Below are 122470 nucleotides of genomic sequence, written 5' to 3' on the forward strand. Positions count from 1 at the left end.
GTACTTTTTTAAAGCCGGATCTCACCTAAATGTATGTAAACTATGTCCGGATCCATCATCCGACCCATCGTTGGTTAGGCAATTGAGAGGCCTTTCCAACGAGTCCAAAACATTGAAGATCTGGCAACCCTGTCTCGAGTTATGACCACTTAAGTGATATTTATGTACTTTTTTGAAGCCGGATCTCACTTAAATGTATGTAAACTATGTCCGGATCCATCATCCGACTCATCGTTGGTTAGGCAATTGAGAGGCCTTTCCAACGAGTCCATAACATTGAAGATCTGGCAACCCTGTCTCGAGTTATGACCACTTAAGTGATATTTATGTACTTTTTTGAAGCCGGATCTCACTTAAATGTACGTAAACTATGTCCGGATCCATCATCCGACCCATCGTTGGTTAGGCAATTGAGAGGCCTTTCCAATGAGTCCAAAATATTGAAGATCTGGCAACCCTGTCTCGAGTTTTGACCACTTAAGTGATATTTATGTACTTTTTTAAAGCCGGATCTCACCTAAATGTATGTAAACTATGTCCGAATCTATAATCCGACCCATCGTTGGTTAGGCAATTGAGAGGCCTTTCCAATGAGTCCAAAATATTGAAGATCTGGCAACCCTGTCTCGAGTTTTGACCACTTAAGTGATATTTATGTACTTTTTTAAAGCCGGATCTCACCTAAATGTATGTAAACTATGTCCGGATCCATCATCCGACCCACCGTTGGTTAGGTAATCGTTGGTTAGGTAATTAAAAGGCCTTTCCAATGAGTCCTGGCAACCCTGTCTTGAGTTATGACCACTTAAGTGATATTTATGTATTTTATTGAAGCCGGATCTCACAGAAATGTATGTAAACTATGTCCGGATCCATCATCCGACCCATCGTTGGTTAGGTAATTGAAAGGCCTTTCCAATACCCAGAACTGGACATCGGCATACGAGAGGATAAAGAGCACGATCCGCTAGTAAAATGGTACTGTGTGCGGACTGAGAGGATAAATCTCGAAATTTACCGATGGGTTCATCTTCAAAAAAAGTTCATCTATCAAAAAAAAGTACCGGTACCGAGACTCGAACCCAAGACCTTCGGCATATTGAACCGTGCCTTTGCCGTATAGGCCACCATGGTTCGGTGACTAAGTGGCGGTCATTTGTCCATATAAGCCACTCAATAGGATGAACTGTTCCAATGAACGAATGAACACGCGAGAGGACTATACTCTCGCAAAATAGCACTTTCCTCACGTTTCTTTTCGTGAAGACTATCCCCTCGTTCTTTAACTTTGGGTGAATGAGTCCAAAACATTGAAGATCTGGCAACCCTGTCTCGAGTTATTACCACATAAGTTATATCTGTTTTTTTTCTGGAACTAAAAAAAGCTGAAATGTGTGTCCAAACCACTCATATTACCCAGTTTTGGTAAAAAGTGAGAAAGGCATCAACCACATAGGTGGATTAGGTTAGTTTTTTTATCGATCGATCGATCGATTTTTTTAGATCTGGGGCCAAAAACATGAAAAACATATGGTTTGTAAAAAATACTGTTTTACAGATTTTTTTTTTATTAAAAATTGATTGAATAAAAAAAATATGTTATAGGTACAATGCATTGTATTACAAAAATCTGAATTTTCCAATTATAAATATCATTGTGGAAAATATCTCTTTTGTGAATTTTCCGCTCTATTTTTATAATTTTAAATTTGTAAAATCAAAAGTAACAATTTCAATGTGCTTGAATCGTCATCGTTGGACATTGTCTAATGCTGGGCCATATTTTCAAATTTCAAAATTATTCAGAAAATTGACAAAAAAAATATTTTAAGCACCTTATACATTTTCTTAAAAATAACGCAATTGGACGATTTTCAACGCTCTACTCTTTATTTGTAGGCAATTGGTCACAACGGGGAGGGGAACCGGTAGGAGTGTCTGGAATTTCCATAAAAATGTCCACATTGTTTATGAATGGTCCTCAAAAACGGTGTTTTTAATTTTGGTTGCAAATTTTAAAATGAATTTTGATATTTAGTTAATCAAAATAAATTTCATATTTTATGAATGATTTGCTAACTTTTGAAACCAAAATTATCCAAAAATCATCGCATCTGATCTGTTGCTTAAAAAATTAAAATTTGTAGAATGATTAAAAAGTCTTTATTTCTTTAAGTTCGAAAATGGCCTGTAAAATCGAAGGGCAAAAAATATTGTCGGAAATTAAGTTTTTCATTGAAATAACAATTATAATTAAAAAGAAATTAAAATTGGATGCATTTTTAAATATATTGTACATTGCTTATTTTAGTATTTTCAATCATATAGGGCAAACTATGATTTATTGGACCACAGATCGATAAAAGGCTTAAAACCTTCAGAAAAATATTATTTTTATACATTTATTGATATTTTGCAATGTTTTGTAATAATTTGTAAATTTGCAAGAATTGCAAGTTTCTTTTTGCATCAAGATATTGAAACATGAATTTTTCATTCTTAGTTTTGCCTCCCTCCTCGACCATGATTTGAGCCGAGGGACAAACACTTTAAATAAAATTTGTACTAGCCTAAAAAAGCGTTAAACAGTGCATTCTGAACAGTTCACTATCGGCTTTATTATGATTTCAATGGAAAAAAATTTTAATCTATATAATTATTTTGTTTAACTTTTTTTTTGAAACAAAAACCAAATTATATTATTAGCAATGTCCTTATTAAACAACAAACATCAAACTAAAACATGAAAATAAGAGTTTTGAAACCCGAGCAGACGGTAATAACTTTGGAATAACATTTTTTTGATATTTGAAATTACTAGGCATCGCATCCTGACTTTCCTGGCCTGAAATCCCTTTGGCCTTTTGTCGCACTTACATCAATTTTCATGGAGTGACAAGATAGCACGACAAGATTGAAACTACTTTCATATGTAAAGTGACAAAAATGCACGGAGTTTTTTCGGTTTTTGTTGAATATCTCAGGATTGAAATCGAATTTTGGGGAGCTGCACAAAATAGCGTTCTTAACTCAATTTGGCCCAAAATGCACGTACGACAAGTTAGCACGATGGCGACGATTGCATTTAATTAAAAATTGATAGGCAATCGTGAAATGTACATTTTCTACAACTTTTATTTATCTTGCAATAATTTTTGAAAATATTTAGGTTTTGTTTCTTCTCTTTCTCATTTTATTATTTGTTTAAAACTTTTTCCATCGATTGCTTGCGTTAAAGTATTAAATTTTGCATTATTGGTACCTAAATACAAATTTGAAGAAAACTTATAAAAAAGCAATCACAAGTATCGAAAATATTTATCTAAAAAAAAATAGTTTTCAGGCCAGGACTCAAGAAGAGTCTATGACCAGGACTATTCATCATATTTTAAAATTATTTTACTTTTTCGAAAACACTTGTTTTGCCTTCCTCACTGAGGTAAGGCTATAATCCTGCTCTGAAAATGAACTTTTTATTAAAAGCTCCTAGACCCACCTTCATGTATACACATCGACTCAGAATCGAAAACTGAACAAATGTCTGTGTGTGTGTATGTGTGTGTGTATGTGTGTGTGTATGTGTGTGTGTATGTGTGTGTGTATGTATGTATGTGACCAAAATTCTCACTGAGTTTTCTCAGCACTGGCTGAACCGATTTTGATCGAACCAGTTGCGTTCGACTTGGTTTAAGGTCCCATACATCGCTATTGAATTGTTTGAAGTTTCGATTAGTAGTTCAAAAGTTATGTATAAAAACGTGTTTTCGCAAATATCCGGATCTCAATTATATGCACGTAAACGATGTCCGGATCCATCATCCGACCCATCGTTGGTTAGGTAATTGAAAGGTCTTTCCAATGAGTCCAAAACATTGAAGATCTGGCAACCCTGTCTCGAGTTATGACCACTTAAGTGATATTTATGTACTTTTTTGAAGCCGGATCTCACTTAAATGTATGTAAAATATGTCCGGATCCATCATCCGACCCATCGTTGGTTAGGCAATTGAAAGGTCTTTCCAATGAGTCCAAAACATTGAAGATCTGGCAACCCTGTCTCGAGTTATGACCACTTAAGTGATATTTATGTACTTTTTTGAAGCCGGATCTCTCTTAAATGTATGTAAACTATGTCCGGATCCATCATCCGACCCATCGTTGGTTAGGTAATTGAAAGAAATTTCCAATGAGTCCAAAACATTGAAGATCTGGCAACCCTGTCTCGAGTTATGACCACTTAAGTGATATTTATGTACTTTATTGAAGCCGGATCTCACCTAAATGTATGTAAACTATGTCCGGATCCATCATCCGACCCATCGTTGGTTAGGTAATTGAAAGGCCTTTCCAATGAGTCCAAAACATTGAAGATCTGGCAACCCTGTCTCGAGTTATGACCACTTAAGTGATATTTATGTACTTTTTTGAAGCCGGATCTCACTTAAATGTATGTAAACTATGTCCGGATCCATCATCCGACCCATCGTTGGTTAGGCAATTGAAAGGCCTTTCCAATGAGTCCAAAACATTGAAGATCTGGCAACCCTGTCTCGAGTTATGACCACTTAAGTGATATTTATGTACTTTTTTGAAGCCGGATCTCTCTTAAATGTATGTAAACTATGTCCGGATCCATCATCCGACCCATCGTTGGTTAGGTAATTGAAAGAAATTTCCAATGAGTCCAAAATATTGAAGATCTGGCAACCCTGTCTCGAGTTATGACCACTTAAGTGATATTTATGTACTTTATTGAAGCCGGATCTCACCTAAATGTATGTAAACTATGTTCGGATCCATCATCCGACCCATCGTTGGTTAGGTAATTGAAAGGCCTTTCCAATGAGTCCAAAACATTGAAGATCTGGCAACCCTGTCTCGAGTTATGACCACTTAAGTGATATTTATGTACTTTTTTGAAGCCGGATCTCACTTAAATGTATGTAAACTATGTCCGGATCCATCATCCGACCCATCGTTGGTTAGGCAATTGAAAGGCCTTTCCAATGAGTCCAAAACATTGAAGATCTGGCAACCCTGTCTCGAGTTATGACCACTTAAGTGATATTTATGTACTTTTTTGAAGCCGGATCTCACCTAAATGTATGTAAACTATGTCCAGATCCATCATCCGACCCATAGTTGGTTAGGTAATTGAAAGAACTTTCCAATGAGTCCAAAACATTGAAGATCTGTCAACCTTGTCTCGAGTTATGACCACTTAAGTGATATTTATGTACTTTATTGAAGCCGGATCTCACCTAAATGTATGTAAACTATGTTCGGATCCATCATCCGACCCATCGTTGGTTAGGTAATTGAAAGGCCTTTCCAATGAGTCCAAAACATTGAAGATCTGGCAACCCTGTCTCGAGTTATTACCACATGAGTTATATCTGTGTTTTTTTCTGGAACTAAAAAAAGCTGAAATGTGTGTCCAAACCACTCATATTACCCATTTTTGGTAAAAAGTGAGGAAGGCATTAACCACATAGGTGGATTAGGTTAGTTTTTTTTATTAATGTTTTGAAATTTTTTATTTGACCAAATACATTTTAGATTAATGTAAATCATGATTATATTTTTTTTCGAAAAAAAAAAAACCCTTTGGTTAAATAATGTTTAAGTGCACTTTTATCAAGTAAGAACTATTTTATATTTAAAAAATATTTTGAACAATATCCTAACAATAAAATTGCTAGGATTATCTCAACAAATTTTATCTTTGAATATTTTCTATCTCATTGAAAAAATATTTTTAAAAGAAGAGCATGTCTCTACAAAATCGGTCTTTTTTGAGAATTTTAATTTTTGTATTTTTTAAGAGCGAGTTTTTCACCGGTGTGAAACAGGTCGTATCGAGGTGCTCCGATTTGGATGAAACTTTCAGCGTTTGTTTGTCTATGCATGAGATGAACTCATGCCAAATATGAGCCCTCTACGACAAAGGGAAGTGGGGTAAAACGGGCATTGAAGTTTGAGGTCCAAAACACATGAAAAATCTTAAAATTGCTCGCATTTCCGTAAAACTTCATCAATTCCAACTCTCTTAGATGCATTCAAAAGGTCTTTTGAAGCCCTTCAAAATGCGCTATAGACATCCAGGATTGGTATAACTTTTTCTCATAGCTTTTGCAAATTACTGTTAAAAATGGGTTTTTTTAAAACCTTAATAACTTTTGGCAACAGCCTCCAACACCCATACTCCCATAGGTCAAAAGTTAGGTAATTATATGGACTATAAGCCTACGGTATTAACTTTTTGGCCAATTGCAGTTTTTCTCATAGTTTTTCGATTTTTCTAGAACAAACATTTTACAACGTTAGTTTTTGCTCTGTAGGCCAAGAAGACGGCACTTTTTGGTCTCAATTTTGTCATATTCGGAATCCTCGGTCAATTTCACGTAAGTTAGAAGTATTGGAGTTGTAATTTTGATTTAAAAAATAATTAAATAAAACATTTTTGAAAAAAGAAATAGATCTTATTTACCCTGTGATCAATACGTCAAATGCTGTATCAAGTAGGCGAAAACTTGTTTACCCCTAATCCGACAAAATTCTAAATAATATTTTAATTAATTCTAAATGGCATTTTTTCCAATCAAATTCAAAATTCCAACATCTCAATCTAATGTAAAATTTTCTGAGGATTCCGAATATGTCAAAATTGAGACCAAAAAGTGCCGCTATGGAGGCCTACAGAGCAAAAACTAACGTTGTAAAATGTTTGTTCTAGAAAAATCGAAAAACTATGAGAAAAACTGCAATTGGCCAAAAAGTTAATACCGTAGGCTTATAGTCCATGAAATTCCCTAACTTTTGACCTATGGGAGTATGGGTGTTGGAGGCTGTTGGCAAAAGTTATTAAGGTTTTAAAAAAATCCATTTTTAACAGTAATTTGCAAAATCTATGAGAAAAAGTCAAACCAATCCTGGATGTCTATAGCACATTTTGAAGGGCTTCAAAAGACCTTTCGAATGCATCTAAGAGAGTAGGAATTGATGAAGTTTTACGGAAATGCGAGCAATTTTAAGAATTTTCATGTGTTTTGGACCTCAAACTTCAATGCCCGTTTTACCCCACTTCCCTTTGTCGTAGAGGGCTCATATTTGGCATGAGTTCATCTCATGCATAGACAAACAAACGCTGAAAGTTTCATCCAAATCGGAGCAACTCGATACGACCTCTAAAACAAACCGAGCAGAATCTACAAATACTGCCTCTTAAATCGAATGAAACTTTTTTGGTACCTTCGGTATGCCCAAAGAAGCTATTTTGCATGATTAGTTTGTCCATATAATTTTCCATACAAATTTGGTAGCTATCCATAAATAAACGATGTATGATAATTCAAAAATCTGTATCTTTTGAAGGAATTTTTTGATCGATTTGGTGTCTTCGGCAAAGTTGAAGGTATGGATAATATCAAGAAAAACATTTAAAAGGGCGTTAAATTCAAAGTTTTGCCCTTTTGAAAAGTTAGTCTTGATTAAAAAATCTGAAAATATTGTTTTCGAAAAGATCGGAAAATTTCACGAATGTTTCATATTTTAACATTTAAATCGGACCATTAGTTCCTGAGATATCGACATTAGAAAATGGTGGGTTGTTTGGGTGAGACTTAGAAAACATCAATTTTTCTGTTTTTTAACACTTGCATGGCAATATCTCAGCAAACTAAGGGTCGTTTCTACAAAGTTCGAAAAAGCTAAGTATAGATAATTTTCTCAGCTTTTCAAAAATATTTTTTTCAAAAGTGGTCAAACATGTGCACTAATTTAAAAAAAATGAAAAACTGCGGTTATTAAGAAAAAAAGTCACCTTAAACTGGATTTAACTTGAAAACGGTGCAATGTACTTTTTGATTGCAAATTTGATTTTACATCGATAAATGAAGTTGAAAAATTTTTGAGACCAATATTTTGATTTTTTGAAAAAAAAAATCAGTATTGATTCAAAAATTCATAACTCTCTCAAAGATTTTTTGCACAACCTGGAAACTTCTGAAAAGTTGGCATTTTATGTCCTCTAAAACATATAAAAAAAATAGTATTGTTTTGCAAATCAAGTTTTATAGACAAAAAGTTAAATAAAATAATCACCAAATTTGTTTTTACCACGTATCATTTTTTTCAGTGTAGTCCTTATTCATACCTACAACTTTGCCGAAGACATCGGATCGATCAAAAAAATCCTTCAAAAGATACAGATTTTTGAATTTTCATACATCATTTTTGTATGGACAGCTGCCAAATTTGTATGAAAAATTATATGTACAAACTAATGATGCAAAAAAAAAGTTTCAGTTGAATTAAAAAATACAAAAAGAATCGAATGACCGAAATCTGAGAGAACAGCTCAGAACTTCAGAAGTCATCATTTTTCAATATAATATCTGGGTAAATATTGTTCCAATTTTCAATATTAAAGAATGAAACATTTGTGAAATTGTTGTCCATGACCTATGACATATGTCACTTGTAACCTTGGAAGCTGTCATTTAAAACAAAACATGGTAACAAGTATAGCATCAACCAGTTTTAATTTTGGTTTGTTTCGTAGTTTGTGACTTTTGATTAGGGCTTATTTTATTACTGAAGTTGTCAACTTGTCTTTTTCTCAAAAGATTGAAAAACTAACAGTCTCTACTTATGCTTTTGTTTCAAATAAAATCTGATATTTTTTGATGTAGGAAGTATATTTCTAAGCTTTGCTGACCTTCATCAAAACACAAGCGAAGGTCAACTTTCCCGAAAAGCATGTGCTTCCAGGAACTGATTTAGTGTCATCAAATTGAACCATATGCTCTCCCTTTGGGACGCTTCCTCCACCTTGACCACCCCCTACAAAAAAAAGGTCACAGCTTCCCTCACCTGACAAATCCATACAAATAGGACAGGTGTCACACGGTGGGCAATTTGTTATGATGTCGAGATGTCCCTTGTTTCATTTCGTTTCACTTCGTTTTTTTTTTTGTAGCCACCTTCAGCGTTGTGTTGGTTGTTGATCACGATACGGTCTGCGGCGTGAGATCTTCATTTCATGGGTCCGTTCGAATGATTTATCACGCACCGCCGGAAAAGGACAGTCCAATGTCCGTGGCGTGTCCTGTTCCTGTACCCGGAGTTTGTGGGGGGAGGGGGGACGATAACAACATGAACGGGACGACGACGATGACGACGAGACGAGGGCAATAATTCATTGATTGGGTTGGGATGGGCGGGTGAGTTGGAGGGCTTTCTGGTGCCGGTATCAATGACAGCTCGAAGTGCGGCCCTCAATATTTGTACATTTTGTTGGATGTTGATTGCACGGGAGGAACAAAGGATATGAATGAATTATGAATAATTTAATTTCGAGAGGGACTGAATGGTCATCGAGCAGAACAATCAAGTTTTCAAGTATTCGTAATACAATATTTGCATCGGATCTCTTTTTTAGGACACAATGTATTTTACAAGAGTTATTTTTCACTAACCACCAATAACAACGAAAAGCAATGATTATGTAGAAAAATAAGCCGTCTATTTATTAATCCATAAAAATAACAGTAAAAAATTGAAAAACGCTTCAAATCTATTGGTTGTTTCAACTATTAAATTAAAAAAAAAAACATAGTAAATAACATTAATTTCATTCATTATCGCAGCAATACCAACAGGGCTTCTAGCGGAATTTTTATTATTATCTTATACAATAACTATTTTTTTTTCTTGTTAAAACAATTTTCAATAATCAATATTTAAAAATAAAATTATTCAAGAAATACTTATTCAAAAAGTTTTTTTTTGAAATTTGCTGTAAGTTTGTAAATATTAGTTCATTTTTGAATGCTTTGATAATATATTTTTATATTTATTTTATATATTTTTACATTATATATTTATTTCATTGACTGTACAATTAAGTTGTGGCAAGTGTTTAAAACATTGCTCATAATTTCTTCAATTAATTTATAAAGATTGATTGATCGAATACTAGAAAACATTAGGTACAGTTGATTTTCGCCGAGCCGATTTGAAGCACTACTAACTGAATTAAATCTTGTTTTCAATCATTTTCACAATAAAAAATTACCCGAAAAAAAAGTTCTCCGATCGGGCTTACAATTTTTCCAATAGTTCGTTGGCCTCAAAAATTAGACCCGTATTTTTATGTTTGGCCATTAGGGTGACCTACGCCATGTTAGGGTAGTCCGAAAAATGGCAATTTTCGTCAATTTTTGAAAAAAAAACACATTTTTCAAAAAAAAAATGTGGACTCCGCACCATTTCAACCGATTTCAGCTGTCTTGAGCGCAAACGAAAGGATATGCTTTTTACGAAAAAAAAAATAAAAATTTCAAATACCTAGGCTAACATTTGTAAAGGTCAAATAAAAACTTAAAATGCTCTTTTGAAGGTCTCGGGACCAAAGAGCCTATGTCTGAAAATATTTTTATCAGATTCCTAGGAAAATTTTATAACATATTAATAAATGGTGAAGGTATGTTTTCAATTAAAATTTTCCGAGGAATCTGATAATAAGATTTTCAGACATGGGCTCTTTCGTTCCGAGATCATCAAAAGAGCATTTTATGTTTTTATTTGACCTTTTTAATTGTTAGGCTAGGTATTTCAAATTTTTAACTATTTTTCCTTAAGATCCTATCTACAATTCTATCGTTTGCGCTCAAGACAGCTAATATCGGTTGAAATGGTGCGAAGTTATGATTTTTTGAAAAATGTGTTTTTACAAAAATCGACGAAATTTGCCATTTTTAAACCACCCTAACATAACGTAGGCCACCTTAATGGCAAAAAAAAAAAAAATACGGGTCTAATTATTTCGGCCAAGGAATTGCTGTATTTAGTGAAGAAAATTGGTTTATTCAAGGTTGAATGAAGTTTTCTTCATCATTCTTTATTTGATATTAAAAATTTTATTGAGTATTTAGGTTTTTTTTTCTGTTGAATTTCCACAATTTCTTATTATTTCTTTTAGTAATCTCCGAGTCAGTTCTATTTTTTGAAGTTTAAGAATTTTTATAATAGTCTTCAAATGTGTTTCAGGCAACACTTTTTATTCATGTTTTAACTTAAATAAAATTAAATACAATGCTAAATATTAATAACAGAAAAGAATTAATTAAAAGCGTTAAGTTAAATAAATAAAATTTGTTGAGGAAAAATAAAATAAGAAAAGAACTTTCTGTAATTTTAGCAAAAGTTTTGCGAGGATATTAAATATTTTCTATTTTTTCAAAATAGCCTGAGCTACACGATAGTAAAATTTTGAAAAATATATTTTCACACGTTTTTAATTGGCAGCAACAATCTTCAATTAAAATTTGAGGTTTATTTAGCCCTCTACAACCCAATCCCGCCTTTAGACGGGCTTCGATTCAAAAAATCGCCAAAAATCTATTTTTCAACCAATTTTGGATCTTTAAAAAGCATTGGAAAGAAGATCTTAAAATTTTAGAAAATATATGGGATGGATGTTTTACTTGTTTATGTGACTTTGTAAATGTTTTTAAAAATGTCATTTTTTTAGGGGTCAACTTTGGCTATGTTTCTAACTAACATTTCCTATATTTCAAGTAAAAAGAAGTATGCTGTTATTTTTTTAGTGTCTCAGACTATGCCTCTACGCATTTTTAAACAATTTAAATGATAATGGTGCCATTTTATAGCAGAAAATGTGAAAAACAAGCAAAAAATTGAAAAAGTGACTGTAAAAATATGAAAAATTAGATAGGCAAAATGTAATGATAGGAGGTGGTAGAATAGGCCAAATACTACCAAAAACAAACATAAACTAAACAAGATAAATGCAAATTAAAAAACTAAAAATAAAACAACATAAAACAAGACAAGTAAATTTTTTCGTAGAACAAAAGTTGCTCAAAATGACCTCCTGAACACCGGAATAATCGAAATTTTCAAAAAAAAAATTCGGCAGTAGAGGGTTAATTGTTTTTATTTATTTAATAATTTGATTCAAATTAAAGTATCCCGGCTTTATTATCCACTCAGCAACACGCAAATTAAACCAGTTTTTTTCCTTAGTATGTCTGATTCTTGCTCACTTTCATTCAAGGTTTTTATTTGGATCTCAATTGCAAGAATTAGCAAACTTAGCAAAGTTATTTTGTGCACTATATTTTCAATTATAGAAATATTGAATTATAATTGAACAGATTTAATTGCTGTTACGTGATTATCCGCCTATAAAAATTGAATCCCAATGGAAACTTTGTCATCATTGCAAAATATTAAAATCTGAACATAGAATTATTTACAGCCATGCCTCGGTTAAGCACCGCATATGGGGGATGCAAAACCGAGGCGTGCATAACCGAGGCACAGAGCATATGGGATTTTGGCTATATGGGAGACATTGGCTTTAATCGTACGAAAAATCATGCAAACATCAAAAATTATAGTGTTTTGGAATCGGGATAATGTCAGCTATCCATTAAAATTATTATTTCATAAATTTTTTTTACAAAAATACGTATTTTTTCTGTATTTTGAAAATGCATTTTTTTTTCTTTAAAGAAACCAAAAATATATTGTTTTTGCAATATGGGTATCAAATGATCAGGTTTTTCTTACATTTTGGATGCACATTTTTAAATTTTTAGAAATACTCCAAATTTTCACAAAACTACGTCTTTTCGAAAAAATACTCAAAATTTCCGTTTTTACAATATGGGTATCAAACGATCGGAATTTTTTCATACATTTCGAATGTAATAAAAACATTTTTAGAAAATACTCAAAATTTTCACAAAACTACGTATTTTCGAATAAAATACTCAAAATTTCCGTTTTTACTATGTGGGTATCGAACGATCGGGATTTTTTCATACATTTTTTTTCATAACAATATTTTTTGAAAATACTCAAAATTTTCACAAAACTACGTATTTTTGAAAAAATTACTCAAAATTTCCGTTTTTACAATGTTACTATGAAACGATCGGGATTTTTTCATACATTTCGAATTTAGAAACAATTGTTTTTGAAAATACTCCAAATTTTCACAAAACTACGTATTTTCGAAAAAAAAAATACTCAAAATTTTCTTTTTTATAATGTGGGTGTGAAACGATAAGGATTTTTTCATACATTTTGAATGTAATAACAATATTTTTTTTAAATACTAAAATTTTTCACAAGACTACGCATTTTCGATAAAAATACTCAAAATTTCCGTTTTTACAATGTGGGTATCAACCGATCGGTATTTTTTCATACATTTCGAAAGTCATTAAAAAAATTAAAATTCTCAAAATTTTCCCAAGCTACGTATTTTTGAAAAAAATGATTTGATTATTTGATACCCATGATATGAAAACTGAAATTTTGAAATTTTTCTACAAAAATACGTAGTTTTGTGAAAATTTTGAGTATTTTCAAAAAATATAGTTATTACGTTCGAAATGTATGAAAAAATCCCGATCGTTTGATACCTACTTTGTAAATCGGAAATTTTGAGTATTTTTTTCGAAAATATGTAGTACCTTCAAAAAATATTTTTATTACATTCGAAATGTATGAAAAAATCCCGATTGTTTGATATCCACATTGTAAAATCGGAAATTTTGAGTATTTTTTCGAAAATACGTAGTTTTGTGAAAATTTGGAGTATTTTCAAAGAATATTGTTATTACATTCGAAATGTATGAAAAAATCCTGATCGTTTAACACCCACATTGTAAAAACGGAAATTTTGAGTTTTTTTATCGAAAATACTGAGTTTTGAGAAAATTTTGAGTATTTTCTAAAAATGTTGTTATTACATTCGAAATGTATGAAAAAATCCCGATCGTTTGATACCCATATCGTAAAAATTTAAATGTTGAGTATTTTTTTAGAAAAAAGGTAGTTTTGAGAAAATTTTGAGTATTTTCTAAAAATTTTGTTATTATATCCGAAATGTATGAAAAAACCTGATCATTTGATACCCATGTTCCAATTACAATATATTTTTGGATTCTTTAGAGAAAAAAAAATGCACTTTCAAAATGCAGGAAAAATACGTATTTTTGTGAAAATTTTCATGAAATAATAATTTTAATGAATAACTGACAACATCCCGATTCCAAAACACTATAATTTTTTGATGTTTGCATGATTTTTCATACGATTAAAGCCAATGTCTCCCATATAGCCAAAAACCCATAAGCTCTGTGCTTAACCGAGGCAGCTGAACGGTGCAAAACCGGGGCAGTGCAAAATCGAGGCGTGCAAAACCGAGGCATGACTGTAATTTGTTATTTTGAGCAATATATTCATGCTCATTCATTGCTAAGTAAAATTTATCTTTAAAGCATTTAACAATCTTCAACTTGCGCGGAAATGATTTATGCTTACCTGAGCTCTCTTCTCCTCCACGCGCCGATAAATCACACACACCAAAATTTATACTTTTTAAACAATGTATCAGCTCCAGATCACACACACACACGTGCACTCAAAAAAAGGAACGCCTGCGAATAAAAAATATAAATTTCCTTCACCGCACCCTTCATTTTTCATCCCAGCAAGCGATAATTTCCCATATCGCACATTCCCGGAGAGCACTCTTTGAAAAAATTCAAATTAACCGAAGGGTGCGTCGCTCTCATAAAAGAATCTTTTACGACTTTTTTTTTTCGACCGTTGGAAATTTTTTACGAGATTTCATTTTTGTCGCGAGCGATGCCTTTTGAGGCACGCATTAACGACCGCCATCACATTAGTAATTAATCTGGTGGTTGTTGGTGAAATCCCCCGCTGTGTCGAGTGCAGTAATAAAAGTCAGATAAATGAAGTGTGATAAAGTGTGTGGGCTGCGAAATTTATTTTTGCTCAAGTGAGATGGAAATGAATAAAATGCAATTTATTACCCTGAAGAAGATGCAGCGAAACGTCAATTTGCTTTACACGGAGGGAAATATTTCGGATATCGGTTTCAAATGAAAAAAGGCAGATTTTTCAACCAGCACATTTCTGTATCATTCATTCAGATTTATTTCAGTGACTTTCTCCTTTTTTTTTTGTTTAGCATTTTTTTTTCTTCCTCTTGATGTTTTTTTTGTTCTAACCATAATTGAACGTCGTCGATTTTGTTGTTGTTTGTATAATGTTTGTGTGTGACTGTGTGAGTGAGTGTTTCCAATGTATGTGTGTGACAGTGTGTTGTTTGTCTAAAATTTTCTCTAAGTAACATTGTTTACTTCATTCATAAATCTGCTGCACTTTTTGCTTCTTTCCATTTCTTATTCCTCACAGTTGTCGGGTTAGAAAAAACTTGTTTTTTTGTTTACTTTGTTTATTGAAAGCCCCCTTTTTTCTAGTACGACAATGCTTCTTTCTATGCCATGTTTTTTTCCCTTAATTTGCTTATTCTTATTACAACACTATATTTACACTAGGATTTTGGTAGTTTTTCACGGTTTTCTGCTTCTTTTTTTTTCTCTATTGATGCAACACCAGATTTTTTTTGCTTCTTCTGCGATTTCGGTTGAATTTCATCTAAAATGTGTCGTTTTTTCGTCCACCGCTCTCTCTCTGAATTATGTGAGTCGCCATTTAAGGGGAATTTAGTGCTATTTTTTTGTTTTTTTTCTTACGAGTAGAATTAACCATCTTCTGCCGGCGGCTCAAAGGTGTCCAGTATTTTTTTTTGTTTTATTAGTTTATGCGCAGTTTCAGTTGACTTTTTTTTCCTTTATTTTAAAAAAGATAGATTTCAATTAACTAACGAGTTCTTAGGTCGCGCGATGTGTGATTCTCAATTTTCATTTAAGTGTGTACGCGCTCGTTCGAAGAACGCCAAATTTTGGGTTATTTTTTATCCATTTTTGAAGTAAAGCTTACCAATTGTTTACACTCAAACAAATTCCCAAAGATTTCTTCGAAACAAATCTCACTTAGGATTGAGAAAGGTTGTCCAACTTCAGGCTATTTTCATCAAGATTTGCGAGAAAATAACCCATATTCGCAAATCGCTTGACCTACTCAAACGTGAGTAAGCTTTGTTTTGAAGAAATCAAATTCTATTCTTATAATTTTTTTTATCAAAACTGATGTGAGAGAAAATTACCTAAATTTGTGATAAAACCTGTTAAAATTTTAGTAAATTTTGTTTTAAAGAAATATGAGTGTTTTTATGTGACTTAGAATAGGCTAGCTTCACTCAAGATTGAGCAAAACTAACCTAAATTTAAAACATTTTTTTAGCAGGTCTTCTTTTGTTGTTATTTCGTGGGTAAAAGTAACCCAAAATTTAGAGCTTCTCTAATAAGCGTGCATGAATTTCCTCTCGCACATACTCTCGCGTGGTTAGATGTATTAGTGTGAGCTTCGACCGTCGAAGGGAATGCGCGCGTGTAAATGTGGTTGTGTTGGTGAGTGAGTGTGGATTGGTGAGAGCGTGGGTGCACGCTCACCTCAGTTCACCCAACTTTGGGTGAAATCCCACAGCTGGGTGAATTGACGCAAGCGTGCCTCTTTTTCGATGATGATGTCGATTTCAATGTACTAAACTGTACTAAAAAAGAACGGTTCCGATTTCAACTAGCGACTCGCAAAAGGGTAAACAAAACAATGTCCAATTTTTGGGGTGTGAGTGTGTGGGTGTGCAACGGGTTAAAAATGGGTACCATTTTCGAATTGTCAATGTGTGAGTGTGTTTGTTGTCATGGCTTTGATTAAATAACGTTCTAGAATAATGAGCGTACTAAGTAATATCGTTTTTTTGTTTGTTGTTTCTTCACCTAAGTTAGTAATAATATTGTTTAATAATACAGATTCAGTTTGTTTTTTTCGTTTTCTTTTTCTCCTCATCTCTCACGTCGTTTCGCACGTGTGTTAGTGTAAAAGTGTGGAGTGAATGTGGCTGAGTGTGTGCTTGTGTCGGGGTATCCTTTTCAAAAGGTCATAAAACCTTCCGGAAGGCGTTTCCGCAAATTTGTAAATCGTTACACTACTTTTGGAGGGGGGAACTTCCGGATGATTGGATGAAAAGGGGGGATTTTCATATCGTGAGTATGTTTGTCTATTTCCTGTATCAACAAAGAAGAAACCTAACCGTTTTGTGTTTGTGTGTGGTTTGCGATGAGAAATAGTTAACATATCATCTCTGTTTAGGAGAGGGGGAAAGTTAGTCTGTGAGTTTGTGTTATCTTTCGGGATGGCGTTTCTTTTAAAAAAGATTCTGTTTACACTCCCACTCTTTCTCTCCGTGTGTCTGTTTAGTAAGAGAGTAAGCAGCCTGCACCGAACTCCTTAAATTCAGTTTGCTTCGGCTTGCTGCTGCGATTTCTAGTTACTTAAATACTCGAAAAATCATAAGTAAAAACGAAAAGTTATATACGAACAAACGTTACAGTCTTTGGATGTACAATATCATTTTCTCTTTTGTTTTTTTTTTTTTAATATTAGTTTTCCTTACGACATAAATAAATTACCTTAAAACACTCACGTGTTCTCTCCTCTCTCCACGGATTATGACTGATTTTCAACCACTTTTCGCTCTCCAAATTTCTCAGTTTCGGCCTTTCGGAATTGTTATGCTTGATTTTCTCGCACGATCAGTATATTTGATTTACTTAGCTTAAATTTCATGTGTGTGAGTGTGTGTTTTTCTGCTGTTTCTAAATACACTTATTTCTCTTTTTAGTTTAGTTACAAACTAGTTTGCGATGTTCTCGTTATTCTCCCGCCGCGTCGTGTAGATCGTAGATGGCCATGTAAAAGTTGTATTCGTACTAAAAAGTGTTCAGTGAGTGGATGTTGTTGTTGTTTTTGTCGTGTGTGAGTGTTGGTGAGAGTGTTTGCGTTGTGAGTGACCCCTCATCAGCCTACTATGTTTTATAAAAACAATCGTGTGTCACAGTTTTTCCTACTAAAAAACCCTTTGTTTACACTTACTTAAGACAAAAAACAGGAACAGTGGCTTTTTGTTTTCTGCTGGCTAATGCTATTAAATCAAGATAAAAACGAATGATTCGTGTGTCTTTCTTAACAAACTAAAGTAACAAAATTGCTAATTTGCGTTTAAAATTTTAAGCAAAACAAAAATCTGACTGGCTGGAAGGTACTTCGATTGCTCTCCCTCTCTCTCTTGTTTCGATTGTTTTGAATAAATAAACTTAAAAAATCTTAACCTTTAAACGTGTGTGAGTGAGAGTCCCGGTTCAACTGTTGTTTGTATACTTGTCGGAGTGTATATGTGTGTTTGTGTTTTGTTTTTGTCTCGTGTAAATTCCACTGAACCAGAATTCGACCGAGAACTTCACTCATTAAAAACTCGTTGATATTCGGTACTTAGTTTGATGAATCATAATTACATCGCTCTCAAAGTGAGCGATCTGTCATCCATCGTTTCTCTCTCTCTCTCTCTCTTTCGCTCTCTTCTTCTCACAGTGTAGAGGGGATACCAGTTCCGTGCGTTTGGTTGTGTGAGTGAGTGAGTGAGTCACCACCACCACTCAACATTAATAATTAAACTTTGGTTTAGCTTTTCCCCGACTTCCCTCTCCCACACATTTTTTTGTTTTGCTTTCTCTTTCTCCGTTACAAAAAAAAAACTGAACAACTAAAGCCCTCTCTCTCTCTCTCTCGTTTGATGCTAACCTGTTGTTGTTTGTTGTCCACGTGGCAGCGAGGGAGGTTAATGATGATGATACTGTTGTTGTTGTTGTGGCTTTTTTTCTCGTGTGGGGGGTTGGAGGCGCGCTTAGTTCAGCTCGTCCAGATCCGTCGGGTGGTGCTCGCCGTACATGTTGGCCAGCTTGTCGAACCGGGGGCCCCACGCGTCCAGGTAGTCAAACTCCTGCACCTCGTCGTCGGTACCTGTTGGGAGGGTGGATTTAGAGAGAAGAGGGGAGGGAGAAAACATGGTGTTTAGTATGGGATTTGTTGGCTTGGTTTATTTGGTGTTTGTTTTGAGAGCGTTAAAATTACGTCCACTTTGGGGAATAAAATTTGGATGAGTAAGCTTAGAGCTAAACTCATCGATGTTGTTTTGCCAAATTCGGTTATTATTTTGTAGACAAAACAGTGCATGTTTAATGATATGCATGAGCTCATAAAGGTTATTAAATATCCTAAATACTTTTGTTGAACTAGTTGAAAATACAATAGAGCAATTCTCTACCAAAACCGGAAATGGATTTTATTTGTATTTTTTGATTTGGCTCAAACTTTTGTGTGATTGGTTCATCAATACAAGTCTCCATACAATTTTGGCTGCTGTCCATACAAAAATGGTATGTAAATATTCAAACAGCTGTAACTTTTGAGTGAATTTTCTGATCAATTTGGTGTCTTGGGCATAGTTGTAGGTATCGTTGAGGACTTTTGAGAAAAAAATAGGTACACGGAAAAAAATGCAGACTTTTTTATCAACTTTTTTTTCACTAAAACTCAATTTCCCGAAATATGTATTTTTTTATTTTCGAGATTTTTTGATATGTTTTAGGGGACAAAAATCCGCAACTTTTGAGCCATAGAGAAACATGGTCAAAAAATCTGCCGCCGAGTTATGAATTTTTGAAAAAATAGTGATTTTTGGAAAAAATCGAAGTTTTATGCAAAAACAAGTTTGACATTATTTTTTAATGCAAAATTGAATTTGCAATCGAAAAGTTCTTCACAGATTTTTTTTATATAGGGCTCCGTTTTCAAGATATAGTCACCGAAAGTTTGATTTTAGCGAAATATTTGCAGTTTTTCAATTTTTAAAAATAGTGACCATGAGTGACCTTTTCCAAAAATATTTTTTTTAAAGTTCAGAAAATTAAAATTGTCTAAGAGACATTGAAGATTGGACCTCGGGTTGCTGAGATAGAGCCGCTTTAAGAAAAAGAAACACGAAAATTGAAGTTTTCTTAATCTCACCAAAACAACCCACCATTTTCTAATGACCATATCTCAGCAAATAATGGTCCGATTTTCAATTTTAATACATGAAAAATTCGTGAAATTTTCCGATCTTTTCGAAAAAAATATTTTGAAAATTTTTAAATCAAGACTAGCATTTTTTTTCATGTTTGGCCCTTTTAAATGTCAGTCTTGATCTAAATGCTCAATAGTGCATTTAAATCCTCTTAACAGCGTACCTACTCGTTTTTTCAGAAATTAAAAAAATAGACTTTTTTATTAAAATGGAACATTAAATTAAGTACGATTTCCAAAAAAATGCATCTTCTTCTCTAGAAATTTATAGTTATTCAAAAAAATAAATAAATTGATTCTTGGAAAAAATATTTAAAATCTGGAGCTTAAAAGATAACTTTTAGGAATTTAGCAATCCAACTTTTAGTAATACAGTCATGCCTCGGTTTAGCACCGCATATGGGGGATGCAAAACCGAGGCGTGCGTAACTGATGCTATAATCCTATGAAAATTGTATATGTAAATTGCATTTTTTCTGTTATTTGAAAATGATTTTTTTTTCTCGAAAAAAAAAATCCCAAAATGGTTTTGTTTAATCGATCGGGATGATCGGGATTTTTCATATATTTCAAAAATTATTACACATTTTTTTTAAATATTTAGATTTTCAGAATATGGCAATATGGTTATCAAATACTCGGATTTTTTCAAAGTTATATTTTATTCGTGAAATACTATTTGTTTACAAAACGAACTATTTTCGGACCCAAAATTTTAGTATTTTACAATACGGGTAACAAATGATTGATATTTTTCATACATATCAATAGCAATAAGATTTGATATGAAATACTCAAAACTTTCACAAAATTACGTGGTTTTTAAAAAAAATCAAGCTAAAAATTTGTTCAAAATTTGTTTTTTGAAAATACCTCAAAATATCAATTTATTATAAGGCTGGTGCCAATTTTATTCAAAGGTTTTTGTTAACCCCCACCCCCAAAATTGCAAACAACTGAACTAGTGTAAAATGCATTTTTTGCAATTTCGTCGTGAAACTACTTACTTTTCCTGTCATTCTTGAACAACGAAATAGCCTACTTTTCTGTACCAAAAATAACAGAATCGAATAGTAACACTTTTCAAAATAAATGCTGAAAAGTTCTACTTTTCAGCACTGAAATGGGTGCTGAAAAGTTGAACTTTTCAGCACTTGTTTCGAAAAGTAACACTTTTCAACATTTTTTTGATTCAAACGATTTATTGACAAAATACATGAAAATTTGACTTAAAATTTCACTCAATGGGTGTTTTTCGGAATTGCAAAAAATGTTGTATGGAACTCGTTGCAAAACTTGATTTTTTCAGCACTTTTCGTATTTATCCAACTCGGTGAACCTCGTTGGATAAATGTACGACTCGTGCTGAAAAAATCCTCTTTTTGCAACTTGTTGCATAAACTACTATTAATACACTTTTTCCATGCAAATGCTGAAACAATGGCTTGTTTTTTTCAATACTTATAAATATTTTTATTGTTTTTCTTGTTGAAAAACTGATTTGTTTTTCAAAGTACGTAATATTGTGAAAATTTCGGTTGTTTGTTAAACAATGTTTTATTTATTACTTTTGGAATGTATGCAAAAATCCCGATCATTTGATACCCATTTTATATTAAAAAAAAAATCAAATTATGAGTTTTTTTTTCGAAAATACGTAGTTCAATGAATTTTTTTTATTATTTCATAATATTATTACTATCAAATTGTATTAAAAAAACAACAATCATTTGATACCCATATTGTAAAACATTGAAAATTTGAGAATGTTTTTACGTAACTACGTGGTTTTGTAAAAATATTGTGTAATTTCAAAAAAATGTAGTATTTCTTTTGAATGTATGAAGAAATCCCAATCATTTGATACAGATATGGTAAAAAACTATTTTTTGTAGTATTTTTTTTCTCGAAAACACATCATTATGTTAATATTTTGAGTATTTCACAAAAAATATTATTACTGTAGAAATATTTGAAAAAATCCGATCATTGACCTATTGTAAAAAAACTTAAATACGTAGTTTTAAGAAAATTGGGAGTATTTTCAAAGATGTGCGTTGTTACATTCAAAATTTTTGATAAAATCCCGATCGTTTGATTTTTTTCTGTTTTCTGTTTGCAAAACCGAGGCATGTCTGAACAAGGTTAAATAAAAAAATGAGAAAATTATTCAACATTTGTTTCTAGGTACTGCTGCCAGTTGCAGCTATGTGCTTGTCAAGTGACGTGCTTACCAGAAAAGTAAGCACGAGAAAAGAAAAAAGTGACGTGCATCACCATAGACACTGAAAAACATGCGTGCTTGGTGACGACTTGATACCCGTCTCCTATGATTTAAGCACGACACCGTGCATATCAATCAACCCTGGTTGCCATTACTGGCAACACGACTCTTTCAAACATTTCTGCTTACAAAAATGTGTTGTCAAATGGGCAACACGAATTTGAGCTCCATTTTTCGATATCTCGTGACGGAGGGGCGGTACGATCCCTTCAATTTTTGAACATTCGAAAAAAAGTGTTTTTCAATAATTTGCAACCTAAAATGGTTATGGTTTCTAAATTTGATGCCGTACTCGAAATTTTGATAGGAAAAAACGTAAAAATACACATTTTTTCGAAAATTCAGACATCTTTTGTTACTTAACTGTAAAAAAATTGGTACATGTAATTTTAAGGAAATATAATGTACTTTTCGAATGTGCAATAAACCAGAAGGGTCATTTTTTATTTAAAAACAGAATTTATAACTTTAAATTTCAAGTTTTTTTCGAACTTTGCAGAATTATTTTTGTAGATCATTGTTTCATTTTAACAAATAACCCAGTTTAGTAACGTAAAATGTTAGAATTCCAAATACTATTTTTGTGTTATTTCGAAGAAGAATACGACATTTCAAGTAAGTCGGGCGCCAAATTTTACATAAAGTCCCTTGGATACAAAATTACCAAAACATCACCATTTTTGAAAAACACGTCTTTTATCGAATGTTCAAACATGGGAGATATCGAAAAATGAAGCTCGGATTCGTGATCAGGAACATAATTTATCCATTATGCCATAATTTCACGAACATCGAACAGGGGTCGGGGCATTTTTTCCCAATTTTGTGTCAGTTGGTAATTCTCCCAAATTGGCTCAAATGGGTTTCAATGTGTATTGCACCACATAACGGCAAACATTGCCGGAATTCTCCTTTCAACGAGTAATGAGTTACACGAACCAAACTGTTTTAACTGGCATGTAATTGAAACCAGAACTGTGGTCTACCAAACTTCATTTTGGCCCAGTTGTTCGAAAAAAATGTCGGCTCCAATGACGGCCATAAATTAATTTCATCTTGTGGGCCTTCAAATGCCAAACAATGAATTGAAATTTCAACCCGTTGTTGGTTTGTTGGTCATCGTTTGAAGTTGCAAGTGATTTCCGGCAGTTGAACCGAAAAATACATCGAACTGACAGATGACCGACGTTTAGTGGTTTGTTTACAATGTTGGCTTCATTGTGAGCATGTAAATGGTTGGTTTTGCCTAAATTTTGGCGCAAACCATCCGTGGTGTGGTTTTTAATTCAATCGAAACTCACCCGACTGCAGCGAGCTGAGCGATCCGGCCGTACTGCCACCGCCCTCGTACGCGTAGTTCCGCAGGTCGTCAAACGGCGGTGCGTTCGGATCGCTGTCCGCCCGCTTCTTGTGCTCCTCGATGAACATTCCGACGTTGGGTTCGTGGCCCGGTCCCATCGTCATCACGGGGTCTGTTGGAGAAAGACACACAAGAATTTTCAAAATTAAAAATCTTTTAAATTCTCAAAGTGGCTCCAACTTGGCCACTTACACATCAGCGGTGGCATCTTGCACTGCGTCAGCTCCGGCATCGGTCCGATCGGGATCTGCAACGGGGTGATGTCGTACGCGGTCATGTCGTCCTCACCGCCGCCCTCGTCGTCGTAGTTGATGATGTTTTCCCGCACGTCGTCGTCCGGGCCCGGGTACTTGATGTGGGACTCGCGCCGCCGGTTGTACACCACGAACACCAGGACTAGGACTGATGGGTTGAAAAAGGGGGCGGAAAGATAATAGAAGATTAATTTTCGGATCAATATTTTTACTTAAATAATTGTGATAAGTTAGGTAGGAAGCATTTTCCGGGAAACTCTGAAGGCAATTTTCTAGTTGAAATTTGAAGTTGTCTTTCTACTTAAAACTAAGCATAATTTCAAAATTGAGATTCTTAATAAAGAGCAGTTTTGTATCTAAACTTTTACTTTTGTATAAAATAAAACAAACAGATATTTTGAATTGAATTTTGTTTCATGTTTTTTTGTTGTTTTTCTTAACTAATATAAGTATTGTAGTTTGTTTTATCTCTTTTTATTTGTAGTATTTGGCCTGTTCTTCAAACTGTGAACATTATCTTTAACCTGTTTTGTGTGTGTTTTTTCCTGTTATGCTGTAATTGTTTTTGCATTGTTTTTTCACATTTATTTATATATTTGAATCATTAGCTTTAAAGTTGGTAGAAATTGCGTTAAACATGTTTTTTTTAACGTTGGAAGAAGGGATTAATTGACGAATAAGGCCAAAGCTGAACCTTATTTTTTAAAGACATTGGTAATGTTATATGAATTAAATAAAATCATTTTTCTCAAACTTTTCTCAAGAAATTAAAATATGGGTTTTGGATTGATAATTTTCATACAAATTTTTTTGGCAAACTTTCAAATCGAAACCCGTCTAGTGATGAGGTTGAGTATTTTAATAGAAAATTATTGTAAAAAAAAAGTTGATTGATATTTTTGTTTGAGCTATGTGACTGTATTTGCGCAGATGGTGAAAAAAAAATTCATTGTTTTTTCATAATTGAAAAAAATTATAGATTTCCTTGCAATAAAATACTGAGCTTTATTTTGTGTCTGCGCTTCTCGCGAAATAGAAATATGGCGTTTCTTAAACTCCAACATTCAAAAATGCACAAAAATAGTTGGCTAAGCATTGTACCAACAAAAAACGAACTGAATGAATTAGTCAAAATTTGAGCTTTTGCCAGCAATTTCTATGGCTTTGTGAAAAAAAAAAAAAAAAAAAAAAAAAAAAAAATATTTTCTGGGCATATTTGGTCAATACTTTTGGTGATTGAAGTAAAGAAACATTTCAACCATATTTAAATGATTGAATCTTTATAAAATGGTGTTTTCATTTATAAAATCAAATTTGAAATTGAAAACAGTGAAAATTTGGAGCGAATACGCAAAAGACTAAGAATGGTTAATTTGTCATTTGTAAGAAAAAAAAAAACAATTTTGAGTAATTCTTTTGAATGATGACGAAAAAACAAGTTGAAGAATATTTAAGATATACCTTGAACATGACTTTAAATAATTTAATGTTTTGTAAAAAAAAGCAATTTAAATTTTTTTAAAGATTTTGGAAGGTTTTTGATAGCAGTTTTCAAATCTTTTGTCTAATCCACTGTTAGGAAATTGAGTTAAATCAAACTAAATTAAATTTCAAGCCAAAGTTAAGTGGAACTGTTGAATTCTATTAAGTTCAGATGATTCATTTGATAATAAAAGTTTATTGATTTTTCTAAACGTAAAGGCATTCAAATTGCAAACAAATGACTTGTTGCTTTTATCGTACAAATTATCAATACATCAAAATGTTATTTATTTGATTGAATAAATATTTTTAAAGCATTTTTAACAAAATTTGTTCAAAAATGAAAGCTTACCGTTTAAATGAATTCAATTGTACTCGAAAATAACATTTCAGAAGGGCGCAAGTAATTTAAATATTTTTGTGTTTTGTAATTTAAAAATAACTGTAGCTCAAAGCCGTTGTTTCGTATAGAAAAGTGGTCAATGACAAACTTGAGGGATTTCTGAAAAAATGCACTGAAAGAAAAATATACGGTTCTTCCATGAGATTTTTAAATTTTTAGGTTTAAAAGTTAAATTTGAAGGAGATGTCATGATTTTTTTTCTTCAATTTTTTTTATGAAAATAGCCTACCTGTAACAAAAGACTTACAAAAAAATGCAAGATGGTATGTCTCTCCTAAAAAAATCAAAAATCATTTACTAAAACTATGTTCTTGAAAAGTGGTCTAAACGTAAACATTTTCAAAAACCGATAGTGGGAATCGATTTCCCAGACAATTTTACATAAAAGTCTCCATATTGATCATTGTCCTATGTCCAGTTCTTGTGAAGATAAAGCGGTTTAAAAATGAAAATGTTGAAAAATAGGTTTTTTTGGTGGTTTTTGCCAATTTCTACATGACAGACTTGATTTCTCAGTCTCGAAAATAGCTACCGAAAGAGACATACTATACTGCATTTTTCGTGAGTCTTTTTTTAGGCTTTTTCCGCAAAAAAATATAACTTTTAAACTAAAAAATTAAAAAATTTCATAGAAGTGGCGTGTACGTTTCTTTCAGTGTATTTTTTTTCAGAAAGTCCGTCCAAATTCCTACAAGTTTGTCTTTGACCACTTTTTGATACGATGCAATGGCTTTGAGATACAGTAATTTTAAATTACAAAATACATTTTTTTTAATTTCTTACGCCCTTCTCAAATGTCAGTTTCGAGTACAATTCACTCCATATACACAAAAATGGCTTATATAGGCCTAGGATAGCATGTCTACAAAGTTTCATTGAAATCGGAGAGGGTCGGGTACAAAAGTACCAGAAAAATTTCTGATTTGAGCTGGAATTGCTCTGAACACAAAAAATTAAGAAATTTGATGATAAATGTCTTTGCCATATTAAAGGTTTCGAGGATCTGATATAAAGTTTTGAGCACGTTTTGGCAGTTTAATTTGAAAATTCCAAGAATTTCAGAAATTTTTAACTTCCTCAATTTTAACAGATAAGAGATATACCCTTCCTCGGCCCATTTCTATAATCGGCCTATCAGCAACTAGATTATGAATCAGCTTTCATAAAGCGCCCTTAACATTAACAAAGTTATTTAAAAAATTATCTGAAGTTTGGCTAAATTTAAAATTCTTCTTTAATTTTAAGTGAAAAAAAAATCCTACATGTTTGGCTAAATTATCTTCAATTTAAAAAAAATAACACTAAATTTGTATTCATATTATGTTGGTAACTTGTATTGAAAGACTGTGGTTAAAAAAAAAACCCTGTGATTTTTCATTTTAAATTTTAATATAACACGTGTGAGATAGAATTAGTCTAAGAATTGCTTATTATCCAACCTGTTTACTTATGTAAATGTTAAATTGGAATAATATTAAATCTCTTTTTACTATTTTATAGAAGTTATCTTAAAAAAATCTTTTTTGCCCTTCTACAACCCCGTTTCTTATTTCCGGAAAATGCTTCCAACAATATTTGCGCCGACAGATCGATTTTTGGCTCTGAGCAAAACCGGGAAGAGCCCACATGAGGAGACTGGGTCTATTACCCGGTTCTTCAGGAACTTACAACAACAACAATAACTATAACGACAGCAGCAACTAGCTAAACTAGCTGAACCTGAGAGGGGGCACTTAAAATGGTAGAGGTTGCGACAGCAGAGGCAGAACAATAACAAGAACGAATATTGGTGCGGGGGGTGAGCTACAGTATAGTGTATTGTAAAAATATGCTCTCTATAACTATAATATGGGCGCATACATATGTGGGGGAGTGGGGACTGTGTTGGCAATTGCGAAAAATAAACAAGAGAAACCCGAAGACTCCGACTTGGCTCGAGATTTTTTCCCGCAGCACTCAACTCGAGAGGATATGCTATATCAACTGAAAAATGAAACTTGTACCAATTGTGTGAAGAGTGGAAGAAAAAAAAAAGCTTGGAAAATGGAAAATCCTCCGCAAAGACGATGACGATGACAATAATAGAATGTTTTCGCAGCCAAGCTTTTCCAACCATCGGCAAGGAAAAGTCCTTCCTTTCCATTCCGGATTTCATTTTTTTTTCGAGTCTATTTTTCCATCTGCCCGGAAAAGCCGAAAGTGGTGGATGGAGTTGAAATTTCAATATGGCAATCATGTGAGCATTGTTACAACTTCCACCGCGCAAGGGGAAAATGCAGCAGAGGTAAGGTGACTTTCCACGATATGCCGCAGGGTTCGGATTATTATGCAGGAAAAATAGAAAAGCAAAAAAATGTGAAACCATATGGATAAAGAAAATTGAAAAGCTCTCGCGGGCTGGAAAAGCTTCACCCCGAAAACTATCTGCACTTTTGCGTAGCAAGCTGGGTTTGGCGGATTTTCACCCACCACGGAGATGAGTTATTACGTTAGCCGTCGGAGTGACACACTCTTCAAGCTCAACTTTGAAAGTGTGCGGTGCAGCTGCTTCAATTTGCTTGACGTACGAGGAGGGGGCTGTGTGTGACGGGTTTGAATTTCACGACTGTAAATTGGACGTGCGAGCAGGACAGATATTCAATTTCATTTGCTGGGGGGGAACCGATTTGGTGTCAAAGATTTTTGAAATGTGAAATGTGACAGATGATAGGAAGGTTGATTTAATTTTATTTTAAGTTGCATTTTTTGTCTATACATTGTGAAATAATAAAAAAATGAATAAAATCAACTCAATTCAAATAATCAAACCAACTATTTTCGGATTAAAGAAAAAATATGTTTTTATAACAATCGTCAACATATAATTGTATTTAAGTGAAACCAAAATGTTCATAATTAACCTATAACAATTGGCGAATGCTCCAGTAACAATAAGACAAATAAGTCTTATTGGCATAGTGTCTAAGTTTTGAGCCTGAAAAGGAACAACGTTAACTTAACTTTTAAAAATAAAGCCAATCACAATGTTCAAACGGCAGTGTTAAAAACAAGACCAGTAGAAATCTATAAATAAAGAGAGGATTGATTTTGAAATAATAGATCAATGAATAAAAATCATAAAATCAAAAAGCGAAAGCATAAAATGTTAACAGACAATCAAATCAATATTATGGATGTTTATTCAAAATGCATTAAAAAAATGAACAAACTAATAAAACATTCAAGCACACGGAGAAAAAAGAGTTTCTAAAATCGTGAACAAGCGTTCATGAAAATGGGAACCTCGAACAAAGTATTCAAATCTCATGGTACGATTTAGCAAAACGTACCATGAAATTTGAACACTTTGTTCGTGGTTCCCATTTTCATGAACGCTTTTAGGTTCACGATTTTAGGAACTCTTTTTTCTCTGTGCAGCATTATTGTTATTTTTTAGAATCTGATGATAATTTTAAAATTATACTGAATTTATCACAGTCAAATGTAAAAAAAAATCTTTATTTATCTTAATTCCAAGTAGATGAATTTAATCATCATCAAAACACTAAATTTTTTATTTTTTTATTTTTTTGTGGGAAAAAGTACAGTCTTATTTTTTCGTTATTTATTTTTTTATATTTTCGTGGGAAAAAGTATCCTTTCTAATTGTGGAAAATTAAAAAAAAAATCATTTGATAGCATTAATTGTTTAGATAATATATATTTTTTCTAAAATTTCTCAGTTTTTCCAATTAGAAAAGTAATTGACAACACTTCGAAGCATAAAAAAGGAAGTAGTATGTCTTGAGCATTTCTTATTTTTATGTCACATTTTTTTTTTCTAAATAATCGATTATTGTAAACATTATTCTGAAACATGATTGTTATGATTTTTGATCCTATTATGATCTGGACAATATTTTCTAAACTATGAAAATTTTATCGAGGATATTGCGGTTTCAAGCAAAAAAGGTACGAGAAAAAAAAATCATTTTAGTGTCGCATTTAAAAATGTTTCATCTGGAGTTCAATCTATGTTTTGTGACAAAATATTAAAACATTTTTTTCGGCGTACAAACAAATTAGGCATGAATCAAATTAAAATGACTGGTTTGGCTAAAACTATTTAAATAATCAGATCGAAAAATTTGATATTAAATTTTGTTTGTATTGGTTTAGTCTTTATTGAACACATTTTCGAGAAATTGCTTAAACATTTTGATTTAAGAGTTTTGATGATAATGATTACATAAATAAAATTTGAAAAGTTTAATGCTTGACAAAAAAATAAACCCAGTTTGAAACCTTCAGAACTGTTTGATAAACAAATGAATATTTTTTTCACATGAATTTCCCAGATAAAATGTTGCAGCCTGTCATTTTTTATAAATTGCATATTCATGCAAGCTTTGACAAAAAAAAAGAAAAAGTGAACAGATGAAAAAAAAATTTAAAGCTTTTTTTTAGGAAAATCCAAAAAAACGTGATAAAATACTTCATGGTCGAACAGAATCTATCAGACAAATCAGACCAATAAGAAGTATTTGAATAACACGATTTAAAAAAAAATAATTGAAAATAAAAAGGATAATTTGAACATTTTACAAAAGTATACTTTCTGCGCATAAATCATATTTTTCTGGCAAAGTTCTATTAAAAACCGATATTTTTCTTGAAAATATCACACAAAAAATAATGATTTGTAATTGGGAAAAGATATGACACTGTAAAAACTCTTATTGAGTTAACATTAAAGCATCAAATAGAATCTTCATCTATCCTTCAAGGTTGAAATCCTCAGAATTCCATTCTCCTCGATACTTCAAATCTTCAAATCTTCAAATCTTCAAATCTTCAAATCTTCAAATCTTCAAATCTTCAAATCTTCAAATCTTCAAATCTTCAAATCTTCAAATCTTCAAATCTTCAAATCTTCAAATCTTCAAATCTTAAAATCTTAAAATCTTAAAATCTTAAAATCTTAAAATCTTAAAATCTTAAAATCTTAAAATCTTAAAATCTTAAAATCTTAAAATCTTAAAATCTTAAAATCTTAAAATCTTAAAATCTTAAAATCTTAAAATCATAAAATCTTAAAATCTTAAAATCTTAAAATCTTAAAATCTTCAAATCTTCAAATCTTCAAATCTTCAAATCTTCAAATCTTCAAATCTTCAAATCTTCAAATCTTCAAATCTTCAAATCTTCAAATCTTCAAATCTTCAAATCTTCAAATATTCAAATCTTCAAATCTTCAAATCTTCAAATCTTCAAATCTTCAAATCTTCAAATCTTCAAATCTTCAAATCTTCAAATCTTCAAATCTTCAAATCTTCAAATCTTCAAATCTTCAAATCTTCAAATCTTCAAATCTTCAAATCTTCAAATCTTCAAATCTTCAAATCTTCAAATCTTCAAATCTTCAAATCTTCAAATCTTCAAATCTTCAAATCTTCAAATCTTCAAATCTTCAAATCTTCAAATCTTCAAATCTTCAAATCTTCAAATCTTCAAATCTTCAAATCTTCAAATCTTCAAATCTTCAAATCTTCAAATCTTCAAATCTTCAAATCTTCAAATCTTCAAATCTTCAAATCTTCAAATCTTCAAATCTCCAAATCTTCAAATCTTCAAATCTTCAAATCTTCAAATCTTCAAATCATCAAATCACAATTCTTTAAATCTTCAAATCTTCAAATCTTCAAATTTTCAAATCTTCAAACCTTCAAATCTTCAAATCTTCAAATCTTCAAATCTTCAAATCTTCAAATCTTCAAATCTTCAAATCTTCAAATCTTCAAATCTTCAAATCTTCAAATCTTCAAATCTTCAAATCATCAAATCTTCAAATCTTCAAATCTTCAAATCTTCAAATCTTCAAATCTTCAAATCTTCAAATCTTCAAATCTTCAAATCTTCAAATCTTCAAATCTTCAAATCTTCAAATCTTCAAATCTTCAAATCTTCAAATCTTCAAATCTTCAAATCTTCAAAACAAAAAAAAATAATTAGCTGTATTTCGATTCATGAAAAACATTCTTAGTTTATGAAATCAGGGATGAATTTTTTGAATGAGAAGCGTTTTTCAGTGTTATTTATCGTCATTTCAAACTACACACACAGCCCACGCCAGTACATCAAGCTTTTGAATGTTTGAAAATCTCCAAAAAAAAAAAAAAATACAACCTCTTTGATGTCCCTGATTACACCTCCCTGCTGTAACCGATATGACTGAAAAGATCATAGCAATAACTACTCACGTATCAGCGTCGAGACGCACGCGATCAGCGCGATGATAAAGTCCTTGGACGGCGTCAGCACGCCCGAGGCCAGCAGTTCCAGCTCGCAGTGCATCCCAGTGTACCCGAAGGGGCACACACACTCGTACTTTTTCGGCGGGGCGTAATCCCGGCAGCGGCCCCCATTCTGGCACGGATGCCACAGGCACTCGTTCGCGTTGACACACTGCGGACCGGACTTTTGGTAGCCCCCGGGACAACTATACTCACACGGACACACACACACACAGGTTCACGGGGACATCGATTGGTTTTGTGTGGTGACAAAAATGTGTGTTTTTTTTTGTTTGTTGTGGTGGTGTGGTGATGTGTTGGTAGCAGGGCAAACAAAAGAGAGGTTTTTTTTTTCGAGGTGCCATATACATAAAAAGAGAAAAAGAGAGAAAAAAGGACGAAACAACAATGAAAGTTGCGCTACTCGCATACCTACTTACCGACCTCGAGATCTCTTTGAGTTTATGATTCTTAAAGCTACACCAGTGTTCAAGCTCATCGAATCGCATTGAAGGGGTGGGAGGCGGCACGGTGTGTTTAAAGAATCGTTTTGTTTCAACTATTTTTTCAACAATATTGAAACTGCGATTTTCTATTTTAATGTCGTTTTGGTCTATGATTATAATATGTGGTTCAAAGTGTTCTGTGCCATCAAAGTTTAATTTTTATTTTATGGAAGTTAAATAAAATGCAGGATTTTTTTTTTTGTGTTAATCTGAAAGAGTTTACCCGGGTGCTCCCAAATGGTTAGGTTTAAATGTGAGAGGGTATTAAATTAGGGTATTATAAATCCATAATTTGGTTAAAATAAAATATATTCAAATTAAATTTTAACTATTCAAATTTCATAGTAAAGTGCATTTTAGTGTGGAATGGTCGCTGATCTTAAATTTTCGCTTGATAAGATTAAAAGTTTTGTTCATTGCAAATTTTCAAAAAAAAAATCAATTCTATTCAATTCAGTTTATTTCTTTAGTTTTTCGACTAACGGTAGTTTTTTAAATAAAGTACAGAATTATGGGGGATCCTTTCAGCTTTGTATAAGGCATTTATCTCAACAGATGCAAATAAAATTGGTTGTAAAAGGAAACAGAAAACAGGAAAACAAATGTTTAAAAACCGTTAAAACTTTTTTCTATTTTTTTTTAAATTTAAGTTTTATATTTTTTAAATTAAAATCAATTTGACATTTATCAGTTTAATGTCCTTTAGATCGGTTTTAAAACATGAACGACATTTTTAATAATCAGTTAATTTTACAGATTATTTAAATCTGAGTATTGAAAATTTCTTTTAAAATCAGCATTTTTTTTGAAAATTTCATTATTAATTATTTTTGATTTGGATGAAACTTTAGTGTACCTTTTCTATGACTAAGTAAGTAATCTTGCATCATTGGCTATAACCATATTCAAAATCTGTAATTTGAGAATGGATTTGCTTAGAGCTTTCCAGAAAAATATACTTACACATTAAAAAATATCTTTAAAATTATATTTTTATTTTAAATTTTAAAATTTTCATGCAACAAAAAATAAATTCGGCAAAATAACCTGTATTGAAATTTGCATTTTTGGATCTATTTTAGATGCCAAAAAAATGCCATCTATTTAATTAGGATTAAATTGGTTGCAACTTTTGAAAAAAAAATACGTTTCTTAATCCACCATTAGGTGGGTGGTGCCTTCCTCACATTTACAAAGTAATAATGAAAATAAGTTTATGTAAAAAATATATACCTGATACAGACTTTTCCAGAAAAAATGCAGACTCTCATTTGAAGCAATGCGGCAACCGGGCGTTTCGCATCTGGCGCGACTCTCGCACGTAAACAAAAAGACACGGCCTTTAGAGGTTAGGCAAAAAATTACCCTTTTTTGTATCTACAAAAATCTTTTTCTTGGCATAACTTTTTAAATACTTAACTAAACAGAATAAAATTAAATAGGGTCTTAGGGGACCCCAAAATGAACAGAATAATGCGGATCCGGCCAAAATCGGTTCAGCCAGTTCTGAGATAATCATGTGGAAAAAAAATCATGTCTACACACATCCCCACAGACATTTGTTCAGAATTTGATTCTGAGTCGATAGGTATACGTGAAGGTATATCTAGGAGTCGTATTTAAGAAGTTCATTTTTCGAGTGATTTTATAGCCTTGCCTCAGTGAGGTGAGGAAGGCAAAAACATAATCTTTGAAATAAAAATCCAAATTTTAAAAATAAAAAAATTTAGACATTTAATTTAAAAGCGATGGTTTTGAATGAAAAAAGTGTTTTAAAATGCATTATACACTTGCCCAGTTGTTTTGCAACCATTAGTTTCCATTCTAAATATTGAAGATTTTTTTTTTGCGAAAAAAAAGTTTTTGTGAATGTTTTGGAATTTCATAAAAATTCAAAATAATTTTAATCTAGCCAAACAAATTTTGATAAATATTTGCATCGATCTTACTTCATCTTAACTTAACTAACTAATATGTGGTTTATTTAAATGTCAAAATAAAAAAATCAGGAAATTTTTAGAATCTCTCCAAAAATTTTATTTTCATTTTATTTTATTTATTTCGTTGTTAAAGCACTACTTCTTTGAAGTTACTATCCTAAGCTGAGATGTGGACTACCTTTCAACAGCTGATTAACTCAAAGTTGGGAACAAAGTTTGCGAGTGAATCTAATGCAGGAAAAAAGTTACAAAATAACCTTCGAAATAGATATTTTTATTTTCAAAATTTTCCAATCAACTCGAACATTTGACCCTGGAGCATTTATTTTCGTCTGCATCATTTGGTTAATTCGAAGAAAAAAAATATATTCGAAGTTCCGACTTTTTTTTACACAGATATTCGAAGGCATATCAGTTTCAAACCCGACAATATTATTGTTACAAGAGTTCAGAATTTGTTGTTTTAGTAATGTTTAATTTTAATTTTTTTACCTTTTCCCAACCTCAAGTTTTTTATACTTGTAATATTTAAAGCTACATTTTAAAGAAAGCCATGAATTGTTTTATTTTTAAAATATTTTGAAATTATAAGAATTGTTTCCATGTTACAATAATGTTTAAGATATTTTCATAAATTCCTTAATTGAATTTTGTATTGCTTTTAAAAATTTTGTGTTAAATTTATTACAGATATTATTTTAATTATGCTAAAATAGGATAGAACGTTCTTTTAACATTCAATTGTTTTGAGTTTTAAATAACAATTTAAAGAAATTGATATTTTTAGTAACAATTTTGAAATGTTTTTTTTTTGTTTGAAGAATATTTGCAAATGCGGAAAAAATCGGTACTATTTTCTTGTGATGACCAAACATTATGTATCCAAATCTTTACATTGACTCTATCTTGAATCATTTTAAAAATAATCAAAACATTCAAAAGTGCAAATTTTTTACATCGCCGCTGCAAATATTTTTAAAATGTTTTTTGTCCCCCTCCTCCAAAATCGGTGCATTACATATTTGCTTCAAGAAATTTTAAAATTTAAATGGGAATATATGTTTAATTAACAGAAAACATATTAGAAAATATTAAGCATTTCTGGGAAAGCTTCAAATATTTAATTACAATTACATAATAATATTACACAATAATATTCATAATAATCTTTTTCCCCATTTAAAAGAATTAAAATATCAAAAATGAATAAATTAAAATAAATCTCATTTTTTTTTACTGTCAAAAATGTATGTTAAAAAGTCTGTTAAAAAGTCATAGAAAAGAAAAAGGGTTTTAAGCTTAGTTGTTCATTGAGCCAACTAATTCGTTCAGCAATCAACATTTACTAAAATCTTTGAACAATTTCGTTTTACCTTTCAATTTGTGTAATGGATTTTTCTATGGTAAAGGTTTTTTAAAGTTCTGTTATGATATGATTTTTTGAATTGTTCAAAAACCGAAGAATAATCACTAACACTATCAATTTAATTTCTAACCAATTCCGGACAAGTGAAGTTCACGTTAAACAAATTAATGCCTTCAGATTTTTTTAAAAACCAAGAACATTCATGTTCTTATCAATGAATCATCAGTCAAAATGAACAAAGATTAATTTGTTCTATATTCAGTTGTTCTTTTTATTGCTGAATCAGCAGTTTAAAAATTAAAAAAATCATCTATTTTAAAACTTTCCTTCTTTTTTTTTTTACTAACTAACTACTGCAAATCTGTTGAATTTAGTGCGAGTTTAGAAATATTTTGTAAATTGATTTGAAATTAGCTGAACAATAAAAAAACATCTTAAAAACCACATAATTATAATCATGAACCAAGACTTACCTTAAAACCATCTAATTTGTAAACAAATGTCATGCAAAGGAGCATTGGTATATTACTTAGTAAAAATAACATCTTTAAACACACCGTGACGTAGTTCCGAGATGGTTTGGGGTGGGGACGTCTATTCGAACAGTCTATATGGAGTTTGTGGGTTGGGGGTGTGTGTTTGTTCAAAACGTTACGTTTCCGTTGTTCTTCGTACTAGTTTCTAGCGTAGTAGTTTTAAAGGGTGGTGGATGTAGAAGGAACATTTTAAGGGGACGAACCGTAACATAGTGGTAGAGATACAGAACAGCATGCAAGGTAGGTGTGAGGCTGAACGAAACGAAAAACGAACAATCCAAAAAAGTGAAAACGGCCAAATCATGCAAATCGTGCACTACTTCTACTTCTTCTTCCTCATAAACATTCAGAGCCAAAAGCGCAAGACCTTCCAGACTTTTGTTTTGGCCCAGCCTGGGGTGTTAGTATATATCGTAAGAAAGAGGGGTTAGTAAGGAGGAAAGGCAGCTCACTCAGGATGATTAGCAGACAGACGAGGATGGCGGCCAGCGCGCCCATGCTCAGCTTCAGCGTTTGGCCCTCCTGGATGAGCTCGCAGTTTTCGCCCCAGAAGCCGTCCGGGCAGTCGCACCGGTAGCGCAGCTTGGGCTCCTGGTTGACGCAGACGCCCCCATTGAGGCAGGGCAGATCGAGACACTCGTTCCGATCCATGCAGCCCTTGCCGTCCGGCGACATGACGCGACCCTCGCCGCAACTGAAGATTATTTTTTTGCGTTTTTTTTTTCGATTTTTTAGGTTAGTTTTTGGGGGAAAATGTTAGTATTATACAAGAGTGAGAGAGAGTACACATATGATAGACAAAGATAGTGTATATGTTGTTGATGGCATTTTATGAGGATGAGCATATGGTACAAACGATACTGTTAAAGAGGGAAAACACCAAGGCGAGAAAAGGGGTGAAATGATGGGAAATTTATGGCCATGATCAACCCGCCCATGCACGCTCCAACGTATATCCGGCTTTTCGGTATTTATAGGATGATGGAAAAATTTGGCAGCCTCTGTAATCGTTGGCAGGTCATATGGTTTGATGGAATTGGGTGAGTTTGATTGCTTCTTTCAACTTTAAATCCTTAAAAATTTGTATGTTTAGAAAATGTTCTTGAATTGCTTGAAGAAACGTGTTTTAAAATTTAATTTATTAGAAAGAAATAAAGAAGATCAAAATAATAGAAACAATTTATCGCTAATTTGCCCCTAATTTCCCCCCCAAAACCAAACCCAAAATCTTCTCATCCATGATTCATGGCGCACATTCTATCGACATTTCAACCCCTTCCATTAAGGCCATAATCGGTTCCAATTCCAAAAAAAAAATCCTTTAACAAGAGAGCGTCGAATTTTTCAATTTAGCACCCCCTCCCCCGCCTCAGAACTTTTTCCCGGTAGGCTGAAAATTGTTTCAAGCTCGCTCGTCATCAGGCTGGAGCCAATTTCGAGCGGCTTTTTTTTTTGTTCGTTCACTCCGAGGGAGGTAATAATACCGGTTTGGAAAACGAGTGGTTCCCAGGGACGGGGCTCAAAATCAAAACCAATAAATCATTACACAGTGATTGGGGAGGGGAAAAGGAGGGGAGGTTTGGGGGGGTGGCGCGGAACAGGCTTTTCGTTCGGTTTTCACCTTCATTTTCCAGAGTTTGGGAAAAAGTGAAAACTGATAAGCTGAAATTTTTGGCCGAAATTGAGAATTTCTGGAGGGAGGTTTGAAAAGGGGTGGAAATAAATGGCGCTATTCTTTCCCGTTTCCGTCGGTTGTCCGGAAGGATATAACTCCGGTAATGGGCTGGGATCCGATGATCGTAAATAAAATCAATAAAAGAGATATAAAAATGGATGTATTCTTTTTTTCATTGAATTTTTCAATCGGTCTCGTCGATTGGTGGACCCTACTGGAACGTGACCTGGGACGTTAACGGGGATTAGTGTTGGTTTGTGAAGTGTTTAGAGGATTTGCATAGTTGTTGGACGAATGGAAAACACATCGTTTCGATGTGAATTCGATGAAAATAATTTAATTTATTGCTTAAATTAAAAAAAAATCCCATTTTCTATTCGATACTCTGAACAAGCTCCAAAAACAAACAAAAATATCTCCCCCTCCTCAAAATGTGCTGACATGTCGTCAACAATCCCAAAGTAAGCAAACAACTTCCAAATGTCGTGCCCCAATTCGACATCACGAAAACCAGGATGTAACTTCTCCCCAGTCTCAAGTTTGGGAAAAGCACCAAAGTTTCACGCCCTCTTTTTCCCTTTAAAAAAAGTGTGCGCACCCAAAAAAAAGAGAAAATCCTTCCAAAAACAAAGTTGTTAGGATAGGTTCTTGGCCCGTTCTACGCTCCCAGGCGGGTATAACCATGAATTATTTATCGGTGGAAAAATCCCTACCACTTCGTCAAACCAATAATTCTTCCACACCCCCACACACACCGCACCGGAAGATGGTATTACTGCTCAAATAGTCCCCCTATCCTCGTGTGTCCTGAAGGGCAATAAAAAAGAATCGGCCGGAAAACAACGCTTTGCGACAACGGTGGAATTTTCCCACCCACGATTTGGTAAACTGAGCGTGTTTTTCTTCTGGTTCTTGTTGGCAGCGCAGACTTGGGCGAAGGAATTAGGACGAGCCACCAGTTTTTTTTTGGCAGGTTCCCTAAGGTGGGAGTTTTGGTTTTGGCAACTAGGAAAAGTTATGATTTTTAAGTATTTTGTGATGGCTATCCAAAAATTTATATTTTTTTATTTGTTCTCAAAATTTAAAATTCTTGAAAAGTATTGGGCAATTTCTGCTTATTATATGACATATTGTTGGAAAGACTCTTAATACATATATCAAATCAAATGATTTCTTCTTTTTCGATGTCTGAGAGGTAAGCACGTGCAGGAAAAGTTCACAAAAAATCTGCGACAATAAAACTTTACAATTTGCATTTAAATTACACGTAATATCAGTTGTAAACTTTTTAAGATCGTCAAATCAAAAAGGGCATTAAATTCTGAGACCAGAAAAATATTTTCATAAATTCTTTGAAATTTGGCAAATTTGTGACAGTAGAATAACTGTAATGATGCACGGAGAAAAAAGAGTTCCCAAAATCGTGAACACCCGTTTATGAAATTGGGAACCACGAACAAAGTGTTCAAATGCCATGGTACGATTTTCAAAAACGTACCATGGAATTTGAACACTTTGTTCGTGGTTCCCAATTCCATGAACGGGTGTTCACGATTTTGGGAACTCTTTTTTCTGCGTGTGGTTTTTGTGATACATTTAGCTTTTTTTTAAATCAACCTGGACAAGATCCAATTGCAAAACTTAAAATACATTTTTACCAGCCTTACTTGAAGAACTTATATATTTGTTAAATGTATAAAAGAATCCTGGTTAATGGTGTAACTGCGTGAATTTGTTCCATGAATAAATTGAAATTTTTTTTTTTGCAATTCTTTCTTTTCCTGTCATTCTTGAACGACGAAACAGCCTACTTTTCTGTACCAAAAATAACAGAGTCGAATAGTAACCCTTTTCAAAACAAATGCTGAAAAGTTCTACTTTTCAGCACTGAAATGGATGCTGAAAAGTTAAACTTTTCAGCACTTGTTAGGAAAAGTTATACTTTTCAACATTTTTTTGATTTGAACGATTCATTGACTCAATGCATGGACATTTGTCCTATAATTCTGTCCAAAGGGTGTTTTTCGGAATTGCAAAAAAACGTTGTATGAAACTCGTTGCAAAACTTGATTATTCATCACTCGTCGTATTTATCTAACTCGGTGAACCTCTTTAGATAAATGTACGACTCGTGCTGAAAAACTCCTCTTCTGCAACTTGTTGCATAAACTACTATTTTTTTTTACTTTTCTGTACCAAAAACAACAGAATCGAATACCAACTTTTTTCAAAATAAATGCTGAATAGTTGAACTTTCAGCACTTGCTTCGAAAAGGAATACTTTTCAACATTTTTTTTATATGAACACTTTATTGACATAATACATGAACATTTGACTTATAGTTTCACTTAAGGGGTGTTTTTCGGAATTGCAAAAAATGATTTTTTCAGCATTCGTCGTATTTATCATAACAAAAAAAATCTTCTTTTTGCAACTTGCTGCATAAACTAATATTTTAAGTGCAAAAAACAATACTGAAAACTATGCAAATGAACTACACAAGCATATAAAATTATGAATACTAGATCTGATTGATGGTTAAACGAATTTTTATTATTGCTTTAGTTGAAGGCACTGAACTTCATAGTAGAGTAACTCACGAGAATTCCGCAATTTTTTGCAGAATTTTAATTATTTTTTAATTGGATGAAACTTTGCCAAAAAGATTCATAAAAAATTATAAAAAGGGGCATAAAAAGCATTAATTGAAAAATAATAATATAATCTGTTACCGAAAATTTAGTAAATTTTAAAATGGCGATTTTTGCAAAAAAAAGTCGAAAAAATTGAACATAAAAATGATTAATAGGTGCTAAATCAAATTTGCAATCACACATCACATCACATATTTTTTGATAAAATTACATCAAATTCAGAAATTTTTCGAAAAATTCGAAAGCCCTCGAAAAATCTGTGGTTTAAAAAGCTATTCCAAATTTTAAAATTTGCAATTAGATTACATGTAAAATCAGTTGTAAACTATTTAGGATCATCAAATCAAAAAGATTATTTCATTTTGGGAGTAAACATATTTACATAAATTCTTTGAAATTTGGCATATTTGTGACAGTTGAATAATTGTAATGATGGTTTTTATGAAACTTTTTGGTTTTTTGAAAATCTTCCTGGACCAGATTCAACTGCTTAAACTTGAAATACACAGAATTTCATAGCAGAGTAATTTACGAGAATTCCGCAAAATTTTGAAGAATTTAAATTGTTTTTTGATTGGATGAAACTTTGCCTAAACGGCCATTCATCATAAGAATAACATAAAAATAAGCATAAATTTGAAAAATAAATCAAAAATAATCTGTTGCCGATAATATGAATAATTAAAAAAAATCGTTTTTTTTTTTAAAAAAAAGGTCGAAAATGATGTCGAACAAAATTGAAAAATGAATGATTGATGCATAATCAAATTTGCAATCACACATCACATTACACATTTTTTGATAAAATTGCATCAAATTCAGATTTTGTTTGAAAAATGACCGCAATAGCAACTTTAAAAAACTTTTTTAAAAAAATATTTTACTCACCAAATTGGTCCTTACTTTTCAACACGCGGTATCTAGAAACCCATTCTTTTGATTTTCAATGTTGAATATTATAAATGTGTGAATTTCTTTTCAATAAAAATAATGTTGAAATTTAAGAGTCAGAGATTGCTTTTAAATCGGCAACAATTAATAAATATTTTTTTTTTAATACGGCTGAAACTTTTTCGGTGCCTTCGGTATGCCCAAAGAAGCCATTCTGCATCATTGGTTTGTCCATATAATTTTCAATACAAATTTGGCAGCTGTCCATACAAAAATGTTGATAGAAAATTCAAAAATCTGAATCTTTTGAGAAAAGTTTTTCATCGATTTGGTGTCTTCGGCAAAGTTGTAGGTGTGGATAAGGACAACACTGGAAAACAATTCTACACGGTAAAAAAAATGGTATTTTTTTATTTAACTTTTTGTCTCTAAAACTTGATTTGCAAAAAAACACTATTTTATTTTTTTTATATGTTTTAGAGGACATTAAATGCCAACTTTTCTGAAAGGTTGTGCAAAAAATCATTGACCGAGTTATGAATTTTAAAATCAATATTGATTTTAAAAAATCGAAATATTGGGCACAAAAAATTTTCAACATCATTTTTCGATGTAAAATCAAATTTGCAATACTTGCAAGTACTTTTTCTTTAGTGAAATTTTCACGAAGTGCACCGTTTTCAAGTTAAAGCCATTTTTAGGTATTTTTTTTGAAAATAGTTGCAGTTTTTCAGTTTTTAAAATTAGTGCACATGTTTGCCCACCTTAAAAACATATTTTTGAAAAACTGAAAAAATTCTCTATATTTTGCTTTTTTGAACTTTGTTGATACGACCCTTAGTTGCTAAGATATTGCCATGCAAAGGTTTAAAAACAGGAAAATTGATGTTTTCTAAGTTTCACCCAAACAACCCACCATTTTCTAATATCGATATCACAGCAATTAATGGTCCGATTTTCAATGCTAAAAAAGAAACAGTCGTGAATTTTCCGATTTTTTCAAAAAAAATATTTTCAAAATTTTTCAACCAAGACCACCATTTTTAAAGGGCGTAATATTGAATGTTTGACCCAGTTCAGTTAAAGTTTTTGTTTTGTTCCATTTTTTTGGTTGGTAACTTGCCTCCCAAGTGAACGACCTAATTGGTTGCGTACTGGAGTGGGACATTTTTACGACACTCTTGATTGTCGTGGTTCACCGCAAAGTTGTCATTCTGGATGTGAAAACGTGACTTCTTTGCGTGTCACGTAGTACGAACAATTAGACAAAATTAAGCATTGGATTTTGTTGGCCATAATAACCGAAATTTGGATCCACTTCAGACTACCCTTTTGCGTCAGCTCCAAATTAACTTCCCAGCAAACAACTTCAACCTTCCTCGAAACAATCGGCAGCCGAACGAAAAGAGCGCAATATCGGCGCGTCCTTCGCGGTAGGAGCTTTCAGGCTCGCCCCGGATTAACCCATAGAAAAGGCACCATAACAACGTCGAAAGCAATGTCCTGCCGGGGTGCGATATTGAAAACCGAGAACCTTTTTCTGTTCGATCCCAAAAAGAGGGTAGGGTACGGACCTCGGAATAAAAATTGATTGCACCGTAAGGAATGCACAGTGGGATCATAAAGCACACATCATCCGGCGGAGGAGTCACTTTCCGTGCTTTTTGCGGTCCTTGGTTTCGCGGGGGTCACCGAAGCGCGACGGTATTGCGTACATGAGCTTCGGGTGGTGAGTTCGAGGTTGAATGAAGCTTTATTGCAGAGTGGATTGTCTGAAAGCTGCCCGCTGTTTTTCCGTGGGGTTTGTTGTTCGGCGAATTCTGGCTGAGCTTGCCAGAATGGAGTTGATTGAAAAAGATGGGAAGCGTTGGAGCTATTGATTTTACGAATTGAGTTTGTTTTTAAATTTAAATCGTTCATGACTGGCATGGATTCATTGTCAGACTCATTGTTCAGTTTTATGATTTTCTTTTCTTTTGCAAGCTGTCTAGCCATAGGAAGAACCTCACATTTATTAATCACTTAAGTTGATGTCCTATATAATACTATTGCCAAATTTCAATCAGAACCGGGATCAGAATCATATCCAAAAAGAAACAAATTTTTAGGTTGTTCCTTGAATTTTTCGGGAAATTAGAAGAAAATGTCTCGTTTTCAAGATTTTATCACCCCGGGACATTTGACGCTCTATATTGAAACATATAAAATGTTAGATCGCATTTTTTGGAGAATTATTGCTAAATCATTATTTCTTAAACTCTCATTCTGTCAGAACAGAACCAGAAATCGGGTAAAGTCAAATTATTTGATTTTTTTTTTTTCAATTAATGTTGGGCACAATTTATGCTTTGGGAAACTGACAATTAACCGTAAAAATTCAATCCATACTTTATTTTTTTTAAAAATACTGAGACTATCATAATTATTCAGGATTTAAAACATTAATTAATAATGGTTTTCTAATGCATTTCTTGAAAAAAAATGAGTGAGGAAATTTTATGGTCCAGCCTATGATGTCTAAAAATGTCTTTACAGATATTCTCTACAGGTCCTATTTCAAATTTAATTTTTTATATATTTTTTTTTAATCTGGCTGAAAACTGTGGGTGCCTTCCATATGCCCAAAAAACTGTTTTGCTTAGTAGTTTATGTGTATTAATTTTCAAACATACATGATTCTTATCCGGTATATGAGAATTTAAAAAAAAAATTCAGATGGAGTTTTAAAAATCTATTTGGCGTTTTCGACAAAGTTGTGGTTGAATGGATGAGGACCACAACGGAAAAAATGATAGACGCATAATTTGTTTTAATTATTTTTATTTTCACGTTTTGTCACTAAAAAATATTTACAAAAAAAAATAAAAGATTTTTTTTTATGATAGAGGGTTTAAAATGCAATCTTTTTAGAAAAATACCGAGAGGGCATTTTGATCAAATAACGATGAAAAAAAAGAGATTTTCTATAAAAATCTTGTACCCTGTTATTTACCATAAAATTTAATTTGTAATGAAAAAGTAAATAACCACGTGAAATTTATATTAGGTTCACCGTTTTCATGTTAAGAATTTTTAGATGAAACGTTTATCTTTGACATTTTTAAATGTTGGGATGGAATAAAAATCATACTATCTGATTTGATTTTTTTTATTAAAAGTGCAGATAATTTCACAAAATGTACAGATTTTAACTCAATTTTTTCCCTTTTTCCATACGAATGGCCACATCTCAGCATATATTTACAAAATTTACAAAATGCATAATGTAGGTATATTTTTAAAATTTTCAAAATTATTTCAAAACACATTTTTTAAATATGAAACTCCAAATTAATCATTGAAAAATACATTGAAAAAATACTATTCATTGAAGATAAAGCACGCAATCACAATTTGACTTAAGTTCTTTTTAATTGCAAATTCGATTTTTCATTTTTGAAATATTGACAATATTTATATTTTTTTTTTAATTTTACAGAAAAATTTCATAAAAAAAAACATTATTATGTCAGTGATTTTTACCCTTTCAGGAATATTCTGAAAAGATGGCAGTTTTTGTTCTATATTGCATACATATTCAAAAAAAAAGTGCTGAAAATTGTTTTTTGCAATTCCGTCGTGAAACTACTTACTTTTCCTGTCATTCTTGAACGACGAAATAGCCTACTTTTCTGTACCAAAAATAACATAATCGAATAGCAACACTTTTCAAAATAAATGCTGGAAAGTTCTACTTTTCAGCACTTGTTTCGAAAAGTAACACTTTTCAACATTTTTTTTTATTTAAACGATTTATTGACAAATACATGAAAATTTGACTTAAAATTTCACTCAATGGGTGTTTTTTCGGAATTGCAAAAAAATTTGTATGGAACTCGTTGCAAAACTTGATTTTTTCAGCACTCCTCTTTTGCAACTTGTTGCATAAATTACTATTTCGATTACAAAAAAATGGGATTTTGGAAATTAGCAAAAAAAAAACCATCTATTATGTTAATAGAAGGCTTAGTGATATTTCACGCTCAAAATTTGCAATTTTCACGGGAACCTCAATTTAAAAAATAAAAACTAATTTCTCGCAAATTTCGCGGAAATTCATTTTAGTGAATTTCATATCAAAGCAATATTGAAAAATCTTGTCCAGCCAAAATGAGTAAAATAGTTTTTTTTTTGCGACATTTAGCACATTAAAAATAATTTTAAAGGTTTTCATCTCCCTATTCAAAAATATAATTTTAAATCAACAGGCAAAAATAATGTATGTTTTTATTCAAAATGAAAAAAAAAAACAAAAAAGGAGTATTTTTTAACTTTTACGGGAATCATCCACCGAAATAATCAAACATCGTTAAAATTAAACAGGATTCAAAAAAATATGAAATGTTTTTAAATGTTGATTTCAATGATCAAAAATACCCTTCATTTTAATTTGAATAAAAAATGCTTGATTCTTTGAATTTAGTTTTGAAACTATATCCTTCAAATAAGATTGTAGTTTAACATTTTTATCAAAGCGAATGAAAATATTACTAAACTTAGTTTTTTTTTCTATCATAACTGAAAAACCTGAAAAATTCTTCAAATGGTTTATATTAAGCTTTTCAATTGTAAACTACCAAAATTTATTTAAATGAAATATTGATTATGTTGTTATGCCGTTGCAAATTTAAAAATCGACATGAACTTTGAAACGTGTTAGCAACGGCCTTATTTTGAAAAAAAAAAGAAAATGATTTGAGAAAAATTATAAATATCACGAATTTTACGCCATCCACAAATTGTAAACAGTCACTTACCTAATGTTAGTAATTAAACAAGGGTATTCACTCGCTTAGTTCTACAGTATTTCATAAGATTATTTTCATTCCTATTTAAGTTTGATGATTCAATTTGGGAAAAATCGTTACAGTTTTACACAAAAATAAAACTTAACGAGATTTCGCGGAAAATGCCAAATTTCACAGATTTCACGCTGGCCATGAAATCGTGAAATTTCACTAACCCTAGCTTATTAGGTGTAGTCCTCATTCATACCTATAACGTTGCCCAAAGCTATCAAAAAATCCTTCAAAAGATACAGTTAAGTTTTTACATATATTTTTGTATGGACAGCTGTCAAATTTGTATGAAAAATTGTATAACTTGATGATAAAAAATTGTTACTTGGGAATACAGAAGGTTCTTTAAAAGTTACTACCAGATTAAAAATAAAATAAATAAGAAGCTGAAATCTTATAGAATTGTTCATAAAATAAATTGTACCAGTTGATAAAAAATTAACAAATTAATTTGTGCATTACTTGACACAAGCATTTTTTGCACTCACTCATCTGATTCTTCAAAACAAATCATAGATAACAATAATTGGACCCTTAATAATGGGTTAGGTTACGTTTAAGATTAAACATGCAATTTGATGGCATACTCAAAATTAAAAAAAAACGTTTTTTTCGTCGCAAATAGTAAAAAATAATTTTCAAATCAATGTCATTTCCCGTTAACAAACTGTCAAAAATCGAAGGACATGTCATTTTATGTGAAATTTAATGTAGTTTTCGCAGGGGGTAGCGAAGAAGCCGCCATCTTGGATGTTCAGATAACAAACACTCAGAATCAGTATTATTCATATTACTTTGGTAACACGAAGTGTGTTATCCTGGTTAAACTCAAAAGTCCCATGCAAATGTGTAAAACCAAACTGAAAAATGTGTAATGCCGATTCACAGTGTACGGGCGCACTGTTTGATCGACCAAAAGAAAAAAAGCAAAAAAAGGTAAACAGAAAAATCACTTTTTTCGATATGAATTTTCAGCCAATATTGGGATGGAATCTCCAAGGATATGATAGAATTTGCCATCAGCAACACAATTCACGTGTTTTTTCAGGTATTTATCGTTTAAATTGCGGGAAATTTGGAAATCAAAAACCCAAACAATGATTTGTTATGGGCTACCATTTGACAGCTAAGCTTTTGTTGTGGGCTCTCATTTGACAACCGTGCTAATGTCGACTGTTGTCAGTTTGCTTTGGCCGGAATAGGGTTACCATCCCCCCGAGTTTTCGAATCTGCAATAACCCAGAGTGGTTATTTTTTTTCATTTAGACCAAAGTTTATAAAAAATATCAAAATCCCTCGAAATCCATTTTAAATTTTCCCACCAAGCCTTCGCTACTGTTGTACATCCCACAACTCCATAAATTGCTTCGTCCCCGTCAGCAGCACCTGATAAGCAACACAAAAAGACCCCACCGAAGAGGCGTTTGTTGTTCGTGCAATAGGGATCTTCTCTCCAACAAAGGCCGCGCGCGCCCACTGGATGAAGGATCAGCCCCCCGACGATGATGATTACAGAAATGACGATGTACAACCCCCCACCAAAACCACCCTTAAGGCACATCACATCACATCACACACACAATGCGGTGGGAGTGGATTTTCCCACATTTTTTTTTTCTTCTCTCTGCTCCAAGTTGTGAAGATGTGTGATCCAATGTTATGGGTGGCATTTTTTTCATTTTCCACACCAGAATGGTGGGTGGGCGGTGGTGAAATGAAAATTTCGGGTGAAGCTTTAGGAGCTCCTGCCTAGACCACCGAATTACGACCCGCCTGGAGCGTGAAGGCGCGGCTTGATTCATGGCACACGGTTTGTAGTTAGAAAAAAAGAAGAGCTTTATGAGGGAGTTTAAGAGGTGGGGACAGAAAAGAGTATAGGAAGCATTTGAGATGAAACTCGGTAATAAAAAGTATCACCACACAGCAGAGACACACACACAAAATGAGATACAGAAAGGGGAAAAAGGATACTGTTGGGTTTTTTTTTTCGGGTCCAAGAAAGAGGACCCCAAATTGGACCAGGATGGTGGGATTAAGGTTCCGGAGATGTAAGCATGAGAAACTATAGTAATTCGCGAACATGATGCAAAAATATGTGGAACACAAATGAAAATGTATGCAGATGAGAGGGAGTGGGGGGGGAGGAAATATGCATAATGAGAGTACGATGAAAATTTGGAGCAAAACGATTCGTTGGTCGGTCTTTGTCGTAGAAAGAAGAAAAAAAGGTTTTAGTCCCAGTCGAGCGTAACTTTGCAATCATCGCAATGCAACGGAGCGATTCCGGTTCGAAAAACATGGAATTCAATCTGAAAACATCCGGATTAATTGAAGTGGAGCTGGCATGACGGCGAGTCCCCTGGCCGGAGACCACAATGCGACCATTAGTCACCGGAATTCCGGACGGGAATTGCAAAACTGCTGGTGCCGGGTTAGACTGGTTCAAGTGGGTTGGAATCAAAACTTTTCAAATGTGCACAAATTAAAGGTGGCTTAATTTGCAAAAGTACCGCAAATAAGCCTAATATCAGCAAATGTACACATATTAAAGAAAAAAAATTCTTCTAAATGGGCACTAAATAAACTCATTTGAAATGCAGAAATGCAGAAAACAAATAAAAAGATTGAAAAGGCTCATTTTATTTACACCAATGAATGCTGTGAAGATAAAAGTGAAGAAAAAAAACAAATAAATGGACACACAATTAAATTTTGAGGTCAAATAAAAAATAAACCAGCACAAATATTGTTTGAAGCAAAAGAGCACATATTATGAAAATGGGCACAACATGTATTTGTAAATTGAAATGCTACAATGAATAATTGCAAATTGCATTGATTTGCAAAAACTAATGCATAACAGACAAAAGTGAAACAATTCAAAATAATTGGACACAAAAGAATTTTATGAGCAAAACTTAAAAAAAGCACAAATTAAGTTCGATGTAAAACACTTTTTTAAGAAATGGGTACAAAATGTATTTTTTTTTTTTTTTTTTGTTGGAGAGGTAGCTTATTATAATCTATAATAATCTTTATTTCATTTCATTTCAATTCATAATGCATTCCATAATTCCCCTAGTGAACATTAGTTCTTTTAAAGGGTTTTTATGTTATGTTATGGGTGTTGTGTTTTCTTGTGTCGTGTTGTGTTGTGTGGTGTGTAGCTGGTAACACTTTATTATTTTAATTCAATTCATCACTTAGTTCTAACGTACAATAAAGTTGTTTAAATTTTCACGTGTATAAATTGTTAATTTTCTTTTGAATTCATTGACTGTGAGTGCTTCTTTCATGTTTTCCGGGAGTTCGTTGTATAGGGTTGGTCCTCGGATTTTGAATCTTCTTCTTCCTAGTTCAGTACGAAATCCTGTCCTCCTTAAATCAGTTGATCCTCGGGTGTAGTGGTCGTGGATAGCAGCTTCAAACTCCCAATTGTGATGAATGTTGACGTTGTTTAAGATCCGGTACATAATTACTGCGACTGACTGTGTGTAGAGGCCATACATTGGCAGGATTTTGTGCTGTGGCATTGCATAGAGTTCACGTGTTGGATGTAGAAAGGGTAGCTTGTAGACAGCCTTAATACAGCGGTTTTGTTGCACTTGAAGTTCTTTTAAGTAGACTTTGGGACACGAGCCCCAAACTGCAATGGCGTATCGGTAACGGCTGTGAATGTATGCTAAGTAGATTTTCAGGAGCACATGGTGTGGGACGCTTCTAGACAGTCTCCTGAGGATTCCGCACAGTGATGAGCACTTTGCAATAACTTGCCGCACATGATTGTCCCAGTTGAATCGGTTGTCGAGGTAGACGCCCAAGTACTTAAAACATGCTACTTCTTCGATGACTGTGTTGCGTACACTAAGTGAGGGATATTCTGGCAATTGTGAATGCAGAAATCTAAAAATCATCATTTTAGTTTTGCTGAGGTTCAAAGCCAGAAGATTGTTTTCCAGGTAGTTGAACACTAACTCCATGTCTTCCTTCATTTGTTGTACTACTACAACCGGTGATGGGCATGCGTACGAAATGGCGGTGTCGTCGGCAAAGAGTCGGGTCTTACCGTGGAGCTGCAGTTTAGACATATCGTTGACGTAGATCAGAAACAGTAGCGGTCCGAGAACGCTTCCTTGGGGAACTCCACAACGAACAAACTGGATCTCACTGCGGATTCCAGACACGACGACTTGCTGTATGCGGTCGGACAGGTAGCTTTGTAGAAGGGCGTTCGGTAATCCGCGTAATCCACACGACTCTAACTTTTTCAGCAACATTTGGTGGTTTATCGTGTCGAATGCTTTGGAGAGGTCCAAGAAGATCGAGCCAGCAGACAGTTTATCATCGAGTGTTTTGGAAACTTCGTCAACAAGCTCAAGTATGGCTACTTCCGTCGATGAACCCTTACGGAAGCCAAACTGATGGCGATATAGCTGTTCGGTGGCGATTAGGAAGTTGTAGATTCTGGCAAAAAGCAGCTTCTCGAAGACCTTGTTCAAGACAGGAAGCACTGAGATAGGCCTGTAGTTTGACGGGTTAGTCGGGTCGCCTCCTTTGAAGACGGGGTGGACCAAAGCTCTCTTTAAGCACGCCGGAAACTCCCCCTGACTGACACACTCGTTGAAGCAGTCCTTGATGAAACTTGCTAGAAGAGTACTATGTCTTTTTAGGGCAGCAACCGGGAAACCATCATAACCCTGCGCCTTTTTAGGGTCTAGTGCGAAAATTATGTTCTGGACTTCAAGTGATGTAACTGGTCGAAGAAACAGGGATCGCGTAGCATACTTCATCGTGCCAAACTTGTGTATGTTGCCGTCAGAAGTCAGCTGGCTGCCGAGATTAACACCCACTGAGGCAAAGTAGTCGTTGAAGATGTTAGAGACACTGCTTGGGTCTTCCACGATTTCATGGTTTACTTCTAACTGCACTTTGGAGTTTGCCTTCGACTTACCTCCTAGAACCTCGTTGATTCGACTCCAGAGTAGCTTTGGGTTGCTTGTACAGAACAGCCTCGAGTGGTAGTTCGCCTTTGCTTTACGCTTTGCTTCATTCAGCTTTAGATTTGCACGAGCCAAGAGTTCGGTTTGAACCTCATCCAGTCGATTGGCCTTCCATTTCTGCAACACTTTGTCCTTTATGTTGCTCAGCTTCCAAATGTCGTAGTTGAACCAGGGACAACAGTTATGCTTCACCTTGACCTCCACCGTCGTCGTTCGCGTGTGTTTCTTTGTTAGAAGAGCATAGCGTTCTGTTATGGCTTGCAGACGTTCGTTTGGTACCAGTAAGTCTAGTTGGTACTCTTGCAGAAATGATCGGTATTCATCATTCACAGCTGTATAGTTAGTCCAAGTCTTAGTTAGTGTGCGCCGTTCCTGCTCCATCTTGAGTTTGAGCACTGTAAGGACATAGCTGTGATCACTCAGGTCACAATCCATCGTATAGTTGGAAACTCGGGATGAGTTCGCCACACTGCAAACCACGTGGTCGAGGATGTTGTTGCTGCTGGGTCTTGTAACAAAAGAGTTAGTCACCGCCATGCCATACGAATTTAGCAGCTGTGTGTACTGTTGAACGTCTCTGGCTTCAGGGTTGTTGACCGGTAGATTCATGTCACCCACTAAGAGACACGGGTCCGCTGTATCTGCATTCGCCAGGATCGTATTTGTAAATGCAAACGGATAAAATGGGCACAAAAAGGCACATGATTATTTTAAATGTGATGAAGAAACGAAGAAAATGGATTTGAAAAATTAATTGCACAAATTAGGGAACAAAAAATTATATTAAAAAACATCAAATTAATGAGCTTCGTATGAACTAATGAGCACCATTTTCAAAAATCAGTTCAAATTGAGTTTAAAGTGATTGAGCACTTATTAAGGAAATGGGCAAAACATATATTTGTAAATGTAAACTGATGAAATGGGCACAGAAAAGCACATATTTGTTTGATGCAATAGCCCAAAATGAATTTAAGAGCACAACTTTTAAAAAATAAGACTCATTTAGTTTGAAGGTGCTCTATACTTATAATAACTAAGATAAGGGCACAAAATGTATTTGATAGCTCCATCTTGAAGAAATAAATTCCACAAACAAATGGATGGGCACAAAATGTAAAGTGACCACCGATTTTACAAATATGCAAAAAATGTAAAAAACAAATTTTTATATCTCACCAAAAAATTTAAATGAAAATTATCATATAATAAGAAAATTACAATAAATATAACAAATTAAATGATCTAAATTATTCACAATATAAGTTCAATAAATACCAAATCAAGAGCATCAAATAAAAACAAAATAGCCCATGGGCACTTGATATACAATACATGGGCACTTGATTTACACAGGGGCACAACTTGAAAACTAAGGGCACAAATTCAATTGCTTGACTAAAAATCATCCGAAAGATTCTAGCAGGCTCAAATTTTAGAAATGGGCACTTTATTTTGAACAGAAAGTTAGGTGAAGAATTTAGATTTGATGAAATGAGTACAAAAACTTGAAGTGGGCGAAAATTGCAGAAACGAGTACTATTTGCAAAATAAATGAGAATTAATAATTATGAGCTATATTGAGCTCGAAAAAAAAACATTTGAAAAATTATTGGCACATAAAGAACAAGTGAGCACACATTGTAGAAATAGGCTCTTTTAAAAAATGTAAATACAAATTGAAGAAAAAAGCGCTTACTAAATAGCCATCACAAAATTGTAAAAATAAGCACCAAATGAAAATGTTTATACAAATTAATGAAACGAACACTAACTTTATGGGCACTTAACAAACATGTGGGCACCATTATAGAAGCATAAATTTGATTGCAAATTAAAGATTTGAGCACTTACTAAATGGGCACTAACATTTAGATAAGCACAATTGGTACAAATGGAAGAAATTACCACAAACTTAATGGACACCAAAAATGGATGGAAGTACAATTAGTATAAACCAGCATCAAATGCAAGAGTGAATACAAATTGATGGAATGAACACTAAATTTATGGGCACTTAAAGGACAAGTGGGCACAACTGGTGAAAAAAAGCTCCAAATGAAACAGTGCACACAATTCGCAGAAATCAACTTAAACTATAAGGGCACCTAACGAACAAGTCAGCACACAGTGAGAAATAAGCTCTGTTTGCAAAAATGTGAATACAAATGGAAGAATTGAGCTCAATTTGTATGAATGAGCACCAAATTATAATACAAAAAATGCACTTGCTAATTGGGCAATAAAATTAAATTAAGCACAATTGGCAAAAATGAGCACCAACGGCAAGAGCGAATAAAAAATGAAGAAATTACCACAAACTTGATGGGCATTTAACAACAAGAGTGAACAAAAATGGAAGAAATTAAAACCAACTAAATGGGCACTTAAAAATAAGTGGTCACAAACAGTCAGCCCTTTTTGTAAAAAATGTGAATGCAAATTGAAGAATTGAGCTCAATTCGTATATAATAAAATGAATAAAAATTGAAGAAATTTCCCCAATCTTAATGGGCACTTAACAACAAGTGTGAACAAAAATTGAAGAATTTTACTAAATGGGCACTTAAAAATAAGTGGGTACAAATAGTTGAAATGATCCCTTTTTGCAAAAATGTGAATGCAAACTGAAGAATTGAGCATGTACTAAAAGGATATCGAAAATTCAAGTTAGCACAATTTGACAAATGAGCTCCCGTGCAGAATTGAATAAAAATTTAAGAAATGAATTCCAACTAAATGGGCACAAAGTTAAAACGATAAAATGGATTGAACCAGCCTGCCCGCCATGACAACATTAGAAAATTAGAGTGCGAAGCCAAATTTATCGCTCTTCCAGGAACCGGTTCAGGACTTTGTCCAACTCTCACATCCCAAGCACTAAGCCAAAACTGAGTGCCGGGAGCGCCACAAGTGCCCAGGACGACGAGCATGTGTGTGCCATCCCCCCATATATCACAAAATTTATGAGTGGCTATATTTTTATTAAGCGCTTTGATGATGAGTTATGGCTCCCGTCGTTGCAAATCACACCGGCAGGGGACAATCAAAGTTATGTAGTCGGCGAAATTCCGATGACGTCGGCCGGATTTGGTCCTGCCGGACTAGACGGGGAGGTTTGAGGAATAAAAATATGAGATTTGTGACTTGGCTGGAATGCCTAGCCGCCGTGCATTGTTGATGATATCCGACGCAGTCTTGTTGATTTTTTTTTGTCGGTCCCCGATAGTCGTTTATAGTTTATGACCATGTGTGGGCGGCTTGTTTTCGTTCCGGAAACTCGGATCGTGTCGTCATTTTGTCAGAGTCAGTTTTGGGGGTTGTCCTAGTCGTGGATGAATAATAAACCAAAGCTGACACACAAACATGATGTGGTGGGGGGTGAAGTCACGTGAAGGAGGTTATGTTCATGGTGATGAGTTGTGCGATGATGGCTGATTTATGAGAGATGACGATGGTTCAAGTGTGACGGACTTTTTTGTTTTGTTTTGTTCATGGGGTTTTAGCTTCAAAATACTTACGTGCACTCGTACTCGTTCCACAGGTCCACACACTCGAACGGATCGGGACAGATGACGTTGGCGCACGGCTTGTTGGACGGACAGTTGCGCTCCAGGTTCCGCGCCATGGTGGCCTGACCCCACTGGGTGCCGTTCATGGCCGGTGGCAGGGGCAAGTGTTTACCCTCGAGTCTGGTCGTAAAAAGAAGCGAGAAACGGGTTAGCGCCCAAAGTTACGCTGTTTTCGCGACAACTCACCTAATATCATCCAAACAGCTCTTCTGGTAGTCGGCGTACACCTCGAACGTTCGCACGCCCGTGTACTCCGCCTTACCGCCCGCGTAGACGCCCTCCTGCTTGTCCACCAGCAGCCACTGGTGTCCGTCGAAGGTGAACGTCTCGTTGTACCGACGGCCCTCACCACCATCAAGCTCCAGCGTAGCGGCCGACCCGTGTCGGTTGACCCGCACCACGTGCCACTGCCCGTCATCAACGCCGATCGCGTTCAGCCAAATGTCCCGCTCTTCCGTGCGCAGCGAGTTCAGATTGTACCGGAACCGTAATCGTGCGTCCTTAATCTCCAGGATGCCGTACTCACGGTTGTGCTGATCGCTCACTCGGAACAGTTCTCCGTGCTGCTCGCGCGTCCTGAACCTCAGCTGAATCTGCGTGCTGAACCGATCCGGCTCGAAGCTCAGCGCGTACTTGACGTAGGACTGCTGCTTGAACGTGGTTGGGATCGTTGGGATGTTACACGCTGGGCCCGTCCAGCCCGGTCGGCACTGACACCGTGCTTCCGTGAAGCTTCCCACGCAGTTTCCGTGCTCCCAGCAGCGCGAAGTCTGCTCACTCTGGCTGCACACCTCTTCCGTCTGGGGACAACCGGCAACGCTGTTCCTCGACAGTCCCGGATGGGCCAAATCGTACAGCTTGCTGTTGTGCACCAGGTTCTTGATGCAACCGTCGAAGCCCTTGCCCATCGGCATGTAGTTCCATCGGTAGTGCGTCGGATCAAACTGTTCCCGGTAGAATCCACCGATCTGCAGCGGTGCGTTTACGTTCAAGTACTCGTTGAACGGTGGGATTGTTCCCCGCGCTTGACAAGTCGAATCGTCAAATTCCGGAGGTGATCCGTCTTCGTTTTCGTTGACCTCCGCCGACTTGCAGTAGTCCACAACCATCCGGACGTTCTCCGTGTCCCAGAAGATGTCCAACCGATGCCACTCGCCATCGTCCAGGCTCTTCTTCGTTTTGACCCGCAGCTCCAGCGTGCCGGAGCCAAAGTCAATCAGCAGTCTTGGGTAACCTCTCTCCAACTCGACGGAAATAAAGTCCGACACCAGCAGCTCGTCCCGCTCTGGAGGCACGATCGGTCCGTTATACAACAGCAGACCATCGGACTTCCTCGTGATGAACTCAAAGCTCAAATGACTATCGTCGCACATGTCCAGCGGTGGATACCACGCCCAACCGTTACCGCGGAAGCTTCGCGTCGTCTGTTGACACCGTGGCCCAGTGTATCCGGTTGGACACGAACACGACAGTCCGTACCTCGTCTCCATGCAGCGTCCTCCGTTGAAGCACGGTGACGATCGACACGACTCCGCCTTGCTAAAGTTCCTCGCTCCGCACGTACACTCCGCCAACACATCCACCCGAACTCCCACCAGCGAAGTCTTGTTCGCGTTCACCATGTACGGCAGCGAACTGATGTCCAGCGTGTTCGTACACGACCCCTCGCACATCTGATTCTCGTACAAACACTCGTCAATGCCAACCATCGTAATGTTCACCCCAACATCCTTCTCGATCTCCTCCCGGTGCATCAGCACGATTCCGTTCAGCCTCACCGGCTTGTAGTACGGCGATCCGTGCGCCGAGAACCTCACGTCCGTTAGCGGGGGGTGCTTCCGTCTCAGCTGTACGCTGAACACATCCACATTCTCACGATCCGTGTTCAGCAGATCCGCCAGCTTGTCCTTGAACCGATCCAGCTTGCTCCGCGACAGGCTCTGCGTCCTGTAGTTCCACACCCGAATAAAGTCCTCGTCCGTAATGCCCGCTATCCGGATCGACCCGCTGTTGGTGACCGCGTCGTGTGGAATCTCCCGCACCGTGACCGTCACGTTCGCCTGCACATCCGACTGCGTATGCTTCCGATCGTACACCTTGAACCTCAGGTGATACCTGCCGTCCTTTGTTCCCGTTCGCATCGTTATCATACCGTTGTCCTCGTCCAGCTTGAACCGCGGGTGCTCGTGGTTCGTCTCCCAGTGGAACTTCTTGTCGGGCAGATCCCAATCGTCCAGATCGTACACGTACACCCGTCCTATCTGCGTGTCCGGCGCCTGACCCAAGTAGTTGTACACAAAGATCTCCTTCGAGCCGGGTTGCATTTTATTGTCATTCACATCTCCTATCACTACGGTAAGTGTACTCGTGCCCGTCATGGCCGGATTTCCGTGATCTTTGATTACGATCGGAATCAGGTACTCTTTCTGTTGTTCGCGATCGAACGATCGCAGCGAAGACACGATCGCCATTCCGTCACCGTTGGCACCCTTCTGGTCCTGTTCGACTTTGAACGACGCTCGGATGATGTCGTCCGCTCCGGGGTCCAGTCGGAACTGGAACGGTGGTCCGTTGCTCTTTGAACGATCGTCATCGTCGGTGGCGAGGATCTCCACGACCTTACGCGGTGGCACGTGCTCCGGCAGCACCGGTCGGTAATCCTTCAGGAACTTGGGCGGATTGTCGTTGATGTCCTGCACGATCACGGTCAGCGTCGCGGTTGCGGTTTTCGGTGGGATTCCGTCATCGATCGCCAGGATCTTGACCTGGTGACGAGGCGTCACTTCGCGATCGAGTTGTCGCTGGATCGTCACAGTTCCTTCCTGGTTGATCGAGAATTGTCGCTGCCGATCGGACGATCGGTCGATCGCGTACGATACCTTGCTCTTACCGCCCTGATCTGGGTCGGTAGCCTTGAACGTCTCCAACGTCTTACCAACGTCAGCGTTTTCGTACACCGAAACTTCAATGTTCGGCCGCTCAAACTGTGGTTTGTTGTCGTTAATGTCGCGCAGTTTAACCACAACCCACGAGTAAGCCACGTGATACTTGTCATTGTCATTGTCTTCGCCCTTGTCGTTCACCTGAATACGGAACCGGAATCCATTGCTCTGCAGCTGATCCTCGTAATCCAGCGGCTGAACGATCTTCAAACTGCCCGTTCCGTCGTTGTTCCTCACCATGGTAAACTTATCCGCGCCATACCCACTGTTATCGATCACCTTGTACTGGAACTTGTTCGTCTCATCCTCATCGTGCACTGTCACCGTCAGGATCGGCATCTCCGGCAGGTTCGTCCCGTCCGTCTCGTCAACCTCCGTAAACCACTCGTCCTTGGTAAACTGCGGCGGCATATCGTTTATATCCTTGACGCGTATAGAGGCCGTCCCGGTCCCTTTGAGCCCCCCTCCATCCATCGCCACGACCTGTATAGAGTAGTCCGGGGTGCGCTCGCGATCCAGACAGCACACGGCCGTCTTGATCACACCGGTGTCCGCCTCGATCTCGAAGATCGGCGAGCCCGTCTCCTCCTCGATCACGTTCTTCTCGATCGAGTAGATCAGCTTCGCGTTCGTACCTGCGTTCAAATCCCCAGCGTTAAAAACCTCATTCAGAAGCCCAACTCGCCCAAATCTACTCACCCTCATTCGGATCGTCGTAGTCCACGGCGGTCATGGTCATCACCACCATGCCGGCGGTTCCATTTTCCGTCACGTTGCCAAAGTAAACACCCTGGGGGAAGATTGGCGCGTTGTCGTTGATGTCCTTCAGGTTGACCTGCACGTCGGCGTACCCGACCAACCCTTCGCCGCCCTCGTCCTGGGCGAACACGGTGAAGCGCCACTGGGGCCGACCGTTGGGTTGATCGCGATCGAGGGGCTGAGGAGATTTGATTGGGGGATTAAATAGGTATTCATTGTAAAACAATTCTTTGGTGGGAATTTTTAGAATAAATCACAATTAAAAATGATAGAAGATGATGTCAGTAATCGACGCTGTAATCGACAGAATTGTATTTTAGAGCATTTTACGCAATACATAGAATAATTATGTGTTGGAGGAGATCGTAGTAAGCCTTGGGTGTGTGCGGATCGAAAAAAAAAAAATCGCTGTCAATTTCCTCCCTCAATTTCGTTTCAAAAAGTGCGAAAATTTCGGTTATTTCTGCCGAAATTCAGTGGAGAAGGTGGTGGTCGCAGAAAAGACGTCTGACGGTGGTTTCCAGCGTGACTTCAGGAGCACATCTTTCTGGATTTTCCGAGCCTGTTGCATAAATTGAGCTGCTTTTTGGATTTCAACGTCAACGTTTCCTGGTAGCAACTCTTCATCCGGTGCGTTTCCTTGGACAACCTTTGAATCCGTCGGTGACGTTTTCAAAGTCGGCGAAAATGCGTATAATCAACCATCTGCTGTTTCAAGTTTGTCGACGGATCTCAAGTTAATCAAATCGGACCACTCCTGATACTGAAGATGAAGCTGGTATTGAAGATACATAATTTGGTGAGCCCGTTCTTGTTATAGTACAAAAAAAAACTTTCACTTATACGCTTACATTCACTCATTCCACTCAAGACTAACTACGCCAATTTCCACTAAATACGCGGTAGGGTGTTCCCTTGGTCGTTCGCTGTGAGTTGTGGATTGCCTGCTTCTCTAATGAAGGTTCGACTGAGGGGGCATGCTTATTAATTTCTCGTCGCTCCATACCCTCAGTGACGTGATGGGAGCAAGGGCGTCTATGCGAAGTGTCCCTACACCCGCTACAAATTTCCGGCGCTTGGGGTGGGAAGAGGGAAACCATTTTGTTCTATGCGCCGGTATTTGTAGCATTCAAATTCGTGCAAAAAAACTTATGCACGTGGGTGTACAGATTACGGAGTAAAAGATGATCGAATTGTTCACCTAGCGCTCACATGTGTTCCAGGACCAAGTTGCCTGCGGGTATGGGGATCATACATACATACATACATATATACATAGAATAATTATGTGTTGGATAATTCCATAGCATTTAACTTGATATTTAGGATTTTTTTACAGGCAGTAAATGTACTCAAATTCAATTCTGTCCATTTGAGCGTATTCAGGGAGCCTAAATGTATCATACCATGACATTTCAACTCGTTTACTGGCATCAACTTGAAAAATGTCGATTGATGTATTAAAATATATCAAAATTTAAGATAAGGATAATAATGTTGGTCCTTTTTGCAGAATTAAGCTTATCAAAATACTTTAAAAAAATGTTGAATAGTTTCGTTTGAATCATTAATAAAACTTGTGCAATTATTTACAACTCTGTCCTCACTTCCTCCCGTTAAAACGGTTAAGGAAAACAAGATTAACTTTCATCATTCCGGGATGTGAGCACCCAGGCATCAATGTCTAGGCAGTGAAGGCAACGCCATCATTTTCGCCTCCCACGCGTTCCCAGGGAAATGCTGCGCGCATCAACCGGAAGAAAAACACGCCCAGATAAATTGCATAAGTTTCTTGATTTACGAGAAGAGATCAGAAGCCATCATCTCGAGAGAGGTAGATTGCTTGCGAAGCAAAAAACAAACAAGTAGAAAATTTTGCAAATATTGACTTTCTTACCTTGAGCACGAAGATCTCGCCGGTGGTCCGGTTGATGTCGAACTTGCTGTTGGCCGGGTTGTCCGGGTCGATACCCTGCCCGGTGAGGAAGTACACGATGTTCTGGGGCCGATCCTTATCGCCGTCGGTGGCCGTCACCTGTTTTGGGTTGAATTAAGGGGGGTCCCGTGGCATGTGTGTGGAAAAGGTAGAAAAGTAAAGATAAAATTTAATTAATATCCTCAGGTTGATGGTGGAAGACGTGTGTGCGACTAGGTTAAACGATTAGGTCAAAAAGCATTCCAAGGAGGAGGAGGAGGAGGATGGGGAGATTAGGGCAAACGGTTTAGTGGCAGGATTTTGGGGGAAATAAATTAATCTTGTAATTAAATTGCTTGACTGGTAACACACTGGCAAACCTACAGGCTGAGCTTGGAGTTCAGGAACTCTCACACTCGCTCTCCGTTACCATGAACAGTAGATTGATGGCATGCATTAGTCAAACACACACGTGAGTCAGGTTGGATTAAGGGAGATTAGGAGGTTAGTGTCACATGCACACCAAAAGGGTTAGCTAACGTGCAAGCTTGGGTTGGGAACGGGGCTAAGTAGGCGAAATTTTGACAAATTGAAACACGTGCTAGGTGGAAAATTGGTTTTTGGAGGAATGATTTGCTAAAGGGCTGAAAAGATAAATTATCCCGACGAAAGGTGTGACCGATGTTTTGACGAGAGAGCTACCTTAAAATTTAAGTGAATTTCCTCAAGAGCCATTTGAAAAGGGCTGTAAACTTCTAACTTATTTGCGAAAAACATTTTATTCACTAATTTAAAATTAATTCTTTTTTAATCTGTTGATCTCCCAAGAACATTATCAAAGCTGTCACATCCGCTATCAAACCTATCAGCCAAAACCAACATTAAAATCACTTAGTCATAACAGCCTCACCAGAACCTCGATAAACCACTCTTAAACTCCAAAAGGACCTCCGACCTCCATGGTTGTTACGGCATATTTTTGCAACCTACATTGGAGTTCAAGGCTTTATAATTGAATACTATCAACAGGTTTTATTGTGGCAACAAATCTTCGTCTTGCCAAATGAAATAAAGGAGATGGTTTGCAAAAATGGCGATGATGAAATAATTTATTTTGAAGGTAATTATGATTATTTGAAAGATTAGTTCTCGCAGTTGAAAACACGCGTTTAGCGTCATTTATATTCGTGAAATGCTCTTTAGGAGCTTATGGTTTCAAGTAAGCTTTTTTCATGCCTAATGGCACTCGACAGCTAAAACACCCTTGGTTTTAAAGAAGCATGCGATAAAACCATTTGGCATGGAATTTAAATCGGGTTTTAAAAACAGTCTTAAAACTTTCATAAAACCTTATTGAATGCCATTTAGCTTTAAGTGTGACAAGGTTTAAAGTTTGAGGCATAAAACCTTGTTAGAACCTTTTGATTAGCTCTTGAGGTGGAAGCCCAAATAAAACTATAAAGCTATTTGGATGCTACTATAAAACATCAATAAAACTAGGTGAAGGCCAGTTGGTTTGTTTATTCAATAATAGGAACTTTAAATTTATATTTCAATTTAAAAAAACCTTTTTTAAAACATTAATTAGGTAAATTTGATTCGTTTAGTGATTTTTTATGCGTAAAAAAGTCAATGCTTTATCTTTCTACAATTTCCAACTTTTTACAGATCAAGTATCAAAAGATTAAAAAAAACTAACTTTTATTCAATTCAATTCAATTCGGTTTTATAGGTGAATAATCAAGATACAATGAGTTATTTTGAAGTGCATTACAGAGTTTTGGAGTTACAGCTGTGTGTTGCATCATAATCCATTTAGGAACAATTATTTCTTTAACTAAGGCACTAGCAAGAGTAAGAAAAAACTATTTAAAAAACTTACAGAAAAACTAACTTTTATGTTAGTCAAGTTTCTGGAGTTATAAAAAATGCATCAAAAAATCCAATTTTTTTATAAGTTCGGATTATTTCAGGATTTACAAAATATTCATGTTTTAAAAAGACAAGATTCGGTATTATTAGGAAAAAATTTAGTCAACAACTTATATTTGATAAAAGTGATTGAAAATATTTTTAATAAAACTTTATTAGATTATCAGAAGTTTCTTTGACACTTTGAAAAGTTGAAAGTGAAAACGGCTCAAGAAAAGGGTATTTTTCACTAAAATTATGAAATTCACGGATACCTACACTTCTGTATTCAGTGATTAAATTTTTTTAAGTTTTAAAAATCGAAATTTTTAAAATGAAATATTTGTGGATTTGAAGATTTCAAAATTTAAACATTTGAAGATTTTAAGATTTGAAGATTTGATGGTTTGAAGGTTTGAAGATTTGAAGATTTGAAGATTTGAAGATTTGAAGATTTGAAGATTTGAAGATTTGAAGATTTGAAGATTTGAAGATTTGAAGATTTGAAGATTTGAAGATTTGAAGATTTGAAGATTTGAAGATTTGAAGATTTGAAGATTTGAAGATTTGAAGATTTGAAGATTTGAAGATTTGAAGATTTGAAGATTTGAAGATTTGAAGATTTGAAGTTTTGAAGATTTGAAGATTTGAAGATTTGAAGATTTGAAGATTTGAAGATTTGAAGATTTGAAGATTTGAAGATTTGAAGATTTGAAGATTTGAAGATTTGAAGATTTGAAGATTTGAAGATTTGAAGATTTGAAGTTTTGAAGATTTGAAGATTTGAAGATTTGAAGATTTGAAGATTTGAAGATTTGAAGATTTGAAGATTTGAAGATTTGAAGATTTGAAGATTTGAAGATTTGAAGATTTAAAGATTTGAAGATTTGAAGATTTGAAGATTTGAAAATTTGAAGATTTGAAGATTTGAAGGATTGAAGATTTGAAGATTTGAAGATTCGAGGATTTGGAAGATTTTGAATATTTTGATGATTTTGAAGATTTGAAAGATTTGGAAGATATGGAAGATTTGGAAGATATGGAAGATTTTAAAGAGTTCTCAAAACTATGAAGATTTTGAAGATTTTGAGAACTTTGAAAATATTGAAGGTTTTGAAAATGTTGATGATTTTAAAGATTTTGAAGATTTTGAAGATTTTGAAGATTTTTAACATTTTGAAGATTATAAAGATTTTTAACATTTTGAAGATTTTGACGATTTTAAAGATTTTGAAGCTTGTAAAGATTGTGAAGATATTAAGGAATTTGAAGAATTTGAAAAATTTGAACAATTTGAAGAATACGAAGAATTTGAAGAATTTGAAGAATTTGAAGAATTTGAAAAATTTGAAGAATTTGAAGAATTTGAAGAATTTGAAGAATTTGAAGAATTTGAAGAATTTGAAAAATTTGACGAATTTGAAGAATTTGAAGAATTTGAAGAATTTTAAGGATTTGAAGAATTTGAAGAATTTGGAGAATTTGAAGAATTTGAAGAATTTGAAGAATTTGAAGAATTTGAAGATTTTGAAGGTTTTAAGGATTTTGAAGATTTTGAAGATGTTGAAAATTTTGAAGATTTTGAAGATTTGGAAGATTTTGAAAATTCTGATAATTTTGAAGATTTTAGAAATTTTTAATTTTTTTTTCTATCTGTTTTTTTTTATTTTGCTCAGTGAAAAAATGCGAAAGAGATTCGTCAAAGATCTCTCCAAATCCAGCCTGCTCAATTTCCCACGATTTCCAACTTTTTCATTCGACTCACTAAACTTCAGACGAAATCGTTTTCATCGAGTTTTTCCCGAGGAATCAAAGATCACTCCCGTGGAAGAAAAAGCGAGCAATAAATACCAGCGAGTCGTTCCACTTTTCAGCGTAATTAAGTTTAAGTGCCCTTGTGACGGTGCCAGAGAGCACGAAACCATGATCCAATTTTATGAGTCGCCTTTCACCGAATCCGCTCCGCAAAATCTTGGTTGAAATCTTTCTTGATTGCTATCTGGGGTCGTATTTTGCGAAAGACTTTTCGCGGGGAGGCTTATCTTTTTCTTCCGGTTTCAATTTTGATTTCCGACTTTTGTGAGGGATTATCAATTTAATTCTGCTTTTACTGGGCCCTGGGAAAGGAAACCATTGTGGGTTTTACTTTTTTTTGAGAGGAAAATAAAACTTTGCAAAAGTGACCAGAGAAGAAGTTACTTTGGGCAGTCGCTCTAATTTAATGGCCTCTTAATACGACAATAAATAGCAAAATAATGTATTGCTCGGCAGAAAATGAACATTCTGCTGATTAAGCTTAAAATGTTGTCCTTTTTTAGAGAAAACAAACTTCTTCCTTTCGAAGAAAGGTTGACAATTTCGAAGGGAGCATCGGAGCAGACAATTTAATTAAAACATCGTTACAATAATTTGTTCTGGACGGAATCTTCCCAGAAGAGGTCCCCCTTTTCTCAAAAGTTGAGTGGAATCTTTCATCGTGCAGAAGACAATTACTTGCTCGAAAAACGGGAACATCAACTCACGCTGCGGCCATTTTGTCCCCCGTCCAAAAGCCTGGAACAAATTGGTCTTCACGAGGCAGAATGTACTTTTTCTTAAGAAAACAAAAAAAAGTACGCTTTTTTCTTCATTTCCGCATACCTTCCCAAGCAGTGGGAAAATCGTCTAACTTTTCGTCCTGTCCGAAAACTTTTCCCCGGAAACGACCACCGGCGGGGCACCTCTGCAAGTTTGCGGGGAAAATCAGTTAAAGCCATACATTTTTATGCTTCTCTGCAGCCGAGGAAAAGTTCTTTTCCTGGGCCAAAAAGTTTTCCGCCACTTTGTGAAGCAGTTGCCAATTGCCACCTGATGTGCGAAACTGGTTTTGTGTGTCTCTCAGGTTTTGGAAAGCAGCGGAAAGTTTCCTTTCTTTTTGAAATAAAAGATGCATTCAAATTGGTCACTTGGTCACTTGGCAGCAGCTGAGCGAAAATTTTGGGGCGGACAATTGTGTTCATGTTTAAAGTTTCTATTTGAGCAATGCTTTGAAAATTTTGTTCTAAAAAAAAACAAACTGATATGAATTCCAAAAGGATTGATTCGATTCCTCTACCAACGAGGTAACTTTCTGGTTGTACAAACTCAGCTTTCCCAGGACGAAGTCAATTAACCGAGCTGAGCTAATTAATTTCGCAATCTAATTCAATAAAGCTGACCTGAAAATAATTTAAAAAATACACTGCTTAGTACCGACTACCCGCAGGGACGTCCCAGTAGAAATAAATAATCCTCGTTAGAATCCGCGCTTTTTTCCCCCTTCCCAGGAGCAGCAAATAAATCCAACCCACAGTAGTAAAAGCATCCAGCGACCAATAAAAAAAAATCCAACTCCCAACTCCACCACGCGACACGCTTTTAACGCAAATCCAATTAAGCGCACATTCGTTGGTTCGTTGGAGGCAAAACTCGTCCTTTCGTCCTCTGCCGACGCTCCTAAATCTGGCTCCATTTGTGCGGGAGGTTGAACACCAGCCCGGTGGGGACACACCGCAAGCAAACACATAAATTGCTAATTAGTACGCGTTAATGCGCCCCCAGGATCAGCCATATTTACAGTCGCAGACCCAACTCACCCCAAACCCCCTACAAACAGGAGGAGGTTGGAACTTTGTCGTCAGTTTGCTGGATTTTCCAACCCCGGGAGATAATGGCGTTTGATACAGGTGGTTAAACTTAAGCCATCACCGCCACCACCACGAAGAGACACAACGCGAAGAACATTGAGTTAGCACCCAGGTAGTTAGCGAAAGTTTTCCCTTTTTAAGGTTAATTGATGAAGTCGCGCGCAGCGTTCGACAGAGCAGCAGCAGCGAAGAGAGAAGCAAAGTTAGTAGCAGCAGGATCCGTCACCTAATTTGAAACGTGGAGATACACGTGTGTAAGTGGTAATTTAATGTGGGAGCAGCAGCTTGAAATGACGGGAAATGGTACCACATTGGCAGAGGGGTGTCTTTCTTGGTAGCATGTTTGAGCTAGTAAATTGGCTAAGTTAAGAGATTAAAGACGTACGTTGGAAACTTTCTGAACTCGATCAATAAGGAAAAAAAGTGTTTTAAGTTAATCAGCAAAATCAAATTGCGCACCAGAAATTTAATGAAATCGTAGAAATCTAACTTGCTACTTTTGGGTTTATTAATTAGCATACAATAAAACTTTTTGACTATCCAAAATGAATTTTTTTTCGCTCAGATACAATACAGAAGACATTTAGATTACTTGATTTTTTTTAAATTCTTAGAATATTCTAAAAATTTTGAATTTCCTGAAAAAAAATGATTTTTTTAACTTCTTGTGTTCTTTGAATACCTCGATTTTTTTTTATTTCTTAATCTCTCAGTATGTCGTAATTTTCTGGTTATTTGTAATCCAAATTTCTTAAATTTCGGAAATTTTATTTGATTTTTTTTTCAAATTTCATAAATTTTTTTAAATTCAATTCAATTTAAAAAAATTTAAATTCAAAAATGTATTTTTCTGAATCTCAAATTTTTAAAATTTTCTGAATTTTAAAAAAGGCTTTTTTATATATTTCTTAAATTTGTGCTTTTTTCAAATCAAAAAATCTTGAAATAAGGAAATTCATTAAGAAAAAAACATATTAACAATTGTTATTTGAATCTTAAACTTTTAAAAATTGTGTAAATATCATGAATTTCAAAAGTTTTCTTAATTAAAAAAACATCTTGACTATTACATTTTTTCAAAATTATTAAATTATGTAAATTAATTGGATTTTGAAAATTTCATAGATTTTTACAATGTTTTTCATTGTTTTCCATCATTTAAAAACATTTTAAATTTTAAAATTTTTTGAATTTTAATTTTTTTTAATTTTTTTATTAGTTACAAAAATGTAATAAATTTCAATAATTTCTTTAATTTTCTAAAATTTTATTTTTTTTCAATTTTAAAATGTTTTTAATTGAAAATATAAAATTCAATTGATTTGATGAGTTTTTTTTATTTTTGATCTTATTTTTTTTATTTTTAAAATTTTGCTATTTTCATTAATTTTTACAATTTTCTTGATTTAAACATTTTCTTAATTTTTATATATATATTTTTTAATTATTAACATTCAAAAATTTTCTAAATTTATCACATTTAAAAAAAATCTTCAATTTCTAGAATTTAATTTAGTTTTTTACACATTTAAAAATTACTTTAATTTTATAAATTTCTTGAATTTTATTTATTATTATTAAAAAAATGAAATGCAAAAAATGTAACATTTTTTTTTGAATTTCTTGAATTTCTTAAATTTCTTGAATTTCTTAAATTTCTTGAATTTCTTGAATTTCTTGAATTTATTGAATTTCTTGAATTTATTGAATTTCTTGAATTTCTTGAATTTCTTGAATTTCTTGAATTTCTTGAATTTCTTGAATTTCTTGAATTTCTTGAATTTCTTGAATTTCTTGAATTTCTTGAATTTCTTGAATTTCTTGAATTTCTTGAATTTCTTGAATTTCTTGAATTTCTTGAATTTCTTGAATTTCTTGAATTTCTTGAATTTCTTGAATTTCTTGAATTTCTTGAATTTCTTGAATTTCTTGAATTTCTTGAATTTCTTGAATTTCTTGAATTTCTTGAATTTTTTGAATTTCTTGAATTTCTTGAATTTCTTGAATTTCTTGAATTTCTTGAATTTCTTGAATTTCTTGAATTTCTTGAATTTCTTGAATTTCTTGAATTTCTTGAATTTCTTGAATTTCTTGAATTTCTTGAATTTCTTGAATTTCTTGAATTTCTTGAATTTCTTGAATTTCTTGAATTTCTTGAATTTCTTGAATTTCTTGAATTTCTTGAATTTCTTGAATTTATTGAATTTCTTGAATTTCTTGAATTTCTTGAATTTCTTGAATTTCTTGAATTTCTTGAATTTCTTGAATTTCTTGAATTTCTTGAATTTCTTGAATTTCTTGAATTTATTGATTTTCTTGAATTCCTTGAATTTCTTCAATTTTTTGAATTTCTTAAATTTCTTAAATTTCTTAAATTTCTTGAATTTCTTGAATTTCTTGAATTGAATTTCTTGATTTTTTTTGAATTTCTGGAATTTCTGGAATTTCGTTAATTTCTTGAAATTCGTTAATTTCTTGAATTTCTTGATCTTCTCCACTTTTAATTTATTAATTTCATGATTTTATTGAAGCTTTAAAAAAAAAATAATGTATTTTGTGTTTTTTTGAACATTTTGGAAATAGTTTTTGAAATTCTTTGATTTTTTAAAAATAATTTTTCTAATATTTTTCAAACATTTTTTAGACAGTTTTTGAATAATTATTGAATATTTTGAATTTTTGCCTATTTGTTTTTCAATATTGCCAGAAATTCTTTGATATATTTTTTTTAATATGTTTTCAGTGTTTTTTTTAATATCTCTGAATATTTTTTGAATAATTTTTTGAATATTTGTTTTGAAATTTTTTTAAATATTTTTTGAATATTTTTTGAATATTTTTTGGATATTTTTTGAATATTTTTTGAATATTTTTTGGATATTTTTTGAATATTTTTAAAATATTTTTTGATTATTTTTTGAATATTTTTTGAATATTTTTTGAATATTTCTTGAATATTTTTTGAATACCTTTTGAATATTTTTTTTAATATTCTTTGAATATTTTTTTAAATATTTTTGGAGTATTTTTTGAATATTTTGTGAATACTTTTGACATATATTTTTAATATATTTTTATATATTTTTAGAATATTTTTGAATAGTTTTTTAACAGTCTTCGAATAAATTTTGAATAGTTTTTGAATAGATTTTGTATAGTTTTTGTTTAATTTTTGAAAAGTTTTTGAATTGTTTTTTAAATGTTTTGAAATAGTTTTTGTATGGTTTTTAAATAGTTTTTGTATATTTTTTGTATAATTTTTGAAAAGTTTTTAAATAGTTCATAGTATTCTTAACTCTTGTTTGATTTCATGCCAATGTGCTTTGGAGCTGAAATTAGATAGGTTGATTTATGAAAAAAGGTCTTAATATTTGAAATTTATCAAATTTCTTTCTTTTTTTTTCAATTTACAATTTGCATAATCATGGAAACAAATTTTTCAAAGAATTTAAAGCATTCAATGAAGAAACTAAGTGGTAAAATCTGCGCAGAACTCAATTAGCTGAAGTATATGAAAACTGTTGTCTGTTATTGATCGAGCTCAGTTTGCTGTCCAAAATACTTCCAAGAAATAACCCAATTAAGCTATTGTTAGTAACCAACACGGACGGACACCACCACCACCGACACCACCAAAAAAAAAGTTCGAAGCGGAATGAGAGGAGGACCTGCATAATCCGAAACGGAACGTCCAGCTCCTCGTCCATGGTGCGCTCGTACAGCTGCTGGGGGAAAACCGGCGGCATGTCGTTCACGTCCTTCACGTTGATCACGATGATCGTTTTGTTCTCGTTCAGGCTGTCCGAAGCCACCAGCGTCAGGTTGTACTGGGAGTTTCACGGTGCGAAATTTGCAGGTGGAAATATAGAGAGGAAACAAATAATGTGATTAATATTCGAGTAGGGTGTGTGGGTGTGCTTTTTTGGGGTGGGAGATGTTCCCAGAATCCCTCGTTGAATTTTCGCCTTTTCCGAGTTTCAATCAGAATTTTGGCAAAATTATTCCCCGAACGGGGAGTTGTTTCGGCGCTGTGATGTAATGGATGTTGTCTACATTTGGGCGCTTTCGATTTTCTCCGCTAGATGGCGGATAAAAGTTTCAATAACTACGTCAATGAAATGTTATATTTTCGGAGCATTTTGATTGAACATTGTTCACTGAACATTTCCACCGAACAATGAGACCAGAATAAAGTGGCAACAATGGAAAAATCGTTCCGCGAAATGTATTGTAATTTATTCGAATTACAACCTACCGTTCTCGATTTCATTGGCGGGAAATTTGCACTTCCTTCCAGGTTGTAACTCCCAGAGTAGGAGGAAATCACCGATCCCCACGACCTTACCCCCTCAATAATCATTTGTCGCACCCACTAATTTAGCAATCAAATTTACAGCCAATTAAATTTTATCACCCCATTTTCCTGGCGACAACGACGTCAACGCCGACGATACCCATTCCTGGAGAAAATGGTTCATTTCCCCGATAATTTCTAGTTGTTGCTACACCGCAAAAAAAACTGTTTTAAATTGCTTTTTTAAATTTCATTAAAATTTCATAACAATCTTTTTTGACACAAATCAAACGGTTCAATAGAAGAAATAAAAAAAAAACACAATTTCATTTTTAATTTTCAAAATTCTTTCAACTGTGCAACATCCAACCCGGAGGCCAGAAAAAGGGGGGACACTGTCTTGTGCGATGCTTAGCAGCCATTAGGATGAGCCTCGTCTCGACTCGTAACAGGTCGTCCCGGCCACAAATCAGACTGATGGCTGGTCGTAAATATGTAACCCATCCTATACTTGCGAAAATGGGTTCGGGAAGAAGCTTCAGGCTGTACTATTTGCAAGGAAAGGAGACGGATGCTCGATCGACCACATCCGGTCGGCCCCGGAAGTGAAAGTCAAGCACGGAGACGGAAAATTTATGCGGGTTTCCAAAGCGAAATTGCACGCTAAATTATGGATTTCGGCATTTCGGATAGTGAGCCGGAGTAGTTGCACACATTGCATTGCAGGAATTGTTGATTGAGTGATGGTTCGGTCCAACTCAAGGTATGTTGGTGGGACGGGATCACGCAATCCGGGGGTGGAAATTTATCGAATTTCTGTGTTGGAGCGTGCAGTGCAGATGATTTCTTGAATACCACGGATGCTTGACTTGAAATTTTCGTTATTTAGCTGATTAATTTATATTGTGAGATTTTTCGCGAGCCAGAGTTAAATTGGAGCGCTTAGAAGCATAGATTCCACCACACATTTCGATCGAAATTATGCATGTTGAACAAAAATTGAAGAATTTAATTGACTGATGTTATTCGGTAGCATATGCATCGATGTTCCGTTGAACCATGTCAGATTTCCAACAATGAGCATTGCAGGCTAAGAATTCCAACTAAGAGTGGGAGATAATCTAGCAGCCTTTTGGATTAGTAGATCCACAGGTTATGAGTTAAAATTTCAAGCTAGGTTGATGAGGATCGTTATTTGAACAAGTTTGTAAAATTTCCAAATATAAATTAAACGATTTGATTCAAAATAAAAATGATACAAATTCAGCAAAACAGCCGAGGAATTTTTTTTCTTCAAATCGTCGCTTGTAAGCTATCTTGTGAAACGTCTGCTGTAAAAAGATATGACGTGTCACAAGATAGCACACAACTGACGATATTTAAAATAATAATATAAAAGAGTTCGACAATCAATATTTAAACAGAATTTTTGAAGTCGCTGTATCTTATAGAAATATGTTTTTTTTGTTTAAATTTATATGACTAAACAATTTTATAACTGCCTGAAAATGAATAGTATGATATTCAGACCAAAATACTTAAATGATTCAAATGTTTCGAGAAAACTGAACAGAATCGAACCTTTCTTTTGTGGAGTCGGAAATAAAATTAAAACATGTTCAAACCAAATTATAAAATACACTTAAAATAATTGCAAGAATGTCCATTGCACTTGATATTATATCGTAAGAATTTGGACGAGTATGGTTTTTTGTAAGTTTGAAAAAACATTAAAAGGCGTTTTACTCCTTCAAAAGACACACACATTTTTTTGGCAGCAAGCACAAACCCCTTACAACCCCTTGAAACCCCTTATTCGTGTTCAAAATGTCTTTTTGACTGTCTTTTAAAGCGCTTAAGAAGAAAAGTAAAAGAAACTCTCTTATGTTCGGCAGGTTAACGATTCGTTCCTGTTTCTAAACAATTTCCAGACTTTTTTTTACTAAAAAATCTAAACGTTTGCAATAGTTTTGATGAATACCAGCTCGCTTACTTTCTGCAAAGCTATTTACTTGATTTCAGTTGAAAACACTTTCTGTTCCCCTTATTCTGAAACTTCAAATTTGTATTGAAATCTGATGTCTAATAGGCATTATTAAAGTTTTTTATTTTAAGTTTTTTTTAATGGTTCGAATCCATTATTTCCAACAATTGTGTTCTTCATTGATTAATATCTAAAGACTTGAAAATTGTCGCTCATTATTTCAAATCTATTAAGTATTTCGGTTTAATTATAGAAAAATTCATTAAAAATAGATAATGATAAGGGTTAGTGAAATTTCACGATATTTGTCTTTTTCCGCGAAATCCCGTGAAATTTTATGTCTGTGTGAAAATGTAACGATTTTTCTCAAAATAATTTATCAAACTCAAATAGGAATGAAAATAATTGTATGAACTACTGTATTATTAAGCGAGTGAATAGTTGATTTATGAACCATTTGAAGAAATGTTCAGATCTTTGAGTTTTTTTTAGAAACCAACTAAATTTAGTTATATTTTCATTTTCTGTGCTCAAAATTTTACTGCTTTTTTATTTGAAAGGTATAATTTTGAGTAGATTAAAAGAATCAAACTTTGTTTTATTCAAAATAAAATGAAGAGTATTTTTTATCTTTGAAATCACATATTGAAACATTTCAATTTTTTTCTGAGTCCTGTTTAAGTTTAACGATATTTGTTTATTTGGGTGGATGATTCCCGTGAAAGTTAAAAAATACTTCTTTTTTGTTATCTTTCCTCATTTAAAATAGAAAATTTCGATTTTGTAAAAAAATATAGGGTAATTCTCTACCAACTCACACGCAATCGGGAAAAGTTTCCCCGACCCCTCTTCGATTTGCGTGAAACTTTGTCCTAAGGGGTAACTTTTGTCCCTGATCACGAATCCGAGGTCCGTTTTTTGATATCTCGTGACGGAGGGGCGGTACGACCCCTTCCATTTTTGAACATGCGAAAAAAGAGGTGTTTTTCAATAATTTGCAGCCTGAAACGATGATGAGATAGAAATTTGGTGTCAAAGGGACTTTTATGTAAAATTAGACGCCCGATTTGATGGCGTACTCAGAATTCCGAAAAAATGTATTTTTCATCGAAAAAAACACTAAAAAAGTTTTAAAAATTCTCCCATTTTCCGTTACTCGACTGTAAAATTTTTTGGAACATGTCATTTTATGGGAAATCAAATGTCCTTTTCGAATCTACATTGACCCAGAAGGGTCATTTTTTCATTTAGAACAATTTTTTTCATTTTAAAATTTCATGTTTTTTCTAACTTTGCAGGGTTATTTTTTAGAGTGTAACAATGTTCTACAAAGTTGTAGATCAGACAATTAAAGAAATTTTGATATATAGACATAAGGGGTTTGCTTATAAACATCACGAGTTATCGCGATTTTACGAAAAAAAAGTTTTGAAAATGTTGGTCGTCGTTGATCATGGCCGTTCATGGTCACCCGCGACAGACACGGACGACGAAACAAAGAGAAACGCAAAAAGTAACTTTTTCAAAACTTTTTTTCGTAAAATTGCGATAACTCGTGATGTTTATAAGCAAACCCCTTATGTCTACATATCAAAATTTTTGTAATTGTCTGCTCTACAGTTTTGTAGAACATTGTTACACTCTAAAAAATAACCCTGCAAAGTTAGAAAAAACACGAAATTTTAAAATGAAAAATTTTGTTCTAAATGAAAAAATGACCCTTCTGGATCAATGTAGATTCGAAAAGAACATTAAATTTCCCATAAAATGACATGTTCCAAAAAATTTTACAGTCGAGTATCGGAAAATGGGAGAATCTTTAAAACTTTTTTAGTTTTTTTTTTCGATGAAAAAAATGTTTTTTCGAAATTCTGAGTACGCCATCAAATCGGGCGTCAAATTTTACATAAAAGTCCCTTTGACACCAAATTTCTATCTCATCACCGTTTCAGGCTGCAAATTATTGAAAAACACCTATTTTTTCGCTTGATCAAAAATGAAAGGGGTCGTACCGCCCCTCCGTCACGAGATATCAAAAAACGGACCTCGGATTCGTGATCAGGGACAAAAGTTACCCCTTAGGACAAAGTTTCACGCAAATCGAAGAGGGTTCGGGGCAACTGCTGTGACGGAGAATTACCCAAATGGAAAATGGATTTACCGAAAAATTGTGCAGTTCTGGAGGTTTGGTGTCTTCAGAAGAGTTGTTGCAAATGGAAAGGACAGCTTTTAGCTTGGCTGAAAGTTAGGGTTGTTTACGATTTGGGGGTTTTGCAAAAATCTTACTTTAGAGGAATAGTTTTGAGACTTTTCTGACGTCTAGAAAGTTGATGAGCTTGCCAATCCAAGCAATATACGCCTTCTACGACCAAATTTAGAGAAAGGATTTGAGCGAACCTTCAAAAATCAGTTTTTTGAACGTAGATATTCAAGTTCAAGATTTAGAGTAAAAGTAATGTTTGGTGTTCTTTTAGAGCTTTAAAAAATATACATTTTTATTTTTTGACAAGTCAATTTAAACTTAAGAGTCAAAAGTTAAAGCAATTTTAAGGTTAAAAAGAAAAGGTGTATGGGACCACCCTAACGAAATTCTAAATAAGTTTTTCCATGTAATTTTGCACGCTGAATATTGATCTGCCCTCAGAATTTAGCCAAAGTGTTAAAATATCGATTTTTGTTTAACTCCATTTTCTAGTTAATTTTGTGACTTGGACCACTGTGAATTGTTGGTCTTTTCATTTTGTTAACAATATAAGAAAATAAAGTAGTCATTATATCTAGTACGAAGGTAATCAAACTGTAGATGACAAATATAAGATTACTTTTTAAGTTATTTAAATTGTAATGACCCATCAAGGCTAACGAAAATTTTATTTTCAAATTCAACAATTAGATGAAATATATTTATCGATCAATTGCTTGATTTTTGAGTTGCTCGGTTTCAGCTTGTAGAAGGAAACTAATCAAGTAAAAAATAACACTTCATTTCGCAAGCCGCGATTATTTTTTTTTTCAACTTTTACTCCAATTTCACGCTAATTTCATCAACTTTCGCTAACCTAATCAACACTTGTTCCCCAACAAGAAACTTTCACATTTTTCATCGCAAACTTCAACGCGAGCCGGCTCGTTCGCCACGGTCTGGCGAACTGACGAGGCCAGACTTTGGCGCCGCTGCCATCGTAATTGACGCGCGCCCCGGCAACAACGGTCCAAAGTTTAAAAACTCACTGAGAAAATGTACCTACTTGGAAGATTTTCCGACGACGACGTCGTCGTCCAGGTCGGAAAATTCAAAGCGTTCCGATCCGGTGCCGTTTCAAGCCTGCTCAAAAGCCCACAGAAGCATGCTAATTCTGGGAAATCACGGCTCGCAAATCCGGTCACTTTCACTTTGGAGGTAATATTTCGAGCAGGGAAAACTTTTGGGGGTGGGAAGGAAGGGGGAGAGTGGGGTCAACACGCAACTTGCAAGCAAACAAAAAAAAAAAAAAAATGTTGAGAACTCGTCAAGCAAAACAAAAAACGGAAGACTTTTCTCTTCGCCAGACAGGACCTGCAGGACGCGCTTGGGCAGATTCCGGTCGTCCTCCTCGGTAATCTGGGTGCGGTACGTGGGCCGCTCGAACACGGGCGGGTTGTCGTTGACGTCCTTGACGTGGATCACCACGGTGGTGTAGTTTTCCTTCAGGTTATCGGACGCGGCCAGCCGGAGTTCGTACTGTGTGGGTTTGCGCGTGGTAGGGGCGTGAACAATTTTGCGTGTGTTTGTGTTAGCAGGGGAAAGAGAAAAGAGTAAATTTATTCATGGATTAGTATGCGTGAGCGCGCGTTGTTTTCCGAAGAAAAAGTTTTTCACCAAAAAAACAACAACAAAAGAAAAATATCAATCAAAAGAAGAATTACGAGGGTGATAAAAACGCAATAAATTAAACAACCGGGAGCGATCGATCATTAAATTTTGCGTGCCACTGCATAAAATTTTCCTGGAAAGACACACACATTTAATAAACAGCAAAGTGGAAATAATTTCGCCGAAATGAGTCCCACTGCTTTTTGGTACGAAAATTAATAATTAAGTATATTTTTCGGACAAAATTAAATAACCGGTAAACGGTTAAAAGGTGTTTGTTTTCCGATGTTGTGGCAATTATCGTTGAAAGAGAGACAGAGAGGGAGTGCTGATGTTTGGTTTATTTCAACAAAATCGTGGAATAAGTAATTAAATTAATATTGCCTTCAGCGTGGACTCGTTATTGGCTATAAGGTCATGAATCTTTGATCGCATTCAACAAAGATAAATGATTGAACAAACCACTCATGTCGAATTAAGTTGATTGATGTTTAATTATTAATTGTTTCTTTGTGTTTACATCGAAAAGAAAACAGCTCAGAATGAATGAATAAAAATCCATAAACCAAAAAATCAATATTTTTTTTGAGTTTGATCGGCTGCTCAAAATAATAACAACAGTCGAACTCTCATCAATTACAAAAAATCAATTTGCATCTACACCAAACAAATAGAAAAAAAGTTTTTTTTTTCGTTTGATCCGTTGAACCGTATGTCGGTCCAAGACTGTGGACGACCTGGGGTGATCCTGAAGTGATCAGTCAAAAATCTCGGCACCGACTTGAAACTCGTTCTGTTTGGATTAGTTATTTTTTTTGATGTTAAAAAAAACTCAAACCTAATTCACGAATAAAAATATGATAATCTGCTGTATGATAATCGGCTGTAATCTGCTGTATGGCTGTTTTATGTAATTTATCTATACAATTTTTTGAAAATGTTTTTTTTTTATTTTCAAGCTTTATAGATTTTAAGGAAAACAAGTTTAAACACAGGCAGTGCGTGGCCGAATGGTTACGCTGTCCGCTTTGTAAGCGGATGATTCTGGGTTCGATTCCCATCTGCTGCAACCTTCCATCGGATGAGGAAGTAAAATGTCGGTCCCGGCCTTGGTTGTTAGGCCGTTAAGTCATTCCAGGTGTAGGAGTCGTCTCCATGCCATAAGTACAAACAACACACCAAACCAAGCCTACTCCGGTGGAATCGCTGGCGGCGGTTGGACTCGCAATCCAAAGGTCGTCAGTTCAAACACTGGGGTGGAAGGTTCCTTGCAGTAGAAAGAGGTTTGGGTGCTCTCCCCATTCAAGCCTTCGGACTCCTAGGTTCGAGCAGAAACTTGCAATAGAGACCACAAAAGACCCGGGGGTCGTTAATGTGGATGGTTTGATTTTTTGAAGTTTAAACAATTTGGTAAATTTTTGCAATTTCAAATCACTTGATAAAGAAAAAATACTTTTGGCATAAAAAATCTAAAATGTGTATGCTTTAAAAAAAAAATACTGGACTACTTAATTGTTCAGATACTTAAAATAATATAAAGAATTATTATATCTTTATTGAGGCAATTACGAATAATGAAACAAAAAAAAAATGAAGATAGATCTATCTCAACCCACAAGTAATATAAACATTTTCTTTAAACTAGAGAATTTAGTTTAAAAAAATGTTCTCAGTAAAAGAGAACATTTTTTCATTAAACGATATTTAGGAAATATAGAATATCAGGGTAAATAAATGAAACTCATGTGAAATTTTCTTTTTTTTCTTCTTTATTTTTCATAAATAAAATAAAATATAAATAAATGGCTCACATTACAAAATGAAGATATGACAAGTTGTAACTTGAAAGTGTAAATCCACCTTTTTATAACCAATTTTACAACAATTAAAGCAACATAGAAAAATGCCAATTTCTCACCGCTTAACTCTCTACAACCCAACCTTGCCTTTAGACAGGATTCGACCTAAAATATCGCCAAAAAACAAATTTTCAACCAATTTTCGATCTTAAAAAAGCATTGGAAACAAGAACTAGAGTTTTCTAGAGTTTTTTTTTATTAGGTCCCATAAAAATATGAAAGACAATAGTTTATTGGTCCTTTAAAAAAAAAAAAAAAAAAACTCTGGTCTTAAAATTTAAAAAAAAATTAGGGTTGTAAGTTTGACTTGTTTTATGTAACTTTGCCAATGTATAAAAAAAATATTTTTCTGGGGTCAACTTTGACTGTGTTTCTCACTAATATTTTCTTTATTTTATGAGAAATTAAGTATGCAGCAATTGTTATATTGCCCCAGACTATGCCAGACTATGGTTTCATTCAAGAGTAAAAAAAAGTGAAAAACAAGCAAAAATTGAAAAAAACAACGAAAAAAAAATTTGGACAGTAGATGGTTAAGTTATTTCACTCAGTTTCTGATTAAAAAAAAAACCATTAAAAGATTTTGTGGCAGAATTTATTTTCATTTTCTCAGTACAATCAGCGATTTGAAATTTTCGAACTTACTATATTTTGCTAAATTGAACGTCTTTCAATTCAATTCAATTCAATTCGGTTTTATTGGTGAATAATCAAGATACAATCAGTTCTTTTGCAGTTCATAACAGAGTTTTGGAGTTCCTTTCAGCTGTGTGTTGCACCATAATCCATTTTGGAACAATTATTTCTATAACTATGGCACTAACAAGAGCAAGAAAAATTAAAAAAAAAAAACTTGCTAAAATTGCAAAGGAAAGGGGAAAGAAAGAGAAAAAGCTTATAACTACATCACAGTATTTTATCCTTTGTAGATGTGCTTGATCATCAGCTCCCCAAGGGCTAGAAATTGCTCCGCCTTGTTACGGCAGGTCCGAAACCTCGACATCATCTCCCCCGCGAGAGCAAAGAACTCTGGCAGGGTGAAGAGATCTTCCCCGGTGACTTCTTGCTGGGCCGCATTGCCGCTACCGGCAGCGACCACGCTGGCGAACGATCGCCCCCAGCCAGGGGGGAATGCTGAGTTGTCCGCGGGAACCGTACGCTGCCCAGCAGCCGGCACGGTTACGCTCGTACTTCGCTGAGGAGGGTGGGACGCTGCTGCTTTCTTCTTCCTCTTTTCCTGCTCCTCGAGGTAATTTTTTCGTGCACTGCATCCACGGTAGTTGCTGGTATGGTTACCTCCACAGTTGGCACACTTGATGCGCGCCTTGGTTTGCTCTGCCTTGTCTCCCAGGTCCGCCTTGCACGGCAGTGCACACGCCTCAGAGAGGTGTGTTTCACCGCACTTCACACAGCGGGGCGGGAGGTTGCAGTTCCGCGAGCCGTGGCCGAATTTCTGGCAACGGTGGCATTGTGCTGCGTCCGACGGGTACTTTGAGTAGAACCGCCAGTTTACCCAAAACCCGTCCAACGCCTTAGTTCGTCGCAGGTCTTGAATCTTGACGGTGCCGCGGTCGAAGTACAACAGGTACAGTGTGTGTGTACCTGTGACTGTTGTCTTCCGCGAGAGGACTTTTATGTCACGCGGCGTTATTCCAGCACCCGAGAGGTCCTTCTTGAGGTCGGAGATCGGGCGGTCTTGGTACCCCTGCAAGACGACCTTAACGGCTGTCTTCTGCACGGGGTCGAATGTGTAGAACTTGAAGTTTTTACCCTTCAATTTCTCCACAACCAGGTCGAAGTTCTTGTTGTCAAATGTGTAGACTTGCACTGACGACTTACCGATTTTCAGACAATATCCGAGGCCTTCCAGCAACTCGTCAATATCGTCCACCAACGTGTCCAAAACAAAAATTGGAGGTGGTCTACGTTCCTTTGGAGAATTGTTCGTTTTTGGCGTCGGCACTTTTTTCCGTGCACGACGATCGTCATCGTCGTCGTCGGTAGTGCTGCTACCGTCGGTGTTGTTGTTGTTGTTTTCTTCGTCGTCGCTCAGCATCTGGAACTCGTTCCTGATGGGAATGTTGGCGGATGTTGACGTGTTGGTCGTGGCACCGGAAGTACCGGAACGGGTTCGCACTGGTGATCTTGGAACATATCCGGGATGTAGCAACTTTTTGTCGATGCCTTCTGCGCTCACGCTCCCCTGCGCGATGGCGGTCGACACGGCGTTGGTTTGTTTACCTTTTTGCACACGGCCGGTAGACGAACTTCGCGGGTTTTTCGAGGCCGCACTCGAACTGCCACGACCACGGCCGGCCTTTGGCATGCTGCAGGAGCAAACTCGCGGGTAATCACGGTAATTTACGGCGAAAAAAATCGAAAAAACGATGGAGCACTGAGCACTTGACTGCTGCTTGCTCTCGTGCTTACACGGAGGAGGAATTGAACGTCTTTCCAAATTGTTAAAGGCAGCAGATTTTTATTTCGGCACAAAAAAAAATCATTGGAAAAGCTTTTTACTTATTTTTGGTTGAAAACCAACCTGAGCCATTTCGTACGAAATCGGAAATTTTATTTTTTGTATTTTTTAATTTGACTGAAACTTTGTGAGGGCTTTCCCTATGACCAAAGCAGCCAATTTGTTATCGATTGATTGATTTGGTGTCTTCGACAAAGTTATAGGTATTGATGAGGACTATTCAGAAAAAATAGTTTCACTTTAAAAACAAAATTTTAAATTGACTTTATTTTACTAAAAATCTCTTTCGCAAAATCCATATTTTTTAAATTTTTAATTATTTTGATATGTTTATAAGGGATAAAAACTGCAAATTTTTAACTATAGAGAAAAATGGAGAAAAAAAAACCGCCTAGTTAAAAAATTTTGATGTCAGTTTTTAATGTAAAATCAAATTTGCATTCAAAAAATTCTCTACACATTTTTTGATAAAGTTCACCGTTCTCTAAAAAAAATACTTAAAATTGCCTAAAAGACACTGAAGATTGGACCTCTGGTTGCTGAAATACAACGAATAATAAAAAAAAGAAAATTGAAGTTTTTTTTTTATTCTAATCCATTCATTTCCACATTTTCTGAAGCCGAAATCTCAGGAACTAATGAAAATTTTGGACGTTTGGGGCGTAATATTCAAGGTTTGGCTCTTTTAAAATGCTAGTCTTGAAGAAAAAAAAATTTTTTTCTCCAAATAAATTTAAAAAATCTTAACCAGGTGGCAAAAATTTTCTCCCGTATGGTTCAAAAGTTGAGGATTTTTGTCTTCAAAACATATCAACAAATTCCAAAACAAAAAAAAAAATATTTTGATTTTTTTTTTGTGGAAAATAGTTTGACCACACAAAGTTTACACCAAAAAAAAGGTCTAAATCGGCCGATTTTGTAGAAAATTGCTCATATGACTTTTCATCTTTTTTTATTTTATTTTTTTGAATTTCATTTAAGAAAAACAAATTAAACTATCAAAAATCAACCCAAGTTTTGAAAGTTTAAAATTTGAAAAATAAATTTAATTTTCTATCAATTTCACCGTTTTACGATCCTTAAAATCTTTTGAAGTTACATTTGAGCGTTCAATTAACAGTTGATAACGGCATTAATTAAAGTCCTGATTTACTAAACAAAAATAACAGAGGATTAAAGCATATATTTGTGGAAAAAAATTAGCAACAAGAATAATTGAAATCGGTTAGAAATAAGCAAAGATACAATTGCATTTCCAATATTTTTTTAAACATTTGATTTATAGATGCTTTATCAAGTCGTGTTTCATAATGTATCAGTTCGTCAGGATTACATCAAATTTAATACATTTTTAAGTATAAAAAGTAGCTTTTGGCGCTCAAAGCTGTTCCATTTCGAAATAAATCATGCATCAAATCCATTCACGATAATCTCGGGAAAACCACTCACAGCTTCTCCTCTCTCTGTCCCTCTTTCATCGTTACCATCGCGAATATTCCAGTCCCAATCGCAGTGAAATTGCCGCATGCTGGTAAACATAAATAAAAATGACAGCTTTTGGCCACACTCCAGCGAGCATAAATCTTTAATAAGAGCTTTTCCGACGCTGCTTTTGCTGGTTTCAGTCAATACCACGAATGAATGACATCCCACCACAAAAGCTGTCGGAAGTAATGCTGGTCGGTCGACTATTTTTTCCGCTACTCAGCAGGACGAAATATTTGCCCGCGTGGAGGCGTTCAACTTGATGAAAAAGCAAATATTAAACAAAAAAGTAAAAACAACAACCGACCACTAATTTAAAACAAACATTAAACAATGAAAAAGGAATAAATTTTAACTGGTGTGCGAGAGCCGGGTCGCGTCACGATGACCGCGGGAGATAAAAATAACCGCAAAAATATGCGCCAAAATAACATAAAACATAAAAAAAACTTTGGCCCCAGCTGGTGGTTTGAAACGGGTGAAAATAAAAATCGCCTCTGAAACAAAAAGAACAAATAAAAATCACCGAAAACACACACGCACTGCTCTGCTGTTTTTCGCGAAATATTTATGCTTAGAGTTCAAAGGGTGTCCCGCCCCGCCAGTCGGTGTGAAAATGAAAATTCCAGGAAAAACGCTTTCCCGAGCACGCGTGTGCGCGTGTGTTTGAGGGGGTTGGTTGAAAAATAAAGGTCGTAAAACAATGAAAAATCGTCTTGTTTGTTGTCATAATAAATTATGTATATTTTTTTCTGGAGGATTTTTTCATTCTGTCCCACTTGCCACCGAAGTGTGCTGCTGATGCTGATGTCCTTCTTGAAATTGGAATACTGAAAATTTTTAGGGATCGCTTGATTTTTTTCTGCCTCTTGTTTATTCACTGTGTTGTGCTGACTGATTTTGTTCACCTCCTTCAAGAACCCAATTTGCATACCTGCGTTGGGAGGTTGGGAGAATTTTTGTCGAGTTTGAAGAGATTGCTTGAAATGTTGACGGTTCAGATTTGTACTTAAATTTGATTTGATTTTTTAAACTAATTTTGCTTAGTAAAATTTGACAAAAAATCTCTCAACCTGCTCAAAAAACTACAAAATTGTAATAATTATCTAATGACAATAACTTAATGAATTAGCTATCATTTAGTTCTAATATATTAATTTCAACACTATTTTTCTTGACATTTATTCAGTTTTGTTAGATTTTTTTATATTGGCTATTCTGATATTGTTTTGTCATTTCCATTCTTTTAGTTTTTTTTTCTCTTATTTTGAGTGAATTTGTGATTAATTTGAACATGCCATAATTTTGTTTTAAAGAAGTAACATTTTTGTTCTTAAACAACAATCAAAATTATTTTTGCTTGAAAATGATTTAGCATGAAATTTATGAGATGCAAAATTCGAGAAATAGAATGTCATAAAAAAATCTTCTTTCATTCTGTCTGTTATTTGATTTTTCGTGTTTGTTCAATTTTAAAGGACAAAGAATGCACAAACAGATTAAGTTTAAATTTTTCAACAGTATTATAATAATGCTGATGTTCATTTTCAGCGAATTTGTGTAACTTTGGTTTATCAATTGTTATAAGTTTGATCAGATTGTAGCCTCTAACTTTTGAATTGTTGTGACTTGAATTTTATCATTTCTAGAAATATTTTATGATTTTATTTTGAAACTTGTTCAACATTATTTGTACTAAAATTGAAGTTAATTCGGTTACATTTTATCATAATCAAAAATAAATTAAAATAATTTATTTTACTCAAATCAATTTAAAAAAAAAGTCAAAATTCTTAACTTCATTCGAAAATTTATTAATTTTTTTTCAAGAAATAAAAAAATAAAGACAATTATCATTTAAAAAAAATGTGTAAAAAGAAATTTAAAGAAACAAAAAAGGGGAAAAGCCTAATTTGCTCTTGCTTTGAAAAATCATGTTGGGTTTGAAAATAACAAAATTAGAAACTACCTCAGAAAATTTCATGAGCTATTTTTATTAGAAAAAAATATTGAAAAACATAATTAATAAAGTGATTTTTGCAACAAATAGGGAAATATACCTATTTTAATCACCCTAAGCCGTTTGACCAATTCTCATCACTTTTCCGTTTTCCGCTATTAAATCAACATTTTCAGATGTATCAACAATGAAGAGTTGCTTGCTCACTTTTGTTTGAGCTATTTATTACTTTGGAACAGTCAAAAACACTTTATGAAAGCTGTAATTCATGATCAAAGTGCTGATAGGCCGATAATAGAAATAGGCTGAGAATGGGTATAATTCCCCTAGTTAGTTAAAAATTAATTTTATATTTTATTGTAGTTTGACAACATTGTATCAATATTTAAATCTAGCACAAGTTACAATATAAGAAAAACACCACAAATTGGATAGATGAATAACAAATTAGTCAGCAATATCACACAATTACAATAAAAAAAATTATTCCAACTAAAATAAAAAAAAATAAAACATACAATTTAAGAAATTTTGTTTTCCCGGAATAAGCTGTAAAACTGTTAGGCATATAAAAATAATAAATTATTATTATGATTGAAAACTGTATTGACAATATCTCATGATCTAACCAATTAAATCCAATTAAGTTTAAGAAAAATTTTGCTGAAAAATTCATGTTATGAGAACAATTCCTGGCAAAAGCTTTCAAAAGTTGATATACGCTTTTGCTTAAAAAATCCATTCAAGAAACTGTATTTTTTGTATTCTTGTAATTTACTGCAATGCTTAAAAAACTTCCATCAATGCTTTCTTATTTTTTAATAGATTTCTTCTTATTTTATTTGTTTTTTTTTTGTTGCCCGAGCAGACGGCAATAACTTGAGAATAACATTTTTTGATATTTGAAAATACTGGGCCAATAACATTTTATGTTATTTATAACAAGATTTGTTATTCGTCGTTATGATTTTTTTGTTATTGGATTGTTATTGTAATAACAGACTAATAACAATTTTAGGTATTCTTCGAACAAATCTTTGTTATTATTTTTTGTTATTTTAACAACTAATCCGATCATCCCAATAACAGTTGAAGATATTCTTCCATAACAAAAAATGTTATTCCAAAGTTGTTTTGGCTTTCAACCAATATCAGACCAATAACAAATTTTGTTATGATAACATAAACTGTTATTAAACCCTTATGCAAAAATGGATTTTTCGGGAAGATTCCATAACACTTTCTGTCATTTTAACAGAATTTGTTATTGAAATTGCATGAATTTTGTTATTACCGTCTGCCCGGGTGGTGAACTCATATGGAGCAATATTCAACGTTTACCTGGCTCAATGTTACCATTTTTAATGGGGAAAGTTGGGCCTTATTTCAGATGATTTGTATCTTAGAACAAACAAACGAAAAAATATTTAAATTTCATTGTTATTAAGAAAATTATATTGGTTATTCATTTTTTGGTCCAAAGTCGAAGGAGTGTTATCTTAAAAGTGCCCTAAAATTAATAAGAAATTTTGGCTGTGAAGATCAACACCGATTCTCGAATCTTGCAACCTTCATATAGATTTGCATGAATGCTTTGTTTTTATTTGATGATATGTTTATTAAAAATTAAATCAAAATTTTAATTAGCAAAAATATTCAAACTTCCAAAATGTAGACAAATTATTTAAAAAAAAATTAAAAAAAAACATTCCATCAATCGTAACTGAACATGCAAAAACGTCCGAATCCATCCAAAATTTCCTGGAATCGACTCCAATCGAAATTTCGGCACAATTTTTTCATCGTCACACAAAGCCGAGGGATTGCGGCTTTCCGAGCAAATTATCCCCGTGACAAAAAGCCTTAACCACCCCGTGGCGGGCTCATCAAATCATTAGCTCCCAATTGCGTTCACCAAAGCCACCATCACCACCATTGATTGGTAATCACGTGTGAAATCCCGGAAGCAATTTTCCTCCTTTTTCACCGACATCAGCATCAGCAGCGGGAAATCATAATAATAATAATATGTTTTCGCCGGTATTACAGGGGCGTTCCAAGAGAGGGGGGATTAGGAGGTGGTACTTACTCGCTTTCTGGTCTCGTAATCCAGGGCCCCGGCGACGTAGATCGCGCCCGTCATGTTTTTCACCGCAAAGGCACCGCCTATGTTACCGCTCGTGATCTCATATCGAATACGCGAGGCTGTTTTTTTTACGGATTGGAAAAGAAAGAAAGAAGGAAATCAGATTAATGGGTTGTGTGGTGAAGGAAAAGCCTCCCCTTAATGGGGTAGGGGGAGCTGGATCTTGTTTTTCGTTGCGTTGCCCCATCAATGTGAAGTGAAGTGGGTTTAAGGAAGGGCTTTGGTTGAACCAGGCAACGCTCATTTGAATTTTTGGTGAGAAACGACCGCAGTTTTGGTTGAAATTTATGGATCTGTTTTTGTGGAATGGAAAGTAAAATCAGTTTAAGGGTAACACTTTCAAGACAGCCACATAGAGGCTTAGTTCAAGAAATGTTATAGCATAACTTAGTTCCATTCGCAGGGTAAAGGAACCAGAAATTGCCCACTTTATTTGAGAATGATGGAAATTTGAAGAACTTTAATGACATTTTTGGTTGAAATAGTTATGGTCCTCATTTTCCATAAGGTTTTTACCAAAACTAATAAATTTTTGTTAAAATATTGTGTTAAAAAATACTCTGAAATACCTTTTCGTCCCCCAAAATCCGAATTTTGCCCTATATTATAATCTAATAATTCAAATGAAAGTTGGCTAAATATTGATGTAAAAAAGTATAAAAGTACAGTTTCATGAAAAGTATACAAAAAGTAAACATTTTTTCCAGGTGAAACGGGACGCTAGCTGTTCAACTTGAATCAACTTCTGAACTCGACAGATACTTGCTATCGGCCTATTGAACGTCTCTTTCAAAAAAACAGAACTTCGTATGTTAAGCAATTCTCTAAGATTTCGATCGTTCGACTTTTTTTGGTAAACTTTTGTTGTGCCTTTGGTATGTCCAAAGAAACCATTTTGCATCATAAGTCCATATAATTTTCCATACAAATTTTGCAGCTGTCCATACAAAAATTATATACGAAAATTAAAAATTCTGTATCTTTTGAACGAATTTTTTGATCGATTTGGTGTCTTTGGCAAAATTGTAGGTACACGGAGAAAAAAGAGTTTCCACGAACCACGAACAAAGTGGAGCAATTCTCTGAGATTTCGGTCATTCGATTTTTTCTGTATTTTTAAATCCGACTGAAACTTTTTTGGTGCCTTCGGTATGCCCAAAGAAGCCATTTTGCATCATTAGTTTGTCTATATAATTTTCCATACAAATTTGGCAGCTGTCCATACAAAAATGATATGTAAAAATTCAAAAATCTGTATCTTTTGAAGGAATTTTTTGATCGATTTGGTGTCTTGGACAAAGTTGTAGGTATGGATATGGACTACACTGAAAAAAAATGATACACGGTAAAAAAAATTGGGTGATTTTTTATTTAACTTTTTGTCACTAAAACTTGATTTGCAAAAAAACACTATTTTTATTTTTTTTTATTTTTTGATATGTTTTAGAGGACATCAAATGCCAACTTTTCAGAAATTTCCAGAATGGGCAAAAAATCTTTGACCGAGCTATGATTTTTTGAATCAATACAATTTTTTTCAAAAAATCGAAATATTGGTCGCAAAAATTTTTCAATTTCATTTTTTGATGTAAAATTGAATTTGCAATCAAAAAGTACTTTAGTGAAATTTTGTTTGTTGTGAAAAGTGCACCGTTTTCAAGTTATAGCCATTTTTATGTAACTTTTTTCAAAATAGTCGCACCTATTCATTTTTTTTAAAATTGGTGCCCATGTTTGCCCACTTTAAAAAAAATGAGAAGCTGAGAAAATTCTCTACATTTTGCTTTTTTGAACTTTGTTGATACGACCCTTAGTTTGCTGAGATACTGCCATGCAAAGATTTAAAAAGATGAAAATTGATGTTTTCTGAGTCTCACCCAAACAACCCACCATTTTCTAATGTCGATGTCTCAGCAACTAAAGGTCCGATTTTCAATGTTGAATTGTAGAACTCGTGAAATTTTCCAATCTTTTCGAAAAAAATATTTTCAAATTTTTTAAATCAAGACTAAAATTTCAAAGGGGCGTAATATTCAATATTTGGAACTTTTGAAATGTTAGTCTTGATTTTTTTTAAAATGTGTTAGAAGAAATCTGAAAATTTCACGAATGTATTTTTTTATTTGTATGAAACTTTGTCCATCGATTTAATAAGATTTTAATAAGCAATTTTGTATAATTAGTTTCTCCGTACAAATTTGCATACACATTGAGAGATGACCAAAAAAAAAACGTACCTTGAGGAGAATTTTTACATTTGGTATGTTTTGCAAAGTTGTAGATCATGATTAGGACCTTGCAGTAAAAAATTACACATAAAATTCCAGTTATTTTTGTTTCACTGTTTACACAACTCACAACTTAATAAATCGATTATTTTTAAAAGTTGTAGTGCTTTAGTTGACCAAAAGTGCCGACTTTTGAGCTATAGTAAATGACGGCCGTTTTTATTTCAGCCATGTTACTTATATTTCTTTGAAAATAAAGTGTTTTTTTTTTGTTTTGAAGAACCTTCCCACTTTTTTCAAAAACCTTTTATTGATGTTACATTGAATTGCCATCAAAATTTTTAACTTATGTTTTTCTTTTTCGAATTTTTAAAAAAAGTGTGCATCTTCGTCCAACCCTGAAAAAAAATATTTACAAATATCTGAAAAAAATCTCAAGATTTTTTTTTTATTTTCCATTGTTGATACGACTTTTGATAACTGAGACAACATGGCCTTGCCTTGAAAATTAGATTGATTACACTTCCATAAATCTATTTATCTCCTTAACAGTATAAGTTCAATGTCATTAAAACCACAACTTACAAAAACCTAAATATGTGAGTTCATACTGTCTTATTGAATGAATGTTGCTAGCAAAGCCTTAAAAACCATAATTTTTCATATTTTAATAACAAAAAATATAGTAAAATGTGTTCAGTCTCATTTCAAAGCGTTACATAAGAAATAAGTTGTACAAATTGATTTAAGATTTGTTAAAGTTTGACAGATTCTTCAATAAAATTTGACTTCATTCCTCACACGACCGGCTGCCACTCTTTTATATGCTTCATCGGAAAAAAAATTTCCACGCAGACATACTTTACATCCCATCACCATCACCTTGCGTTGAAGCCTATCGCACACACGTGTGTTTTCCCTCGCCAACCATCTGGCAGTCTTCTGGCAGCATCTCATTTTCCTTTCATCTCGGCACCGTCATAATGATCTCACCTTGATGCCCATGGAACACACACTCTTTTCGCCGCCAGCCAGCCACGGTTGGTGGCCACCGTTCCGGAACCGTGCCTTGAACCTTACGCCCGGAACGGCTTCATTTTGGGGGGGTGGCCTGGAACCACGTGACGGGCACCGCCACATCAAAAGTGAGCAAACGAAGCCTTTCATAAAGCTTGCAAGAAGGTAGCTTGCCTTTTTTGCCTTGCCCGAAGTTCGGGAAAAATGAAAACAACCAAGAAACAAAACCAAGGTTGTTGGAGTGGGTGTGAGATTGTGTGATGGTAATGGTGTAATGGGTGAGATGAAAAACACCTTGTTTGTTTACCAAGCTTGTAGGATTAAGCTTCCCGGATGAAGGCTTAGTGGTGAAGGGTTATTAGGCTCGGAAATGTGTGCTGAGCTTTAGGTAATTCTGATCTTATTTACTGCTCTCTTTAAATCATATGATGGATACATAGATTGTTTGGTTTAAATTAGAAAAGGTCAATGTTGGAAGGTTATTTCAGTGCCTTTCATCGAAACTTTAAACTTAACCAAACCATTGTTGGGGTCAACATGCAAACTATAATGAAAACTCATACGTTCTTCAGAATATCAGCAACCCCTCTCACAACTGCATTTTGATTGCTAGTTAGGTCAAATCTGCATGAAAATCAAAAACCACCAGCTAACCACCAGTCAGCTCACTGCTAAATCGGCACGATGCCAAAGCTGGCCTGCCCTGAAGCCCGATCGCAATAACACTTCATCAGGCCCCGTTCTAATATTCTCCAGCTGCTGCTGCCGACAACTGCCAACGGCTCTTCTAGATTCTGAGAGGGTACTGAGCCCTAGTTGATTGGAGCTTGGCACCACCGATTGATCCCTAATCCACACGGCCAAGCCCCGTAGGCCTAATGGCTTTAAGCAGCGAGCGGGAGATTGAAGGGATCCTGTTCAAATAGAAGACCCCGCAGGCCGGCCGCAAATCTGCACCCCATAATTAATTCGAACACGTACCTCTACTCTGACATGACTTCATCCGTCTAAATTGCCATGACCTCACCGAAAAAAAAAAAACGAACACGGGCCGATGTTTGATTTAATTTTGACTTGGTTCAATCACAGAACCGACCTCCACGAGGTCCTCCGTCCCGAAACGAGAGAACGATAGAACATGACAGGGCGTTCCAGCAAAAACAAATTCTTTATTCAGGCAACGTTTAGAGAGAAAGAGCCCGGGCTTAGCCCTGGAGTGTCCCCTCGACGACAGCCAACCGCACGAGAGCCAGAACCAGAACAGGACGATGTTCCCCCTTTTTTAGGAAAAGCATAAATGTCAACAATAATTTATCGTCCCCGGAGCGAATCTCCTCCCCGGTTTCAGGGTGTTCCCCCGTTGCACTGGCAACACTGCACCAGCACCGAATTCGGGGTGCTGGTACGTGGTTTGTACCATCCTGCAAGAAAAAGGAACCAACCCCGGGACAAATGTGTCCGGATGTGAAATGGATCCGGAGTGTCCGGTCCGGGATGTCCCCCCCAAACATGGATGCGGCTTTGTGGGCTCCGAAATCAGGACCGTAAATATATCTCACTCACGCTGTACTGAGGCTGCTGTTGTTGACTGGGATTGCTGCTTGGACGATGATGTCTCAGGATTTTTTTTCCTTCTTTTTTGAAATTTGGTTTTGGGAAATAATAACATTGTGGTTTTGGGGCTTCCCAGTGGGAGCTGGTTGTTATTTCGTGTGAAATTCGTTAGCCAATCTTGATGGCACGTCCCGAACAGAGTGCGTTTAAGAATAGATAAAGTGCAACATGGTTGCGTCATTGTTGGAAGAATTCGAGCAAGAAGAGATATTAGTATCAAAACTAGGCCTATTGAATAGAGCAACGTGATAAATCATGATTTATGCAACTACCATGTCGACTCATCAAAAATAATGTAATCCAGCAGAAATAAATAGCCTTCATATTTCATGAATGTTAATTTATCATTTATTGCATTTTTAAGCCGAATCTGAACAAATGTTGCTCAAAATCATCTAAAAATGCTATGCTATTTGAATAAATGATTTATAAACAAAAATCATGTATCAATTGTTCAACTAAAAGCGAAAAAAACAATTTTGACAAAAAAAAATCTCGTTCGAAACCTACCTAAAGCTGACAGAATAAAAATTTATTACAGTCCAAACACGATTATCCAAAGCTGGAGGAAACTAGCGATTGTCCACGCCTCATACATAAAGTTTTTTTTGTGTGGACAATTAATTAAATCTCCAGATCTTATCGAATAAAGGACAACACATTTTTTTGAGACCAAATATTCAGGCCCAATTTAAGTCAGAATTTAGGAGTTGGTCGCCTGGTATTGTCAACTCCACCATTTTGACCGCCACCAAAACAAGACAAAAAAAAGGGTTTTCGTGATTCAATTATATAGATTTATATTTTTCAAGAACGTTGGATAATCGATTATGAACTGAATTGAAAATTGTTCGAATTTCTGTATTTTTCAACAAATTTAAAATAAGTCATGTACGAAAAGATATAGAAAGTATTCATAAAAGATATTTAAATGCTTTTTGACAGTTGGTCAGGTGCTTTAAAGTGATAAATATTAAACAAAATTATACGATATTTTAATAATCAAAAATAATTATCGTTCCAGATTTTGAGGCCCAACTTTTTTTTTATTTAATATGTTTCAAGGCGAGTAAGGTTTAATTAATTTAAAAAAAAACGTTACTTAATCCACCTTAAGGTGGTTGGTGCCTTCCTCACAATTATATTTTGACATTTTTTCTTAATTTAACTACATATAACCATAATTTTGATATTGTCGTCAGATCTTTAGTTTGATACATTGTGCAATTGGGTCCTAAAATAAAGCTCAGATTGCTGATATTATTGTTTACAACGATAGAGCTTATTTTTCTGAGTACAATGACCCTTTGTGCGATCAAAAAGAGTTTAAAATGTTTTTTAAAATCAAGTTAAAAAAAATAACCTCGCGGTCCTTCTTTACAGAAAAGGTCCTACTTGACAGCTCTTTCCAAGGGGACCATAGTTGATCCATCGAAAAAATGTTGTCTTGTCAACTTTTTTTTTGCATTAAAATTAAAAAAAGATCGGAAATGGTTTCAAGTGTGTTTTTAATAGTTGTACATCAAAATTTACAGAGGGCTTTAGGACCCTAAGTTATATAACTTGAAAATTTTATTTGAAAGCAATACTCGAAAAAAAATTAATAACATAATTTTTTCCCGGGAATTTAAAAGCAATAAAATCCCGGGAGCTTCAAATCTCAAAGCACAAAAGAAAACGTCAAAACCTTCTCAGCTCAAACCTCACAAACACAAACGTCAAACGAGTGTTTACTCGCGGCATTTTTTGTTGCTCAATCCGTGCGATCCGCATTCCCGCGCCTTAAAATTTGTTTGATGTCGGTTCCCTGCAATGGCCACTTCCGCGCCGATGGCCCTGGACGTCACGGTAAGTTTGTGGTATCCGTTCTTTTGGAAGTCATTGATTTAAATGTTTATGTTTACGGTTTTTTTTAAGGATCTCAAGTTATAGCTGTGTTTGCCGGTGATGAAACCGTCCGGATTGGGTACTTCCTGCAGGCGGCGGATTGGTGTTTCTGGGGACGACGGGGCCGCAGCTGGAAGTAAACATCGGACAAGATGATCGACGAGAATGTTCCGCTGCGGATGATTTCGTTGCCGAGGGAGCCATTCCAGCTGGCGATCAACTGTGACCATGGGCTGCTGGAGATGGACGCGGACGGGTTCTATTTTCGGTTCCGTTGTTTTTGACGCCGACGAATGGGAAATTGTTCGAGATTCGAACATCGTCGTAAGGTGGCGTGAGGCGATCGTTTTTGTTGAATCCGGAGTTTAATATCATATTTTTGCTGATATAATTATAGGTAGTGAACATAATGTATGAAAAATAAGTTGTTGAACTGAAGAGATAAAATAAATAATAAAATGAACCATTGGTCAAATTGGAAAAGAAGTTTCCCTGTATGGCTTATTAGCTCATTACTTTTGATAGGGTTATCAGATCTATATCATTTAATCTCAGTTGAAAGGTCTTTCAATTATCCAACTAACGATGGGTCGCATAATGGACCCGGCCATCATTTTCATCGAAATATTTGAGCTCTAAAAAGTGTATAAAAACACTTTTGTGCTCATAACTTTTGATAGAAATATCAGATTTCAATCTTTGTGGCTCAACGGAATGGTCTGTGATAATCAATCCTTATAAAGATGGGTTATCAATTCTGAAATCCGGCCTAAAAAAAGTGTATGAATAACACTTAAGTGCTCATAACTTTTGATAGGGTAATCAGATCTTCGAAGTTTTGGACTCGTTTGAAAGGTCTTTTGGTAACCTATCCAACGATGGGTCGCATGATATATCCGGACAACGTTTTCATGAAAATATGTGAGATCCGGCCTTCAAAAAGTGTGCAAATAACACTTCGGTTGTCATAACTTTTGATAGGGTTATCAGATCTTCAATGTTTTGGGCTCATTAGAAAGGTCTTTCAATTGTACAACTAACGATAGGTCGCACCATGGGGCCGGCCATCATTTTAATCGAAATATTTGAGATCCGGCCTCTAAAATGTGTACAAATAACACTTAAGTGCTCATAACTTTTGATAGGGTCATCAGATCTTCAATGTTTTGGGCTCATTAGAAAGGTCTTTCAATTATCCAACTAACGACGGGTTGCATTATGGACCCGGCCAACATTTCATCAAAATATTTGAGATCCGGCCTCTGAAATGTGTACAAATGACACTTAAGTGCTCATAACTTTTGATAGGGTTATCAGATCTTCAATGTTTTGGGCTCATTAGAAAGGTCTTTCAAATACCTTTCTAAAAATGTATGATCAGACGGGTTTTCTTACAAAAGCCACCCTTTTTACAATCTTTCAAACTTTAGCCAGAATCGTTTTTTTAGCATAACTTTTGAAATACTTAACAAAACTTCATAATAGTTAATATAGGTCTTGTGGGACCCTAAGACGGATCGAATGAGACCAGAACGGCCCAAATCGGTTCAGCCAGTCCGGAGATAATCGAGTGCATTTTTTTCGGTGCACGGACTTACAGACATACACACGCACAGACATTTGCTCAGAATTTGATTCTGAGTCGATAGGTATACGTGAAGGTAGGTCTTCGAGGTCGAATTAAGAAGTTCATTTTTCGAGTGATTTTATAGCCTTTCCTCAGTAAGGTGAGGAAGGCAAAACGTTAAAAATATTCAACAGGACTTGTAAATATTTATGGATGTATCATAATTTGAAAAATTAGTATATCAGCAAGCGTAAATGGTAAGTGTTTAGTTTACTGTAAACCACTTTAATATAATTTTTTTTGGCTTGGTTCACAAAATAAGGTTTTTTTTAGATTGAAACAAAACCATCTTAAAAAGTTCAAGTGTACTAAAATAATATGAAACTTCAACCAGAGTAACGATTGTTTACTTTTCTCCCAAAAATGTTTGCATTTAATATGCATTTTCGCACCGATAATATTTTTTAATAAGGGAAAGGAATACATTCATTTATTATTTAAAAAAAATTATTCCTAAATATAACATTGAAACTACACAGTAAAAAATAATGTAAATTTGGAAGCTGAAATTTGGAAGGTTAATATTACCGCTTTTATGATGTAATTTTACCTCAATTTAGACTGAAAAAGTGGCATTACACCAGAAAAGTGGTAAAATTACACATTTCTAAAGGTAAAATCACACCTTTTTTCTGACATAAAAGATGTACCCCTTCCCAGATGTAATATTACCATGATTTTTTTTCTGTGTACCTTTTTTTCTAAATAACTAAAAATTCAGAGCAAAATAAGAAAAAGTTTAGTTTCGAAAAGATTTTCGAATGCATTCATCGTGAAATTTAAGCAGAATTTATCATAACCTAAGTAAAGGAATTTTTGAATCTTCAATGAAATATTTCAAATTTGGAATTAAAAATTCAAAACGTATTCTGGAAAGAAAACTGTTTCATGCTCTTAAACAATTTCATAATTAATTCACATCCATGTTTGTTTAGGGTTTTTTAAACGTTTTTCAAAAATAAACTAAAAATAAATTATTAAATGCTTGAAAATCCGTTGCAAATCAACCTGAAAAATCCGGCCACAAAAAATATTAAAAAAATATTTCAATGAAATTTGAAGTTAGATTAAATAACGAAAAAACGAAACTATTGGCACTACGCCCCCCGGGGCATGGCCTTCCTCTAACGTGGGATTTCTGCTCCAGCGCCTCTGACGAGACAGGAGAAACCGGGACCGACGTTTTACTTCACCATCCGATAGAAGCTGACGAACTTTGATCAAATTCCAATGTATTTTTTTTGCCGCGTAAAAAAAATAATGCTAGTAAGTCCGTTGCAGTCAATCAACCATCATCAGGTGAAGAATCAGGGACAAACTAAAAATTAAAAAAAACACGAAAATTGTATAGAAAAATATGTTAAATAAACTGAAAACAGTTTGAAATACATTTTCTTGCATTGATCTAAATTTGAATTTTGATCAAATTCCGATTTACAGAGCCCCAAAAAGTTTTTTATTTACTTAGAAATTTTGTAAATTAATGATTACAAAACAACTAATTTGTATATTTTTATGGCCACTAGATCAGATAAATGTAATAGAGAAGAGATTTGAAATGAGATTTGACAATGTGTAAAAGTAAAATTTAAGAAAAATACTTCGATTTCTTTCAATAATGCTTATAATTCAAAAATGACTTCTGGAAATATTAGTATCAATTAGTTTCCAAAATTCTTAAATCGAGCAAATTATGCTTTTAAGGGAAATGTTCATTAATAACTTTTGTTTTCAAAATGTTACCCTTCAACAATTTTGAATATGTTTTGGCTTTGCAGTAGGACTGGTAGTCGTTAAACAATAACTAAACAACAATAATTTAACAATACACTACTTAGGGGAATAATGATTTGATAATCATTTGATTTTGAAGGTGTAACTATTTTTTTTTCACTATTGAATTGAATCGGTTATAAAACAAAATTGTTGATTTAGATGCATAATAAACGACCCAAAACAGTTCACAAAGATTTTAACATTTTGAAGAATCGATGGAAAAAGTATAGATTTTGTTTTCTTATTTCAAAAGAATTATTATTGATTATTTTACATTTTTTTTGCAATCATAACTTACAAACATGTACTTGGTATTTTATTGCAATAATACCATCTCACTTTTCTGTCTTAACTACCTTAATTCAGCAACAAATTTACTGTTTTCTTGAAAAAAATATGATTATAAAAAAAAACTACAATAAATTATTTGAACATAATCTTGACCAAGCTAACTATTTTATTCGAAAGCCATTAGTGAAGGGTCACAACTTTTTTTTAAACTTTCTCAAAACATCCAAAATATCGCGCACGAGACCACCCATCGCGTCACGACAAATGGATAAAAAAAATCAGACAGTCATAACGCAAACAAACAGTTTATGAATGGAATGAAACCACACACAAAAAAAGACAAAAACTACTCCCCAAACAACAACAAAAGCTGCCTCCCCTCTGGAAAGAAGCGATTAATTTTGTAGCCCAACAGAGTCAAACCGAACCCAAAAAACAGAAAACAAGCACTGACGCCCCAGTGGGTAAACTTTAGTTAGTCCCAAAGCTACCCTCGTCGTAACACGACGACGCAAATGGTGGGTGTTGGGTGCGATTGTGGTTTTTTGCACCCCAACAGGGGACAAAAAAATCGTGAACACACAGAAACAGAGAATTTATGCTTTTTGCCCACCTACTGGGGTGGGCGTTGCTGTGCAATTTCAATGCGCTTTTTTAAGGATCTTGAAATTTTGGCACAGAAATTCTAGAATTTTTGTTTTCAATTTGAAAAAATGTGTTATTAATTTAGTTTTTTAACCTATTTGATAGAATTGTCTTTATACAACATTTTTAAATTTCAAACTGTGCATGTAAATGTACTCAACGACCTCCCCCGTGGGCAAAAAGGACCAAGTCCCCGGAATGTACCCCCGCAGAAAAGTCCTCGTTGTTTGAATGTTTGCCCTCCAAAACGAAAACATCATAAAATTCACATTTCACAACGGTTTTTCGCCGCTTGTCATCGGGTCCTTTCTCGGAATGCTTTCGAAAAACACTTTATTCACATTCACACACACAAATTCCTGCGGGAATTTACTGCCTGGTGCAACGAAAACGACGAAACAAGATCCGGCGCAGAGGTCACTTTTCAGGGTTGCATACTTACACTCATCGTGATCCTTGGCGGTGACGGTGAGTACGGTGTGCTGGATGTCCTCGTTCTCGTCGACCTCCGCCTCGTACAGGGCCTTGTCGAAGTACGGTGGGTTGTCATTCTTGTCGGCGATGCCAATACGGATAAACTTGGTAACTGTTGGAAGAGAGAATGAAAAGAAATTGTTAATTATTTTGAAATGTTGAAGCTAATCTTTAAGAATTGAAGCTGTTTTTTAAGCATTATAAGTTATAAGTATCAATATCAGAGAACAGAAGAACAGAAGAACAGAAGGACTGAAAATAGAAAGAAATCTTTTCAAATCAAGTTCCAATGTACATCTTTCTGTGCAGTTCAGTGTTTCAATATTTGATTTGTTCAATTATTAATTCAATGGATTGCTCAGATTCCAAACAAATCATTCCACTCTTAGATATTTGATATCAATTTGTTACTGGCTCAGCACAAAGAAGCAATTCCATCGAATTCCCTCACCCTGGAGAGGTGCAGTTCCAAAGAGGGGGAAAACCAATAAATAACCAAGTTCGCAAACATATTTTCCCAAGGTAAATCTGGAACAGCAAAAGTAAAGTATAATATGTTGTGTGCTGCTTTTTTTACGCTGACTTCCGGTGCCAAGCTTGCCAATATTAAATTGGCTGTCGCAATACGGAGCCGCTCATAAATTGGCGTCGATTAAATACAACTGCCCAAGCTGGGACTAATTTTTGTTTGGCATCATCGATACGCAGGTCTCGCTGGCACGCAGTCAACTTTGCTTTTGACCACACACTCGATTTGGGGCCAAAATCGGCAAACATTCAATTTTCCCCCATTTTCCTCCGTGTGCGCTTTTTTGTGGAGAGGAAGGCAAAAGGCCAATCCTTAATGGGCTTATCGTAAATTTTACCCCGGAATTGAGCTTACTGAGCCCCCCCCACCCAGAAGTTGAAGCAACGCTCGAGAGGCTCGTGTAAAGTGCAAACGAGGGACGTAAAGCTATTACCTGTTCCACTGCTGGGTGGTGGCCGCCGGTGTAAATCGGGTCTGAAAGCTTGCCCACCTCGCCCACACTTGAGAGACCGGGTCCGGCCAGACTAATACGGATTTAAGATTGGATTATGGCGCCGGGGCCCTACGGGTTTGGACGGTTTGGGAATTTGCGATTATGAACTGGTGGTGGAATCGACCTGTGCAATTTCAGAAGCGATGGCAGGGCAGTTTTTTTTTACAAACTTAAGAAACTCTCTCAGCAATGTAGAAGTATATGAAAAAAAAATTTTTTTTTTGATATTTTTGGTTTTTTTTTTTGTGGTTGTCAAAAGACAGGCTAAGACCACAGTTGGTCCATCTGGCCGCCGTTGGCTTGTTAGTTGTTGTTGGTTTGTGTCAGAGTTTTGCGTCGTCGTTTTTGGTTTTAAACATTGCCTGTATTTTTTCTATGACCAAAGAAGTCATTTTGCATCATAAGTTGGTCCATATAAGTCTCCATACATTTTTAGCAACCATCGATACAAAAAGGCTATTAAAATATTCAATAATCTGAATCTTGAGATAAGATTTTCTAATCGATTTGGTGTCTTCTGCAAAGTTGTAAATTTTACACTTTTTTTAAATCGGCTTTTTACACAGAGACAGAGACAAAGACTATTCAATTGCAAATTCAAATGACATCTGCAATACAGTTAAGACATCATTTTTTGGCGGTTTTTAAAAATATGATTTTTTTCGAAAAATTGGAAACACTGCCAAATCAATTTTGGCATTTTTTTGGTTCAAAATATAGATTTTTCATCATCTGAAACAAACACAAAAACGAAAATTTTCAAAAATGGGTTCAAAAATTGTGATCAATTGTTCCCTTGTCTGTTTCTGAATTATGACTCAAAAAATGGTTATTTTCAAAATGTTAAGAATTTTCTTAATTGAATTGAAAATTATTTAAAAAAAAAACACATTTATGTGAAGTTTTTAAATATAATTTATTTGAAAAATCCACTTCTAAACTGAGACAATTTTCTCTCTGGTATTTTGAAAATTGAACGATTAATTTCTGAGACACACCTCACAAAGAATAGGAATCGATGAAAATGAGTTTTTCATGGAGTTTAAAAAAAATGAAAAAGTTACCTAAAAGTTATTATCTTCAAAACGGTGCACTTATTCAAAAATTTGGTACTTTTCGATTGCAAATTTAATTTGGCCTCCACATTTTTTTCATGGAATTGTTTGACTGCATTATCGATATTTTTCAAAATTCAATCCTTTTTCAAAAAATTATACATTGGAAACCTTCTAGTTCTATCTAGTACTAGTTCTATCGTTATCGTCGGGACGATAACACTGTTTTACTGAAAGTTTCTTAAATTCCATATTTTCTCGAAAATACTCAAATTTTTATATTTCGCAATATGGGTATTAAGAGTTTCGAAATTTTGCATGTTTTTTAAACTATTTAAGGCCGTTGCATATATTTTTTGGAAATATGTCACTCGACTCTGATCAAAGTTGTGATGGCGGGGGGGGGGGGGGGTTAAAAAAAATAAAAAAGTTAAAAATTGAAATAACAGGCCACGGTGTAAATATTTGAATGAAAAAAGTGTTTTAAAATGCATAATACACCTGTCCAGCTGTTTTGCAATCATTAACTTCCAAATTTTTCAAGTACTGACGAAAGTTTTATATTTGCGAGGAAACAATTTTTTGCGGTGCTGTACATTGTAATTTCATAAAGGTTCAAAATATTTTTAAACAGGTCTAAACATGTTAAATATGATTATCAATGCAGAAAAAGGCATTTTAGATTGTTCTAAGTTCTTTTTCCATTTAAATTTTGATATTTTTTTGAAAAAATATTTTTTCCCCCCTGATTTTTCAGACCAATTTTAAAGGGGGGCGACATAAACTTTAAAAAATATTTGCAACGGCCTAAGAGTTTTTTAAACATTATACTTAAATTTTCACAAAAAAACCGTATTGTCTCGAAAATACTCAAATTTATGTGACTCACAATTGGTTATCAAACGATTCGATAATTTGCATGCATTTTCACTGTTTTAGAATTTTTTGAATGTGATACTAAAATTTTCACAAAATCCCGTATTTTTTGAAAGTAATCAAATTTGTATAATTCGCAACGATTCGATCATTTAACTGTATTTAGAGGTTTAGAGATTTTTAAATGAAATTTTGAAATTTCATAAAATACCGTTTTTTCTTGAAAATACTAGAACTTTTATGATTCACAATATGGCTATCAAAAGAGTAGAAATTTTGCATTTATTTTAAAAGTTTTAGAGTTTTTGAATGGAAAAGCAGGTCAAATTTCGCTTCGTTTCATACCCATATGCAAATCATGAAAATTTTAGTACTTTCAAAAACATACGGTATTTTGTGAAAATTTAAGTATTTCATTCAACAAATTCTAAACAGTGGAAATGAATGCCAAATTTCGAATCGTTTGATACCCATATTGCGGATTTTAAAAATTTGGGTATTTTCGAGAAAATACGGTATTTTGTGAAAATTTTAATATTTCATTCAAAAAACTCTTAAATTGTTAAAAACATACAGATATTTCGAATCTTTTGATACCCATATGGCGAATTATAAAAAAATGAGTTTGTTCGAGAAAATACGGATTTTTTTTTGAAAATTTTAGTATTTCATTCCAAAAACTCCAAAACAGTTAAAATACATGCAATATTTGGAATCGTTTGATACTCATACTGCGAATTTTAAAAATTTGAGTACTTTCGAGAAAATATAGTATTTTGTGAAAATTTGAGTATATCATTCAAAAAACTCTAAAACAATGAAAATGAATGCAAAATTTTGAAGCGTTTGATACCCATTTTTCAAATTAAAAAAATGTGAGTATTTTCAAAAAAAAAGTTACTTTGTGATTTTCTTAGTATTTATACTTTTAAAATAACCGTATCTAATCTAATCTAATCAGACCCTAATGCACCCAATCTTTCGAAGCGATCCTGGAGAGTTCCTTAGATTAGATTACGCATTTTGTGATACTTTTTGCTTCAATATTTTGATAGTTAGGCTTCAAATTTAGTCTGTTCAACTTATTTTCAGAACCATACTGCATCATGAACTCAATAAAGTTTTTATACTAGTATTTATGCGAACATGAGCGGTATCAAAGCTAGAATTTTTAAATAATTTAATCAAAGATGCACTAGTAATCAATGGATTTTTTTGCAATTTTAACTAGCCCTGATTTTGGCAAATAAATTTTTCATATCATTACTTGGGGAAATATACCCATTTTAAGCCTAATAAGCGGTCGTTTTTGAATCATGCTGGATAATCTGGAGTGTTCCTTGAAATTTACTAAAATCAAGTACACCAACGAGTAGAGCAACTTTTTGTTAACATTTCTGTTTATTTTCACTTTTATTAAAAGGTATGCTTTTTCTTTTACAAGCATTTAAAAAAAAATCCCAAATGCATTCTAATCAGTCGAGTACATTGAGCCACGCCCATTTTTCTATTTGCTGCTTAGTTCTTTTTTTTTCTTCCAGCGCTCTTTTGGGTCTTTTTAGTGCTGCCAAAATTGATGTTTTTTTTTCTGCACCAGCTTTGTTCTTTATTTGCCTTCTCTTCTCGCTCGGCTTTCTGCAGCCTTCGATTGGAATGGGTAGTCAAAATTGAAACGTCAAAAGACTTAGTGCGTTTGTTTTTTGGATGGTGCTTGCTAATTATTTACATGTTTCGGGATTATTTTTCAAGTGAGTGACTAAAGAATGTGCAAAAGAACATGTTGCCGGTAGTTGGAAGCAATCCTATATCATTAGCGCAAGTGAAAAGATATTGAAAGCGACTTTCGTTAAGCAGTTAACCTCTCATCTTGCGTGTGGATGTGTGTGCCACCAAAATGATGAGAAATGGTCTCGCAAAATACAAATTATAATCAAAAGTGCATTAAATTTGATCTTTTTGGCCAGTAAATGGCATAAATTTGCGTGCTTACTGAAGGCGGTGCCGTTGCTGTTAAGTTTATATCCTAAATAGTATTTTTGGAGCTTTAATCGAGCATCAAACTCTTCATATGACGAAGATAGGTGTTTGATTAGAAAGGGTATATTCCCCCTATGCACAAAATATTTTGGGAATGATCACAAACTTGCTTTAATTACAATTTTTCAAATGAATTTATAAAAAATATAAGTTATACGGAAATGCGAGGAAATTTAAGATTTGTTATGTTTATTGATCCTCAAACTTTTAGTCAGTTTTACCCCAATTTTCTTTGTCGTAGGGGTTATATTTGGCATGAGTTCTTCTCATTTGTAAACAAACAAATGCTAAAAATTTCACCCTAATCGGAGCACCTCGATACGACCTATAGAACAAATCGAGCAAAATCTTCAAAAACTTCCTCTTGCATCTTTTTCTCTCTGTTCAAAAAAGTTTCAGAGTAATCAACAATGTGTGCAGACAGTAACTTTAAACAAACTTGAAACGAGAGAAAAAAGTACAAAACATTTTTGTCTTGTTTTGCGTAAAAACAATGAACCAACGAAAAAAAAAGTCATGCAGCTCCGAAAAGCAATTTAAAAAAAAACACTTCCAACATTGTGAAACTATCCAATTTAAACGATATTCAATCGACAAGTACAGACTTCCAATGAAATGGAAAGTACCAATCTTGTCACTCCACTCCACTTGGACAGACATGGTTATAGCATGGTGAGTAGCGTGGTTCACGTTTCTATGAAAAAGACAAAAGTTGTTATTTTGTCTTGCATCAACCGGAATTTCGTTCTTTTATGTCCCCAGAAGCACTCCTGAAAATTTGAGCCCATTTGGTAAGCTCCAGTTTTAATTTGAAATTTATATGGGATTTTGATTTATTTTCCATGGGAAACTATCTTTTTTTACATTGTATTAGGATTTTTTTTATAAATCGATGAAATGACTTGATTCTTATAGTAGGAGATAGGTTTTGAACTGGGGAACAACTTTGTAGAACATACCAACATGCTAGGAAGTGACCCTTTAACCCTCTCCCGCCCATGGTTACTCCAGAGCACCAAAACTTTGAACTCAAATATCTCGGAACTGACACAACTTTTCATGGTGCTTTAAGTTGCAGGTGTTCATGTAGAATGTATACTAACATCTCCCCAAATTTCATCAAATTTGGTTAAGCACAAGGAAAGTTACAGTGTGAAATGTAAACAAAAATTGGCCAATTTTAGGGAAATAAATAAGAACTGTTTTCGAAAGCCCGTAGAAATTACCAAACACAAAATTTTATGAAACAAAAAATGTTTTGCTATCATTTGAACCTTGGACAAGAACCCCTGTGAATAACATTGTGAGTTTGGACCGGTTTTAAGTGTTTTTCAACCTTTTTCATTTGGTGCACCAGAGCACCACCTAGGCATATGAGCAACTAAATATTCAGGAGCACTTTTTTCAAAATTACAGAAAAAGCTTATTTTTATCAAAACAAAAGTTTATAAACGTTTTGACTATTCATAAACAAAACAAAACATTGTTATTAGATCGATAGTTTTATTATTATTTTCCTCATTTTTCATGAAAATGGTTGTTTGTGGGTTTTGAATGAGCCAATCAAAGAAACCTGAAAATGCAGAGATTTTAGAATTTGTAGTTAAAACTTCAGAAATATGGTCTTACAGCAAAGAATAAGTAGTTTTTAACACATTTCGAAGCGTTTTCAAACAAATGAACCAATAGATATGAAGAAAACGAGATTTTGTGGTTTAAAAAAAAGTTGCTCATCTTCCTGATGGTGCTCTGGTGCACCACTTCAAATTCTACTTTTTTGCCATAATTCGATGTTTGTGGGTCAAAGTAAAGTATTTCCTGCATTATTGTACCAAAATTAAGCCATTTACTATTTTTACGATAAGCAAACAGCTCTGGGCGTTAGAGGGTTAAAAATACAGATACTTTTAGATGGTGGCTTTTGAAGTAAAGCCCCGTGCTGAACCACTGAACCAAACGAGTGGCACTTCATTTTCCCGGGAAAATCAATTTTCCCGGCTAAACAGAAGATCAGCCGTTGCTTTTCCCAAAACTCGCATCGTTCTCGACTGTTTGCGAAGCAAATCTTGCGTGCAAAAAAAGAAAGCTTGCTTTGCTTCAAAATTTATTGTGTTTGCTTCGCCGAAGCTCGTCCGTTCACCCCCGCCCGGCGAAAGTGGATTTGGCTCTTCAATAAACGATCCCATCGAGCGATAAACCGGAGAGCTGCTTGATTTTCCCGAGAAGCTTTAAAGCTCACTTTAATTGGCCCCGGGAAGAGAGAATGGCTTTCCTCAATCACTCCTCGTGTGCTATGTTTGTGTGTGGTTTCCCCTTGGTTGCACACTATTTACAGCAACTTGCCTCTCTGGTGGGAAGGCAACCAGAGAATGGAACAGAACACCGCACAACATGGTGCAATTTGCGGGCAAAACGGGCAGGCATTTAAGCGAAATGGCTTCCATCTTGGACGATTGCTGCTGCCGGCTTCTGGGAAAGTGCATCGAGTGGAAAAACGCCACCATTATCACTCCACATTTCCTTCGAGCTTGAGCTTGACTTGACTTACTGGTTGGGGAGATTCTCTGTAAAATCGGTTTCTTGTTTTAGTTTGAACCAACTTTCAAGCTGAAAAAAAAAATTACAATTTCCAAGAGAACTCACCCAAACAGAAAAGGGCTTCCTCCGTGAAGGAATGTGCTTTATTTCCTGACCTCTCCCAGAACTCACAGCTGGATGCTGGTTCAGCTTAGCTCGAGGGGCATCTTCCTTCTGCCTCGACCCAGGATGACGAGAATGAGGTTCCAAGGTTGGTCTTGCAGTTTTGCAAACAACAATATTGCGCTGCTGAAGCCATCCCTGTTGGCTGACTGGCTGCAACTGAATGGTAATCATTTTGCGCTCGCTTGCGAAACCCCCTCCGGGAAGGTTTGCACGCACGCACATCCCGGAAAATGGATCGAATGAAAAGTCTGCTGGAGGCCATGGAAAAGTTCCGTTTTTTTTGCCCCCGGGCAGGATGTGCCCGGCGAGCCAGAGAAGCTGGGAAAGCAAGCCAGTTGGTGGTGAATTGTTCGCAGTGCGTCTGATTATTTTGCAATTGTTTTAAAACAAAGTTGTTTCGTGAGCTGGGAAAAAGTTTGCGTTGAAAAATATGGCAAAAATAATGTTAGCGCTGTTGAGAACTTATGAATAACTGACATAAAAATTTCTCTGTAAAAATAGTAGTTTAAGCTACAAGATTTTTTTAACACGAGTGCTGAAAAAATCGAGTTTTGCAACGAACTTAAAACATTTTTTTTTTTGCGATTCCGTTGATTGTTTGAATCTAATTCTTATCATTTATATCATTAGTAAACTGAAAAATGGCGCAAAAAAAAACATTTGTAAAAATGTGAAATATATGAAATAAACATGGATTGTTTTCTTAAAATGTACAGAGAGACAATTAATTTCAATTAATTCAATTAAATTCAGTTTACAATATTTTCTTTAAATAGAGGTTTTTTAAGCAACTTTAAGGAAAATTTATTGTTGAAATAAATGAGTGAGTAAGCAAACTTTTTTTTTTAAAGCAACTTTTCAATGAAAAAGTTTTGTTTGAAAAAGGTTAAAAAAGCAAATTGATCATAAGGATTATATTTTTAGCATTGAAAATATCCCAAAATTGGTCAAGAAATTGATTACCAGCAAACAACATATTTTTTATTAATTTTGAAATTCGAAGAATAATGAATTGAAAACTATTCAATCAATATTTTTGTGCTTTAAATTTTTTTAAATGATTTTTTTTTCAAATATATTTTTTTGCTGCAATTAATTTCAGAATGCTTATTTTTTTTAAATGTATTGTTTAATATATTTTGTGTTGAGTAAATTAAATTTTAAGAAACATGAAACGACCAATTAAATTTAAATGTTTTATAAAAATAGTCAATGATATCACGGTTTTAAATTGAAATCGACGAAGACAATTACAATAAATTTTAATGAAATCAAAGTAAAAATAAATGAAATAAAAACATTTTTGAAAGTTATATTTGAATCAATTTCTTTAAATCAAAACATATGAAACATATTTGCAACACAAGATTATTAATTTGTTCACTAAAAAGGACCGAATTGAAATAATTACATGAGAAAAAAATGTTTACTTTTTCAACTATTATAAAACATTACATTGCTTCAGAAAAATCAAATCTATCCCGCAGGGCCAAAAGGTTGGGCACCCTTGCTGTAGAACGTAATAGTTGATAAAAAAAATCTCTTCAAGCAAAAGCGACTTTTCGCAATCGCAAGTAACTATTCAGGATCACCACAAATCGCTTTGTACTCTTCGACAACGTTCTGAGGTGTGAAATTTCACAAGAGAACCTCACTCTTGACATAATTTTCTCCTTCCGAGGAAAATTCAAAGTTCTGCATTCTTTCATTTTTCCAACAATTGCCATATCTGGAGTTTTTTTTTTTTTTGAAAAGGTCCAATAAACCAAATTTCTAGTTTTTGCTTTTTGGGTGTTTTTGAAACCGCTTTGAGTCAGGGGTATAATAAAACACCCAAAAAGCTAAATTTGAAAATTTGGTTTATTGGAACTTTTCAAAAAAACTCCAAATATTAGCTTTACATACAAGTCACCAAGGGTTTTCCAGAATATCCCATTTCTCTAATCACCCTAATGTACATGAAAAACCCTAATATTTCGGTTCAACTTTATGTTATTTGAAATAAAACTCCCAAAATTTGTATTTTTTTTTTAAATTCAGGCAAAACAAAAGACGCATCTTCAACTTTTAACTGATGTTATGAAATTTCGAAAAAAGCATTATTTTCTGAAAAATATCGATCTCATAGATAGGCTGATGCAAAAAAAATTCAAAGTTTTTGTCCCTCGGCTCAGGTCAGGGGAAGGGGCACAATTTGAAAAAATATATGTATACAAAAATTTAAATAACACGCCAAAGTCTATAAATTTAAATTAAAAAAAAAATTTAATGCATTTAACACTAATTCAGTTGTTTTACCTTCATAAATTTTTAAAAAATTTAAGATTTGACAAAAACATTTTTTGCGAAAAAAACTTCAGTACTCTACTGTACATCGATTTTTTTTTTCAAAAATTCCTAAATATAAATAATCAAGCAAAAAAATAGTTCTCAGTGCATGAAAATTCGTTTAAAATTCCATTTAAATTTTGAAGTTTTTTGAAAATTCTGTTTTTTGCCCCCTGATATTTTGGGCAAATTTTGAAAGGGGTGACAAAAACTTTTAAAAATATTTGCACCAGCCTTTTGAAAAACATAAAAACAATGTCTTGATGCATCATAAAATTTATAATCGATGATGATTAAATCATTTATTTTATCGACAAAGTAAAAGGCCTTTTAAAATATTTTTTTTTGAAAAATGTTCAATTTTCTGCGACTTTTAAAAATTTCAAAATACCTCAAATATTTTCGAAAGTCTTAATTTTTTTTACAATTTTCCACACTGCTCGTTGTTAAGATACGGACTTTTAAAGTTTTTTTTACTCAGTGTTACCAATTAACCCTCATTTTTCAAAGTTTTTAAAACATTTGATTCTATTGTAGGTGGTGTGATTTTTTTTTTGCTAGATTAAATGAAATATTATGAATTATTCAAATTATAAAACAGTAGAAAAATCTTAAAACATTAATTTTAGAAATTGGTAATCCATCTGCCAAAATTAACAAATTTTACTGAAAATCGGCAGATTTATAAACAATAATAAAAATCAAGGTTTATCGGTCAATTCTGGCCAAATTTAGTAATGGTCACCGGTTGAAATTTCGTGAAGATGGTGTATTTTTATACTTTTAATGTGTAGCTATATTTTCAAACAGAATTTTTGACTCAAAAAGTGAAAAAAATGACAAGTCCCACGTAAACTGAAAAAAAAAAACAAATCAAAAAGTTTTAATGCATCATTTGAAATGCAGTCCTCCAAACCCATTCCCAAGAAAACTTTATTTTTTATAGCGTTTTTAAGTACTTATATAAAAAAAGATTAGTTAGTGAAGCGTTAAAATTTTTGTCACTGCTGATAAAAGTAGAATTTTCCCTTTAAAAAAAACTAAATGAAATAGAAACTAAATTTGCATTGCTTCAAAAATACTTTTAAATTGTTTGATGAAGAGTTCAAAATTATATAAAATTGTTACACTAGAATGTTATTGCTCCATTTTTCTTGCTGTCGTTTTTTTCCCAATCCATCAAATTTCAAATCATTCCTGTAGCAAAGAAGAAAAACGTTGTCCTTATCACTTGCCTTCAGAACAAAACGAATCCCCAAAAAATCCATCTTCCATTTTTTAATTAAAAATATCACGTCCAAGCTCAAATTTTTCATTTCCTTCCATTACCATCTTGCAGCCTGCAGCCAGTAAATTATCGCCACGGACCTCATTTTTCGCTTCGTCATCGAACTGCGGAATTTTTTCGCAATATTTAGCTTTCATTTTTTGGACATTTTTTTTTACATTTTTCGTAATAAGTCACGTCGTCTGCGACGTCGTCGTCCTGGTCGCCGGGACGTGGTTTATCCTTATTTTCCCCCCTCAGAAACATTCATTTCACAAATTGGTCCAAACCCAGACCGCTGCTGCTGCTGGTGGTGTCTGGTCAGTTGATTCAATTTTAATCACTGCAACCGCATGGAATAAGTTTTCCCAGTGCCAGAATTTATTCGGTTGCAATTTGGGGAAGATAGATCCCCGCTATTTGTGGTCCATTACTTGGTGCTTTTCCAGCTTGTTCCACATTTGCCTCGTCCTCCCACAAAAAAAAAAGCTTGAAATTCATATGTGTGGTGTTCAGGTTCCTGGTGCAGGTCCTTCCGCATCATATTTGCCCAAAAGCTTCCCGAAGCGGGAGAAAGAGCCGAGGTTCTTATCGCGCGTTCGCCAGCATTTGGGGAGTAATCATTTACGGAAGTTTATTTACGCTTAACCTGCCTCCCACCCCACCTCAACCACGTGTTTTCCTAACTTTTTGGATCGAGAAGGAAAAAAAAGTGTGATTCTGATCATTTAGTAGGGTTGTTACACCTTTCTCATACCCATTAAAATATTTGTTTTCCTTGTTTATGCCTGAAACATAAAATTGCTTTGAAGACTTCTTAAAACTGAGTAAACTTTATCTTGAATCTTATCCACTGTATAATTTTTTGTGTTATGAAAATAAATTTGAATTAAAAATCTCACAAAAAAAATGTTTAAAAAAAACCCGAGAAAATAAACAAACTCAAACCCTGGTTTCCAACCACATTCGGTCCGAAAACCACGGCACGCTTGCAAGTAAAGGAATAAATATTTAGTAGATTATGTAAATTTATGAGCCGAGCAGCAATGAAATTCGCAACCTGGCACCTCATCCGGCACAGAAGTGAGAAAAAACGAGGAGGAAAAAAAGTACATTAAACCAAGTGTGTGGGCTTGGAAAACCGAAAAAGGGTTTTCCACACAGTGTGAATAATGGAAATTTTCCCACTTCTTTTTTTTTTTTTTTTTGCTGTTGCGCTCACAATGTACATTAACGCAAATCGGTTGAGGTTAGGGTTAATTGGTAAGCAGTTATTTTCGGCGAGAGGAAAAGCTCATTTGCATAACTTGGTGGCAGTAGGCAGCAGCAGTAGCGGTGTGGAATTGATTTAAACAGTCGTGAAAAGGGGGATTTAGTTAAGTGCTTTTCGATTTATGATTCTAAGGGAGAGAAGCTTTGGACTGAAAATATTGTGTGGTTGCTAATAATTCTTCAAAATGAACTTTCAGAAATTGCTCCATTTTATCTGGTAATATATTATAAACAAAAAAATGAATTTATCTCGTCTTTGGACAAACTGAGGGAGGCAAATAAATTGTAATTCCAAGCAATAGTTTATTATTTTTTAAGAAAACCTTTTGAAAATCCCTGTTTATCTGTAAACAGATTATGTAGACTGCCATTTTATAAAGAAAAACAACAACATCTGGCACACGGTTATTTGAAAAAATGTGTAGCATTTATATTACATAGAAAAAGCGTAAAAAATTTGTATTATTACATAATTTTTCATTAAATTAAAAAAAACATGCGATATTTTACATCAGAAACTGGTAGTTTTCAGCTTTTTTTATGCGCAATTCTTCGTCAAAACCAGAAAAAGATTATATTCAGAGAAAAGAATGAAGAAAAAGTTGAAGTTTTCCGAGGTGGTGTTATAAATTCTGTAACATTCTCGAAAGTGAATGAAACGTACTTTTCAGAAAAGGTGTGGAGCACATGGAACAAAAACTGTTGACTTAAAAAGTTTTTTAAAAAATAATAAAAATAATGGGCAAAATGAATTTAAACTTTGGAGTCTAAGCGCTAGATTCTTTCGCAACCAATCAAGCTCAATGCCTGCAAAATTGACCCATTTTGTTACATCCTTATCATTATCTGAGAATAGAATGGTCATATTTTCAATGTTGAAAAATGAAACCTTTGTGATGTTATCTGATCTTTCCGACAAAAATATTTACGAAATTTCGGAATCGATTCTAACATTTCAAAAGGGCCTTATTTTGAATATTTGACCTTTTTGAAATGTTAGAATTGATTCCAAAATTATGAAAATATATTTTTATATTAAATTAGAATATTATACAAATGATTAAGTTAATTTTAACATTGAATATATGCGCCATTAATTTTTGAGATGTTGGTAGTTTTTTCCGCAAAATAAAAAGAACAAATTAATCACATACGGAATGGTATGGAAACATACTGGCCGTGGTAGAGAAGTGTTCAAAGTACCTCAAGAAGAACTTTTCATAAAATTTTGAAAAGTTTTAACAGTTAGTCAACTATAATTGAGAAAATGTTGATGAATAGCATTAGTTTACTCCTCTCAAAGTGTCTAGATTTTCTCTATGAACATGATTTTAAATCGAAAAACGGAATGCATATAACATAAAATAAGTTTGTAAATATTAAATATTATGTGCTCTTGAAACATAATTAAACAAAATCTTCAATTTTATAGGCATTTTAAACAAATTTCATATAAAATGTGAAAACTTGTATTCGTGCTTCGAATTCAGTTTAAAATGCAATATGAATCGATAATTTCAAATACAAAACTCGTTTTAACGACTTTAGGCAAAATGTTGAATTTGAAAAAAAAAATACCTAGAATTCATATGTATTTGTTAAAAAGCATATAAACTTAGTTGACTTAATATAAAAATTGATATTTTTTTCTTCAAATTTATATTATCAGCTTTAGTGTTGGTACATTTGACGTAAACATAGAATTTTAAAGTCACCCCAGAATTCAAATCAAGAGTTTTTAACATAAGAATAATTTTAACTAACTAAAAAAAAATTTATAAAAAAAAAACGCATGATTTTTGTGCGCCCTACATGTTCCAAAAATAATAATCTTGAAAAACCTCATCAATTGTAAAATGTTCCAAAATTAAATTGATATCCTATCAGCTTCACCTCGGTTTGCAGTACTAAAAAAACACATTTTAGATGATACTTCGTCAACTTCAATTTTCTTGTTTAATTTTCAGCATTTCAGCAATCAGAAGTCCAATCTTCAATTTCTCTCAAGCAATTTTGTAAGAAATTTTCTAAAATTTTCTAAAATATCTGTGGTAATGGACAATCATAGGCTCTGTTTTGAAAATAAAATTTTCATTCAAAATTAAGGCAACTTTTTAATTTTGCAATTTTTCTAAATTTTCTAAATTTTGAAAATTATATCAAAAAATCTTTAAAGTACTATTTGATTAAAATTGGATTTTCCATTTAAAACCAATGTCAAAAAAGTTTTCGAGTATTTTTTTCAGAAACATTTTTTTAATGATTACTCGGTAACAAAATTATTGTTCTTATTTTTCTATTAGTCAAAAGTTGCTGATTTTGTTCCCAAAAATATATAATTTAGAAAGACTGTTAATCAATGGAATTTAAGAAATTGTTTTCTTTATTATTTTTTATTTTAAAATGGGTAAACTTTTTCATCAGTGTTTCAATTTATTTTCTGAATAGTCCTCAATAATATCTACAACTTTTCGTCAGAACAAAAAAAAACCTTCCCAAATTGTTTGAACCAATTGAAAAATTACAAAATATAACAATCCACTAAACCGGCTGATTTCGTAGAGAATTTTAGTTTTTTTTTCAGCAACAAATATAAAAAAATACTTGAAAAGGGATGTGAATAAACTTCTGTAAATTTAAAAATGCTTGATCATCTTTTTTCGAAGTAATTTCATGTAAATTTATGTGGTGAAATCGTACTAGCGGCCATTATTCGTATGAATGCTTAATATGCATTTATTACGATGATCCATTTTTACTCAATTTTTTAGATAAATTACGAAACATGACTTAATAAATTTTCGCGAAAAAAAAATTGAGGAAGCCACAATTTTTTTCAACGGCGGTAATTGAAAGATGATTACAGAAAAGACATTTAATCATTTGACTTAGAAAATAGAAGGTTCAAGTTTGAAGATGTGTCAACTGTTTTTTAAATGATCAAATTTCGACTTGTGCTTGTGCTGGTGTTGCAATGCAAAATATCATCAAATTTAAATTTAAAGCTTTAGGATTTCGCAAACATAAATTTTGGAATTAATGCTTAGAATTTGAATTGTTTTAGACTGACAGGGTTAAGAGCAGGGGTGCCCAACCTTTTGGCCCTGCGGGCTATATCTGATTTTTCTGAAGCAGTGGCGGGCCGGATCTAATATTTGATAACGGTTGAAAAAAGTAAAAAGTATATCTTGACTTTAAGAATATTTTAAAATGATCAAAAACACAGAAAATATAGAAGTTTAAAAAATATATTTTAAATCAGTTTCAATTCGTTATTCCACGAAATTCAAATTTTATGGACAAATATATATTTGCTCCCTAATTTCTTTGCTCATTTTGAGTCATTTTTTAATATTTTTAAAATATGTGCAGCAATCAGTACGAATAATTTGCATATTTAAGCCATTTAAAAAAAAACTTTATCACAGAAAAGTTCTTCTGGAAAAATATATTGGGGTTTGCTTAGTTATTTATCTAAAAAATAGTTTTAAATAGAAAAAAAAACTTCTACGTGAAGTTTACACAGTTAAAATTGAATGAATTTTATATTTAGTTTCATTGTGTACATTACTAGACAACAATAAAAGTTTTTTTTTCATAAATTTCTCAATTTTACAAAATGGATAATTTTGTTTTCTTGCACCATTTTTCAGTTTAAAAATATCAGTATAGAAATAATATGAACTAAATTCAAACATGAAGAATGTTTGTATAATTGTTTAAAAATTGTTAATTCAGACAATCAATTTATTTATTTTATATTTCATTAACAGCCTTTAGGGCCGGTCATAGAACTATATTGAAAAGCCGTCGCGGGCCGGATGAAATGGCTTCTCGGGCCGGATCCGGCCCGCGGGCCGGACGTTGGGCAGGCCTGGTTAAGAGGGAAGGGACAGCAACGTTAATTTGTCTTAAAGTATTTACAATAGAAATTTGGAAGGGTTTCTGCTTTGAATTTCATGGGTGGATCAATGTAAAAAAATCGTAGATGAATTTTTAAATAACAATTGGACGTGCGTTGTTTTTGAAGTGTTGATATATGCAACACCTCTGATAATATTGCCCTCAAATCTGAAATAATTGAGAACAAATAGTCTTGATGTGTAAAAATTTTATGTAAAGAGACTACAATTTGTTTTCCACCTCTCTGAAAGCAAACGAAAGCCTCAAATCCAGTCCAACAATTTTCCAGAATATTCAAACAAAGCTTTCCAAAGGACTTCAACGCCTTCAATCCTTCCCTTCCAAGCGTTCCAGAATTCCACTGACTCAGCCCTTTTTGTCCCCCTTCTCCAAATGGTCCAGCATCGTTCTGGTGTCCACGTCCATCCATCCATTCCCGCAAAAAAAGCTTCAACGCTCGGACATGAATTGACTTCTGCTGCCAGCCCAAAAACCCGTTCGAAAACTGAATTACGGCGCCAACAACCGACAATTCGTCACTTTGCTGACGGTGCGAATTTGGTTGCTCTGAACAGACACTCTTTCTTTTTTTTTTGGGGCGTTGTCACACACGTTACATGGTGCTGTTTGTGTTTGTTTTTTTGTCGAGGATTTTTTTTTTGTTGGGGTAAAATTTTGCGTCAAGGTCTTTGTGCTGGGGAAGCCAAAGGCATCACCCTAATGAAGATTTGCGGTCAGCTTCCCGGAAAACAATTTCCAACAAGTGAGAGACTGCTAGTAGAGTGCAATCATGTATCTTGTCGTAACCACTAACTTGTGTGCTCAGTTCAGGGCGTCCAGTTGAGTGGAAAAGTTTTCCATCCCCGGGACGACGACGATGATGGTTAGTTTCGGAAAAGTTTTCCGCTCCCTCACTCTCTTTGGTAGTTTTTTTTTCTCCCGAGAAAATGACTTTGGAAGAAAATTTCCAGCGAAAAACGGTTAAATGCAAAGCTTGCAATCAGCCGCTGAAGTCTAGTTGTAATGACTAGAGTCTTTCGTGGAAAAATCGTGCTGAATCGAGCGACTGGGACCTTCAATCGCTGGAGGGAAAGTTGTTCAATCTGTTTAAAAAATAGTACTTTCGCGGAGTTTGATGGAGGGAGCGCGAACTTGGTTGATTTTTTATTTGCTGTTTTCGAGTGGATGCACTTTTTGATGCAATTGACTTGGGGGAAAGTTGTTCAAATGAATGTTATTTAAACTGAAAAGTTTTGCTGCAGCATTGCGATCTCAGAGGTTGATATAATTCATGACGATAAAGTCTGAACACCAGTTACGTCAAACCTCACCAATAGAAAGTATGTTATGTATGATAAAATCAATCAACCTCAATCTGACGAAGACAAGCGCTTCCGAATATCCGTCCCAGTCGATATCGATTGCATTTCCGTGTCATAATCAGTACCGGGAATGTTCCCCATTTCCCCCCATCATACACAGACCATGTCATCACCAGACAAAACTCATTAAACGGTGATTGATGTCAGTTAAGACACTTTCCGGTAGTGCGCTTATCAGCTACGGCATATATTTTTGCTTCTTCCTACCCCAAACGGATGTCTGATGTCCTGACGACGACAAGATATGTGTTCAAATATTTCCCCCTGACTGAAGCTGCTAGGCCTGAGAACTGGTCCAAAATTGGTTCGACCTGGGCGTCTCCCGTTTCCCAGCAGCATCAATTTATCATGTTCACCTGAATAGCCTGATGTTAGGACCGGCGTCGTTGTCGCCGGCTTCCTACTCATATTCATGCAAAAACGTATTTATATGCTATGAAAATTGAACTACGAAAGCAGTGTTGCCAACTTTTCGACATTTCTAGATAAAAGGTTGATTCTGCCAACAATGACGACTAGCAACCCTGCTCTCCCAAAATGCCTCCCAGCCAATTTCAGGTTCGAGAGAGAATTCAAAGTTGACGTTAACTTCACCTGAATCTTGAAATGTGTCCCCCCCTCCCCCCATGGAAGTGGTGGGGACGTTTTCACGCCAGGTTGACATCTTGATACAAAGGCACACGAGGACGGATGTTGGCCAAGTTGGCGAGTCACATCCGATAACATAATGGACGGACGGGACGGACTGACTTGGGCAAATATTGTGAACAAATAGGGCGAGGAAACGGAAACTGTCATTATTTGGACAGGTTCAACCTTTGGTAAACACTTGCTAGGAGGTAAATGGTAGCAAATTGGATAATTTGAATGATGACAGGGCAAGGCAAGCTTAAGGAGTTGAAAATAAATTATTATAAAAGACATTTTAATGATTGAAACAAAAAAATATGTTTCAATGTGAAGTTAGAGTTGTTCCAAAAATTGTTGCAGTGGTTTTCATGATTTCCGATTTTTATTTTTTAAATATAATTTTAGATTTAAAACAAGAACAAACTGAAGAATGGCTTTATTTGAGAACTGGAAAAGTGGCCATATTTCATGGGAATCTGGAATATGGATTTGCAAATGTGTACCGTAAACCGGGGTGACATTGATAGGATTTGAATTTATTTTTGGAATGTTTTCCAACTAGTAAGGGTTATCTCAAGACTGTTATTTTTAAAACATGTACTAGGGTAGGCCACACAAGGTCCATGCATTATTTTTGAAAAAAGTTTTTTTCAATGGTGTTCAAATAAAATAGTTGCGTTAAAAATTCTTATTTTCAATACCGGGGTGACTTTGATACATATAGTTTTTGTTGTTAAAATCAGGTCATAGGTGTTCAAATTTTATTTTCACGTCAAATGTGCCATCGCTAAGGTTGGTAATATAGTTTCCAACAAAAAAAAAAATAATATATAGTTTACTGAGTTCATCAGCTTTTTTACAAAATACATATAATTTCATATTGCAGTTTAAACTGAATTCGAAGCACGAATTAAAAGTTTTCACATTTTGTATGAAATTTGTTCTACTGAAAATGCCTTCAAATTTGAAAATTTTATTTAATTATGTTTCAAAAACACACGGTTTTTATTATTTACTTACTTCGTTTACCTTTGCTAGTGGAAAATTGTCCGAAGAATCTGAAAATGCATTCCGTTTTCCGATTTGAAATCATGTTTAATGAGAAAATCATGACACTTTGAGAACATGAAAATAATGCTTTTCATCGAAACGAAACTATTGGCACTACGCCCCCCGGGGCATGGCCTTCCTCTAACGTGGGATTTCTGCTCCAGCGCCTCTGACGAGACAGGAGAAACCGGGACCGACGTTTTACTTCACCATCCGATAGAAGCTCAGTGGATAAGGCGGGAATCGAACCCGCGTCTCATAGCATCATCGGGATCGGCAGCCAAAGCCGCTACCCCTGCGCCACGAGACCCATCGCTTTTCATCTACATTTTCTTAATTATAGTTAGTTAACTTTTTAAACCTTTCAAAAGTTAATGAAAACTTCTTCTAGAAGTACCTTGAACCTTTCTCTTCCCCGGGCAGTATGATTTGATACCATTCCGTACGTATTTTATTTGTTCTCATCATTTTGCGAAAAAATCTCAATCCTATCAAAGTCACCCCGTTTCACGGTTAATAATATTCATAAAATTATACAAATTGATTCAAATTCCCTAGCTAAAAAAAAATCTATTATTTTAATGAGAATTTCCAATTTCTCGCGATTATGAGTATATTTTGTGTAAAATGCTGAAATTTTTACAAAATACCGTATTTTTTTTCGAAAATTCGTAATATGGGTATCAAACGACGCTAAATTCTGCATGAAGCATACACAATTTGAATGTTGGCATGAAGCTTGCAAAATTTCGCAACGTTTGATACCCATATTGCAAATTTTGAAAATTTTAGTATTTTTTAAAAAATACGGTAATTTGTGAAAGTTTTTAGAATAGAGAATGAAAAAGCATACGAAATTTCAATTCGTTTGATACCCATATTGCATATCCCATATCCCCCCTAGAGCATGACATACTTTAAGGATATTTCGTATTTTACGGTAATTTGTGAAAATTTAGGTATTTTCCAAAAAATTAAACTCTAATAAATTGAAAAGCATGAGAAATTCCAATTTGTTTGATACCCATATTGCAAATTAAAAAATTTGAGGATTTTTAAAAAATATACGGTAATTTGAGAAAATTTTAGTATTTTACAATAATGCTTTAATAAATTGAAAAAAAAAACAAACAAAATTTCGCTTCGTTGAAAATTAGCAAATTTATTTTTTATTTAATTATTTTACCAATTTTGAAAATTTGAGTATTTTTGAAAAAATACTGTATTTTGTGAAAATTTTGCTAATTATAAAAAAAAAACTCTCAAAAAAATGCATACAAAATTTTGCTTTGTTTGCAAATTATTGCAAATTATGAAAATTTGAGTATTTTCGCAAAAATACGATATTTTGTGAACAATTTTGAGTGCATATTTTATAGCGTGTCCCAAAAAATACGAAGCCGAGGAAATCAATGCGCTTTACCATATTGAAAATTATGAAAATTTGAGTATTTTCGAAAAAAAATCGGTATTTTGTGAACAATTTTGAGTACATATTTACTAGCGTTTCCCAAAAAATACGAAGTCGAAGAAATCCATGCTTACCCATACTACAAATTATGAAAATTTGAGTATTTTCGAAAAAAATCGGTATTTTGTGAACAATTTTGAGTACATATTTACTAGCGTTTCCCAAAAAATACGAAGTCGAGGAAATCAAAGTGCTCAGTTCTCAAATGATAGATAATCATGTTAGAAACAACTCTTTCATACATGAAAACTTTCGGAAAAATCGTTTACCATGTTGCCTGGGCATTTTTATGAAAAAAATCAGTTTTTTCGATATTTTCACAAAAACTGCTAAAAAAAAAATAGCAAATCTCAAAATTTTAAATTGTCAAAACAAAAAAAAATTGGTCTGTGTTCCAATTAACAAGTAAATATATCGATTTGGCCTTTTAAAACCTTGTTTCAATTTTCCGATAGCTTTAATGTAGAAAAATACGAGTCTTGCTTTATTTTTTTTTTTTTCAATCTTTTCCTTCGGTTTTAAACACACAAAAAATCCTCATCGCACAGAAAAAAAATCATGGTAATATTACATCTGGGAAGGGGTACATCTTTAATGTAAGAAAAAAGGTGAAATTTTATCTCTGGAAATGTGTAATTTTACCTCTTTTCTGGTGTAATGCCACTTTTTCAGTCTAAATTGAGGTACAATTACATCATAAAAGAAGTAATATTCAACCTTTCAAAATTACAGCTTCCAAATTTACATTATTTTTTACTGTGCGGTACATATATCTTGTAAGAAAATTTCCGCCGAAAATTTTCGTCAAAGCAAATTTTTTTTAGTAAGGCTGGTACAAATGTTATTTAAAGTTTTTGTCATTGAATTTTTGAATATTTTCGTTGTTTAGCATCGTAAAAAGTTTTTTTTTCCCTATATTTTGTTGTTTTCGTCAAGTCTTTTTTTTATGAAAACTAATGATTGCAACACAACTGAACTAGTGTAAAATGCATTTTAAAGCACTTTTTGCATTCAAAGGTTAAGACTATATGCCATATGGCTTGTTTTTTTTTTAATTTTTATTTTTATTCTATTTTTTTTTTCAACACCAGTTTCTCGATGTCATAAAACGTGACAGAAATCCATTGTCACTAAGTTAATAACCACGTTCAATGATAACACAAGCAAGCTCCCTAAAATTAAAATTTTTAGAAGCTTGAGATATTCATCCCTTTATTTTTTTAATGAAGTAGTGAAAATTTGAATAATTTAACTTTTATAAGCCTTAACTGAAATGTTTTCAAACTCGCCCTAATTCCAACACGCTAACAAAGGAAGGGCCTGAACGTCACTCGAACAAACCCGTGGTGCCTGTTCAACACCCCAAATCGACCAACATCGTTATCGACTTTGTGTGTGTCTGCATAACGAGCCAACTTTTCCACTCCAGCAAAGTCCAATTCCGGATCGTCCCAAACAAACTTTCGATGTTTTCCCGGAATCTATAGATAGCGGAGAATTGGATCAACTTTGCCCAGAAAGCTTGGGTGGGGTGAGGCGATGTTGATGTCCATTACTGACGGCAAAAGTTTCTCCTTGAATAGCTGTGAACCAATAAAACCGGGACGATTGCGAAATTGTCCACGGTAATCGCGCGGCGCGTGAATCGCCGTTTAAGGGACCATTTCGCTGCTTACCTAGATACGTGCTGTTTGTGAGTACCCAGAAGATCTTGAGTGGATCTACCATCACTTCCGAACGCTGAACGTGATGATGGCAGCAAAAGTACAGCAGCAGTAGCAGGACGGTTAGTCACCAGTCCTGGAGGAGGGGTAGCGGCGGCGACGCGGAGTATCCTTGCGTTGTCCTTGTAGTCGTAATCGTTGACGTCGTCAAGTACAACACTTTGGGCCAAAACTTGAACTTCAAAGGTGGTGCGGCGGCCAAAGCTCGTGAAACCATTAAGCACATTACAAATTCCGCCCATGCAAACACATTCAACTTCATCGCACCAGCAGCTTCGAGCTTTCCGACGAGAGCTCCGGCTTGGGCATGCCACCCCTAGCCCAAGAAAGCACCACAAGGAACAAAAAAACAGACGGAAAAGCTTCACGATCTCATGCACTGATACGAGGCTTGCGGGGTGGCTGCCCCACCTTCAACACACATATTCAATTAAATTTTGCACGCCGCACCCAAGAAGTTGCGCACACGAACTTCCCCTTAATCCTTTTTTTTTCCTCCTCCCAGTAATCCTTTTGCTTTGCAAGCAGCTGATCCTTCCAGCGAAAAGACTACCGACCGAATCCGACAGATGACCACCACCGGCACCACGTGGAACCCCCGGATGCAACGTGAGTGTAATCAGATTATGGTCAGTCGTTGTAGTCGTTTTCGAAATCCAAAACCGAAAAAAGTGCTTCCAAATCCTTAGCGAACTCCTCAACTCACAACAGTCGTTTTCGAGACTCTCCGCGCGAACCACGCCGGACCGACCACGTGCACGCGCCGCATTCAACTAACTGAAGTGAGGAACTCCTCCTACCCAGCTGCTCCGTACGGGAACTCATCCCCGGGAACTCACGCTCAGCGAGGAACTCGCTCTCTCCCAGTGAGTCCTCGCACTGTTATCGCTGTTAACCGTGGTCATGCCGCCGCAGCGAGGACACAGTGACACACATTTCCTCCGACGACGACGACGACCTTCATGGGCACCTTTGGTGAGTACCATAACAAATCGGAACTCACTCTCGCGAGTGTTCCTCACAAGAGAGTGAAAGTGTTCACTTCGAGTCGACCAAGGAATGCACGTTGAAAAGTTTTTCGAAGAAGACGGCAGTAGGCGTGTGCTGGTTTTAATTAAAAGTTTGTCGATTTCCGAACTTGTAGTTAAAACAAGCGACGCCTTTGAGGGGACGCCGGCGGCGGCGTCGGTTCATTGTGTGCATGTTGAATGGGAATGTACGGCGTGTTTTTTAAGTGGGTGGGAAATGGGTGAGGGAAGAACGTCTTGTAAACTTTTTTTTTTGCTGCTGCGTTGGCATTGATTCACTTGTTCTGAGGTTGATTGTATCGCAAGTGGTTACATTGACTGTGTTTTTGGATAATTAAAAGTTTGTGTTGTTTACAAGTTTAGCAGCAAAAAGGAAAACTTACTTGCTTACCTTACCAATTTAATTTATAAAAGAGTTTTTAAAGAAAAAACTTTTTTTACAGTTAATTTATAATTAGAATATTTCTCAAATTTGTGAAGCTGGCGTTTTTCTCAATGTCATTAAAATAGCTATTTTCACAAGTTTTTTTTTTGATTTTCGAAGAAACTTTTGAAACAATCAGATCAGTTTAGGTCTTGTTAATTTTGCATAACATTTCTACAGGACCTCATACAAAAAGTGAAACTCTAACTGTTTTCTATACAGAGTTATAACAATTTCCGTAAAAAAATGTGAATCAAAAAATGTTTGCGTGTAGAGTCCACTTAATCATTTCAAAAGGTTACAAATTTAGATTCAATTTTAAAAATAGAAAATCGAACCAATAGTTTCCGATAAATCGCCAGTTGATAAATAAGGGATAATAAGATGGGGCTTAAAAACACCTTTTTCACAGGATCACCAAAGTTAATCAAATTTTCATTCAGCGTTTCATACATATTTTATTGCAGTTATGCTTTTCCTCCAAAAAGTGTTTATAAATGGCAAGAAATGAACCTTAA

General features: G+C 34.4%; 1 protein-coding gene across 1 annotated transcript; it reads right to left on the minus strand.

Annotated features, from left to right (window-relative positions):
* Positions 1 to 14963: 14963 nt before the first annotated feature.
* LOC120424992 (neural-cadherin) lies at positions 14964 to 121228 on the minus strand. Its single transcript, XM_039589361.2, has 12 exons — positions 120453 to 121228; positions 97749 to 97892; positions 86165 to 86280; positions 75996 to 76160; positions 60568 to 60705; positions 58611 to 58848; positions 55156 to 58546; positions 54919 to 55089; positions 36791 to 37032; positions 23772 to 23981; positions 23521 to 23691; positions 14964 to 18831 (listed from the first exon to the last, which is right to left on the minus strand). Exons 1-12 carry the CDS (start codon positions 120502 to 120504, stop codon positions 18716 to 18718), a joined length of 5154 nt encoding a protein of 1717 aa, XP_039445295.1. The 5' UTR covers positions 120505 to 121228; the 3' UTR covers positions 14964 to 18715.
* Positions 121229 to 122470: the final 1242 nt, after the last annotated feature.

Source organism: Culex pipiens, chromosome 2 (assembly GCF_016801865.2).
Source record: "Culex pipiens pallens isolate TS chromosome 2, TS_CPP_V2, whole genome shotgun sequence".
Classification (NCBI taxonomy): Eukaryota; Metazoa; Arthropoda; class Insecta; order Diptera; family Culicidae; genus Culex; species Culex pipiens.

What these genes read in the sequence shown, in the direction of transcription:
- LOC120424992 (XM_039589361.2), bottom strand. Translation starts at nt 120,504, where the DNA reads ATGGTAGATCCACTCAAGATCTTCTGGGTACTCACAAACAGCACGTAT. An exon ending in TGCCCAAGCGCGTCCTGCAG is followed by an intron (nt 60,706 to 75,995) that starts GTCCTGTCTGGC and finishes AACCCAAAACAG; the next exon opens with GTGACGGCCACCGACGGCGA. An exon ending in GCGAGATCTTCGTGCTCAAG is followed by an intron (nt 58,849 to 60,567) that starts GTAAGAAAGTCA and finishes AAATCTCCTCAG; the next exon opens with CCCCTCGATCGCGATCAACC.